The 144,179-nt window shown below is 48.8% G+C and overlaps 1 protein-coding gene across 1 annotated transcript; it reads left to right on the top strand.

Moving 5' to 3' along the window:
• The first annotated feature begins 82,086 nt into the window (after nucleotides 1–82,086).
• On the top strand, nucleotides 82,087–141,219 carry KY (kyphoscoliosis peptidase). Its single transcript, XM_030328424.1, has 15 exons — nucleotides 82,087–82,152; nucleotides 87,566–87,640; nucleotides 88,159–88,256; nucleotides 95,627–95,749; nucleotides 95,896–96,191; nucleotides 99,239–99,301; nucleotides 103,125–103,187; nucleotides 113,058–113,132; nucleotides 114,883–114,945; nucleotides 117,893–117,975; nucleotides 122,332–122,440; nucleotides 123,946–124,063; nucleotides 132,637–132,825; nucleotides 134,092–134,282; nucleotides 137,994–141,219. Exons 1-15 carry the CDS (start codon nucleotides 82,087–82,089, stop codon nucleotides 138,887–138,889), a joined length of 2,508 nt encoding a protein of 835 aa, XP_030184284.1. The 3' UTR covers nucleotides 138,890–141,219.
• The last annotated feature ends 2,960 nt before the right edge of the window (nucleotides 141,220–144,179 follow it).

Raw genomic sequence — 144,179 nt, 5'->3', positions numbered from 1 at the left:
GGTCTCTCTCTGTTATTCACTCACTGGAGAAGGCTGCTAGCCGGACTACAAAGACAAGGACCCACCACCGCACACTTCTTGGCAGCTTACCTTAGAGGAGAAAGTCTCCCCACAAGAAGACATGTAGCCTTGACGTGCCAGCCCTGCACATCAGTGAAATGACATGGAAGATGCTCAGAGGCACAAGAGAGAAGCTGGCATACTACAGCTACCCCATGTCTCAGAAATGCACCTGTTTACACTGCACATCCTAGGGCTGAAGACATGATGTAAAGGGAAATAGAAATAAGTGTAAGCTCTCCTCCTACATCTGCGTCTCATCTCCACCTCTTCTGGGTAAACAGAAACAGAGCAGATTAGAGGTCAGAAGACTGCTGGGTTGGAAGGATGACACCAGGACCAAGGCTGGGTGCACTCTTCCAAAAGCTGACCCCTCCCCCGACAACTCCCTGGGACCCCAAATGGTCCAGCTGTGGGGTTACTCCTCTTCTGGAGAATCACACACATCAGGATTTTTCAGCGTATGTTATTAACCATCCATGCAGTCAGACAATATTTATTCAGCTTCAATAATGTGCCAGGTACCTGAGCAGCAATTCTCAGTGTACGTTGGAGTCACTCACAGAACTGTTAAAAATTACAAATGTGCAGGTCCCACCCTAGAAATGTTTAATAAATTGGTTTCATGTAGGGTCTAGGCAGCTGTAGTTTTGAGAGTGTCTCGAGGGATCCTGATGTGGGGCCAAGGGGGAGACTGTGGTCCTTGCGCTACCCTAGTAACCCTCAAACACTGGAGCATCAAGATCACCTGGAGGGCTTGTTCACACAGACTCTGCCTTCACCCAACACTTTGACTCAGCAGTTCTGACACGGAACCTGGCAATCACTTCCCAAAAGTTCCCACGGGATGCCCACCCCACTGGTCCAGAACCACACTCAGAACTACTGAAGTACTTGGTACCTGCATCTCATGAAACCTATGGTTAATTAAAAATAAACTCTCTCATCTGTTTCTTAGCCAGCATCAGAGTCCACCCAAAGCTGTATCTCCCTCACCATAAAGCCACCCAAAGCTATTCTACTTCATGAGTCTCCAAGCCCAAGACTCCTGGCCTGACTTCTGTCCCTTTCTTATCAAACCAGGTCCTTGAGTCAGGCCAGGGCTCTTCATAAGATAAGAAAGGGACAGAGAGCTATATTGCCTGCTGGGGGCTCTGGGGGAGAATCCCTCTCATGTACTGTCAGGTTACTACCAGAATCCAGTTCCTTGAGCTTATAGGACTAAAGTCCCCATTTCCTTGCTGGCTGTCAGCCGGGGTTCCTCCGAGTTAGTGCCTAAAACTAGTCTGATCTTTGCACACGGCCCCTCTATCTTAGAGCCAGCAACAGCGCATCAGATCCTTCTCATGCCTGAAACTTTCCTGCATCCTCTTCTGCTTTTAAGGGCTCATGTGATTACATGGGGCCCACCTGGATAGCCCAGTATAATCACCCTGCCTTAAAGCCAGCTGATGGACAACCTTAATGCATCTTCAAAGTCTCTACTCAGCAGTACCCAGATTAGTGTTTGACTGAATAACTAGGGGGCAGGAGTTTTGAGAAGCATCTTTAGACATGTGCCTACTCCAGGACTCTACCTGTTTGTCGTGCTTCCCAGTGAGTGAGGACTCACAGAAATTACTCCCTCCTAGTGTCATCCATATAAGCAGTCAGTACCTGGACAGAGAGTCTCAGGGCTTCCAGCACCTTGGCTCACCCAGAATTAGGAAGGGATGCCAAGGCCAACTGAGAAGAGAGATGGGTTTTCAGAGCCCTCTGGCACCATGAAGAGGAAGAGAGGGAAAAATGCCTCTGGTTACTGTTAAAGCCTTTCATTGCCTTAATTAGAGCTCTAATAACCGTTAAGCAAGGTTTGCAAAATGAAGATCTGTAGGCAAAGTCTGCAGCAGGACAAACGCAGTCCTTGTTCCTGGGAAACTTGCATCTGGCTAGCTAAAGATAATCCTCAATAATGGGGTAGCATGTTACAGACACCCTTCTGACTCATGGCCTTTAGTCCATTGGCTGGGTCCACAGGCACAAAAGGATTATCCAAAATGCAAATCTGATCACGTCCCTGCCTGTTTCCCATCCTCCTCTAGCTCCCCATTTGATGCCAAAGATTCCAAGTTCCTTGAGTATGTAAAAGGCCCCCTGATCTGGCCCTTCCTGGTCCCTCCAGCCTCATCACTCCTGGCCTCACACCGTGTCCTGCCTAAATGTTCCAAACTCCCAGTGCATGTTGTGACATTCCACACATCCAAATCTTTGTTCTGGTTGACTCTGCCTAGAATATCTTCCCCTGGTCTTTGGAGGATCTTTAATCACCCAACACTCAACTCAGGTGTCTACTCCTTCAAGAAGGCTCTTCTCTCTCCATAGCTGGGCCAGATTAGGCACCCCTGAATGTTGATTATCCAGTTATGCATCTGTCTCTTCCCCTACACAAGAGCTCCCTGCACCAGCATGCGCCTGGCACAGCATGGGCACTCAAAGATGTTCACTTACAAGCAACAAGAATAACGCCTTTGGCAGGAACTTAGGGTACACAGTCCCAGATTTGTGCACCTTCAAGCTGCACTAGAATAATCAGTGTGGGTGTCAGGAAAGAGCAAGAATAGGGCTCGGTCTGCAGGCCTTGTTTCTTTACCTATAGGGTTCAATGCAAAATGGGAACACAGGGCCCCTTGTTAAGATTTATTAAAAATTTCAAGAGGGCAGAGCATTAAACCAAGCAGGGTATTTCTGAGTGTGAGTGTGGAGCCCTGTGTGACTTCATAGGTCACACAGCCATGAAGTCAGGCCTGCCAGCCTGCAATCTTGACATGGGCTAAAGGGTGGAGCCAGAAAGGCCAGAATACTCACTTTGCATTTCCCAAAAACCTTCAAGCCTATCAAGTTAACCCTTTGACACAGTCTTTTAGTTGAAGGGGGAACATAATTCAGCCTCCTCTTTGGCTAAGAGGAAAATACCATCTATGTCAGAACACCAGCCACATGGTGTTGCAAGTCTATGTCCATAGCTGGGTACCTGGACACCTGGGAGCCCATTTTCTCCACACAGTGGTTGAAAAGGCCAAGTCACACCAATGTGCACATGTCCACACCAGCCTCCCTCCACAGCTGGGCACATAGGTGGCAAGATGGCGCCAAATGGGAAGGCCAGGATGCAGACCAGACTGGTCCCCAGGGCACAGTACAGTCTCCATCAGGGGGACAGGCGTCCCCGGGGCAGAGCAGACTCCGGACAGAACCAATCAGTCCCAGGCATACAACCAGTGATGAGGGGCAAAGAGCTACAATTAACAGAGATCTCTCAAGCCAGTTTTTAAAATGCTGTTGGGTGGGGGTGGAGAAACTCTCGCTGGATGCCACAGAGTGAAACTGGGGAGCTCCAGATCATGGGAAAACTGGAACTTGAGGCAGCCAGAGAGCAAGGAAGTTGTAAGGACAAGTTTCTCCCTCAGTGCCTCTGTGCATGCCTGTGTCTTCCCACCTCTCCCCTCTGACCAGCACCTTCTGCCTCCATGTGCTTTGGACTGCACAAACCCCCATGGCTGTGCTGGACTTACTCTCCCTGCACAAGGGCTGCGTTACTTCAGTCGCTACGCACATGGCCCAATCCTTGGTAATCTCCACATTCCCAAGGGAGCAGTCTGAACTGGCCTTAGTGAGCCCAGGCACAGAGTCCCACATGGCTGGCCAAACAGTGACAGAAGACCATTCTTGGTCTAGCTAGCCATGCTCAGGGGACAGGTTACGGGGTCCAGCCCCCAACCAGGCCCACTCAGCCTCCACTGAGGGTGTGGGCAGGGCAGGTAGGAAGGACCCTCTCTAGTACCAGACAGAACAGTCTGTACAGGGTTGTCCTGGTGGTTAAAGACCCAGATAGACATCAAGGCAGTGCCATAGGATCACTGAGATAGGCTTCACACTGGAGGGGCAGGATCCCAAGAATCTGAGGAAGGGCTCCCATCAGGAAGCAGACACCAGAACCAGGTGCAAGAAAAGGCAGAGCAAGACCTGACTCACAGTCACAGAGACTCTGCTGCATCCCAGAGGGAAGCTCATATCTGCATCTCCGACCCTCTACTGTCAGTCATCAGGAGAGGGAGTCCCATTGGAGAGGTAGATCCTAATACTAGAGAGAGACAGAGACAGAGAGAGAGAGAACGAGAACAACACCCCTATCCCAAGTGCTTTTATAGTAGGAGTATGTTCAACCCCAGCCGTCCAGAACATTTCATGAACCAGAACACCCTTTCTTCCCACACGGTATATATTAATAAATATATTTGAAAGTCATAGGGAGCCAGGCTCAGCCAATACTTTTACCTTCTGGGCTCTGTAAATATGGCCCCAAGGCCTTGCTTCAAAGAAAAGACAACTAACCCTGAGAATAAAGATATGCAGAGAAATGTAGTTGAAGACATTCTCCACACTGGCCAAAGAGATTTCCTGAAAATGCAAGTAGGTCACATTACCATTTTGTTTAAATTCTTTTCACTTGTTTACTTATTCAATAAATATGTATTTACTGAGAAATGATTCTGTGATGTGGGTGCTGTAGGATCAAATCCAGATGCCCTAGTACAACTTACATGGATTCTATCCAGCTTCTGCCCACTTCTCTAAGTCAAATAGTTCTCAAACTTGAGCAGCATCAGGTCACTTGGATGGCTTGTTAAAACTGAAATGGCTCCAGGGTGCCTGGGTGGCTCAGTCAGTTGAGCATTCTACTCTTGATTTAGGCTCAGGTCATGATCCCAGGGTTGTGGGATCAAGCCCCACATCAAGCTCCGTGCTGAACATGGAGCCTGCTTAAGATTCTCTCTCTCCCTCTGTCCCTCTCCCCTGTGTGCTCTCTTCCCCTCTCTCTAAAATTAAAAAAAAAAAAAAAAAAAAAGGAAGAAAAAATTGAAATGGCTGGACTTCATCCCCCCTTTGGCTCTGAGCCAAAAGGTCCTTGATGGGGCCTGAGAAGTTGTACTTCCAACAAATTCCCAAGTGATGCTGATGCTGCTGGTGCAAGAACTACTTAGGGAGTCACTGCCTAGCATCCCTTGTTACCATGACCAACTCCAGACTCCTGTCTCTCTCTCTACTTACTCCCCTTCCTCCTCTCACACACAAACACCTTCCCCACCAGCACTGAACTTCTTCCAGCTTCCATGTCACACCATGCCATAACTCTCCCCAGATCTTTAAACATGCTCTCTAGTTTAGCTAGAACACAATCCCTCCCCAAATTCCCCTGTTTCACTCCTATCTCTGTTTGAAGATCCAGCAGAGATGCCACTTCCTCCAGGAAGCCTTACAGGACCAGTCCCTTCCCCCTTATTTGCTATTCACACATGGGACTGGGCTGGCCCCCTGCTCTGAGCTTCAGGAGCAGCCTGTACATCTCCTACAGCCCTGAGTCCACTGAATCATCAGAGCTGGTCTGGCTCATCCTCTGTGAGGGTAGGAGTCAGATCCGTCCTAGCCACCATTTCACGCCAAGGCCTGGCTAGTGAGTAATAGGTGGTCAGGAAATGTTTGTTGACTGAATGAACAACATGAACTTGATCGTTTGTCTTACGGAGATGTTAGCCTACATTCGTAGTAGATGGGGTTTGAATACCTTAGGCCTATGCTGCCACAGTGGCTCTCAAGATGTGATTCTCCACCAGTAATGTCAACCTGGTCTGGGAACCTCTTAGAAATGCAAATTCTGGGGCGCCTGGGTGGCGCAGTCGGTTAAGCGTCCGACTTCAGCCAGGTCACGATCTCGCGGTCCGTGAGTTCGAGCCCCGCGTCAGGCTCCGGGCTGATGGCTCGGAGCCTGGAGCCTGCTTCCGATTCTGTGTCTCCCTCTCACTCTGCCCCTCCCCCGTTCATGCTCTGTCTCTCTCTGTCCCAAAAATAAATAAACATTGAAAAAAAAAAAAAAAGAAATGCAAATTCTCAGGCCCCACCCCAAACTCTCTGAATCAAGCTCTGCGGGTGGAGTCCAGCAACCTGGTTTTAATAAGCCTCCGGTGAGTCTGGTACATGCTCAAGTCTGGGAACCGCTGCACTGCCATATAACGAGTCCTCAAAGGAGTGAAAATACGACAGCATTCTAAAGGTCAAAGCACTCACATGTATTTGGTGAAGGGCACTGACATGAGAACACTGCTAGACAGAGGTCTTGGGGATGGTCTACACTCGTGGGCAGCTGTAATCTCGAAGTAGTCACACTGGGGTCCATAATTCTCCAAATTATTAATATTTATAAAAGAGTTACTCCAAGGGTGGAGGAGTCACTGCAGACGAAGAGAGCTTGAAGGAGAGATGATCACTCTGTCAGGTGAATAACTTGGAGAACAAATCGAAAAGCAACAACAAGGAAACCCAGGTGAGCTGAAGGTTAACTTCCTGGCAGAAATAAGAAGCACTAGTGTGGGGAGGTGTTCAATTCACTGGTGAGTTTAGGGGAGCAACCCCTTCCAAATTCTGGGAGCTGCCCCCTTGTGAAAAGTAAACACAGTGGGCATCAGAGGTGAGTGCTTCAGAAATGACAGCCAAGTGGCTGTGGGAGTCTTGGGGCCTGAGAGGAGGCTCCAGGCCAGGAGTGGGGCCACAGGAGGGGTTAGGAACGATAAACAGTTGGACTCAGACAGATGAAGCAGGTTAGTACTGCACAAGACAAAGACTGTCCATACTCTCTCCAAGGTCAAGGTAAAAGAACCCAGGTGCTGTGGTCCAGGGGAGAGCAGAACATGGGTGGCCTCAGAGGCTTTGGAAAGAGGAACCCCAACCTGAGCTTGGGGGACTTACCCCTGAAGTCCCACCAGGAAGTGTTCACTTTCCCTTAAAGACTAGGCGTGTGCAAACCCATGCAGCCACTTGGCATTGAAGCAAAATGGAAATAAGAGGCTAGACTTGCTTGTTGAACCATGACGAGTGGCAGGCTATGGATCTACCATATGCTTCTCAACTGTCCATCTCTGTAGAGTTTGCCCCCAGATACTCTTCAAATGCCCACCGAGCATACTGTACACAGTAAATGAAGATAGTCTTGGGCTGCCTTTCTGACCCAGAAAGTGTACAGACCAGGCATGGATCTGCAGGCCTTTTCACCCTACCTTGTGTCTTGTGTGGTGACACCCCCCTAGAAATGAGCAGTGAGGGATGGTACCCACCCTCCCCCCAACATTAAAAGCAGTTTTGCCACCTGGAGCTAGAAGAACATTCACTGGATCCTAAGAATGGGACCTTATTTAAAATGATTACTTCTCCTAAATTAGGCCAAAGCTCAGGGAGAGCGGCAGCAAGGACATCTCAGATATCTAGTGGAGACACTTGATTCACAGGAAACTAACTGTTCTGAAAAGCCTATGTGCTTTTGTGGGAGATATTCCTCCAACACACAGCTGTGTGAGTTCAGGCAAGTTACTGTGACCCTCTGATTCTCAGGGTTATCTCAAAATGGAAACAAAAATATCTCCTAAGCAGCACTATTTTAGAATTAAACCAAATATCACAGTATCTCTCACAGACACCCAATAAATCTTAAAATCTCACACCTCTCAATTATGGAGTCCTGGCCTGTCTGAATCCTGTTTCATAAAAGGAAGGCAGATATGGAACACCATAACATAGCCCTGAACTATGGAAAAGCCACAATTTGCAATGAGCCTTGCAAATTACTTTGAAAAAATTAATGATGAAACCCTTCTTGCCCTTGGATTTGGTTTGGCGAACTGCCTTCGCCTTCTTCTTCACAGTTAGAAATGTCATAAGCACATACCCCAGAAGTTGCCTGGTGAGGTTTCTGGGACCCCCTCTCCCCCTGCTGCCAGGGGAGGAACTTTTCATCCCCAGTTACTAAGTCCTAAAATTTTAGCTAGAGATGTTTTTTTGTGTAATTGTGTTTTGTTTTGCTTTGGCTGATGAAGTTCTCTGTAATACTTTGCCCATAACAAAGTACCACAAACTGGGTGGCTTATTCAACAGAAATATATTGCCTGAGGGTTCTGGAGGCTCAACATCTGAAATCAAAGTGTTGGCAGGGTCTCACACACCGCTGGGGGCTGTGAGGGAAGGCTCTCTCTGCGGCTTATAGATGACCTTCTCCCTGTGTCTGTTCACATCTCTCCCTTCTGTGCAAATTGCCCCTTCTTATAAGGACACCAGTCATATTGAATTAGAAACCACCCTAATGACTTCATGTTAGCTTGATTACTTCTATAATTACCCCATCTCCAAATAAGGTCAATGGGGGATGAGAGTGCCCTGTTACCCGGCTCAGCTCCTCCGGAGAATGGCCCATTTCCAGAGTGGAGGAGAGAAATTTTCACTCCTCATACAATATTCACCCTCAACAAGGCCCAGCCCGGGGCAGCTAACTAGGAAGGTATGCACTTGGTCTCTCTCAGGCTGATTCCCTTTGGGCCCGCCAGTATGTTTAGAGACTGAACCTATAGGCTAGGCCTATCTTCATGGCTGTATTAACCATCCTTTAGATAAGGACCTTCACCACAGTGACATCGATGTATCTGCTGGCCCCACACATCAGAAACTATATAACCAAGGGGTTCATAGCAAGGTTTCTCACTTCTCATTCTGCTCAACTAGCCACAATGTGGCAACTCCTGGGGCGCCTGGGTGGCTCAGTCGGTTGAGTGTCTGACCCTTCATTTCAGCTCAGGTCATGATTTCATGGTTAGTGGGACTGAGCCCTGTGTTAGGCTCTGCACTGAGAGTGCAGAGCCTGCTTGGGATTCTGTCTGTCTCCCTTTCTCTCTGCCCCTCGCCCCCTCTCCAAACAAAATAAAAAAACATTTTTACAAAACGTGGCAACTTTGTTAAATCTCAAGAACTGCTGGAAGGTTTTGCTCCTACAGGAACAATAAGGAGCAGGCAGTGAGTGTTAAAGGAAGTGGTGTCGTAGGTAAAACGTGGAGAGAAGATCCCACAGGGTTCCGCTTACTTTCAGGCTTGGTTGATTGAGAGCTTCAGGAGAAACTCCCAGAAGCAGCTCCACCTCAGGGACAAAGGAGGAGAACAGGTGACAGGCTCAGGCACACACCAGGTAGAGACAAAGAGGCAGCCTTTGCAAATTCTGTTCTGAATCTCCCATTCAAATCTGAAGCACAAAAATGGGGCCAGGCTGCCAGCCCCCTGCCCTGAGTGTCTCACCCACTCGCTGCCCACAGTGGAGGCAGTGCCTTCGCTGACAGCCTTCTCAGACAAAGTACAGGTTCCCCCTTGCCCTTTCAGACAAAATGAATGTTTCTCGGTTCAGCTTTAAGATGAATCCAGCAGACACGTCCTCAGAGCCATCCTCTCTGAAGGCTGCACCATGCCAAGGGGGAGCCTCCTGGAAAGAGTCCAAGTCCTGACCTTGCCCTTCCAGCTACAGTAGGCCTTTCCACACCGGGTCCTCTCCCAGCCTCCCTTATGTTCCATATTCATGTATATGAAAATTAAAAGCCCTGAGATTTAATTAGGGGGATGTGTTGGGAGAACGAATGGGCAGAGCTTGGTGGTCAGCCAAGGAAGCCTTGCAGGCTCAGGGGTGGGGCTGTCTGAACGTTCAAATGGAAGAGGACAGTGGATGTGCAGACCAATCACCCCATGAAAATGGAAGCTGGCTCCCATTCTTCCTTGGACACGAAGCTGAAATGCTTTTGCCTTAGAAGGTTATCATTTAAGAGCAAAAAAAAAGACCCCTCAGCCTTTTTTTAGCAACAGTCTTTTGAATATTGAGTTTAGTCATTCCAAAGAATTAAAATTCCAACTATGGGGAAGGGTCCTCGCATGAGGATTTGGTGGAGGGTGCTGGGAAAGCGTGCCGTGGGCACTGAAGCAAGCACGAACCTTTGTCACCTTGAAGCAGCAGCCTGCAAGCAACCGAGAGAGAGAGGTCCCAGGATAGCAGTGTCCCTTCTAAGTCTGTAAGTACTCATGAGGAAGCTATTTGCATTGAATTCTGGGCTCCTCTCACGTCAGGAGCCCAAGAGGCCTATAACATTTCTAGCTCCAGCTTGGCCAGTATGTGGCCACTGACCATGTGACCTCAAACAAGTCCCTTAACCTCTCTAGTCTCCACTTTAGGGCATTGTTATGAAAATTGAATGGGCCCATAATAATGTATTGACACCATCCCCAGCAGGCACATAAATGCTAACCCTTTCAAGTATCATATTTACTCTCCCATAACACTAGGTCAGGGTCATGCTCTGCAGATACCCCAGACAGGCACTGAGCAGGGATGGGGGTGGTGACTTTTCCTTGGACCCATCTCTTGACCTGTTTCCTCATCTGAAGAATGCAGGCAAGGATTACTGCCTGCTGCTCTGGGCACCATGACACCAAGAACAGGAAAATGCTTTGAGATCTGTGGCGAAGCAGGTGCATATTTTTACACTTGATTCAAGAGTGTGTTCCCTAGAGTCAGACTCATCATGCGTTCTAATCGTCTTTTAAGCAATTGCTTAACCTGTGTGCCAGTTTTTCATCTGCAAAACAGGAACAATAAAGGCAAACACTGTATGTGTTATTGAGAAGATTAAAAAGTATATGCTACACGTTTTTTTCTTGTGATGAGAATTCTGAAGATCCACTCTCTTAGCAACTATCAAATACACAATGAATGCTGTGTTATGAACTATAGTCACCATGCCGTACATTACACCCCCATGGCTTATTTATTCTACAACTGGAAGTTTGTACCTTTTGACCACCTTCACTTTTTTTCCAAAAGAAATTTGTAACTATGTGTGGCCACATCAGTGTTAACCAGGTTTATTGTAGTTGATCATTTTGCAATATACATGAGTATGGAATTATTACATTGTATGCCTGAAACTAATATAATGTTACATGGGAATTATATCTCAGTAGAATAAAAGTTATATGTCTATGCACAAAGGATAAAAAAAAGTATGTGCTAAATACTTAGAAGAGTGCCTGGCACATTGCAAACGTTTGTTAGTCCTGTTTTATTGCAGTTTTTGTCTTTATTGTTATCAATAGTAGCACATGCAATGATTGTGGCTGTATTTCCTCTTTTAGGGTTGCTTGTCCTAAAAGTTGTTCATGCTTATATATCATTGCCAGCGACCCAGCTCCTTATACATAACAATCTGACCATTGGAAAAGTGACATGGTTTCTCTTCCTCCATGGGTAGCTACCACTTGAACTAGGGGTTCTTTCCACACCACAGTCCTACAAGTCAGGCTTTACTGGTCTCATGTTTTAAAACCCAGGTGCTACAAGTCAGCATGAGGGCCTGCCTGTGCTTCCTGTTCATTTGGATTCATTTCCTGTTGTTGGGAGCAGGATGGTCTCATGTAACAGCAATAAAGGGGAATGAGGTTTCCCTTGCCAGGAAAATTCTGTGGGTGATGATGCCAGAGGCAAAAGTCCGTCCTCTGTACAGGGTCAATTCATGCAGAAACACTGATGAGCTGATAGGGTAAGGCTCTGATTCCTAAGAAAACATGTTGGCCCCAGCCAACAGGGCTGTTCTTCTAACAGGGAAGGCAGAACCACTTGGTTACAGACTATATCTGTTTCCCAATGCTGCTATAAAAAACGACCACAAACTTAGTGGCTTAGAATAACACAAATTTACTATCTCATGGTTTTGGAGATCAGAAGTCTCAAATCAAGGTGTCTGTAGGGTACATCCTTTCTGTGAGTTCTAGGGGAGAATCTGTTTCCCTGCCTTTTTCAGCTTCTGGGGGCACCAGGTGCTCCATAGCTTGTGGCCACATCATCCCAATCTCTGACTCCACCTTCACATGGCCTTCCACCGACCTTCTCCCTGTGTCTTTTCCTCTTCTGCCTTTTATAAGGACACTTGTCATTGGATTTAAGGTCCAGCCGGTTAATCCATAATGATCTCATCTCAAGATCCTAAACTTAATTACATCTGCAAAAACTTTTTTTCTAATAAGGTCACATTCACAGGTACTGGAGGTGAGGACTGGGATATAACTTTGGGGGGGGGGTCACCATTCAACCCCCCTGTAATTCAACAATTACAGAAGGAATTGTTGGGCACATGAATTAATGAGCAGGATATGTGTGTGCTCTTTAATAACCAGGACCCCATCCCATGGGGAGGTATGCATAAGGATGGTCTGTGGGCTGGAAGGACCGCAGGGCATCACCAGCTTGACCCTAAAGCTGAAGCTGAGTCCCTAGAGAAGTGGGTGTCAAAACAGCACACACCCTGGGTTTGGATGTGGGCAAAACATCTGGGAGCTGCCTTGGACTGGAGCAGCTGGACGGTTGGGTAACAAAGAGCAAGAAAGGAAATAGTACAGGGCCATGTCTAGGGGACTTGGGTGTGGCTGCATTGGAACAAGGGGGCCAGAGACAGGCTGAGATGGGCCCAGCAAGTGAGGACTGCTGAGGTGCAGGCAGGTGGGAAACCCACAGCCAGACTCTTCTACCTGAAATAGCCTGTCAGGGTTACTGGCCCAGCCCCACTTTACAGGTGAGGAAACTGAGGCCCAGGGAGAGACAACACTCACTCCCCCCTCAAACTACAATGGTCAATGTTGCAGCTGCAGCTGAGTCCTGGCTCTTTGCTCTTGGCCCTGGACCTTCCCTCTGTGTAGAAAGTGTCACTGTCTCCTGTGTTCTGGGGAGTCACAATGATGTGACCACATTACCCAGAGGGTCATCAGGCCCTGGGAGTGGTAGAGAACCTGACAGACATGATCAGAATTGAGTGCAGAGTTCAAGGGCTCCCTAAAATAAAGCTAACCAGAAATGTGAATATTTAGTGGGTGGGGAAAATTGATTTAATGCAGTCTTCTGATGGAGCCTGCTATTCTTTTAGATAAGAACTTCTTCACATACGCCTGTTGGAGCCAAGGCTTCAGGGTAGGGGTACCTTCCCCAGGAAGACTCTAAAAGGCAGAGGAGAAAAGAGAGGAAGAGGAGACAGCTAGAGGTGAGGGGACGAGCTGGGGAGGGACAGAGATGGAGCAGGGCTGGTGTGACGCTCCCATGGGGGACAGACAATGAAGACAGTAAAGAGAAGGGACAGGGGCACCTGGGGGTCTCAGTCAGTTAAGCATCTGACTCTTGTTTTCAGCTCAGGTCATGATCTCACAGTTCATGAGTTCAAGCCCCGTTTTGGGCTCTGGGCTGACAGTGCAGAGCCTGCTTGGGATTCTCTCTCCTCTCTCTCTCTCTCTGCCCCTCCCGTTTGCACTGTCTCTCTCTCAAAATAAATAAACTTAAAAAAATTGAAAAAGGAAAAAAAAAAAGAAGGGGCAGTTGCATGGTCACTGCCTTGCCTTGACGTACACCTGACCTCAGGGACCCTGACCTCCTCCTTCAGAGGAGCCTGCGCTGTTCAGTCTCTGGAGAGCTCCAAGGAGAGGCTTACTTTGGATGGCAGTCAGACAACACAAGCAGCAACAGAAGCAGCACTGGAGGCAGAGAAGGCCTTGAGCAGCCTTTGCCCAGACACCTGCAGACACGTGGTGGAGCCTGGGCTCCCCAGACTGTGCAGTGGGGGTGGGCTTGGGCCCATCTAGTCCAGTTCTCCTGAGGCCCCAGCTGACACTCCCCAGTAGCAGCCCAAAAGTGGCAATAATCGATAACAGCTGGGATCAAGGGGGACTTTGTCGCAGACAAGTTGTGCTTTTTAAATGTTTTTGTTGTCCCGTCTCTACACACAGCACTGAAATGGACACTTTCCCAGCCCACATCTCATCTTGGGCTCAGCACACTTCACCACACACAAGCACAGGGTGAGGGAGGGGAGCACACACATGCTCTGGTTCAGGTTCAGCTGGGCCGGCACTCACTACCTCCCTGCTCTCCTTGCCCCTCATCTGGGCTCAGGGCGAAAGCCCCCACACCGACCCCTCCTCTCACTCAGTGCCAGGGCCCCTCCTGCCTCCTTTCCTCCCTCCTCAGTCTCTCCACTCACTTCTGCACCCCAACCCCCCTTGGACACCTCCACCACAGACTACACCTCTATCGTGTTCCCCTCAGCCTTGTTTGTAAACTGGTCCTTCCCTGATCCCTCTACCCCCATGTCGCCATCCCTCCTCCCATTCCCTTCATTTGGCAGTGAATCCTCAGCACCAAGGCTGCCTTCAGCTCCCCTCCCACAGCACCCTGCCCTCAGGCTCGATCCCAGTGCCCTTCTGCTCAGCCCATTCTGGGATCCACTCAGCCCTGCTGACACAGGTGACCATGGAAGGTCCCACCCTTGTCCCAGGGACTCTGCCATCCTGATGCCATCCTCCCTCCCAGTGGCACCTTCCATGACTACCATCCCATCTCCCCACAATCTACTACACACACACATCTTCAACTTGCTCATCTCTTCCCTTACTGTGTATCTTCTTCCTCACTTGAGGACTCAAAATTTTGGAATAATTCTTGATTCTTCTTTTCCTATACCTGCCCTTAATATTCTGCCAGTCACCAAATCCTGTCCATACTTCATAAACATTGTTGCATTGAAGTGTTGATAAAACACCCTTGTTGTGGGAGTACAGAGTTCTGAGTTCTAGAACAAAGTCTAACACTGGCTATAGAACTATTTATGGATCTCGGTTTGCTTATCTGCGAAGTGGAGGTTTGGACTAGAAGAGCTTTACAGACTCTGGTAAACACTGCTGGTTACCCATTTAACATCCTTTCTCTTTGTGTTCCTTGGAAAAATCATGCTTCTGTCCTGCATTGTAACATGCTCCCTGAGTGGCCAGTCCTGGCCTAAGGGTGACATATGCTGTGCCCTGCAGGTCCTCCTGGTCCCAGAGTCACCAGCCATGTGTAAGCAGCCAGTCCTCCGGGCAAAAGATGCAAAAGCAAAGGCCTCTGCTTGTTTGATGTCTCTGTGGGAAGACAGTAGCCTATGTTTAGACACTCAGAACCTGCGGGGCTGGACAGAGACTGAGGTCCACAGGGTCCCAAATCCTATTTCACTCAGAGACCTGGATATTACTATGAGAGTCTCTCTGCCGTTGAGCTCAATCTGGGCCCATATAGAAGAATCTCCTACCAATCCTTCTGGAACCCGAAGGACAGAGTTCAGGACAAGCTTGCAGATGTGACAGATGCTCTGTCCCTTGTTCTCCTTTGTTCCAGGTTTAGCTGGACCTTCAGCTATCAGGATGGAACTGGTTTCCAGACCCCACCTCATACTGGTCCTTGAAATAGTACCAAACATTGCAGTCCTCCATGCCTGCACATAGTGGCATTTAATTTTCCCACACCAGCCTCTTGATAAAGATACTCTGCGTAACTGTTTCATGGCCTCCCTGACACTTTGCATGGCATTCAGTGCCAGGATGAGAATTTCCCAGCTGTCCATGGACAATCCCTCTGGGAATGCTCATTACATGGAGGCGTGGGCCCTCTTCTCTTCTGATCTTAACCTGAACTCAGGAATATGGACTGGAGAAAGCCATCTAGACCAGGAATACTCAAAATAGTCTTTGAGGCGCTGAGTGGAGACATTCCCCTCTGCTGGGCAAACTCCCCGGCACAAAGGGCTCAGTGATTGTTAGGAGCTCCTCTGTCCATCCCTGCCTCCAGCTCCACTAACTCCAGCTTCCCAGCAGGACCACAAGTGGGCTTGGCCCATCTACGGACCACATGTACAAGCCTTTCTCCAATCCAGGGGCAACTCTCCCTGCACCATCCCTCAGAGGCAAAGTGAAAATACCACTCTGTGCTGTGTCGTTAGCAACTGTTTATGGGAACTTCGCATTTGGGGGTATTCGAAGCCCCAGTACAGTGCTCTCACAGTTCTTTCTGGCATCAGACAGTCCGAGAACCAGGTAAGCATTCAACTTACAACTACTTAGCAGCAGTAGCCCAGCTGTGTGGGAAGTCACTGAAGTTCCTCTCAGGGATCTTCTCCCCAAAGGGAGCCGGGCTGAAGGAGGGAGGGGAAGGAAGCTGAGATTTGGCCACAGCCACAGAAGAAACACCTTGAGTGGGGCTGGGGGAAGCTCTGCCATGTGGGGAGCCCCAAGCAGCTGGCACTGAAGACCTAAGGAGGAAGGAATGATCTCTCCCCACATAGAGGCCAATCAGCCTTGAAGTAGCCCTGTGACTGCCCTTAAGCCAAATTGCTCTGTGCATACAATATGGCGGACCCCACTCTTTGTCTCCAGCAGAGCCCCCTGGAGATGCCTTCTGGAAGTTGAGAGGTGCTGACCCACCTGAGGGCTCAGTCGCCATTTTCAGACTCTCCACTAGAGGGCAGCTCTGAGCGGGGGCAGGGCTCTGCTGCTCCTCTTGGGAGCTCCCAGGGCCTCCAAGGATCAAGGCTCTGGAAGGAACACCCAGATTAGTGGAGGATAAGGGAGGTACTCCCATTCCCTCCACCGTAGTACATTCTGGGTTCCCCATAAATCAGCTCTCAGAGACCACATGAATGACCCAGCACCCTCCATCTGAGGTCACAACAAGCTGACCTCACACCCAGATGGCCTGGCCTGGTCTGGGGTGAAGACAGAGCCGAGGGTGCAGCTGAGATGTGCAGAGGCATGTCAGAACCACCCATGCAGCCCCTGAATGTCCCTTCCAGCTCTCTCAAGTGGTCTGCTTCTCTCAGAACCACGGGGGAGACAGGGAGGGTTTTAAGGGGTTGAAATTTTGCTTATCCCTAGCTAAGAATCAGGAGGTAGGGCCTAGAGCCCTTTTTAAGAAGACAGATAAAAATGTGGCACGGGCCTGGGTACTGGCTTAGCCAAGCTATTAGAAGAAACCCCAATTTGGAGAATACACAAAATCAGGGCTGCTTTGGTCAGTGGAGGGTAAACAGACTCCCATCCTCCGAGTAGCCTGTAACTACCCACTCTCTCCAGTTCTGGCTTCGAGCAGTCACTGAAGCACCTCTTGGAAAGGCTGAGAGTCTCAAGGATACAGTTTGGAAATCACCAGGCAAGTCTTGCTAAAGGCCATCCCTGTGCCTAGTCATAAGCCCAGGCAGCCCCAGGCCAATGCGCATGGGGGAATAACCTCCTGCCAGATAAAGGGAAGGGGGTTAGGAAGCAGGAGGGACACTCCTCACATCGGGGCAGCCCTTCTGTTTATAAGACAAGCTGCGTCATCCCCAAAAACCCTAGGAAAAAACCTCTGACCTTCCAAGTAGGTTCCCGATGGGCAAAATGAACAGCTCGGGGTCTCTGAGCATGAGCCCCACTGCTCCCATGACTGTCACAGCCTCAGCCAGAGACAGCCTCAGACACAAGGACTCCTTGAGGCCAAGATACAACCTCGCCTGCCTGGCCCAGCCCCAAGTACCATGCCTGTGTGGTGCAGGACGCCAAAGGAGGCAGGAGTGTGCTTCAGCTTGGGAGGCAGGGGCCTTGCACTGGGCAAGTCCCTTGGGCTCAGAGACACTGTTTTGTCACATTTTTTAGTAAAGACTGAAAGGAGCATTTTACACTGTCCTAGGGGAGTCCCTAAAAAGGAAGCAGATCTTTTTTTTTTTTTTTTTTGGATGAAATTAAAAGGCTTTGCTTTTTTTATTTTCTCCTTTTAAATATCTTTGTTTTCCAATTTTATTAGCATGAACTACACATTTGGAAAGATAAGAAACCCTGTGGATCCTTTTCAGAGAATCCCTACAACACAGAGTAAAAGAAAACGATACGAGTCAGGGGTATGAGCCATATTGGGGTATGAGTCAGGGGTATGAGCCATATTGGGGCTCCCTGGGCCTGGGGTCCTCCATGGTGGCTCTAGACCCTCCCCTCTGTAGAACGCCTCCTTCAACCCAAGGGTGGGAACTGTCGCCTCCCCTGCAGAATTCTGGCCCCAGAGTTCATCTCGGGGAGCATTTCTGGCAACCGTCTTCCCCTGTGGTCCAACCAGCAAGGCAGGCAAAGCCCACACCTCTGTGGCTGCAGCCAGTCCCAACACGACTATGCTGACCAGCCACCCTCCTGTGTCCTGTGCAAAGCTCAGAGGTTCCAGGACTCCAGGGCAAACTCTGCCCCTGGCCGCCATCCCAATACCTCTGCCCAGGTTCCACAGGTTCTGTAAACCTCATATACATGAAGTTTATTTTCAATTAGGGAAAAATAAAGAGAATGGTCACTGTGCCCCTGACTAACCATGTCACAAAAATGCTTCTGTGCAGCCTTTCCAAAATTACTTCTAATTGGTAGAAATCATCCCTGGATGATTGGTTCATTCTGTCAGCTGGTATTTACTGGGTTCCTGCCATGTGCCTGGTACACAATGCTTGCAAGTGAATTGATTTAGACCAACAGCCCTGGTGCAGGAGTAAGAAGGTGAACAAGACATTGTCCTTGTCTTCAAAGAGTTTAACGTCTGTAGAGGGAGATAGATAAGGCGACGTGGAGGAGGGCGGGCCTGGAAACATGGTGACAGAGCTTGTGGGGAGTCACAGCCCCATTCATCAATGGACCGTTTCTGTCCACAAGCTTCCAAACCACACACATTCTTGCACCCCGTCCCCAGCCCTGCACAGTTAGATCTCAAGGGGAATAGAGTATTAGGGCCACGAGGAGCCTCACTTCCCTTGGGTCTCCCCTGGTGCCCAAATTCTCTGGAACCCAAATCTCAAAAAGGAAGCAGATCTTAAAATATACCTAGCAGCAAACATACAAACAATCCCCACACATGTGCACATATAAACCTCACAGATACAATATGAGATACACATGAGTGTGTGGCTTACGTACATTTGTGGCCCACATTACAGTGCCCTGAGGCAGTATTGCAAAGTGGTCAGGTGGGTGGATCCTGGGCCAAGAGCACTCTATTACTGTCTAGCTCTGTGTCCTCAGTTAAGTTACTCCACCTCTCTGAGCCTTTGCTTTCTCCTTTGTAAAACTGCATGTGTCAGAACCATCTACCTCCAAGGCTTATTATGAGAGCTGAATGGGAAGATGGTCTGCAAAACCCTAGCCAGAGATCTGTGCCTGGCCATGTGCGTGGACACCCAGGACAACAGTGTTGCACAGGGGACTCTAGAAACCAGGAGGCGCTCACTCACTCTAAGTGTTGGACCATGGCCTGGGCAGCCATCACTGCTTTTAGGCCAGTTTTCCCACTGCAGTTTTCCCTGAGGAATGAGGGTCCACAGCCAGTGTGAGAAGACCTGAAGCTTGGGGACTATCAGAGGGATGGAGCTGGGCACTTTCCAGCCTGCTTGCCGCCTGCCTGGAAGAACCGGCAGGGAGTTAATGACAAGTCCTCGTGGAGGAAGGCACTGACTGCAAGGAGACAATGCGGGGAAAGAGCCGGGATAAATATAGAGAAAGAGAAACTGTAAATAGAGCAGTGACAGATGCAAAGGGAATGAGCAGAAATGGCCTGTGTAGAGAGAGCAGCTTAGGAAGGCCGTGGAGAGACAGACAGCCAACCGACAGACAGAGAGAAGGACCACTGTCCAGGGCCATGGGCTTGAGTAACCACACAGGCACAGCCGCCCACAACTGAGGACGACGGGGAACAAAGGATGGAAACACAGAGCCCCAGCCGCCCATGACCTCTGTGCCCACTTCCTGCCTGGACATCCCAAGGGCCTTTCTCTCTGGGCACTAAGTTTCTGCCAGGCCTCTGGCTACCAGACCCGATTCGTGCCCGGGCAGTGGCAAAGCCTGGCGGGGGCAGGCAGGAGGGGGCAGCGCAGGTCACCAGCAAGCCCAGGCAGGAGGAGAAGGAAGAGACGGCTCTTCAAAGAGCTCAGTCCCCGTGGGGCCATGGGCAATCACCAAGGACCTTTACTTGTCAGCCCTGCATTCTAATGACTTTAATGAGACCTTGCGCAATTTTCTCCCTGGAGAAGGTGCTTTTCTTCTGTGATTCCTGGCCCTGTGAGGCTACACCTCTTTCCTGTCCTGGCTTCACCTACTCTGTGGGGGAGTATGGTAGAAATTCTTTCTGTCTTATTTTTATGATTGTAATTAATTTTTTCCAAGGGGGATAAATGAGCGCACTGTCCAAGTACCTAATCATCTGCCATCCCTCTGGTGATTCACCCAGAAGCGTAGCTGGCTGATGTCCACCACTAAGGAAGGGGGGGTGAGTGGGGGAGGGTGGCTTCCAGCTCCTTGATGGGAGAATGGTGGCCATGTCGTGTGCTCACAGACATACATGTTGACTGTTTACCTCTGGCACTGGGATGGTGACATCTGATATGGCCTCTGCTCTGGGAACCTGTGCCCAATGTCCACACACAAGGTGTTGTTGGGATGAGGTGACTTACCTTAAACTATGTCCCCTTGTGGGTTCCCTGGTTCCTTCCTATATTTCTGAGCATTTTTCTTCGTTTCTTTTATTGATTAGTCTTTTTCCACTTGCCTTTAGATGTCAGGGTTCCCCAGGTGCCACTCTGGCCCTCTTCGCACTGTGAAGCCCTAACTCAGGAAATTCATTCACCCTCAGGACCCACTGCACAAGAACACCAGCCCCTAAGCCAGGCCCAGAGGAGCAGAGAGGAAAGACCAGCCAGTGCCCTCAGGTTGCTCAGCCTTCCACGAGAGCAGCTAGAAACAAAGCAACAAGAAAATCGATGAGCTCTGTGCTCATGGGCTATAAGAAGGGCTGAGGGAGCCCAGCACTTTTACCCTTATATGGTAAATGAGTATATATCATAGAACCTCATAGTGGTGTTGAGGTGGTTAAGCAGAAGAAAGTACTCACAATGGTGCCTGAGAAAATAAGTGCTCAGTAAGTGAAGACGCATGTGGCGGCCTGAGCCACGGATGAGCCCCACTTCAGTGTGCAGCTCACACCTTCCCCTATGGTTGCAGGCGAGCACAGCTATCCCTCCCCACAGACCAGTCCCTGGGGCATCCAACAGGCACTGCAAATCTGACAGATCCCAACGGAGTGCACCTCCCGTCCCCTACTGTGTTCGCCGTGGTGACAACAGCACCATTCAACCATGGGACCGGTTGTCTCAGCTACAACCCAGGAGCCATCTGCACTATCACAGTGTCCTGGGAACTCTGGCGAGGTCAGGCCAAGGCATGAAAACCCCTGGACTAAAAGTTAACAAGATAAACATTGAATCCTCACAAAATCCGTTCCCATATAAGCCATTCCAACTCATAGGTATATCCCCCGAAATAACTGAAAACGGATACTCCAACAAATCTTTGTACACAAATACTTATAGCAGCACTAGTCACAACAGCCACGGCAACAACCCAATGTTCATCAGTGGATGACTGGATAAATGCAATGGGGTGTATCTACACAGTGGAATACTATTCAGCCATAAAAAGGAACCAAGTACCAAAACACACCACCCACAATGCGGATGAACCTGGAAACTACGCTAAGTGAAAGAGGCCAGACACAGAAGGTCACATATTAAGTGATATGTCCAGAGTAGGCAAATCCACAGAGATAGAAAGTGCACTGGTGGTTACTAGGGATTGGAGAGAAGGGGAAACGAGAAGTCACTGCTTCATGAATACAAGGTTTTCTTTTGGAGTGATGGAAACATTTTGGAACCAGATAGAGGTTGTGGTTGCACAACATTGTGAATGTACTAAATGCCACTGAACTGTTCACTTTATGTGGTTGGTTTTATATGATATGAATTTCACCTCAATATTTTTAAAGGAGGCTATAAGGTTTTCTCTGGAGAATCTGTTGATCTTGGACATAGACCCCTTCCTGTTATCAGAATAGGAACACCAGCAACTTCCAGACAAGACTGGCTAGAGTGTGGACACTAAGTGGGGAAGACAGAGCTTACAGAAAGTCCCTTTGTCCACTAGAACCCTCCTCAGATGAGCTGGCCTCCCCCCTACTGCCCTCATGAGGAGGATGCTGTCTTGTCAGTGTAGAATTGGGAGCCCTGGGAAAGAGAAGCTTGCCTGTGTGGGGGGCAGACACCAGCACTGAGGCCTGACCCCAGCAGCTCAGATGCTCAGAGCAGCCTTGCAGCTATCTGATCTTCAGAGCAGAGGGCAACTCCACCCCATCCCATGAGCTGCTGAGCCAGAAGATCAGGAGAATCCTGCTGCTCTGGGCTCAGGACTACTGGGTGGTAGCCCCACTAGCTACCTGGAAGTTCCCAGGGTCAGGAGCAGGGAGGATGGGTTCTGGAGGTGCTGGGGCTGCTCCTCCAGAAGCTGCCTATAGGACATTTATTAGCAGTGGGGGGAAGGGCTCTGGCCAAAGCGACAGGCCAGAGACCAGCCGGACGCCCCTCTCCATCATGCCTTATAGCCTTGGTGAATGACTGGCCTGGTCTTGGACAAAAATGCTCCTACTGGAAGGAGTCCCAAAGGGCCCACACACTGGGACTGTTGGCCAGGGGAATCCTAAGGCTGACTCAGTCCTAGAGCATTGCAAGCTGCAGGATTCTGGGAAAGCAGCAACCCAGGCAAAGCAGATGAAATGGTAAAGTGTCATTTGACTGAGTGGGGCACTTGCTTCTAAGTGCCCCTCTCTCCAAAGCCAAGCTGCCATCCACCAGCAGTTGGTAGCATGGGCTGAATGAACCTACCATAGGGCATCGTGACCCATCAGTGGCTTGGGACACTCAACCTCCCACAAGTGAGGCCCAGAGCTGGAAGCTTGGGTCTGTCTCCTCTTACTTTACGCCTTTCTGCCTAGCTCTCCTGGCCTCTGGATTTCAGATGGAGATCTACTTTCTGCTTGTCTCTAATTTTGTTTTGTCATCCCTCTTTACCTCCCTTATGGCACTTTTCCTCTCTTTGAACCATTCCTGTTGCTCTTCTAAGTAGGTGGGGAAGGAGGTAGAAGGAACAAAGGGAAGGAAGGTGTGCACCTCTCCATACAATCCCCCTAGTTGGACACATGGACTCCTGGTCTGGAGATTTTGAGATGATGATAAGATCCACTTGGGTTTTTATATTATTTTTCCCCCAAACAACTTAAGTCCTGTTGATTCTCCATTTCTCCTTCCCATTCCCCTCTCCCCATCTCCAACTCCCCCCCAACTGCTTTGGGGGCGCTTCCAGCTCTCCACTGAATCTGTGGCAGCCAAAAGCCTTCTGACCCACCTACCTCTCTCTCCCAGAAAACCTCTGAGCATTTCACTTCCGCACTTCACACCAGCATCAGCATCCCCTGGGAACTGGTTAAAAAGCAAATTTGCAGGACACATCTCAGACCAACCAATTCAGCAACTCTGGGGCAGGGCCCAACAATCTGTGTTTTAACAAGCTCTCCAACTGTTTGTGATACCTGCTGAAGTTGAAAACCACTGACCTACTTAAAAGCTTCAGTGGTTCCCACTGCCAGACCCAGATTCCTTGGCATGGTACCCGGAACCTCTGGGACCGACTCCCTGCCCATCTTCTGAAGCCCGCTTCCTCCTTCCCACCCTCTACAGTCATCCCTGTCCCCAGCACACCTTGCTTCAACTCCTCCCACCTGCCTACGGCTCCCTGGACAGGGGCTGCTGCAGGCCCCTGTGCCCTGTCCCCTCACACTAAGAGACCTTCTCCTCTCCCCTCAGAGCACACTGGCCACTCCTTCTCTGGATGTCCCCTCCAGCCTTGCCTCACCTACAATCCTACTACTTAATAGCAGCCTGTCCCTCTCTCTCTTCCTAGACTATGAGCTCTCTGAGGGCAGAGCCACAAGTTTGCCCTTTTGAAGCCCAGCACTTTGTATACACATGGCACCTGATTCCGAAGCCTCAACGACTTAAGCACTGTTCCCTGGGCTGTCACAACTTCCCTGGACACACACTGCCACACGGGGGTGGCTGTTTCACTTCACTCCTGGGTTTGCTATTCCTCCAGAGATGTTGCTGGGCCCCCAGATGATGCAGAGCAAGTTTCCCACAGCTCTTCCAGACCCGTGCTCTTATTAACATGTCTTCTGGGGGTGCCCAGAGTATGTGGGAAGAAGTAGGGAGTTGGAGTCCAAGCACCTGTGTTTGTATCCTGGCTCTACCACTTTCTAGCTCCATGACTCAATGTTTTCACCTGTACAATGGAACTGCACATCTAAGTTCAGATAAGTGTATAAGTGTATGTCTTAATTTGAGTCCACCCTGAAAGCAGAGCCTTGAGACAAGGACTTGGATGCAGGTCACTTATTTAGAAGGTTATCCCAGAGAGTGGGAGAAAAGATTTGGGGAGAGCAAGTCAGGAAAGAGGGAACACCAACATAACTATTGCTGTAGGTAATCGGGCCTTCATCCTGCCGGAACCTCTGAGAAGCATACGAGAAGCATGCAGAATGCCCCCTTAAGGCTGTCCACCCAAAGCACGGGAAGTGGTGCCACTCATCACACCTCCCATCTGCCACTGGTTAAGGACTGACATGGCCATTAACTCCCCACTCCCTCCTCCAGACTATCCTTCTGAGGTGCTCTTGTTGGCAGATATGTGGGTTTCTGAAGCTTCAGGGAATGCCTGAGGCAGAGAAGCGGAGAGGTGCAAGGTGCACTTGAGGTGGGACTGAGCTCATGTGGAACTTTCCACCACAGCTGCAGCTGAAATCAGAGGTGGGCCAAGGGAATGTGAAATGGGACCCTAAAAGCATCTGCTCCAGTCTGTGAACACGCACTCCCGTAGAACGCCATGACCACCTTATGGGGCCCTGTTCCTTTGAACTGAGATTGTTTAGTTGTCCGTGTCTCCACTTGACAGAGATTTGCTTGAGGGCAGGGACTCTGTCTGTCTTGCCCATCACTGTATCCCCAATGGAGAGAGAGCTCTGCACACAAACATTCTCAAAACCATTTATTTGATGAATGCCTGGAATGAAAGTACCTCTCACGTAATAGATACCCAAGGCATCAACTGCAACACTACTCAGACTTACTGAATCAAAGGAGAGAATGCACCATCTTCTTACCAAGTTGCAGAGAATCACTATCCATTCAAGATGGAGTAACAGAGACCAGGTTTCCCCTCTGACCTGAAACAACTACAAGCCCAGACAACCTATAGGAAACATGGTGCTCAAGACATTGGGCGGCAAAGAAGGGTTATCCCTTACAAACGGGAAACAAATGAGGTGAGCCCTGTGACTGCCCCAGTTTAATGCTCATGGAAAGTTTCCAGGCAGCAGTGAGAAGAGGAGATGATGGGGGGAAGGGGGAAGGGGAGGTATAGGATTGAGGGGCACATTACAAAGGGACATGAGGAAACATTTTAGGGTGATGGATATGTTCACTACTTTGATTATGGAGATAATTTCATAGGTATATACATATGTCAAAACTTATCAAATTGGGGGCGCCTGGGTGGCTCAGTTGGTTAAGCGTCTGACTTCGGCTCAGGTCATGATCTCACGGTTTGTGAGTTCGAGCCCCATGTCAGGCTCTGTGCTGACAGCTCAGAGCCTGGAACCTACTTTGGATTCTGTGTCTCCCTCTCCCTCTGCCTCTCCCCTACTTGTGCTCTCTCTCTCTCTCTCTCTCTCTCTCTCAAAAATAAACAAAATGTAAAAAAAAAAACAAAAACCCTACCAAATTGTTTGCTTTAAACTATGCCACTTTACTGAATGTAATTATACTTCAATAGGCTTTTTTTTTTTGATAGTTGAGGGGACTGGTATTTCTGTTAAGGTAATGAAGAATAATCTACATTATAAAAACACATGCAGAAACTCATTAAAGAGTGTATAAGTAATCAATATCTTTCTGGTAGGATGCTTATCTCTCTGATTTTTGACAAATGATCTCTGTCCAAAATTTGTATCCAGTTTCCAGTGAGGGTTCAGGATTTTGAGAGCAGGCCTAGACAACCAGAAACACATTTATAAGCTCCACATGAGTCTCTCCCCCATCCGCATCTTGAGCCAGTTGCCATAAGAGGGGCACATCCAGCTTACTAGGCCACCTGCCAGCCTCTTTTCCTCTAGAGCTTTAACCTTGTTGCCCACATTCCACTGCCTCCGCCAGAGAAGCCCTAGGAGGCTCCTTCCCACAGCTTCCCTGCCACACCTGGATCATTACTGCCACCTTCCTGAGCTCTCTGTCATTTGATCCTCTCTGCATCCACCCACCACCCCGCTCATGAACCACTCAGGTTCCCACTCCAAGGGTGGAGCCACTGGTCCCTCCACTGATCACTCAGCCCCTTGCTTCCCCCTGGGCAAGGAGAAGGAGGAGGCCCCTGCAGAGCTGTTCGGGCCCCTAGTAAAATTATTCCTCCCAATTTACCACCTATTTACCTAGCAGAGTAGCTTAAGTTCTTAAAGACACAATTTTTTCCATTTGCTCTTATACCCACCTCCTCCCCAGAATCCAAAGATGTCCCTAGGGAGCTTTGCTGGCACGTATTCAAGCTTAGCCTGGTGCTCCCTTCTCTGCAGGACCTGAGGCTAAGTCCGGCCACTGTGCCAAATCCCTTCTGTATTAAGGTGATCTTTTTTCCCCCTCAGGGCCCTGTTAGGCTTCTTGACAACCTGGCATCAGTCTGCACGGTACACTCCCTCCTCACGCACACACCCCCTAACACACAGCAAATCTACCATCAAGCTATAGATAATTGAACCTCAATAGAGGACAGGGCTCTGATTATTTCCCAATGGGATTGTGAGCCCAGTGAAAGTCAGCATAGGTGGGTGTTTGAGGCTGGGTGAACATCACACTCCACTGAGGACCCACACAGGCTCATACTAATAGTTCAGGATGGTGGCTCACCTGGGTGGTCAGTCGGTTAAGCATCTGACTCTTGATTTCGGCTCAGGTCATGATCTCATGGTCATGAGTTGGAGCCCTGTAAGGGGCACCAAGCTGGGCATGGAGCCTTCTTGGGATTCTCTCTCTCCCCCTCTGCCTGTCATGCATGCTCGCTCTCTCTCTAAAATTTAAAAAAAAAAAGTCAGGATGGCCCACATAAAGCACTGCAAAGAGTACCATGACTTCCAGGCTCTGTCTCCTACTCCAACACCTTCTTGGAGGGAATGGTAGGGGAAAAGGGGGCACTATGGGAGACAAGATTGTTAACTGCAGGGGATTGTGTTAGAACATCCTAGATCCTGGGGAAGGAGAACTTGTGTTGTGGCTGGAAGTTTGATGGAAGTGTGTCAGAAGGGAGAGTCTGGGAGAATAATGAAAGAAGCAGCCTTTGCCAAGTTCCTATTAAGGCAGATACGCTCAGCTTTCAGGCTTCGTGTCAGGACTGAGTGAAGAAAGACTGGTGGGATGTCATGGCTGTTGCAAACTGTTGCATCCTATGACATTCCTGACGGGACAAGAAGCCTCGGGTCCACTCCAGCGGCTCCATGGTAAGCCCAGTAGTACCAGGTGCTCACGGTGTGAAGAGAATTCTAACCCAAACAGTTCCAGGAGCTCTAACAGCCCCCTTATCTCCGTTCGCACGGCCTGGCCCGAATCCTCACCCCTCATGTGGGTTCCCGCACCAAGATTTCTGCCTCCGGTCCTGGACCCTCCGGCCAGCCCTGTCCATTCTGCCACCAGGGAGAGTTTTCTAAAACAATGGTACCCGCCTTTCGTGCAACGCGTTGCGGAAACACGCGGTGCCGGCCCCATGCTGCTCTTAGTCACATCTCCTGGCATCTCCCACCCACCCAGGCCCATGTACCTACCCCTCGGGACTCGTCACCATCCACTCCACACACCAGACCCTCTCATCCTCTGTGTTTCGGGGGACGGAGACGGTGGAGTTGCAGGAGAGAGGAAGAATGGCAGATGGAAGGAGGCCCAAGTTAAGGACGGCTGAGGCAGCGAGGACAGAGTGGCAGCCGACTGCTGGCGGGCCGGAAGCGAGAGATGAACGTTGAAGGACATCCTATCCTCGGCCGCCACCATCTGAATTAAGTAGGAAATGGGATCAAAATCCGCGTCCCCTTGGAGCGCGCGTGCACGCCCGCACGCGCACGCGCACTCCTAGGCGCACGCTCCACGGTCACATGCTTACCGTCTCCGGCTTGTCTCTCTATGGTCCAGTGTGAGCCTCCATGAGCAGAAACGCAGACGTCCTGAGCATCCCTTAATGGGGGCAAGTCTGAGGACCCCCCTGGGGTCTAGGAAGTGCAGCAGAAGGGAACAAACCATCCCAAAAACATAAAAACACCCGTATTTAGTTTATGATACAATTTTCATTCCTAAAACCATAGAGGAAATAAAGGGCTATTTAATAATTTGCCCTCAGACAATTAGAAGAACTCCTATCACACACCAAAACATACCCAGATGGGTTTAATGGAAACCCAAACCATGATATAACTGGGGAAAAAATAGGTAAATGTCTTTCCTAAAAGTCATTTGGTGGTGAAGCCTTTCTAAGCATGGAGCAAAGGCAGAAAGCATAAAGAAAAATGATTATCAGATTTGACTAAGTGAGAATTACAATCCCCATTTTGCAGATAAAGAAGCTAAGGCTAAAAAGGTCAGAGAGCCAGCCATTGTGGATGCTGACAGCCAATATGCACCTGAGACACATTTCCCTACCACATGAAAGTCTTCCAAGGCCATGAATCAGCATCTCAACTCTATGTCCCCTGGGGTCCGGCAGCGGGGAGGGAAGCAGAAGGCACTGTGTGTAGGTGTGTGAGGGAGAGACCTTGGAGAGAGGGAGAACACACACCCCAGCTAAAGAAGACAGTGTCCCCGTGCCCATGAACAACCCTGAACCCAGGCCAGGGAGGGACTCCCTGCCAGATCTCCAGACCTCCTGCCTTGTATGTTTACAGAAGGGGGAAAACAAAGCAAAGACCAAAATAGCCAAGTCTCCAGGCCAGACTGACGGCCTGTGTCCTCTGTGTTAGAGCTGCATGAAAACCTGCCCTGTGATGCAGAGCGTGGAGGCAGGCATGGAGGGGCAGAAGTGGAGGCCACTGAGACTGAGGGAGCCGCTTCAGTACACAGGCACCGCACGTCTGTTCAGAGGGGTTTCATGTTACCGCGTGAAACTGGGAGCTGCCCTCAGCTTACACCCACCAGCCTGCCCACCACCTTTCTTCCTCAAATAGCAGAGATGCTTGATGAGTAACATCCAAATAGGAACCAGTACAGGATGTCTGCCTCTGTCCTCCAAAAAGCAAGGTGAAAGGAACAAAACGGGCTGGAAGAGTTTGTCAAATATGAACTTATGTGTGTCCCCCTGGTGCTCTGGGATGTACCTATATGAGCCTCTTCCTTAAGTTCAGCCCTCATGCTTGAGGAGAGTTAACTTGAAGGGACCAGAAGGCAAAGGAGTCAGTCTTAATTTTGAATTCTACATCAGTGTTCCTCAACTTTCACGTGCAAAGGAGTCACCTAGGCACCTCGTTAAAGGGAAGATTTTCATGGCTCTGGGGTGGGCTGAGTTTCTGCAGTTCTCACAAGCTCCCAGGATGCTAGTTGGCACACCACATTTTGAGCGGTGAGGATCTAAGGTCCAGGACAGGAAAAACGGGAAAGAATATGTGATCCACCCTGACTTCCAAGACAATTAGTGAAAGGGAGAGGGGAGAGCAAGATAAACCCGGGAGAAAACTAACTTGATCATGATGTTTTTCCTACTTGCTGTTGGATTCAGATTTCTAGGATTCTGTTTAAATTTTTAATCTATTTTCTTCAGTGCTATTGTTTAATCAATAAATGTCCTCTGTTGAAGGACATTTTTGTTGTTTCCAGTTTGGGGTTATTACAGATAAAGGTGCTGTAAACATCCATGTGTAGGTTTTTATGTGAATGTAAGTTTTCATTTCCCTGAGACCAATGTCCAGGAGTGTGATGGCTGGGCCTTATGGTAAATACATATAGAGATGGCTTGTTTTCCAACTCTCATATCTTTAAGTGTTCACTCTTACCCAGTTGCATTGGCTAATGCCTCAAGGACAATGCCACCTCACACAAAGATAGTGGGCATCTTTGCCTTAGTGGGAATCCCTCTAGTGTTTCCCCATTGAGTAGTACCCTGGCTTTAGGATTTGAGTTTCATGCTAAGGAAGTAATCGGTTCCCCAGGGCCATAACAAAGTGTCACAAACTGGGTGGCTTCAAGCAACAGAATTGGTTTTGGAGGCGAGAAGCCTCAAATCAGGGTTGGCAAGGCCATGCTCCCTCTGAAAGCTGTCTAGGAGAATCCTTGCTTGCCTCTTCATAGCTTCTGGTTTGCAGGCCAGAGCATACACTCTCTGCCCCCATTGTCACGTGATATCTTCCCTTCTCCTTCCACGTCTCTGTGTCTCTTCTTATAAGGACACTGTCATATAGGAGTAAGGGCCCACCCTACTCCCATGTGACCTCATCGTAAGTAATTATACTGGCAAGGACCCTCTGCCTTCTTTTGTATGTTTTTCTTGAGAGGAAGAGTGGAAACTTAATTTTCTTATGCACTGAAGTAATTTCATAGTGTTTCTTGGAAGCCCTGAGGACTTTTCTTTATCTATAAAGTCTAATAGGTTATGTCTCAGATTTGAGATGTGATCGTTCTGGGACAAATTTCTAGGCAAATGTGTTCGGAGACAATTCTCCACAAGTCACTCATGTTTCTGTATATATTTTGAGTGAGGCGCTGACTGCCCTTCACTCCAGACTATCTTTTCGAGGAAGTTTGTATCGCAAACAGCCTCAGAAGGTAGAGACAACCTCCAGGACAAAGAGAAGAACATGCTTATGGTCAACATAATGAAGCAAAGGGAAGGGATGTTTCATGCCCATTATATAAAATTCAGGTCAGTGGAGCCTGGGTGGTTCAGTCAGTTAAGCATCTGACTCTTGATCTCAGCTTAGGTCTTGATCTCAGGGTCATGAGTTCAAGGCCCTGACTGGGCTCCACACTGGGTGTGAAGCCAACTTAAAAATAAAAAATTCAGATTCCCTAAACTCAGAATTTCTCTCCTATAACATTGTATGTACAGATATCAGCCATCCCTCTGCCCATCACCCTTGAACACTAGAGCTTAGGGAACCAATATAAAAATGACAATACACTGGGTACTACCATTGCTGTGAGCAATGTATTATCTTTACCCTCTGGTCTAGGAGGCTCATGTTTTCTACTAACATCCATAAAACTGGCAAGCTAACATCAGCTTACAAGTAGGATAAAATATAAGACTCTTCCCAGTGCTTGACAATATAATGGGCCATTTTAATAAAGTTATTTAATTTTCTCTTATTTTTGGAAAGTTTCCTTGAATACAGTTTTAAATATTTATTTTGTTCCTTTGTTTTGATCTTTTCTTCCAGGAACTCCAAATACGTGTAGACTGAACCCTCTTTGCCCATCTTCCATTTCAATCACTTTCTCCCAGAAGCATTTCACTTCTTTCATTATTTTATTTTTATTGTTTTGGTTGGTTTTCTGCCTGTCTTCAGTGTTTTTTTTCACTTCAATATATTCCTTCTTTCACACGTTCTAATTTATTCTTTATTTCTGAAATTGCGTTTCCTTTTTCTTCAGTTGCCTTCCTGAGTTTGGTCAATGTTTATTGCATTTTGCTCATTTCTGTTGTTTTTTTTTTTTTTAAGTTTATTTATTTATTTTCGAGAGAGAGAGAGCAAGCAGGGGAGGGGCAGAGAGAGAGTGAGACGGAGAGAGAAAATAGCAACAGGCTCTGCACCATCAGCACAGAGCCTGATGTGGGGCTCAAACTCTTGAACCGTGAGATCATGACCTGAGCTGAAACCAAGACTCAGGCATTCCAACTGACCGAGCCACCCAGGCACCCCTGCTCATTTCTGTTTTTAGTTTCTTAATTTTGATTCTAATTTTTTAAATCTCCGAGTGCTTTTTTAAGTGTATTCAATTCACATTGAAACGTGTTATCCGTTTCTTTCATTTTGTTGGTGTTTGTTATGGAAGAATTTTGGTCAGCAGTTGTCTTATATGGACTTCGTTTGCTTTTTTTTCTTTTTTTTTTTTTCATTCCTGAGCATAGTGTAGACAGAGTTCACAGTTTAAGAGTATCTCTTTCATCTGTTTAGTAAAGTGCAGTTTCCTTACAGATGATCATGAGAGGAATGAAAAAGGTTGGCATATCTTGCTCCTTTTTCATTTCTGCAGGATCAGTATTTTTCCTCTCTTACTGTATCACTGTGATATACCGTGATTCACTTGGATATGATTACTATGTCAATCTACAAAGGGCATAATTCATCCCTACTTGTTTGATTATTGACTAGAAGCTGTGCTTCTTTGCAGCTGCCATTTCCTGCCCAGCTCACTACCAAGCCACTTTCCCTTTGGCTGATGCTGGGAACTACTGTGTCCCAGACCTGTGCTCAGTATTTTGACACTTACTGTTGCCTTTATTTTTCTGGGAGTGATTTTGTGTGTGCTTTAGTATAGCTCTTGCAAACAGAAAAGATTTTTTAATTGAATCTGATAATTCTCTATTTTAGCTACAGTTTGGTACATTTCTATTGTGATTATAGATATATTTATATATTTATATAGAATAATTTTATATAGAATAATTTTTCTGTGTTATTTGTTTTTTATATTTACTTCAACTACTATTTTTTTAATTTACAGATTTTTTAAAGCTGATTTCTCTTGCTGTGAAAAAAAAATTTACCTGGAATTTAGTAATTCTATTAGTTACACTTTAATATTTTCTTCTGTCAAATCCAAGTAAAATTAAATGTATTGTTACAGGGGCGCCTGGGTGGCTCAGTCGGTTGAGCGTCGACTTCAGCTCAAGTCATGATCACGGTTTGTGAGTTCGAGCCCCACGTCGGGCTCTGTGCTGACAGCTCAGAGCCTGGAGCCTGCTTCAGATTCTGTCTCTCCCTCTCTCTCTGCCCCTCCCCCACCCATGCTCTGTCTCTGTCAAAAATAAACAAACATTTAAAAAATTTAAAAAAATGTATTGTTACACACATACTGGTATATATGTACACATACACACATTTCTATTTGTATCTATTTTTCCTACAATGAACACATATTATCTCTGTAGTATAAAAATTATTTAAAGGTAGAGAGTTTAATATATAAATGGATAAATAAATGAGCAAATAAAAGTTATATGGAAATGATGTTGTTACACACAGGTAGACTTACCAACAGCCATAAAATGGAAGTATTCTGAAGGCAGGATCTCCCCAATCCCTCCTCTCCTAAATGGTTTCACTTGCAAGTAGTAAACAGGTGCAGAAAAAGAATGGGTGCAAGCAGGAGTGTCTGAGCTGAGCCCCTATGGTAAGGTTTCAGATTTAGCAAATAAAAACATGACACGAGATATCCTTATACTAAAAATGTATATGCTGTATGTCTGCGATTCAAGTGGTCTCACCCATGCATTACACAGGGGAGTGGAGGGGGGGCAAGAGGGCTCTTCCCTGTAAACCTCTGGTCTCTCCCTGCTGAATGGAGCTGAAATGTGTGCCCTCTGTTTGGGCATCAGACTCATCATCTCTTATTTGCCAACACTCTCTCAAGGGCCACGTTAGCACTTAATCTATGGAATGAGGACACTACTGCCATTGGTTTTCAGCCTAAGGGAGTCAGCATCCCAGAGCTCCAATCTGGCCCCTTGCTAACAACTCTCCCCGCCCCCGCCACACACACACCCAGACCTCTGGCAGGTTCAGACCTCAGAAGCTGGAACTGACCAGAAAAAACCCACACTGAGGGATCATGGCCAGGTATTGTCTCCTCCGAAGCTCAAGAAGACTGCTAACCAGTTGCCCCAGCAGGACATTGCTTGCATAAAAACAACATATGTATTGATTCCAATGGGTGTGAGCCCCCCAAATCACTGCAAACTCTGCCAGTATCTTTTGGTCACTCCCCACCCCCATCCTCACTCATGAATTTTCCTGCTAACAATTATTTAGAGGTTTCCACTGTTTCTTCTCCTTCCTAAAATAGTTACAATAAACTAATAGTTAACCATTTTGTATAAAACTCTTAAGTTTCTGGTATATTCTTCCATTATATCTGTGATGACGGTCTCTCAGTCAAGCTCTCAGAAAACGTGGGCTCAAAACAGGCTTGAGTTTGAGGCCTCAATCAATCATTTAATAGCTCGTGATTTGGACCAATTCACTGACCGTCTTCAAGACGTCTATCCCCAATCTATAAAGTGGGACTAGTACAAATGCCTTCTGTGAGCCACACCCTACTCTGTTAGAAACCATTCAGACTGACAGGGGAAAACGTTTTACACACCCCACATTTGAGCTAGATCTTAACCTTTTAGAAGCCACAGCGATGAACAGGAAAAAAACAAAAACAAAAAAACTACAAGCTTCTTTTGCAGCAGAACTAGGAAGCAAATAGCCAGACTACAATGTATCTATCTGCAGGTAGGCAGGCATTACAAATTAGGAAATTCTTTTGTCCTCACAGGGGCAAGAGGTAGACTTCATTTTAGTGAGAAAGGCAAGATGGAAACCAGTATGTATAGCATGCAGCATTTTGTATAAGAAAGAAAAAATGGGAAAATATATTTTATTTTCTTATTTTATAGAAACGATACACAGAGCGCAATCATAGTGGTTAAATCTGGTGTGAACATGGGGGATTGGTGGTGCAAAACATAGCTGTTCAGGAAGGGGGTGGGAATGAGATTTTTAAACTGTGTATCTTCTTACACTGTTTTGATTCTGAAAACATGTGAATATATCTTATTCAAAAATAAATCGAAAGTTGAACAGAGGGGAGGAGGGTGTGGGGATGGGTTAAATGGGTGATGGATATCAAGGAAGCCACTTGTGATGAGCACTGGGTGTTGTAAGCGATGAATCACTAAATTCTAACCTGAAACTAATATTACTCTGTATGTTAAGTAACTAGAATTTAAATAAAATCTTGAAATACATACATACATACATACATACATACAAAATTTAAAATAAAGTCTAGGGGCACCTGAGTGACTCAGTTAAGTGTCTGACTCTTGGTTTCAGCTCAGATCATGATCTCACAGTTTGTGAGTTCAAGCCCTGCATCAGGCTCTGCACTAACAGTGCAGAGCCTGTTTGGGATTCTCTCTTTCTCTCTGCCCCTCTGCTGCTTGCATGCTCTCTCTCGCAAAATAAGCTTAAAAAAAAATAAAATAAAATAAAGTCTACTCCAAAAGTTGTGAGTTAAATAAGACTATGTGTGTTAGTGTATTATGTGGGGGGGGGGGGGGGAGGGGGGGATGAAGGTGTCCAGAAACTTACTATGGCATATGATGGTGATTTATTAAATGTAGCACCCTTCTGTTTTTTTCTAGTTATAAAATTATACAGTTTGATTAGACAAAATTTTGCAAGTTAGAGGAAAGTCTAAGGAAAAATCATCATCCATTTTCCCACCACTCAGAAGTAACTCTCTTAACATTTTGCATATTGCTTATTAATCTTTATATTTTATTTAAATATTTCTACATAGGGCAATACACCTTAACTCAATGACATCCTTTGCAACCTCTGTTTTAATATCTGCAATATACTTCATTATATAAATGTCCTTTCTGTTCTGTTTACTTGCCTACGTTCCCATCGCCCTATCACCTCCCTGAGGATAGGGACTGTGTCTTCTCCATCTTTGTGTCCCCTGTGTGTGGCTTGTAGAGGGATCTTGGTAACTATCTGATGGAGAAATGCACAAATTAATTAGTCAAAAGCATCTAAGTAGATGCTTATTGTTGGGTGTTTGGGTCATTTCCAGTTGTTTTTAATCTCCTAAATAACGCTAGTACGGTCATCCATATACATAAACCACAAATCACCACACGCGTCTTCACTTGTTTCCTTAGGCAAAATTCCTAGAAGTGGAATGACTGGCTGAACGGATAGGAAAAAACTTAAGGTTGTGGAAATCACATTGCTAATTTGCCTTCCAAAAAGTTGTCCCGATATGCACTCTCAGCAGCTGCCTAGCGGGGGCCTGGTACTGAGGCTCATCCTTGAATCTTTGCTCATTGCTTAGGAAGACCAAAAGCATCCTATCACTTTCATTTAAATGTGCCTCATTGTTTCAGTGAGGTTAAACAGGCTCTCCAATCTTATAAGACATGATTTTTTTTAACCAGTTGTCTGCTCAAACCCTGTGTTCATCCATCTCCTTGGACCTTCATGTTTTTCTTCTATATCTTCTCTTTTTAGATTTTGAATCTCCCTGCTTCTCTCCTGATTCATAGTTTACCTAATTGTCTCCGGGGAATTTTTCAGAGGCTTAGGAAAGATGTTGACTGTGGAAGATTTCCAGCAGACATGAAAGTAGACAGAATAGTACGGCGTACCCCCACCTTCCCATCGCCTAACTTCAAGGATTCTGAACATTTGACAATTTCATCTGTTTATCTGTTTCTTCCCCAACACACACATTCAGACATTTAAGAAAATTTTTTTTCTGGAGTATTTTAGGCAAGTCCTAGACATCATAGCATTTTACCCATAAATATCTAAAGAATTTTTAAGCTGCCATATGAGTATTTCTATTTAAGTGCACGGATTGACTCCACAATTAGGAATTTATTTATAACCTTTCAGAATGCTGCCCTCTATCATTTCACCACATTCCGTTGACACTTTCTTACATCAAATGTGGCCTTTGTCCTTCTTCAGGCCACCTGCATAGGGTACTGCATGGGGTACTGGTGAACTATCACAGTCATGCACTTAGAACAAACGCATGGCCAAGGCCTTGCCAAAGTCACCCAGGTAGGCAGGAGAGGAGAATCATCAATTTTGCATTTTGCACGTAAACAACTTGTCTCCAGGCCTGTGTTTTACTAACTGGCTGCCCACCTTAATCAAACTCAGAATACAACAGCACCAACACTGTTAAATCTTCGTTCATCTTCATTAAATAGTAGCTGATGTTGAGAGGGGCAAACGGGTTTATTCCCTTTCCCTGCCTGTTAAATGCAGATTTCTCTGCCATGCTGGAAGCAGCAAATCCCACTGCCTTCCCCTTTGCACACTGTGTTTCATGCAGTAACAGAACTCCAAAATGGTGACGGTATCTCTCTTTCCTCTGGTGAAACCATTTTTATCCAGTTTTAAGTGGCCGTAGAAATCAGAATCCAAGCAAGCTGCCTCAAATGTGAGGACTACAGGTGTGCAGAGTGGAAAAGGACAGAAGAGAGAGAGATCATGAAGAAGACATGTCTGCAAGACAGCAAAAGTCGATTTTTAAAAATAAGTGCTTGCAAAGACATAACTGCAGCCAGGCTGGAAGAGGAGAAGGCCACGCCACCCCCGAGCTCCCACGGCCCGTTCCCTGTGCTAATCCCAGTGAGAGCAACAGGAGCCGCCGGAATCTGAGCCGCCTGCCTGACTTCAGCATCTGGCGCTGCAGCCTAGGGCTGTAGGTCCAGAGAAGTTATGTCGTGCGAGTGAAGAAACACGGCTTGTCAAGGCCCGGGACCAGCCGTGGCCTGGGTCCCGAGCCTGCTCCAGAAAAGTCAAAATGCCCTTTATTGACCAGCACTTGCATTCAGGTCAAGCTTTCGCCCTGTGCCAGCCCTTTAGCATCTCCTGGCTGGGTGTGCTACGGGGAGAGCCAGGGGCAGCTCAGCCTGCCCTAATATCAAGGAACGTTGTTGTTGTTGTTGTTGTTGTTGTTGTTGTTGCGTGCACACGCGTGCGCACCCTGCTGTTTCCTGCTTTGGAACCTGGAAGCTACAAAGCACCTCGTTCGAAATGAAGCCTGCTGTCAAGTGGTAAACAAGGTGGATTCTGGGAATTAAAATGTCAACCCCGACCCAAAGCCAGGCCTTTGCGAACATGAGTGGTGGCCAGGTGGCACCCGGAAAGGTTTTTAAAGACTCTAGGCCGGCACGAGGTGTGTGAAACCGGAGCTTTGCCTTTCCGTGGAAAAAGCTAGGGGAGAACAGGAGGAGACAGGCTCTCTCACCATGAAACGTGTTTATAGGAGAATCTTTTGAATTAAAATAGATGTACTCCCGAAATAATCTTGTTTTGAAACATCAGAAATCTTAGGAAGAGGAAAAGGCTATCAATACACTTACCCTTTGAATCTGTTATGGCTCTTGCTATTTATAATGTATTTTTCCTCCATGTGGCTTAAAATAATCAACGGACATTATCACATTAACTCTTGCAATCCCCCCTGCCCTTCCACAGACACCTCACCTTCAGGGCCACAGAGGACACAGCCCCAGGTCTGTGGATGTGGCCTCTGCTGCCCTTGCTCCTCTGAGCCCCCAGGCCTGCCGAGGCCCAGGAGAGCGTCCTGGCCGCCACAGTTCAGTCTTTCCTCACCTGCACTGCTGCCAAGTGGCAGACAGCCTGCTGGACAGAGACCTTGGAGCATCAGAGCCACGGGACCCTAGACACTCCCTAGGCCCCAGTCCCTGCCGCAGTGTCCTGACCTACTGGTGTCACTGTGAGGCCCACGGCAAGTCACTATGGTCAATGGTAAAGCACTGGCACTTAAAAATTGTTCACCTTTTAAAAAGTAAATTAGAACAGGGTAGAGCTATCTCAAGAGAGGGTGCAAAGTGGCAGTCCACATGGTATGTGCGTGTTCACTTTTAAGACTGAGGAATGCTCCTATGAAATTTCGTATTATCAGCTTCTCTTGAAAAACCTGGGGCTGGTGCTCCCAAGCATCAGCCCTTGATGAGAGGTGAGGGGCCCTGCCCTTTCGGCAGTGAGTAGGTCTCTCTCCAAGGGACACTGTGAGTTCCTGAGGAGGCACGCCACTCCCAGTGAAGGTACTCCTGGCCCCTCACAGGCATTTGGGGCATGGCCCCTGGCAGGCAGAGGCAGGAGCAGGCTTTCCGGGGGGCCAAAACCTATACAATTTGGGAGGTGCATTTTATGGAAAAAAAAAAAAAACTATGCATGCAAAGTTAAATGCAAAATGAATATTTATTTACAATGAGAAAAGAATTGATAACAAATTACAGTTTTTGTGACAAATATCCATGGTGACAATTAGAAATCACAGGGATGACAATATGTACACAATATGCACGAAATCTAGAAAGATAATACAGTGTTGAAAAATAATACTTCACTGCATGGCATCCTTTCATAATAGTCTTGTCCTATGGTTTTTGGCTGTATATAGTCTGATTACATCTCCATATGAGATGATTTTATAACATTTTCTCTAGAGAGAATAGATAGACCTTTACTCTTTCCTCTAGATCAGCTGGCTGAAATTTAGTGTAAATTATTCATAGTTCAGAAAAGTTTCTTCTAGCTTCGCCCCTCATTATCAGTAATGTTATGTGCATTTTTAGGATTGTTGTCAGATTTAGAAAAACTTCTATCAAGTTTCTTTTATTGATGAGCTGCCCACAGTTGTACTTGAGGTTTGATATACTTCTATAGGCCTGTGCCTGTAGCACAGGAATTCTAATCGATTCTATTTTACATAATTCTCATAAAAAAAAGGGTATATAGTACAATTATAATTGTATGCTCTGCCTTATTGAGAATATTCTTGCATAAAGTGGACTTCTGTTTTGACTAGGCATTGATGAGAATTGAATCCATTGCTTAGAGTTTTATGCGCCCAATAATTAGAACAGTATCCTACCATAGTCTCTGTACATTTCGAGCCTTGTTACTCCTGTGTTACCCAAATGCTTCAGGAACTGCATACCTTGGACACATCCATGTCATGATGCTGAGAGAGTTCACGGAACAGGCAGGAAGAGCATTCTTGGAAGCCATTCCTGTACCAGCATGGCCAGCAATGACTTATCCATGAGACTGATGCAGACCACAGAAATACATCCCACTAAACCCAAATGGATCCCAACTTCAACCCCCTTCACAGATACCAGCAAAGCCCTTGGCCACTCCAATGACAGTTGACAGTCTCCAATGACAGTCTGGCAGAGCAGAAGAGAGAATGGACAGGCATCAGCCATTGTACTATTGCAGTTCAAACCTCTTATCTTGGCCAATTTTAAAAAAATGCAGAGCCATGCACATGCACTGTGAAGGTCCCTCCCAGGATTCTTGAAAGGGGGCCTGGAAAATCAGGGTCCTGAAGTTGGAGCTTCACTTGCTTCCAGGTGAATTTGCTTCTGGTGGATTATAACAGTCTCATTCCCCTGCTTTCTTAAATGGAAAAGAAAGAGGTTCAATAACCTGGAGAGACACACCCCACCGTATAAGCCATAATCCTGTGTGAGTGCCCTTTCCGGCAGTACCGCTGGCTGTCGTGGTGCTTATCAATCACTGAAGTGACTTACTTCCCCAAAATTATCTTTCTGAGCTCTGTCAACATCTGGATCTTTTGGAGGAAATGCATATTACATATGGCCATTGTCCACCAGATATGCCGCACTTGCCGAAAAATGGCCAAGGACTGCTGTGCTGAGAAACCCTTATGCTACAGGTAGAGAGAAGTGAGAACTGCCCAAGGTGGTTGGGGCCAGGATTAGACCCCTCCTACAGCAATCCTTAGCCCAAAGCAATATTCTGCTAGTTCAGAGCAAAGTCTCAGCTTTAAGGTGGCTCTACCATCTCTTCTCATCCCTTCTCAAACACCACATGCACAGCCTTCTGTAGGGTCTTGCTTAGTGTATCAATCAGGTGTTGCTCCAATATTGTATAGCCATCCACTCCAAAACTCCTTGGCTTGAAACCACCATCATGTATTCTCAGGAATCTATGGACTGGCTAGAGAGGCTCTGCTTCATGCTGGAGGACTGCAGGTCTGGGTCTGTTCCACACATTTCTCATCCTCCTTGGGCCAGAGGACTAGCTGAGGCATTTTCTTCTCAAGGTGATGGCAGAGGTACAAGATGATGAGCAGAAACATGTGAGCCCTCTTAAGATGCAGGCTTGGAATTGACACACTATGGCTTTCATCCACGTGCCATTGGCCAAAGCAAGTCACACTGTCAAAATCAAAGTAAAAGATGTAAAGTGTACTCCACTTAGAAACTCATGACGAGGGTGTGAATGCAGAAAAGTGTGAAAAATTGGGGACAACTTCCACACCTAGGGAGGAGCGCAGATGACAGATGGGCAAGGGAAGCAGCCCACTGTAGAGATGAGAGCATTGGGGAGCGCCACAGACAACACAGCTTTAGCAGGGCATTTGGCAGGGGCAAATGTGGACAGCTGGGTAGATTTATTGCTGAACCACAGTGCCCAAAAAGCATTGACTAACGGATTGATGTCCATCTGGAAGAGGTTTGCAGTGGCATACCATCAGCTTCTGCTCTGCTCCGCTCTTTTCATCCACATCTTGGTTGTAAGTATTTGAATCATGTTTTATCAGATTTGCAGATGACACACAGCTGAGTAGTGTGACTAATGCCCGTTGATGACGAAACCAAAGCTCAAACTGGCATCAACAGTTTGAGTTTATGGGCCCGAAATAACAAAGATGAATAAATTAGAAAGATAACTAACATTTATTGAACACCTACTGTATGCCAGGCACACATTTTAATCCTCACAACACTTTGAAGCAAATATTATGCACATCTTTCAGATTAAAAAACCATATTCTAGAAAAAGAAGTATAAACTACATCCAAATCAGGCAGAAGTATGGAAATAAAAAATAAGCATGGAAATTAATAAAATGGAGAATAGAAAGACACTGGAGAAAAATCAACAAAACCAACGGCGGTTCTTTAAAGATCCACAAAATTGACAAATCTTTAGCTATGCTGACCGAGAGAAAAAGAGAGAAAATTCAAATACCTAAAGTCAGGAATAAGAAGATATCATTACTGACCTTACAGAAATAAAAAGGATTATAAGGGAATACTATAAACAATTATACATCAACAAATTAGATAACTCAGGTGAAATTCCTAAAAGACACAAATCAGTGTGACTGACTCAAGAAGAAATAGCAAATCTGAACAGGCCTATAACAAGTAAAGAGATCATATTGGTAATTTAAAATTTTCCCATAAATTGGGGCACCTGGGTGGCTCAGTCTGTTAAGCATCCAACTTCGGCTCAGATCATGATCTCTCAGTTCGTGAGTTTGAGCCCTGCATTGGAGTCTGCTTTGGATTCTGTGTCTCCCTTTCTCTCTGCTCCTCCCTCACTCATGCCCTGTCTCTCTCTCTCTCAAAAATAAACATTAAGGAAAAAACTAAAAATTTCCCATAAGGATAAGCAGCCCAGGCTCATAGGGATACACTGATAAATTCTACCAAACATTCCAAAAAGAATTTACACCAATTCTTCACAACATTTTAGGAAAATTAGGAGAAGAGGAAACACTTTTTCTTAAATTTATTTATTTATTTTGAGGGGAGGGGCAGGGACACAGATAGAGGGGAAGAGAGAGTCCCAAGGAGGCTCCATGCTGTCAGCACAGAGCCCAATGCAGGGCTCAAACTCACACATGTATGAGATCATGACCTGAGCTGAAATCAAGAGCCAGACACTTAACCAACTGAGCCACCCAGACGCCCCAAGAGGAAATACTTTTCGATCAATTCCATGAAGCCAGTATTACACTGATATCAAAACTAAAGACATCACAAGAAAAAGAAATCCTATGGAACAATATTCTTTATAACATTAGATGGAAAAACCCTCAACAAAATTCTAGCAAACCCAAACCAATAACATATAAAAAGAATTACGTGCCATGAGCAAATGGTATTTGTCCAGAGAATGCAAAGTTGTTTTAACCTTCAAAAATCAATTAATGTAATACAGCATATTAATGGAATAAAGGACAGAAAACATAAGGTTGTTTCAATAAATGCAGAAAAAGTACTTGACAACAATGAATTTTTTTATTTTTTTATAAAAAATGATTTTTTTTATGATAAAAACACTCAACAAACTAGGAACAGAAAGAAACATCTCAATCTGCTAAGGGATATCTATTTAAAAACCCATAGCTAGCAGTATACTAAATGGTGAAAAACTAAACACTTTCCCCCTAAGACTAAGATGTCCGTTCTCTCCACTTCTATTTAACGTGCATTGGAGGTTCTAGTCAGGGAAGTTGGGTAAAAGAAAGAAATAAAAATCATCATAATTGGAAAGGAAGAAGTAAAACTATTTTCAGATGATATGATCTTGTTTATAAAAATGTTAAGGAATCCACTTAAACTCTATTAGAACTAATAAATGTATTTTTATAAACTAGCAATTCAAAATTGAACAATGAAATTGAGTAAGTAAAATTAGAATTAGGAAAACAATTCCATTTACAATAGCATCAAAAAGAATAAGTACTCAGATGTAAATGTAATGAAAGAAACTCAAGACTTGCCTTGTTGAGAGAAATACAGGAAGATATAAATAAATGGAAAGGCATACTGTGTTTATTGCTGGGAAGACTTAATATTGTTAAGATGGCAATAATCCCCAAATTAATCTCCAGATTTGATGCAATCCCTATCAAAGTCCCAGTTGCCACATTTTTTTTTCTGAGAAATTGAAAAACTAAACTTAAAATTCATGTAGAAATCGAAGAGATCCAGAATAGCCCAAACAATCTTGAAAGCAAAGAACAAAGTTGGAAGACTCCCATTTCCCAATTTCAAAACTTATGACAATGCTATAGTAATCAATACTGCGTGGTACCAACATAAGAGCAGATGGATAGATCTATGGAATAGAATTAAGAATATAGGAATAAACTCTTACATTCATAGTCAATTGATTTTTAACAAGTGTGCCAACATCATTCAGTGGGAAACAATAGTCTCCTTAATAAGTGGTGCTGGGACAATTCAACATGCAGAAGAGTGAAGTTGAAACTCTACCTCACTCCACAGACAGAAATTGATTCAAAATGGATCACAGAGTCAAATGTGTGAGCCAAAACTACTCTTAAAATAAAGCATAAGAGTAAATCTTCATGACCTAAGATTTGGCAACGGATTCTTAGGTATGACATCAAAAGCAAGAGACAAAAGATAAATCGAAGTTCAGAAGAATTAAAAATTTTGTGTGTTTTGATAAGGACATTATCAAAAAGTATGAAGACAACCTCAGAATGGGAGAAAATATTTTCAAATCCTATATCTGATATGAAAGTTGAACCTATGGTAAATAATTCTTCTAAATCAATAGTAAAAAGACAAATAAATAACCCAATTTAAACATGGGCAAAGGAGTTAAAGACATTGCTCCACAGAAGATATAGAATGGCCAATAGGTACATGAAAATATGCTCAAAACCACTAGTCATTAGGGGAATGCAAATCAAAACTACAGTGAAATACCACACATACCCATTAGGAAGGTATAATAAAGATAGACAATTTGTGTTTATGAGGAATTGAAGAAAATAGGCCCCTTGTGCATTGCTGGTGGAAATGTAAAATGGTGCAGCCACTTTGTAAAAGAGTTTGGCAATTCCTCAGAAAATAAATGTGGAGTTACCATATGGCCCAGCAATTTTACCCATAGGTGTACAGACAGGAGAAATGAAAACATGAATCTACACAGAGACCTGGACACACATGTTCATAGAAGCATTAGTCACAATAGCCAAAAAATGAGAACAACCCAAATGTTCATCAACTGATGAATGGAAACACAAAGTATGGTACATCCACACAATGGAATATTATCTGGCAATAAAAAAGAATGAAGTCTTGATTTGCTGAAACATTACAAATCTTGAAAATATTATGCTAAGTGAAAGAAGCCAGACACAAAAGATCACACATTTTATACAAAATGTCCAGCATGAGCAAATCAATAGACAGAAGGTAGATTAGTAATTACTTAGGACTGGGGGATGCGGGTCTGAGGGGAGTAGAAATTGATGGTTAATAGGTATGGGGTTTTCTCATTAAGGGGACCAAAAATTCTCTAAAATTAGAATGTGGTGATGATTGCACAATCCTGTGAATAAACTAAAAAATCTACATTGAATTGTGTATTTCAATAGGTAAATTATGTGGTATGTGATGTATCTCAATGAGGCTCTTTAAAAAAAATTGCGCAGGTGGAAAAAAGAGCTCTATCCTAGGAAAATGCTTCTCACACTTTAATGTGCATGCAATTCACTGGGGGATTTGTTAAGATACAGATTCGGATTTGTAGGTCTGGGATGGAGCTTAAGACTTGGCATTTCTGCCTGGACCACACCTAGAAGAGCAGGGCCCTAAGGTAGTTAGACAGCTTTCTCAGGGTTAGACAGATACTAGATTGGGGAAGCCTGAGTTCCATTTGTGCGACACAGAGTTGCTAACAAGTCTGAAGGGTGGATTAAGCCTGGTTCTCCTCAACTGCTATAAAAAAACAGCTCTATATAACTATCACCTGAATGTATCAAGAGTTTATCACAGGCACTGAAACTCTGGACACTTAAACTGAATTAGTAGAGGCAGAGAGTCCATCCCAGTAAGGAAAGCCCTGGGTGCTCCTGTCTGATTAGATGGCCTCTGGAATCCCAGGTTCAGATGCAGCAGCCACATTTAAGAGGAACACTGGAGACTGCTAGTTTGCCTAGAAGAAGGTAATGTGCATGGTGAAAGGATGAGAAACCTTGTCACAAGGTGGACTGATAAAATGACTGGTGAGGTTTAGAAGCCAGAAGTAAAGACACAGGCAAGCAATGCTGGCTTTAAATGAGGGCTATCCTGTGAAAGAGGAAATGAATGTTTTCTCTGTGACCCAGAGGGCAGAACAAAGATTAAGAAAGGAAGATTGTTGGGAAGTCACTCCAATAAATTAAAGAGTCATACAATTTTAATAATTAAAAGCTTCCTGGATCATTCAGGACTCAGAAGCCGAACACAAATTGGCTCAAGCCAAATGGGAGGGTTATTTTTCATGTAACACGCAAGTCCAGAGACAGGTTTTAGGCATTCCATCTTTGCACACTGTCTTTCTCTCTGTTAATTCCATCTCCAGGCGTGTCCTCCTCTGGTGGTGCCATGATGGTCACTAGCAGCACCAGACTTAGCTCCTATCCATTTAACAACCAAAAGAATGAGTGTCTCTCTCCCAAGGATTCCATCAAAACTCCCAGGATTTACTTTTGCTGCACAGCTTGAGTCACATGCCTATTCTTGAACCAATCGTTCATTATGGCTGTAGTGTGAAATGTGATAATGTGCCAGGCTGGGATCACATGCCCACTACTAAAGCTGCCCACACCACGAGAACTGAGACTGGAGAGGAGATGATTCTTCAAAGAAAGAAAATAGACTGGCTGTTTTTTCCTGAAGGGAGAATAGAAGTTTGTCAGGAAAACCAACAGATTTCCCAAAACTGCAAATTAAAGAGGCTCCTTTGGGAGGGAAGGAGGGAGAGAGATCCCCATCTCTGGAGACCTCCAAGCAGAGGCTGAATGCTCACCATCATGCTGCCCAGTAGGGTACAGTGGATGGGACAGATCCCACAGGATTGCCTCTAAGGACAGCGACTCTCTGTTGTCTTCCTTCTCATTCTCAGGCACTTGCTTCTGCCTCAAAATACCTTGCGTCATAAAGAAGCTTCCTAATTCATATTGCATAGAATTTTTCAAGCCCTTTCAGAAACAGACGTATTTCCTTTTGTCTTCCCTCTTCAGCCACTTTTTGTGGCCTGAATGTGCACTCACTCTCTGTGACTGTCCTTGGCCTTTTGTCTTTGCCATAATTAAAGATGCTCTCTCCAAGGACACATGGAATGAGGAGGCTTCAGCAGAGCATTATCATCTCTTGTACATTACTTTTTGGCAATTCACCCCTTATTCAAGGTAAGGCATTTTGTTTTGCAAGAAAACAAGATCACTCAGGCTAACTAAAGAAAGAGGCGTGCGTGTCTGTGTGTCTGTGTCTGGGTGTGTATGGAGCAGGGAGGATACGGCAGTGTCTGGGGATCATCTGGAACAGGAATCACTGCCAGCCAGCAGTCCTCACAGACTAGAAACTTACTGAGTTCTCACACTCAAGATCACCATCTCACCCAGCACTCTGCATTATTCACCTGGCCAACCACTGGTCACATGTTTGAATCTTCACACTTGGCCACCAACTGACTTGCTTTTCACTGTCTCAGGTCCTGGAAGAGGAATGTCACTGGACCAGCTCTTGCTTTGCCCTCAGACAATAGGCCAACCCTGGTCTAAATCTCAACTCTTTTCCAAACATCTGTGTCCAGGAGGGAAGATACAGATTTGACAGCCCAGGATGCTCTTCACCAAGTCCATGGGTAAACCTATGGAACATGGTGTTCACCTAACCTGCACCCCAAATTTGTCACGTGCATCCCTCCTCTTACACCTGAGTGTTGCAGAAAAGATTTAAGTGTGCAGCCTCGTGTTCTCCCTATAAGTAACCAACCAACTGAAAGGGTACAAACTGATCGGACCATCAGGCAACACAGAATAAATGTCTTTCCAAATGGCAAGGGCAGAGGAGGCTGGGAGTCTGTTGCACATGGCCTCAAAGACAGTGCCAAGAAAGGGGTTGAGATTAAAGAAAAGGAAAAAAAATTCATCAAAGCTCAGGTGTCCTCTGTACCTCCAGCCTATGGGAGAGGGAGGCTCACACCTATGAGTCCATAATCTACCCAGAGATAGAGGCTACCTGTGTGACAGGCTGGACTAACCCTAAGAAGTCCCAGCTACACACAAAAGGAAAGGCACCTGAGTCCCCCAGTGCCCCTGTTCAGAGACCAACCACCCCCTCTAAACCTCATGTCCCCTCCCTGTGGGGTTGTCAGGGGATTCACCAGGGAAGCAGCCAGACCAACAGGACTAAGGTATCAGGGAGAACCAGGCCACGTGTGACTCAGCCACCTGCCCCTTGCTGAAAATAAGGCTGAAAATACCTAATAATGTAAGTATGTGAGGGCTCACCAGCCCTAACTCAAAGACACCATTCCTATGAAAATATGCAGCCAGAGAGAGAGAGACTGGACGGAATTCTAAAAAATTGACGGGAAGCACTGGTTCCAGCCACTGTGAGAGAATCAGACACGGTAATTAATGGAATCTTATAAAACAAATTCAAATTGATCGGTCAGTAAATGAGAGTATTGCCACCCAGACTGAAACGGATTTAAAGGAACATAAATTGAGTCAATAACAAATGTGGAAGGAGACAGGAGTCGGGACAAAGCAACTAGTGTAGCATTACTGGAGTTGATGTTATTTATTATAGGGGATTAATAGTAATAAAAAAAAAAAGCTCCCATGACAAAGTCTTTGAAAGAACCTACAATGTAAACTTAGATCTATAAGTAAGATCTGGTTTTAAGAGCTTAATTGAAAATATTAAGTGGGGGAACAGCAATTTAATTAAATATAAAGATGATGATAAATCACCAGGATTGTATTTAGTCATGGGAAGAGAGATCCTGAACAAGGGCTCTGGGGTAATAAAAATGTTGGGAAATGCAGACAGTTTTCTAAAGAGGACATTTGCAAAGCATCGATTGTGAACTCCCTCCCACGCCTCCCCACAGGGATACTGTACCAGGAACCCTTTAAGTGGTCAAGGCCCTCTGGGGTCTGTCTGCCTCCTACCCTACCTCAGAAAGAAAAACAAACAAACAAACAAAAAACAAAAAAACCTTCCCTGGCTGCACAGACCTCCTGTCATCAACCTCATCCCTGAATATGCAAAAGGGCAGGCCCCATCCCATGCCCATGACTCATGGAGCAGGCAATGCCAGAACCCCCTCACATTCTATACACAAGCCAGGAGAAGGGGGAACCCCGGGAGCCAGAAGGAGTGCAGTTCACCACCAGATGGCTCTGATTAATAAGTGAGGAAACAGGATTAAAGAGACACAAAGCTGCTTAACCCCAGAGTAGCTGACGTCCAACCCTCGCGCTTAAGTAGAGGGTCCAGAACATGTCCCTAACCTCAACAGTGCCACCCACCATGCCTCATCCACACAGTCTCTCACAAGAGAGGTTGTGGCTGGCACAGGCTCGGTGTGGAGAGGAAGGACAGCAGCGCCGTGGCAATTGGACAAGGAGGATGCATGCAGATGACAGGAAGGAATCATGAGCTAAGAAGGGGCGGATGACTCTCACAGCAAGAGACACACAGCCCATGAACAAATACAGCAGGACCTTCTCCTCCTTAGCCCTGAAGACTTGGGCCTGCATTAGCAAGTCAGGAAGGCTTCCCTAGATCTCCTGCCTCCCCACCCTTGGGGCACCTGGGTGGCTCAGTCAGTTAAGTGTTCAACTCCTGATTTCAGCTCAGGTCATGATCTCATGGTCTATGAGTTTGAGCCCTGCATGCTGTCCACATGGAGCCTGCTTGGGATTCTCTCTCTCCCTTTCTTTTTGCCTCTCTCCCACTTGCGCTCTCACTTTCTATAAACAAACAAACTTTAAAAAAAAAAAAAAAAGATGCCTGCCCCAACTCTTCAGAAACAGCCTGACTTGGTCATCTCTCCATACTGCTGGACCCCAAAGAAGTGGGCTCTTTCTGAGCACTGGGGCCTGTGCTCTTGGGTGTGGGGAGAAAGGGGGCACATCCAGAAGGCATGAGTTAGTATATGTGGAAGCTGAGAGACAGGTACATGACAGCATATTTATACACCTCTCTACTTTTATGTATGTTCACATTTTTCCATAATAACATCATTTTAATAAAATAAATTTTAAAATCTAAAAAGACATTGACCTCAAATGATTTTCCCTAAAGGTCTTACTCTCTCCCCACCTCCTCTAATACAATGGTTCTCAAACTGTGGGACCCAGGCCAGCACTATTGGCATCATCTAGGAACTTCTTAAAAATGCAAATTCACAGGCTTACCTGGACCTTGTGAATCAGAAATTCTGGGGTGGGACTCAGCAAACTATGCTTAACAAGTCATCTAGATTATTCTGAAGTATGCAGAAACTTGAGAATTACTGGTCTAATGGATTTTCTTTATGATCTTCCAACTCATGGCTTTCACAGATTGGTAATATTTCAAATTGTTGAAAGTCCCCTCCCCAATGCCTTTGGGAGAATGTGTTTTCTCCACAGCTGGCATCCCCTCAATCCCAGTCACATCTCACTCCCTGGACCAAACCTGCACCTGGCTTAGATCCCTGTGCCTAACTCCATGATTTAAGTACATATCCAGGTCCTGGAGGTTGGGACTATAATTTATTCACCTTAGTAAGACTTACCTTGTCACTTAGGGGGCTTCTAGGTACAAGGAACAAATTAATGGACCCAGACAGCAGGCAAAAGCCATCACCTCATCTAGCCATTAAGGTGGCTGTGACAAGTTAACACAGTGGTTCCATGGTGCCATCAAGGATTCAGGCTCTCTCCTTCTCTCCTCCTAGCCACCTCTGCTTATACCTCTCTCCTCAAAGATCAACCCCCATCATGGTCACAAGGTGGCAACTGGCATCATGATCAGACAGGAAGAATAAGGGCTATTTCTTCTAGATATCTCCTATTTCACAGTGAGGGGTCCTTTCTCATCAGACTTCTCCTCATGTCACATTGGCTACAAGTAGGTGACATGCCATCTCTGAACCAATTGCTGCAAGGGGAAATGAGAATGCTTTGATGAGATTAGCCTAGTCTGTGGGACCCCTGAGTTCCCCGGTAGAGGTGTGGACATTCCAATGCAACTGAGAGTTGGCCAAAAAGAAGAGGAAGGAATGGCTGCTCTGGGTCCTTCCCCAGGAGCCTGTGCATGACTGTGGGGGAGGGGAAACTGTCCTAGTGTGCAGTCCCAGAGAGTGAAAAGCAAATGTTGCTGAGTTGAATCACTGAGATTTTGGTACTGTTAGTGAAGCCTATCCTGACTGACAGACGTGGGATTCCTCCCCATGCTGCACAGACATGAAACTGGATGATTTTGCTCCAGAGAAACTGAATCAGACATGCTTTGGACTGGAAAACACGAGAGGTGATGATGAGTGGGATGAAGCATCATTCTAAGAGTCTCAGCCATCTCCCTACCATACTTTGCTCCCAGGTTGCTGACAGCCAGGCAGGAAACTGGAGAATGTTCTGGAAACTGGAAAAAACTGCCCCAAGAGAAACCACTCTCAACTCCCTTGAGTTCTTCTAACAAGATATCCAAGCCCCTGCCTGACCTCCCTACAGTGAAGCCCCCAGTCACCACACCCTGTATAGCCAAGAATACATCCTCTTAATGTGAACAGATAGCCAAGGGTGGACAGCATGGCAAAAGTTAAGACCAGATCAGATAATTACAAACAAACTGAAGCAAAAAAGAAAATTAACAAACTTGGAAGAAACAAAATTCAGGGAGAAGAAAATTTTTAAAAAATAAACAGTGAAATAAAATACTTCATATACAAAAGAATTATAAGAAAATAATGTCATTTTGAAGAGGTAAGAGAGAACAAATGTTGTTTATGAAGTTTTAAAAAATGGTAATTTAAATTTAAAAATTTCATTAAAAAAACAAGGGTGTCTGGGTGGCTCAGTAGGTTAAGTGTCTGACTGATGGCTCAGGTCATAATTTCGCAGTTCTTGAGTTTCAGCCCTGCATTGGGCTCTGTGCTGACAGCTCGGAGCCTGGAACCTGCTTCGGATTCCATGTCTCCCTCTCTCGCTCTGTCCCTTCCCTGTTCATGCTCTGTCTCTCTCAAGAATAAATAAACATTAATTTTTTTTAATTTAATAAAAACCAATAGAAAATAGAATTAAGGAAATTTCCCAAGAAGGTAGAATTTTTTAAAAAGATGACACTTATGGGGCGCCTGGGTGGCGCAGTCGGTTAAGCGTCCGACTTCAGCCAGGTCACGATCTCGCGGTCCGTGAGTTCGAGCCCCGCGTCAGGCTCTGGGCTGATGGCTCGGAGCCTGGAGCCTGTTTCCGATTCTGTGTCTCCCTCTCTCTCTGCCCCTCCCCCGTTCATGCTCTGTCTCTCTCTGTCCCAAAAATAAATAAACGTTGAAAAAAAAAATTAAAAAAAAAAATTAAAAAAAAATAAAATAAAAAGATGACACTTAGGGAGAACAGGAGAGGAATAAAATAATCAACTCAGGAGTTCCAAACTCCAACAAAGAATTTGCAGAATGATAGAACAAAGAAAAGGGAGGCAGAAGAATTATCAAAGAAGAAATAACACAAGGGATTTTCCCAGGACTAAAGGACATGAATTTCCCAATTGAAGGACCCACTGAGTGCCCACCACAGAGGATGAATGAGAAACCCTCACCAAGGCATGTAATCATGAAGTTTCAGAACACTGGGGCAAAAGTTCCCAGAGAGAAACAAATAAAAGTCATGTACATATGATCCACAATGAGAACGGTATCAGGCCTCTAACCAAAAACTTTTAATAGTGGGTTAGAAGACAGCAGCACAGTGCTTTCAAAGGGATGAGGGAAAATGATGCTAATTAGTCATGTTACAACGTGGATGGAACTTGAGGCTATTATGCTAAGCAAAATAAGTCAGTCAGACAAAGATGGATATCATATGTTTTCACTTATATGTGGAATTTGAGGAACATTTTCAGACGTTCAACAAACATTCAAGATCTCAGAATCATACACCTTTCTCCGGAAGCCACAGGAAATCATGATTCACCAAACAAGGGAATACACTAAGGAAGAGGAAGAAATAGGACCTGGGACACAGGTGAATTTCTGAGATGGGATGAAGGAAAGCCGCAGGGTGACCACCACAGGTGTGCAAAAGGTCTGGAGAGAAACCAGGAAGGTTAGAGGAATCTAGGGCAGATGTCCCCCAAAACTGTGAAGCTGGCAGTTCCCAGCTGCATTTGCAAAAGAGAATGGGAAGATTTCATGATAGAGACAAAAAGACAGAAAGTTAAGCAAATAAAAAATGAGGCAATTATCCCACTTCTCCACCCTCCCAGAAAACAAGAAGCAATAATTTGTCAAAGAATGGAAATGTAATCATGGAACAATAGGCTGCTTAATTGTCAATTATACTTGTAGTCATACTATTGTAAACACCAAATCTTTATTTAATCAAATCTTGTGATACAAGCAGATTGAGAGAAGGGAGGAGTAGAAGTGTGTGTGTTTGTGTGTATGCGTGTGTGTGTATGTTTGTAAAAGAGCTAAATCCTAATCTTGAAATAACAAGTCAACAGATAATGCTGAAGCTCGAAAATCAAAAAATTGAACTATAATCGTGTGTTTTTGAGAGAGGTGGACACAAGAAACCAGAGCAAGGGCTCTGTTGAGAATGGCACGTTTGGGTGGAAGAAGGCAAGCAAGGGTGTCTGTTGTCCACCATCAGCCAGACTGTGCTATTTGAATTATTAAACTATGTTCCTGTTCTTTTTGCAAAAATATCTTCTGAAGATATAAATGATTTCCACTTGTTCCAGGAGAACCCACCAAAGCCTGGGCTTCTCCTGGAGATCCTGTGGGGATTCCAGCTGGAGGGCGGACACGTCCTCACAACAAATAGCCAGTGGCCCCCTCCTCACTTGCTGCAGAATCTTCATTTGTAACAACTGATACCACTGAAGCTTTTGAAAGCTCCCAGGGAGAAACCAACTAGCCACTCCCAGGTTAGCCTCAAACCTCCAAGGTGACCTTTCCGGGTCACCAAGACCAACAGCGGTGGTGTCCATGTGCCAGGTTTCAGGGGCTGCGAGCCAATCCTGGGGCTCCAAACAGTCTGGAGCATCGAGACTGGGGCTAAGCTACAGCACATCTGCCCCAGACGGGGTCCCAGCCAGGCGCAGACCGACACGGGTGACCCCTCTCCTGCCAGCCCCAGACCTCCTCACCCCACTCACCACACTTGTTTACACATCTGGTTACCTCTTCCCATGCAGAATCCCCCTGAAGCTAGTGCCATGGGTGGAGTGAAACTGAATCCCGACAGGAAAGACCCTGTGTTCAAATCCATACACGACCCCAACTGGCTGCATCTATGATCTATTTTTCTGCCATCAGCCAATCAGCAACCACAGTCCAGTAGTGGCAGCTACAGTCTAAATACTTTACCTTTCAGGGCACCTGGGTAGCTCAGTCAGTTGGGCATCCAACTTCGGCTCAGGTCATGACCTCATGGTTCTTGAGTTCGAGCCCCGCATCAGGCTTTGTGCTGATGGCTCAGAGCCTGGGGTCTGCTTCAGATTCTGTGTCCCCCTCTCTCTCTGCCCCTCCCCTGCTCGAGCTCTCTGTCTCTCAAAAATGAATAAACGTTTAAAAATATATAAGTAAGTAAATAAATACTTTACCCTTCTTACTCACGGAGGCCGAATGACCACAGCCATACAGATAGTAACTGCCAACTCTGCCCTATTGGCTCCGACGTCTGAATTCTTTCCTTTATTCCAGACTATCTCTATAAGTGGGGAGGGATACATTTTATTCCCGGGAGGGATGCAAAGTTTCCTTGGGAGAATATTTGTAAGCATTACTACACGACACAATTTGTTGATTCAAGAATTGTTTGTGCAAGGTCGGATGCTAGATGCAGTCCCTAGACTCAGAGAGGGCAGAGCCCAGTGTGGGAGGAAGACACTACAACAAATCAGCACAGCTTTGTGATAAGAGAGTCCGACCCCCTACTGATTTCCAGGAATGCTCAAACGCCTCTCCTGTGCTGTGGACGTGTCCCATGACCGGCCACTTAGCAGCAGTCACTTTGCTCCTCTTTATTCCCTCTTGTCCAGGGCTGTCTGCTGCTGAGGCCTCGGCCATCTCCAAGCACCCCAGCGCCACGGTGCAGCCACCCTCACCATGCACCTCCTCTGCCACCACAGCAAGAAAGCTCTGGAGTCCTGAAGCCCCCAGAATGTGGCCGTAGCATCTGGAGCCACTTTGCCTTCTATGCCTGAAGGGAAGCTCTGTCACCTGGGGCCAAAGTGAGGGAGCTCCTGCACCCAACATCTTTCAAGGTCTCCACTGAAAAAATCTCCTTCCATCTGAACCTTGAGTTTCATCTGTGTCCATAGGACATTGAGTTGGGGACAAATCCAAGTAACAGCCCTTCTAAAGACAAAGGTTTTACTCCTGAGCCTAACTCCTGCCTGTCTCCCTCTTCCCAAGAAGCTCCTCAATCCCTCACAAATATAGTCCATTCCCATCTCATCTTCCAGACACACACTGTCATGGCTCAGGGCCTATGGCGGGCTGACGCCCCAGTCCACACACATGTGCACACACGCATGCAGTTGCACACACCTGCACACACACACAGCTGTCCCCTGGTGCGTGACTGTCCCCCTGTCCATCCTGACTCTCCTGCCTGGTCATTCTCCCATGGTCAAGTCCCAACAACCTTACACCGTATCAGTTGGGTACAGAAGGCTGCAAAAGGGCATGTGTCCTCCACACATTTCAGGACAATGTCCCGAAATTTCAGGAGGTACAAGTATCTAGTGATTGATGGTTATGTAATAGAACATAAAACCTGGTAGTCTGAGAATAAATTGTCCAAAATGGGAGATATTGCCAGAACTGTGTTTGTGCTATGATGGGATAAAAGGCACACACTTCTCAACCATTTAGACACTGCAGAACAAGGGAAATAGGAGGGCCATCCCAAGCCTGGAGGGGCCTCACTGATGGGGCTCTCAATGACCACTGCAATCACATTGAGCCTCTAAACTTCCAGACTTCTTGATCATTCCTTCAATGACCCATCAAGATAATGAAAATCCTCCCTATTTCCTCAGGGCCCTGGCCTCTGCTAGGCAAAGTTTTATTGTTGTTGGAAATCCCTAACCAATCAGACAAATTAATCTCTGATAAAAGATTAATGTAAGGACGGCAAATGGATTTCATTTCTGCAGCCTGCCATGATTGATTGGTAGGGCAACCTGAAGTGCTCATCTGAAGACTGCGGCCGGAGCTTAGCACAGCAAGAGTGCTGGGATCGATGCGGGCTGTCTGCCCCCAGCCCTCCAGGGACAATGCCATCACAGGTGCTGCTTGTCTGCCATCCTAGCATTAGCGGCTGCCCTAGGTTAACCTGTGCCTCTCTCTTGGGCATGGCCCTTGGGAGAAGCAAGTCTTATTCCAGACAGGGAAAGACCTCGAGCCCATGAGGAGGTACGTGGAGCAGGGGGACCCCACCGGCCCTCTTAGGACAGCCTTTTCCATGCTCCAGGAAAACCTGAGCTCAATCAGTAGCATCTCAGAGGGGCCGCAGCCGTGCTCCAGCCCAGGGTGAGATAAGGGCTGAGCAGTCATCAATTCCAGTTAATCACAATGAACATCATTAACCTGTACCCTCCAGGGTGGTGACAACCATCCACGTGGGGGTCAGTGTGATCTGCCCATTGGTGGTTGGGCCCAGGTACCAGTGAGCAACCACCACCTATTCTGGGGACTCAGGTCCCAGGAAAGAGGGTTGGAATCTGATCAGGCACTTACCAACACGAAGAGAAAGTGGATCAATCTTGTAAAGAAACCCTGGGTGCACTGAGGCCTCACAGTAGGATGAGGGATCCTTAGCCACCAGGTTATTTTTTTTAATTTTATTATTTTTCCAGGGCTGCTTATGCTCTTGCTAAAATAGTAAATATAAAGGTCTCTGAAAAGGTAGGAAGTTCCTGGGGACATTGTGTGGAACCCGTGATTTCTGGAACCTGGGTGTGCAAAGTAAGAGGAGAAGCAAGTAGAAGTAAGAGAACAAAGCCCATTCTGTCTGCTTCTGTGGGGCTGGCAGACCCTGAGCTGTCTCCCTCCAAGGAGAGTTCACAAACTCATGCCAGGCCCCACCTCTCCAGCAAGCCATGGCCCTTCCATTCTGGGATCCACACACTATTTGCAGAAGTTTCCAGCCCATGGACAAGTCCCAGCTTGCCCAGTTAGTCCAAATAAAGCACATAGGGACCATGATGGCAGATTGGCTCATCGGAGAGGTACACTGGGAACAGACTCCCGCAAATAGCAAGCGTGAGCTGACCCTGGCTCCAGAGGAGAGAGACCCATAAGCATCTTCCGATGGCAGCTTTGGGGTTGGAATGACTCTTAATACAGTGATCTCTGGGGGCGCTTGGGTGGCTCAGTTTGTTAAGCATCCAACTCTTGATTTCGGCTCAGCTCATGATCTCCCATTTTCGTGAGTTGGGCCTCTGTGTCAGGCTCTGTGCTGGCAGCACAGAGCTTGCTTGGGATTCTCTCTCTCTCTCCCTCTCTTTCTGCCCCTCCTCCCCACCTCAAGCTATCTCTGTCTCCCTCAAATAAATAAACAAGCTTAAAAAAATTTTTTTTAATACAATGATCACTAGATTCAACTGGAATGCCCTTGTAAGATGGCCTTCCATCATTTTCTCTTTCTCTTTGTCTTTTCTGTTCTTTACCTAATTCTTTACCTCTTTTTCTTTCTTTTCTCCTTTAGCTTTCATTCTCTCTTTGTACAAGTGTAGACATCTACTGGATGTCATGTGTGGCCCTGGGTGCTGGGGATGCAGAGATGAACAAAGCCCAATCCCTCTTCTGGGAGCTCTCAGGCTAGAAAGGGAGATCATAAATCTACATGCACGGAAGTACATGGCAGTACAGAGCACAGGGAAAAGGGCAACTGCTACAGAGAATTTGTCATTTGAGTTGGCATTTAAAGGATTAATTGATGTTTAAGTGACAATCAGGTAAGGATGTTTCAGGCAAAGATGTTGTCACGGGTGAAAGTACCCAGGCCTGAGAGAATATGTGGTGTTTGGGAAAGTGCAGGCAACAAGGTGTTGCCAGAGTCTGTTAGCAGAGGAAGTGTAGGTGCGGAGACTGAACAGGTAAGTAGAGAGCATGGAGAACAGTGTGTGCTAAGATAGGATTTTATCCTGAGACCAGCAGGAAGTGGCCTCACTGGATTTACCTGAGAGAGAATTCTGCATTTGGGCCAGATATGGAAGAGCATGGCAGGCCAATGCTTCTGCTGTAGTGACTAGGGGGAGAAAAAGATAAATTGGGAAAAATTTAAAGATCTTTTATTATATCTTTTTTTTAAGATCTAAGAGTACTACAGAGGCAATGAAGTCCAGATGAGCTAAATTTCAGCAAAGGAAAAGCCTTTCCTAGGTGAGCTGATGAATGTTGGCTGTGTTTTCCCTTGGAGACTCTCGCCAGTTCAGGACACAGGCTCATGATGGGACTTGGCCCAGCCAAAGGAAACTTACCAAGGAAAGAGGAACAAGCAAAGTCTTCAAGGTCATACAGGCTGGCCGATGGATTGGAAATAAGAGGAGTCCCGAAGGCAAAGCTGGTTTTGACCTAGGACAGCGCTTAGAGGCTGGGCACCAGGGCTGGAAAAGGAATGAAGTCTCCCCCCATCATCAGAAGGAGGGGGGCTCTCGCAAACATTCCAGTCTCTTTTAGGATACTTGCCAGATTTTGAACCCACCCAGAGTGGAAAGATAAAGATCTGAGCTCAAAATATCAGTGGTGTTAACTGTGTTAACTTAGCTAAATTGGAAGTGCCTTTCCCAGAATCCTTTTCCTTGTTTGGTACCAGATTATGGGTGATCACAAGATAAATTGGAGATTTGGAAAGTGGATTGAGGCAACAGTCCTCTGCTGATCTACAGCAACTGCAGGGCCCACCCCTGGACACAAACACAGCCGCCTTCCACAGACTCCCCCACAACCCCCTCCCATAACCACATAAGGTCTAATTCATATAATCACTATTCCATGTCATTCAGACTGGTTCTGCTACTCTGATCAAACTCTGACACAACAGAGGCCACCAAACTTCTTATGTAAACATTTTATTTAATAAAAGCTATTATGATTATTATTTATAAATAATATAGATTTATGTCATAAATATTTTTATACATGTCTTATGGATCAAGAGGCAAAAATGAGGATATTATAAAGATACTTATATCTTTATAATGGCTCATTCGGTTGAGCATCTGACTCTTGATTTTGGTTCAGATCCTGACATCATGGTTGTGACATCAAGCCCTGCATCAGGCTCAGTGTTGACAGTGCAGAGCCTGCTTGGGATGCTATCTCTCCCTCTTTCTCTGCCCCTCCCATACTCACATGCGTGCTCTCTCACTTGCTCTCTCTCTCAAAATAAATAAATACACTTGAAAATATAAAAAATAGAGGTACTTATATAACAAAAGAGAAAACTGAGTTCCATAAATTTTTTGACTAAATTCAAAATGCAGTAAAAATAATTTGAAGAGGAATATTTTTTTGGTAATACAGGTCTGCTTATAAGAGGAACAGGATTCTTTTGGACATGATAGTTTTTCACTTAATAGGGAGGGATTCAGAGTTAATGCTCCCCATCACCAAATAGATTACAAATTCTTATCTCTAAAAACCATTCTTAGCTTGTGGGTCATACAAAACCAGGTGGTGGCAAGATATGACAGGTAAGCCATACTTTGTTGGCCCTGTGATACACCCTTTAAAGGGGAAGAACTTTTAGGGCTGAAGAGGTAGAGTGCCAGCAGGCTGTAAATCAAAACTTCAGAAAGATTTCACCAATGGAACAAGGACAAACTGAAGATAAGCTGAGTCTTACTAAAACTGCAATCCATTTCCAGCCCAGCTCAATCTCTGGCTGGATTGAGCTGGTAGTCTCTTTATCCTATCTACCTAACAAAGAAGGAATCCTCGCTGGTTGAGGATATTACCCAAAGCCTCTATAATTCTGTTATACACAATGACCAATATGTAATGAAAAATTACTAGATATGCAAAGGAACAAGAAAATGTGATTGATGATAAGGAGGAAAAACAAATAATAGAAATAAGTTAGAACACTTTAAAAATAGCTATAATAGTATATTAAAGAAAGTTGACACAGCTAAACAGAGGATTAGTGAATCCAAAGACAAGTCAATAGAAGATATCCAAAGTAAAGCACAGAGAGCTTTATCTGAAAGAAAGATCATTATGCCCGCAGGGTATAGTATAGGATGGATTTCTGGCGACAAAAATTGAAGTCAAAATCCTTTGAGGAGATGAGTAGAGATTTGCTTTTTCAAATCTTCTAAAAGCAGCCAGGATGAGGAGCAAATAGCACCCAAAGCCTTCTTCTCTCCCTCCTTAAGGAAAAAGGATCTTATTCAAAACACTGCCCACCCTGCCATAGCCTTACTCAACTGAAAGCAAATAAAATCAGAGGTCTCTCGGAGAAGCATCCCCATCTTAGGGTCAAACTAGGTCTCTTTGTTTCCTTATGATAATTGTATTTCTAGCTTGGCTGAGACTGGAGGAAGAGAGGAGGAAGAAAACCTTAAGATTCTCCGAATTCCCTGGCTCTTCCTTGGGCAGAGAGAGAGAAACATTCCAGGCTCCAAACCAGCCTGCTGACTATCTCATCACTGACTGTTTCCCAGAATGTTAATGGAGACTCTGCACCACTACCAACCCTCCTGGAAAACCATAAGCTTCCAGCTGATCAGAAGTTGTGAAGTGCAGCCAATCCAGGTCCTGGCAGAAAATCAGTCGACGTTAAAATGAAATAGCGAGCTGGGGGTAAAGGTGGGGAAGTGGGCAGGAAAACTCCCTTCAGGGGGAAAGCTCTATGTGATGCTCATTCGTTCAGCAACATGAAACCTCTATTATGTGCCAGGTATAGGTCTAGGCCTGAGAACACAGCAGGAAACAAGATAGGCAAGGCTACTTGACTGTATCTCAGGCACTTTAATTGGTTTATACAGTAAATAAATATATAAGCAAGAAATTATCAGTTTGTGAAGAGTGTTATGATGAAATTAAAAAGGCATGATGTAGTAATATAAAATGGTAATTTGGGTGGCCAGGGAAGTCTTCTCTGAGTTGGTGATGTTTAGACTAAGATCTGAATGACAAGAAGGAGCCAGCCATGTGGAAACCTGAGTTAGGAACCTTTTAAGCTCCCTCACCAACCCCACCCCCCTACACACACAGACACAGACAGACACACACACACACACACACACACACACACACACACACCAAAAAAAAGATCATTTCAAGCAGAGGAAGGAGCTAGGACAAATGTCCTAAAGGCTAGTGTAGCTGGAGGATAGTGGGTGCTGGGGAGAGAAAGAAAGAGTAAGGTAGGAAATGTGGGGGGTACCTGGGTGGCTCAGGTGGTTAAGCATCCGACTCTTGATCTCTGCTAAGATCATGATCTCACAGTTCATGAGACTGAGCCCCACATTAGGCTCTACACTGACACGTATGGAGCCTGCTTGGGTTTCCCTCTCTTTCTCTGCCCCTCCCTCACACTTGCGCTCTCTCTCAAAATAAATAAACTTAAAAAAGAGGGTAGGAAAGGTGGGAAGAAGCCAGTTATATAATTTCTTAATCATTATGACACAGAGCTTGATTTTATGTGCGATGGAAAGTCATCAGGGATTGAAACTACATAGAAGAGCCCTCTGCATTGTTTCCTGCTTCGGCTTGATTTCATGGCTCTGATCTTCTGGTTACTAATGAATCTCTCCCCAAATTCTTCTACCCCTCAGCCTTTGTCAGGCCTTTGGCTCAGGCCAAAAATCTTGGAGTCACCCCTGACTCCTCTTTCTTAAAACCCTGAGAAAATTCGGTGGGGTTTACCTTTGGTGTATGTCAGTATCCGATACTTCTCACCAACCCCTCTGCTGTACCCCACATAAGCCACTGTCATCCCACACCTGGGTGATTAAAACTGTCTTTTTCCTCTTTTTTTTTTTTAAATGGCTATCAGCAATGTTCATGTGATAGCCTTTTTTTTTAATGTTTATTTTTGAGAGAGAAAGAGTAGGGGAGGGGCAGAGAGAAAGAGACAGAGGACCCAGAGTGGGCTCTGCACTGACATCTGAGAGCCTGACGCAGGGCTCAAATTCATGAACTGTGAGATCGTGACCTGAGCCAAAGTTGGATGATCCACCGATTGAACCACCAAGGCGCCCTCCAGAGAGAGCCTCTTAAATAGCCAAGCATACCAGTTTATGCCACTCCCATGCTCTGAGAGCCTCCTTGGTTCCCATCTCACTCCAGGTAAAATCTGAAGTTCTTATACACACTTATCAGGTCTCTAGGGTATCTGCTCCTCATCACTTCTCTCCCCTCACCACCTCCCACTGCCCCTCACTCACTCCATCCCCGGGTCCCTGGCCTCCCTGCCACCACAATGCTCTACCCCTGGGGCCTTTGCAGTTCCCTCTGTCCCGAACACCCTTTCCCTGGATAACCCACAATGTACCCCCTCCTCCAGCAAATGTTGGGTCAAAGGCTACCCCTCAGCAGAGCCCTGTTTGTCTACACTGTTAAGTCAAGCAAACTGTCCCCATCCTGGCACTCTGTACCCTCCTTACACAGCTTTAATGCTCTTTTGTGTGTGTGTGTGTGTGTGTGTGTGTGTGTGTGTGTGTGTGTGGTCTTCCCACCTTCTAAAACACTGTACAATTTACCTATTTATTATGGTAATTGATTATCATCTGGTCTGTCCGCCAATGTGGATGAATTTCTGTGAGGGTATGCATCATGTCTATTTTGTTCTCTTTACGCCAAACCCCTGAAGAAGTGTTTAGCATATAGTCAATGCTCAATTAGTATTTCTCAATAAACATTGTTGAATGTATTGATAATTTTGAAATTTTTACGCTCTGCCCTAGATCAGCATAGGACATGAAAATCATTATATGTGACAATATTTATATCCACAACATGTCACTCAATCATTCCAGAAAAGGTTTTTGAAAAGAAAAAAAAAAAAAAACCAGTTTGAGCAGTGTATGCTGACCACAAATGCACTACCTTGGCCTCCAAGTTGAACATGATGAATTGAATACATGCGTCCTCCCTAGATCCCAACAAAAAAGGCAGAATGAACCCATAAAGACAAAAAGAACAAGAGGGAGGTGACAGCAGACCAGATGCATGTACAAGGACTAATATGAAAAGCAGGTGGACAGGGGCAGCCACACGGGTGGCAAGGGAGAACTGTGCTTGTCCGAAGGGAGGGAAGGCAGGAAGGAAGCTGGTTCCTGCTGAAGCATCTAGAACTGGAAGAAGGAGGCTACTCTGACAGGTGGGGCTGAACATAAGAGGATGGACTGATGATCCGCGTGAGAGACAGCGGGAACCCCACACCCCCTTCCACCCCATGGACAGCAACCACACACGGACTGCTAACTTCACATAACTTGTGATGTAGCTACTTTAGAAAGATGTTATCAGTAGGGCATTGGGGTGGCTCAATTAAGCGTCCAGCTCTTGATTTTCACTCAGGTCATGATCTCATGGTTTGCGAGAGTGAGCCCCGCATGGGGCTCTGTGCTAACAGTGAGGAGCCTGCTTGGGGTTCTCTCTCTCTCTCTCTCTCTCTCTCTCTCTCTCTCTCTGTTCCTACTCTGCTCATGCTTGCTCTCTCTCTCAAAGTAAGTTTTATACAAAGAAAAGAAAAGAAGAGAAAAGAAAAGAAAGATGTTATTAGGACATGTCTGCGAGATGGGGAGGGGATAAGAGGGAGAAGACATATTCCATGTTTGGAATTCAGCAGGAAACAAGGAAAACCTGAAGTTCGCATGCTAGCAGTATTAGGAGGGTGGCAACTGCTGAGAGTGGAAAGTGCTCACTTGTGGGAAGCGTGAGATGTGACGGAGGAGGGATGGGACAGGAGCCCGCCGTTCTCCTTTATAAGCATTATAGAACTAGCCATCTTTTAAACTATGTCCGTATAGCCCTTTTGTAAAAATGAAAACTGAATTTCTGGCTGCCGTGTGGAGAATAGACTGGAGAAGGCAAGAAGGGAATGAGGGAAACCCCGTAAGTAGTCCAGGGGAGAGGTGGTAAGGACGGGGCCAGCGTGGCAGGAACAGAAGTGGAGAGAACTGGCCACATTTGCTAAGTTCACGACAGAGTCTACATGACTTCCTGAAGGACTGACTATAGGTGTTCAACAGTAACAGGAATCAAATTTAATTTCTAGGCATCTGGTTGGAAGTGCTTGGGTCACAGTGGAGAAGTGAATGCCTAGGGCACAGCATTCAAGGAGGCCTTGCTCCCAGGGCCACCTAGGTCCAGGTGGGCACCTGAGGGTGAGGGTCTCCTGAACTGCTGTGCTTACCTCACTCTAGTCCCAGCCTTGACTTGGAAGATTCTAGTGCTGTTTATTGAGATGGGCAAATGAGTGGGAAAAGTACAAGTCACAAGGGAGGACAGAGAGTGATAAAAGTTTTAGTTTGGACAAGTCATGAGTTGTCAAGCTGTACAAGTCTGCAGCTCAGGGGTATAGCCAGGTTGGAGATGGAAATTCAAATGTCACAGCATAGAGATTATCCTGAAAGTCATGGGTCAAGACTGGATAACCCAGAGAGAGTGGGTATGAAGAGTAAAGGAGGGACCAGAGGAGAGATATTGCAACCTGTAACAATGAAGAGGAAAGGAATAAAAAGGGTGAAAGAGCAGCCAGAGAAGTAGGAAGGAAACTGGGAGAGGCTGCTGTTCCAAAGCCAAGAAGAAAGCCTTTGCAGAGGAGACCATCCCGAATGCTTCACAGCCCAACCCCTTACGGAGATCGTCCTGTGAAGAAGATAAAATGCATGAGGCGCCTGGATGGCTCAGTCGAGTGTCTGACTCTTGATTTCGACTCAGATCATGACCTCATGATTCATGAGATCAAGTCTCGCACTGTCAGTGCAGAGCCTACTTAGGATTCTCTCATTCTCTCTCTCTCTCTCGTTCTCTCTCTCTCTCTCTCCCCATCTCTCTGCCCCTCCCTTCCCCCCCTCAAAATAAATAAACCCTAAAAAAAAGAAGACGAAATGTCTGTGTGCCCCATCTTGCCCACGGCCAGCCTCCATATGTCCACCTAGGACTTCAGGTAACCCAGCTTTCCTCCACCTGTGGTATGGCCTGTCATTCTGCTTCCTCCCAGCTTCCAGGTCATGCCTTTCCCTGCAGTCTGTGGCCTATCCATTCCCCAGGACTTCAGATGCCTCCTGTCTTGACCTTTGCTTTCTAAGGACTGGACTTTGGTCATTCATTCAACAACTGTTTACGAAGAACCCAGTGTGCCAGCTATGGTGCTGTGCACAGTGAATATAAAAATAATTAGGGCAAAGTAGTTACCCTGAAAGACTCTTGCCTGCCATGACACTCTCTGCCCTGCGCCCTTTCAGATATAACTCTTCACCTGCCCGAGTCTGTATTCTGGTTCCAAGCCCCCTGGCCAAACCCACCAGAAGCCGCAGTGAGCCTCCACGGGATGGCAAGGGGCCTAAACATTTCCCTTTTCACGAGGTATGGCCTCATTGGAACACAGACCAATCCACTTTGGGGAGAGGCATGCCTAGGATAAGCCAAAGTACGTGCCCATTCAGCCCAGATCCTAGTACAGTGCCTGGCACATGGTCGTGCACGGAATGGTAGATGAATAAATGAAGTGCCCACTCTGATTTCAATCAAATGATCTTTTGCAACAACAAAAACAAATACATAAGGGATCTTTGCATGGCAGACACCGATAAAGGTTGCCTGCGGGAGGGGTGTGCAAAGTCAATCTGCCTAGAGACAAGCAAGGCATGGACGAGGGAAGCCCAGACATCTCCACTCCCATGGGACCCCCTGATCCCAGGCTGAGACCATGAACCCACTGCCTATTCCATCTGCAGTCTGCTGCTCCGGCTGGGTCCTGGAGCTAGCCCAGCATCCCATTCTCCAGAACATGTGGCTGTAGCAGCAGTTTGGAGCTTGGAGCAGCCTCTCAACAATCTCAGCCTGACACGCAGCAACTGAAAACTCCCAACAAGAGACTGCATTCCTGGGCTGGGGGTGTGGAATGGAGGTGGGTATTCCAGACCTCTTATGGAAACTGACCCTGGACACAGAGGGTGGGAAGGGCAGCCCCAGGCTTTGTGCCACCTCAACCCCCTTCACTTAGAAGCCAGAGAAACTAGACTGCCTGACTCTAGCTAGCAGATGAAAGGAACCCGTTTACTGATTCGTGGCTCAGCCAAGGGATTGTTCAGCTCTTACTTCAGCCAGCCTTGTATAACTTTCCAGAGTCAACTGTCCAAGCACGTATATCATCATCCCAGCCTAGAGCTGCTTTGGGAACCTCTACACACGACCACATAGATACACAGCTTGTTGGTTTTAAGGCAAATCCTATTCAGGGCTCCCTCCCGAAGGTAAGTTGGAAAGTATGCCACCCATGCCCTCTCCCAGGGTGTCCGGCTGCCAGGCATCTTCCCCGATCCCCACCATTGCATCACAGCCCCCACGCAGACAATCTTCCACATCTGGACAAACGACCTGCACCACCATGCTGTCCACCCAACACCCCTGTCTGAATGTGGGGACCCCTATGCATCAGGACAAAGCCCCCATCCCGCTCTGTGGCCCCACCTGGCAGCCAGCTGGCCCTTCTCTCACAGCCCCATCAGCTTCATCCGTGTTGATTTTCCCATTAGTTTAATAGTTCATTTCAAAGTGCTAATATTGATTAGAACAGGTCTCAAAAGCTCAACACAGTCGACGTGAAGGTGGGAACCTGCAGGCATTACCGGAAAAAACAAACCTGTAGCTGTGAGTTGAGGCTCACCAATCAGCCATGTGTGTGTGTGTGTGTGTGATTGGAATGAAGAACAAATTCAAGAATGTTAAGGTGCCGGAACATACATTTTGAAAGACTAAGTCTCGTAAGAATGGCCTCAGTGTTTACCCCCTGGAACTCTCTCCTCTCCCCCAGCTCCATTTTTAACATGAGATTCGACTCAATGACCTGTCCACACCCCACCTCTGTGGACGCTTCCAGGAAGGTGCATGCCCAGAGCCAGGCTACCTCTGCCCCAGCAGGCAGCATGTGCCTCAGCATCCCAACTCCCAACCCCGGCGAGTTCCATCCTGCGGTGTGAGGCAAAGCCTCCACGGAACACTGAGGTTTTCTCTTCCTTCGATTCTTCCTACATTCAGCCAAGATGCTACTTGTTCTCCGCATCTCCCTGTGGTGCCAGTTTCACCTTATGGAGTCATCGTGAGAATTCACTCCCCTTCTCACAGGGTGTCCCTTCAAACATTTCAAGGCAGCTGCTCTGTTCACACCTCCTCCCTTTTCAAAGTGAAAGGGTTCTCATCTTCTCAATAATCCCTCCAAGGAGCTGGTATCCACATCAGACCAATCTCTTGGCCCTGGACGTATTCTCCCTTGTCAAAGCCCCTCAAAGGTGGGCTGGAGCTTTGCAATGGATATCAAGGAACTTGACAATGTTCCTAGCTTTTATTTCCAGAATCTACTTCTGGAAATCCATCCTAAAGAAAAGATCGCATACATAGCCAAGTGTTGTTCTTATAGCTCTTCCCTCGCACTGCTGGCCTTCATTATGGAACAATATACAATAAGGTGGGCGAGTAAATTATGGCATGTCCACATAATGACACAGTGTGCGATAACCATGCAATCCTATTTTTGGGGGGAATATGGAAAAAAGCAATATACGTAATTACATACTCAGTATCACACAGACGCACACCCACATGGCACACTCACATGTACTCGTGCACACGGGGGCATGCACATGAAACAGGAAGGCACACCCTTAAACGTGAGCACTGGGAATATGTATCGGTGGCATTCTGGGTGAGGATTCTTTTGCATTCTGTCTGTATTTCTCAAATATTCAACGATGAGCATCTACTACTTCTCATTTGCAACTAGAAAAGCTATTGTTTAAAATAGAACTGGGAGCACCTGGGTGGTTGGTTAAGCGTCCGACTTCGGCTCAGGTCATGATCTCACGGTCTGTGGGTTCAAGCCCCAGGTCAGGCTCTGTGCTGACAGCTCAGAGCCTGGAGCCTGCTTCTGATTCTGTGTCTCCCTCTCTCTCTGCCCCTCCCCCACCTCTCCCTCTCCCTCTCTCTCTCTTTCTAAAATAAAAAAACATAAAAAAATTTTTTAATAAAATAAAATAGAACTGGACATAGGGCCCTCGTATTGTCTGAACAGCACAGGGTGTGGGTCACTTTCCCTGTGCTGTGTCCTTGCCTCCCTTGTCCTGAAGCCTGATAAGCACACACTCGTTGTCAGCCAACTGCCCTGAGGTGCTTTGCAGGAGCTGCCCTTACCCAGTACCCCTGCTGGTGACACCATGGGACATGTTTTTGCCCGGGGCAAGTCTTGTCCCAGACAGAGAATGCACACGCAGCAGAAGACAGGAGGTGGTGATTCAAGAGTAAGTCATACTTGGGGAATAAATAAAATACTGCCCACAGTAACAGGCCTGCCTTGCACGTATTCCCCTTGGGACCAGATCTTACCGGGTCATTATCACAGACGAAGGGTGGCCACAAGGGCAGATTTCACCTATGTTGTAAGTCCCCATGAAACTCTGAAAGAGCCCATCCAGGTGGTTGTCTCTTACATATGGACAGAGGGGAAAGTAATGCCAGGAGGACACGGGAGGAATTCAGTGAAGTGGTGAAAAGCCCAGAAGCACTTACTAGCTGTGTGACCTTAGGCAAGTTACTCAACCTCTCTGAACCTTAGCTTCTACCAGTATGAAATGGAGATGATACTAGGACTGCATACCCCGGTGGTTGTGAGGATTCACTGAGTTCAATTCTTCCAAACACATAAAACAGAAACTATCAGCCATCGGTGTTCACAGGTTACATGTGGCAGACCAGGGAGGGGACCCTGGCTGCCTGGCCCCACGTCAATTGCTTAGGCCATTGGGCCTATCGTCCTCTCTCTTTCTCTGTCCTTTAATAAATTCCCTGTGTGTAGACGAACTGCAGAAGCAGAAGTGCGTGCAGAGCGGGCTCTGAGCTTTTCTCTGGGAGTGGTGCAGAGCCCCTTCCTCCCCTTGGGGACTCCGCAGGGCCCTAGCGTGGCGCCTCTGCTGTGCAGTGCCTCATGCCCAGCTTCCCCACCTGCCAGGATCCACATCCATCTGTTCACAAAGACCAGATGGGCCCCAATCTCCTCCTGTGAGTTGAGTATCTGGTCCAAGGAAGCAAGAAAGGTCACTGCCGTGTGTGGGCAGGCGCCCTCTCTCTGTAAACTCATCTCTCAATAAATGATGAGTGTTGTCACATCTCACTCGAGAAGCCAGAACAATATATGCTCAAGCCTTTCCAATCAGGATTGTTCCCACAAGCCTTTGGCTTGTGTGGGGAACATTTGGTTTAAAAGGAAATGGAATTTCCCCTTCAATATTCTTCTTGGATGACAGGTCTGTGATTGGAATCAGGGCATGAAAAATCATGCCCCGGTGGTTATTTCCATTAGTGGCTTTTGACTTTGCAGGGACACCTGGAGCACAGGGTGCCCAGCCTCTCCCACCTCCCACTTCCCACCCCCACGGTGTAGGCAGGTCCTGGCTGACTGACCTGGGGCTTCCTGATATCTCAGAGCCCTGTGCTGTCTGTCCAGGAGCATGGCTAACTCATCTTGGCAAGAACCTGCTATGCAGTCCCTCCTCACATCATTGTCCCTCTAGCCCACGTTCTAGTCCAGCCTTCTTCCTCTGCAGAATGTGACAGAACACCTGAAATGCACATGGACACACATGTGTGTGTGCACACACACTTTGAATGCTTGCCTCTCTGCCTGTGATAAACAATCACAGGGAAGCTCTAATTGTCAATAAGAAGAATTGTGCATTGTCTAGGTTTCAGGATACCACTGGGTTGTAGAATCCAGTGAAGGAAATGGACATGGGGCCTACAGACTCAAAGGAAGGGTAAAATGAGACCACACTCAAGAACGAGTCCTTGAAGAAGGTTCGGTGGGAAATAGCGTGGCAGCAGCATCATGGCTGGCTTGTGTGTGTCTCCTGTCCTATCCTGGAAGCCCTGGAGGGTGGCCACACATCTATGTCCCTCACCCCCAGCACGGGTCCAGGAAAGGCAAGTGCTCAGGAAATGTATGCTGATGATGTAAAGAAGGAAGAAACAAGAGGATCAGGGTGGCTAGCTTCTGCTCAGAGATCTGGGTGCTGTTTTACTTTACTTCAGGCAGGGCTTGGAGAACAACAAAGTGTGTGTGTGTGTTGTGCAGGATGTAAACTAAGAGGAGCCAGGTCCTCTGCAGCCAGATGCGGAGCCTGGTCTGGTGACTCGGAGGGGAAGGCACCAGCTACATGATGCTCACACCCTGCTCCTGGACCAGGAGGGCGGGAGTGCAGACGCAGTGTAGTGAACGGGGTCACAGCACCTGCCTGCCAGCGGCACGGAGCCCACGCCAATCCCATTAACATTGAGAAGATGTCAAGAGCTCCCTGCCATTTTATATAAAGAATCTTTCTATTCAATAAAGAAAACAATACCTTGCACTGTTTAAAGGTTGTGTTTGGCAACAGAAATCTGAGAAACAGTGACTTAAACACAGGTGAGGGCAGGCCATGACTGGCCCATCCCGAGAGCCGTGTATCAAGGACACTGCCCTTCATCCTGCTGCAGGACCCAGGCAGCCTGGATTCCTGTCTTTTGTGACGCCTGATAGTCTACTCTCTTGGGAGTCTAGATATAACCCCCATGTTCTTCTGAAGTGGCTTTTAAAAAGTTAAGTTGAGGGGCGCCTGGGTGGCTTAGTCGGTTAAGCGTCCGACTTTAGCTCAGGTCACAATCTCACGGTCCGTGAGTTCGAGCCCTGCGTCGGGCTCTGGGCTGATGGCTCAGAGCCTGGAGCCTGCTTCCGATTCTGTGTCTCCCTCTCTCTCTGCTCCTCCCCCGTTCATGTTCTGTCTCTCTCTGTCTCAAAAATAAAATAAAAACGTTAAAAAAAATTTTTTTTTAAAAAGTTGAGTTGAGTGGGGTTCTGTCACTTGCAACAGCACCCATTTAAACTGTATACTTCCTACAGCCTCGCGTTCCTGACCCCAGTTGCAGCCAAAATGCCAAAGGTTTGCCTGAGCCCAGCAGGCAGCATGGGGTCAAGATTTATTCTTAATGGAGACGATCACTGGGGAAACCCCTGCAGCAACAAGGAGGAAGGAGCCATCTCTCAGCCTTCTGGGCACATGGGGTGACAAACAGCTCCTGTGTCCAGTCTGCAACTCCCCTCTCTGGACCTGCTGCAGGCTCAGCTGAGTTACGTCAGAGTTTCTCCTGGGGGAGCACATAAAGTGGCGAGAAGAGCCTGTAGCCTTTGAGAAATTGAATGAAGATGGAGGCACACTTGGTGGGTGTCAGAAAATGTGAGTCCTGGTGCACTCTGAGAACTTCTGCATGGTGCATTTTTCCTGGGGGACCACAGTTGGTTCTATGAAAGCAGAGACAGCTGTGTGTCCTGGGGTGAGTCATCCAACCTCTCTGAGCTATAGTTTGCAGAACTGTTGCGAGGCTTGGGGATGAGGGCAGCATCCCAGCACATGGATGATGCTTTCCCCAGCTTTCTTGGTAGGTCAAAGTTTACTGAAGGGAAGTAAAATAAAATGACCCTGCCCTAATCCTTTGCTTTGGGGGAGATGTTTGGGCATTGCAATTAAGAAGATGAACTTCCATGTTAGATGTGTCTACTGCAAGCCATACTGTGCCTGCCGTGTGTAGTCGGTCAAGTTACCCCATCTCATTAGCCTGTTCCCCCACCCCTACAACGATGCTCATGATAATGCCCTGTCAGCAGGTGTGCTGTGAGACAGAAAGCTGCACTCGCCAGCATTTGCTGATTTTGTAGCTGCTGTTAACTTGCATTTTTCTGACCTTTCCCTGGGTCGGGAGCTGCCCTTAGGGCTGCTGATGGGGAGCTGTCTCCAGGAAGAGACTTGCTATGTCTGGGGTGAACAGTGGGGTGCCAGGATGACAGGAAGGAAGACTGCAGGATCCAGAGCAGCCCCCACTGCCCCTGCCAGGCCTCTGGCTATGAGAACCCGCGACAGCCCCTGCTGGAAGGCCCTTGGCCAGCCAGCACCTCAGTGTGCCAAGGACACTGCTGACCCCACCCCAGGTCAGATGTGCGCTTAGTCGCCTGAGCTCCCCAACCCCTCCCGGCCCAGAACAGCAGGTGTATGTGCTCAGTAACTCGAGCCTACCTTCTGAGGGCCCAAGCAATTGAGAGAGGACAGACAGCTCTTTCTTCAGACAACCACAAGGCCAATAAACAACTTTTCAGGGAGACTATGGCCAGCTCAAGATTCTGCAGGGCCGGCTGTCAGTTTGGGGATTATCCAGGACCTTTGCTTCTCATAACAACAACGGCGGCAGCAACCAGCACCATTTGTTGAGCAGCCCGTGGTTGCCGGCACTGCCCCGGGTTCTTTCCACGCTGTCTCCCATTTCTTCCTCTCTACAGCCCTACGCGGAGAGTGACTGATAGAAGCAGAGTCCCCAGAGTCACAAAGAGGAGGCTTGCGCCTCAGCTCTGTCACAGGCCGACTGTTTGACCTTGAGCAAATCAAATTAGCCTTGTGGAGCCTCAGTTTCCTCATGTGTAAGATACAGCTGATCATACCTACCTCATATGGCTTTTGAGAATGAGCTGAAGTAATGTGGAAAATATTGGTAACCCAGAGCCTGGCACAGAGTAAACCCTCAAGACACGGCAGCAGTCTCCCCACTCTAAGTGCAAGGACACTGAAGCCCATTCAGGCAGAACCTGAAGCGGTCTGACAAGCTCATGCTCTTACCCACTATGTACTCTCTGGCACGTCTGGGTTGTTTCCCCAAGTCCCGGTAACTCTGCTAGTGAACAGAAGAGAGAGAAGAAAATCACTGGATTCAGGATTCCAACCAGAAAGAGATAGAAAGCACCAGCTAAGATGGGGGGGGGGGGGGCATGGATGGCTTCTTCTTGTCCAAATCTTCTTCCTGCCCCAAGTCTAGAATGTTCCCAAATCTTCCTGCCCCAAAATCCAGAACGTTCTTCAGAAAGCACTAAAGATGAGTACACAGAGAAGAAATCCCAAGTTATCTTGTTCCAAACACTGACTCTTCCCAATGCACAGAAAGCCGCAGACCACATGTCCATGCCCCTGGGACCAAGGGCAAAGGATAAAAGCAGATGAGAATCGTCATTCAAAGGGTATGGTGACCGTCTTCAGAGAGAAGCCCTCTGTGTGTGTCTGTGTATGTGCTCACTCAGATGCCATGGGTCAAAGTGTACCCAAAGCTCTACAAAGGGTCCAAGTGACCACAATTCCCCAAAGTCTTATTCTGATTATTGCTTCATTTCAACATAGCTTAAGCTGGGATAAATGTATTTATCAAGAAGACATTTGTCATGAGGTTATGTATTTTCTTCATGACAACAATTTTATACATGACGTTTAGAAGTTTAAACCCACAAGGGTCTGTTTAAAACATAATATGTAAGCAATGCCATGTCTTTGGGTGAAAATACATTTACATTAGAACATATTAAACATGTACCGCCCAATCAGACATGAAATGTCTACCCAGACCCAGCCCTTTCCCCCTCCACTCAAGCCACATGACGCCGAGGCCCCTAGCCCAGCCCCGGCTCCCGGGAAGGTCCTGGTTAGATAAGCACATCTCTTACCAGTGTTGTGTTCAAGAATCCAATCAGCACCTGGCATCCCTTTGGCAACTCTCATGGGTCCAGGGAGGGATGTGAGGGATGTGAAAGAACATTCCTTCATCCTGTGGGTGGAGGACAGGGCTCCTTGCCCGGGCCTCACTGTGCCGCACCACTTAGCCCCACCTCTGGACTTCCTAGTTGGCAGGATGGTGAACTCCTCTGCTGAACTGGAGGGGATTTTCCACAACTTGCAGCAGGAAAGCATCCTTGTGCTGGAGACAGGCCTGGAGATAATGGAAGGGAAGGGACTCTTGAGATAACTAGGCAAAATTGAAGGCAGTAGTGGAAGAAGGTAAAGTGGTCATGAAGGAGCCTTCGCTTAAGCAATAAAGACATTTCCCTGCGTAAAATTATTTGATTGGAGAATTGCAGGAGAAGATGAAAGGAGGGCCAGACTCGAGCCCCAGCCCCCGAGGGAGAAGGACGGTCAAAGTGGAGAGAAGTTTCCTGTAGGTGGAACCACACAATCAGCCCCAAACAGCTGGCTCCCATTTTTCAGGGAAGAAGTAAGGGAGGAGGGGAGAGACAGTGAGCCCCATGGGAGAGGGCACAGAGGGGACACGCAATCGGCGACCACGTTCCCGGGATGTGGGCACCTTTCTAGGGTCTCTGCGCCAGTTTGAACTTAAAGCCCTTGTAGACAGCTAGTATCGTCTGCCAGGGGCTCCCTTCCAGCCCCTGATATACGAGAGAGTTCTTTTTCCTTTTCTCCCAGTCCAAAAGAAGATCTTAACTGTTCTCCAGGCCTCAGTCAACACTACGTTTCCTTCCACGGCAAAAGCCAAATGAGAACGAAAACTGTCTTACAGCAACTTGCTCTCATGAAACCTTATAGTGCACATCTGTTGTTTTGCCTGCCTTACACCCATTTCTCCTGGGTCTGTTGACAGCACCCCATCTTGCCCTGAGGCAGTGTGGTTTGCAGTGCATTTGACCCCACCCCGGGTCCAAGGTCCAGCCAGTGAGAGCACTGCACCTCCCAGCCGACAGTAATTGCTTCCAGTGTGGGCAGGTGGCCCCACCCCAGCCAATCTGAGCTAATGAGATGGAGCTGGTCGTGGTGGTAAGTGGGGAAGAGTGTTCTTTATCTGCTGAGCCTATAAAGGTGCTGGCCACCTTGGAGCTGCTAGGGTAGCTGATGAGAAGAATCTGCCTGAAAATGAAGCAAACGTGGAAAGAGAGAAGCAGACCAAGAAACAGACTGAGTCCTGATTATATCATCTAAGTGCCATGTCTAAAGCCAGTGTCCTGGACTTTTCACTGACATGAGCGAATGATCTATTTTCTACTTTTGCGTAATCGCTTAAGTTGGTTTTTCTGTCACTCGTAAGTGATGGAGTTTGGGTTAACAAATTTCAACGTTAGAAGAGAATGATTTTCCTTCTCTCTTATTATTTAATTCTTAGTCCTACATAAAAGGCTTAGGTTATTCCTAGTGTCATCAAATGCTTGCTGTCTGACCTTGAACAAGTCCTATCCGTGTGCCCTCATCAGTAAAATGAGGGCATTGGGCCCTATCTCCCCAGTTCCTTCCAGCTCTGAAATTGTACACTTCTATGAATAGTCTCTTAGCAACCTTCACGCTCAGAATTAGATACAAAACTATTTTCTTCAAGAGAGCGGATTCAAAACATTAAAATAAAACTTGAAAAAGTTTAAATCAAATGTCAGATGATGAAAACCACACAAGGCCTCTTTCTTTTTGCAAAGCATAGAGCCACATGGCACGGATGTGTCACCTGCTAGTTTCTGGTGCCTGAAAACTCCCTCCCCGCCGCCCCCTCTCTCGCCCCTTCTCCTGAGGAATTTCCAGGTGTGGCCTCAGCCAGTCTATCCCATTTTGCCATTCGGGGATGGGGTAAGCATAACAGCTTAACAATCTTCAGACAGGTTTAAAAACAAGACTGTGGTTGCTTTGTCCATAGAATCTCAGGTCCCTTCTCAAAGCCCCTCAGCGACTCTCTGTCACCCAGATGCCAGGTCAGATGTCTGTCCACAGGCTCCAATCCCTTCTCCTACTCCTGCCTTCTCGAGCATCCTCCATGCATCACTTAATCTCTTGGGGCCTCCATTTCCTCATCTGTAAGGTGAGATGGTACCTTCCTCCCAGTGTTGCCATGAGTACTAAATGAGTAACATCCCCAGAACAGCACCCAGCATGCACTGAGGACCGCATGAGTGTTCACTCTCATCTCCAACGTCATTATCCCTGAAGGACTCCTCAGTGCCCACGGGTGTTTGCTTGAGCGGGTAGGTGAACAAACATGTGAAAAGCATCAAGTACTCAGAAATATTTCACATCCGATAGGTTATTGGTAAATACTTATGAACAATGGTGTTCTAGAGACATAAAAGTGGCGATTCAGAAGGAACAAATCATACAGCCTGCTCCCCTTCCTGCCATTTCTGCCCACTCCCGGGTCCCCAACAAATCCTTTCTTTTTAGAGCTTTTGCTACTGGCTTGCAGGGCCTAGGATGTCTAGTTAATGATGATTTGCAGATCTTGGCGTAAATTTGCTCTTCTTGGTCCCTAATATGAACTGCTCCCAAGACAACTGCAGACTCATTTCTCAATTCTGTCTCTTTAGGCTGAAAGATACCCAGAGTGACCAGATGACCCCAGACCTCAATTCCCTGGGGCACCTGGAAGTAACAGGATTTGGGAACTAATTCTCCTAACCCATTCTTAAATGAAACATCCAGTCAGTCAGAAAGACCATGTACTGAGAGTAAGAGGAAACAGATTAGACCAGAGCCCCAGTCCCTGGTTGTCGCTTAGAGAGTTCTCTCCCAGGAGACTCACCCTCTAAGCACCCAAAAGGCTGCTCACTGGCTGCAGAACAAAGTGGGCCGGCCGATCCGGAGGCGTAAACCCTCCAAATAGCATACAGAGCAAAATGAGAACAGGCCGAGGACCTGCAGAATTGGGTTGTTACTCTCCCAAGATTTGTTAGCTGGGTGACTTTGGGCAAATTCCTAACTTCTCTGAGCCCCGGTTTCTCCCAGTGCAAAGAGGGACCATGATACTCACCCCACGAAGTAGCTGTGAGAACCGAGATCATACATGTAAAAGGCCTGCTACATCAATAAATGGTACATCTCCGTTGTTTTGAATGTCCTTCCTTCTCTTGGGAAATATTTCTGTGCCGGCAGCCAACATCAGCCCCTGGATCCACTCACTCCCCCTCATAGTGATGCATAGACTCCAAATGGTTTTCATGCTTACCTCCTGTCCCCAGATTCTACCATCTCCTACATAGCTTCATGGCAGTGCTCCCTGTAAAATACCCACACGTTTGCCCGTGATTTCCACAGGCTTACAGACTCCATGAAGCCTCTTCACATGCCCTCTAGGAACACAGCACCCCAAGGTTAAGATCCCCTGCCTTAGCTGACCTTCAGCAGCTTCTGGCCTTGCTTGGTGCTTGGCCAGTGTTCCTGTTACCCACGTGCTCTCAGCTCACCCTCAAAGGTGGGGGGTGGGGTGGTGAACAGGCCCTCACTTCACATTTACAAAGGGACATATTCTCACTTGGATGGTCACAAAAGGCTAATTCCACTCCTCCTCAGCCCCCTCTGTGTGGTGTCTGCCTCAAAAGGCACGCTTTCCCAGTTCTCTCTTGAAAATCAAAGGCCTCTCCCAGGAACTGGGCCTACAGAGAGCCCACCACCCACCTCCCTCCAGCTCTCCCCGTCCTGAGCCTCCTCCCACTCTGAGGCCCACCCCTGCATGTTTCCAGGCTCCAGTCCTGAGAGCCACCTGTCCCTGCACTTCACTGACAAGTGCCGCTGTCCTGCAAAGCTCCTCTGGGCTCTGTCACCAGGGCAGGAGGAAGAATTAAGATACCAGAGTTGAAAGATAGCAGGCTTCAGAAGCAGGCTCTAAACAGACTTGAATAGCAGGAAGTTTCAAAGGCTTTCGCTGAAGTCCTCATAAAACTCCTGTCGCCTCTTCTATGAGCTGGCAGTCCCAGGCTCTTTTAGATCTCTGAGCCACCTCCTCACTGAGCCACCAGCTCCCGTCCTGCCAAGAAAGCAAAGGGCCTTTTGTATTTAAGCCTCTCAGTAGAGAGAGACTGGTGAGGGGCTTTGGGCCCTCCCAATCTGAAATGTGAACGTCTCATAGCATCACTAAGCCAGAAATTCTCTACCCTCTCCTGCCAGGGAATGATGACAATCCTGAGCTGGAACAGGACTTAGTCACATGCCTCCCCATGCTCATCTAGCAGATGAGGAAACTGAGGCTCAGTAAAGTCTACTTGTTTGCCCAGACCTCTTGGGAGGGAGTGGCCAAGCTGGACATGCTCATGGTGGTGCAGAATCCTTGCCTCATCTGAATGCTGCTCAGAGGGTGACGTAACAGGAGTCACTGAGCCTGTTCCTCAATGGCCAGTGTTGTGGGAGACTTCACGGCATGGACAGGGCTAGGGCTATCAAACACTGAACATGAACAAATGGTCACACAGAGCTTTGAAATGGGTACACGTCTTGGTCTGCTCAGGCTGTCATAACAGAATCCCACAGACTGGGGAGCTGAAACAACAGACATTTATTTTGTCACCGTTCTGGAGGCTAGAGGTCTGAAATCATGGTGTCTGTCCACAAGGGTGGTTACTCCTAAGGCTTCCAGGGGGCCACCTTTCGGCTGTGTCCTTCCCGTGACTCTATGTCTGGGTTCGCACCAGCTGGTGTCTCTTCCTCTTGTTAAATGGACACCAGTACCATTGGATTAGGGCCACCACGATGGCCTCATTTTACCTTAATTACCTCTTTTAAAGACCCTATCTCCAGGTGCGCCTGGGTGGCTCAGTCAGGCATCAGACTTCAGCTCAGGTCATAGTCTCATAGTTGGTGAGTTGGAGCCTCTCATTGGGCTCTGTGCTGACAGCTCGGAGCCTGGAGCCTGCTTTGGATTCTGTGTCTCCCTCTCTCTCTGCCCCTTCCCTGCTCATGTTCTCTCTCTCTCTCTCTCTCTCTCTCTCTCTCTCTCTCAAAAACAAATAAACATTAAAAAAAAATTTTTTAAGACCCTATCACCAAATACAGTCACATTCTGAGGCATTAGTGGTCAGGACTTCAGTACAGGCTGAACAGCCCTGCCCGTAGTTTTCTCTTTTCAGAACATACACATTGCTAGAAGCTGAACTGTGTCACACACACGCACATACACACACACACACACACACACACAAATATATTGAAGTCCTAATCCACAGGGACAGGCCCCTGGACTGTGCTGAGACACCTAAGTGCAAGACTTCCTCTGGCACCCGCTAGCTGAATGATGTTTTCCTACACGCTGGCGTGTGGCCAGATAGTGTTTAGACAGTTACATCAAGCAAGGAACACGTGCAAGCATAGAACCAATAACCCTGGGTCCCAATGAGCTCTGGTGCCTTGGGCAAGTGACTCAGTGTTGCTGACACTGAGCTGTCTTTCCAGTAAAATGGGGCTAACCTGTCCTGAGCACTTCACAGGAGAGCAGGGAAGATCAAATAAGATAAAGCAAACAAATGGCAGCATATTTTGAACCGTAATCATACCAAATAAGGGAAAGTTATTAAAACTTATGTTACTTCTTCCTTGTGAGTAAACTAACATGTCACCCACAAAAAGATGACATTTCCAAAGGCATGGCTGTCATTGGCGGTGCTTCTTCACAGCCGGTGTCTGATGGGTCCATATGTCACCAGCCCTACTTGGGCTGGAGCCTGAATGAGCTCTGGGGGTGCTGAGACTTGTTCCAATGAATGGTATATGTAAAGGGTTCCTTCCTGCTGTGCCAGGGAACTCCAGGTGGCTGAGCACTGCTTGTGCAGAGGTAGAGTGGGGCCTGAGCTGGGCCCTCGGCAATGTGGAGGACGTGAGTGGGCACTGGCATTCCAAGTGGAGAGGATCAGGGCAGAAGTCAGTGATTTGCAGAACCAGCACAGTGTGGTGGGTACAGGCCAGCCCCTGGAGCCAGGTTTGAATCTAGCTGCACATCTTTGGGCAAGGCTCTTAGCCTCATTGTGCCTCACTATCCACATCTATGACATGGGAACTTTTCATGGAGTGGTGCCCACTCTATAGGGTTGTTGTGGGGTTTCAATGAGTCATATATGATGCGGTCTTAGAGCAGTACCTGGCACATGGTGGGCGGCCAGGGAGCATTAGCTGTTATGGTTCACCTTGTTCTTTCATTAAACTCGGTTAAGCTGCTGGTTTGTGCCCAGCACCGTGCTAGGCACACAGACTTGCCCTCCAGAAGCACGCGGTACACATAAATGTGAAAAACACTTGAACGACTGACAAACACTCTCTCAGAGATAAGCCCAACCATTAATGGAAACCAGGAAGAGCACGTGGCCTGGCCTGAGTAGAAGTGGAGAGAGGACAGACATGGGATGGTAAGTCCAGAAAAGCATCCCCAAGAAGGTATCACCTGGTCCAGTCTTGAGGAGTAGTAATACCTTCAGAGGGGGCTGAGGGAAGGAGGGCACCACGTGCAGAGAGATGTGGGGGCAGTGGGGTCCCCATGGCAACTAAACATCAGTTCTGGGTTGGGGAAGCCTAAGCCCAAGTAGAGACGACCAAGAATACATCTGAGAAGCAGGTGGAAGCCAGTGCCTGGTGGCTCAGGTACCCTGCCATGGGCTTGGACTTGATCCCATGTGAGTTTGAGCAGGGAGTAGCATATTTAGATTTGTGTCTTTTTTTTTAATTTTTTTTTCAATGTTTATTTATTTTTGGGACAGAGAGAGACAGAGCATGAACGGGGGAGGGGCAGAGAGAGAAGGAGACACAGAATCGGAAACAGGCTCCAGGCTCTGAGCCATCCGCCCAGAGCCTGACGCGGGGCTCGAACTCACAGACCGTGAGATCGTGACCTGGCTGAAGTTGGACGCTTAACCGACTGCGCCACCCAGGCGCCCCTAGATTTGTGTTTTAAGCCTGAGCACATCAAGAGCTCAAGGTGGAGGGAAGAACAGTAGAGGGGAGAACACAAAGTGACCAGCGAGCAGGACAAGGGGCCACGGCGGTGGGGATGCAGAGAGAGCAAGGACACCAGGAATACTTAAAAAGGACATGGCATGATGTGACTGGGGGACTACATGAAGAGGAGGAAAGGGTGCTGGCCCATGAGGGTGCCTCAGAAGGAGAAGGCGTTTGGAGAAGGACGAGTCTGACATGCAGTTATAAGTCCGTAACGTGTAGTTGTAAGTCCTGAGCACGGAGGCAGCAGCCCAGGGAGAGGGAGAAGATCAGGGCAGAGGCCCAGCCCAGAGTCAGGGAAGGCACAAGCATCCGGGGATGAGTAATCAATGAAGGGACCTCCAGGAAGCAGAGGAGCAGAGGTCAGAGCCCACCCTGGTGGAGGGAGGATGTGGTGAGGCTTGGCCACAGGAGGGCAATAGAGTGCCCACAGAAGGCAGGCCAGAGAGGCAGAGGGTGAGGAGGGAAAAGGGACCGCCAGGAAGCAGAATAGCACATGTGGACCACCCTTTGGGAGGTGTGAGTGAAATGGGGAAGAGAAAAAGGTGTAAAGTAGAATGAGGGGAGAACTGTTTTTTAAACGGGAGAAGCCTGAACCAGGACCAGCAGGGGCAGAGGTGGGGGACGGGAGAAAAAAGTGCTGCCTGCAGGGCCCGGCCCCCAGGAGGGCAGAGGGCGTGTGTGCCGGCCCGGGATCCTTTGGGGGTAAGTGACGGAAAACCTGATCTACCCTGACCTAAGAAACAGAGAATCTGTTGGCTCATGTAACTGAAACATTCCAAGGTAGTCTGACTTCTGGCACAACCGGATATCGGGGCTCAAGCGGGATCACAGGATCTGGCTCCTCTCCCTCTGTCTCCTGTCTCTGATTCCTCACTGGCGACCCCATTCTCAAACAGATGCACCTTTTTTAATTCTTCTTTTTAAAAACAGATATAACTTACTTCTAAAAGTCACCCTTTTAAAGTGTACAGTGAAACTTTACAATTATTTTTAATATATTGACGATCACTGCTATCTGATTCCAGAATATTGCCATCACCCCCCCCCCCACACACACACACACACGCCAAAACTCTGTGCCCATTAGCACTCCCCATTTCCCCCTACTCCTGGCCCCTGGCGGAGAGGCTGTGTGCAGTTTGGGGAGGAGTGTGTTCACATTAGAGGCAAATAAGTTGCAAAACTTTTTGTGGAAATAGCACACAGAGCCTGAAAAATCATACCTGATCTAGTCGGTAGTAGTTAAAAACCTCTTCTTGTGCTCAGAAATTATTTTCCAGTCCCCAAATTCCATCTTTTTAACATGCACTGGCTCTATTTTTACTTAAGATCTTTGACCCACTTACCCAGGCATTTCAGTCCTCCAGAAGCCATGGAATAGTGACTAAAGAGCTTTCCCATGACTGAAATCACCATCAGCCTCATCAATAAGTAACAAGAACTGAGGCACGGTTAGCCTAGGGCAGCATTGGTGTTATGTAAAATACTTAATGATCCACACCGCACAGGAGCTGAGCAATCAGAACAGATAGCAGCTGTCAACAGCCTGGTGGACCCATACCCTGCAAACCGGCCAGAGAGGGAGCTGGGCCCCAGAGCCCGAGAGCTACTGCACTGCCTGACACCTGAATTATGTGAGTGACAAGCATCAGGGCTGGAGGAGTGGGTAGAGGGAGAGGCCAGGATATCACCCCAGCGCAGTGTCTGACCAGAACCCCCAAGAAGAAGCGCATGAAGAGGAGGAAAAGGGCTATTGCTCTGAATCCATGGTCTGTGCTCCTCTGGCTACTATATAGCCCGTCTCTTTCATTACCTGCAACTTTGAAGATTGATGGTCTCTGAGACATAAGACAAATTCTTTTGGTAGTGAGGGTAAGAGTGAAGGTGGTGGAGGTGATGTTGGTAGTAGAAATGGAGGTGAGATGGTGATGGCGATGGAGGGGGTGATGGTGGTGAGGTTGGTGTTGGTAGTACTGGTGATGGTGGTGGATGAGTGATGGTGACGGTGATGGGGACGGTGGTGGAGATGGTGATGGTATTGGAGGTGGAGAGGAAAATGGTGACAGTGGTGGAGGTGATGACCTCTTGATAGACATGTAGCAATAAGATGTGCTTTACAGGGGCGCCTGGGTGGCGCAGTCGGTTAAGCGTCCGACTTCAGCCAGGTCACGATCTCGCGGTCTGTGAGTTCGAGCCCCGCGTCAGGCTCTGGGCTGATGGCTCAGAGCCTGGAGCCTGTTTCCGATTCTGTGTCTCCCTCTCTCTCTGCCCCTCCCCTGTTGATGCTCTGTCTCTCTCTGTCCCAAAAATAAATAAACGTTGAAAAAAAAAATTAAAAAAAAAAAAAAAAAAAAAAAAAAAAGATGTGCTTTACTAAGAAGGAACAAGTCCAAGGGGAAAGTAGAGAGTGCACTCAGCTCTGTGGAAATCTATCAGATATGAATACTCGGCAGTCTACCTGAAGAGCAGTTGAGTTCAGTGAAGAAACAAATGATTTTATGATGGGAATTAACTGGATACCAGTCAGAGAGAAAGCCATTCAGAAGACGGGAAGGCCCGCTTTGCTAAAAGCGGATCCAGAATGTGTTCTTGCCTTGTCTTGAAGGTCAAGACAAAGCCACCTCCGCTTCTCCCTGCTCTGGGTGGACTCATCTCCTGGGAGCCAAGAGCCACCCGGCAGCTCCCCTCCTGGTTGGCTCACACCGGGACAGCCTTTCTCAGTCCTCAACTTCCTCCTCACACTGAGGTGGACAGCTGGGCCGACAGGGAGTCCCATGGTCATGGGCTTCATGGCTTCCTCCATCCATGACCCAGCCAGGTCATGTCAGAGCACCCCAACAGTTTGAAAGCGCAGACACTTTTACAGGCCCCAAGGTCCTCCGTCTAGAGCAGCCCCACAGTGCAGCCCCAGAGCACACCGGAGCCCCATACTTCCAGGTCCTGCACTTCCATCAGGAGGGTCTGAGCAGAGTGCCGTGATCTGATGTATGACAGCTCCCTGCAAATCCTTCCTCAGTGGCTAGAGCACAAAGTCTGCCAGCTGCCACATTTGGAGCCAGAGAGTCAGTCCCCTTCCAGGATGTGTCACTAGTCAGATAGGTCTGTGAAGCAGACCCATGGGTGTCCCACTGGGTTTTTCATACTTCCAGGCTGTGAAATCCTGAAATACATATATTAGTTTCTGCCTCCAGTGTCTGCTCATATTTGGTCTTTGAGCCCAGTTCCCAACACAGAGCTCCTCAAAACCTTGTAATTTCCTGGGCGATAGGAGGCTAGGAGGAGGTGATGCTTGGTGGACTCCTAGGTGGGGGCTAGTCACCAGAAAATCCAAGCCATGATTAGAAGCTTAAGCCCCAGCCGCCATCCTCCAGAGAGGGGAATGGAGCAAGGAAACAGGTTAATAATCAATCATGACTATGTGATGAAGCCTCCATAAAAAGCCCAGAAGCATGGGGTTTGGAGAGTTTCCAGGTCAGTGAATACATCCATGTGCCAGGAGGATGGTTCACCCCAACTTCATAGAGACAGAAGCTCCTGCATTTGGGACCCTTCCAAGTCCTCACCCTATATACATTTTTAATCTTTTTTTAAAAAAAACATTTTTATCTCTTTTTGAGAGACGAAGAGAGACAGAGCGCAAGCAGGGGAGGGGCAGAGAAAGGGAGACACAGAATCCAAAGCAGACTCCGGGCTCTGAGCTGTCAGCACAGAGCTCAGTGCAGGGCTTGAACCCACAAACCATGAGATCATGACCTGAGTCGAAGTCGGACGCTCAACCAACTGAGCCACCGAGGTGCCCCTAGTCCTCACCGTATGTAATCTCTTTACCCAGTTGTTCACTCCTATCCTTTAAAATATCCTTTGTAATAAATCAGCAATAGTAAGTAAACTGTGTCCTGGGTTCTATGAGCTGCTGAAATACACCATTTCAAGGGATGACATCCCACTAATTTTTTCCTGGACCCAACCCACTGGTCCTGGGACTGTGACCAGCCGAGCAGCACCGCTTCCTGAATCCTCCTTCCCCTATCTCGCTCACTCTTGCTGCCTTGGAATTGCAGCCCAACCCCACTTCGCTCTCACAAGGTGTTAGCACGAGAGTCAGCCCCAGGCTCTGTTTCCTAGCCTGGAAAGACAGCTACCTGTCTGTCTTCCTCCTCACTTCCAGGGATATAGGTAACAAGTCTGGGGGAAAATTGAGTTGGAAGAGTACCGCCTGGGTCTGCGCTAAAGATACAAAGGCTGAACTGGGGACCAGATATTACAGTGGGAAACTGTAGTGACTGAAGATTGCCATGAGCTGGCCCAGGCAGGCCCGTGACAATGATTGGATGGGGTCAGGGGAGGAACCAAGATAGCTGTGTTTGGGATCTCAGCCTGAGAGGCAGTAGAGCCATTAATAGAAATAGGGAAGAAGCTGGGACTTGAGCATGGGTTTTCCGGTAAGACAGACATGGAGTCTGGTCCAGGTTCTGCCATTTACTAGCTGTGTGCCCTTAGGAAGGTTACTTGTATCTCTGGGCTTCATTTCCTCACCTTTAAGGTGGAGACAGTGATGACCTTTCCCCTGTTTAAGCCATAAATTGAAAGAATATTCAGCACAGAGCCTGGGCCATAGCAGGAGTTTGAGAAATGAATGTGTCATGTCACCTTTATTGCCTTGGCCTAGCCGCTGAGTTTCCTCATCTGCACAGAGTGGCTGGAACTGAATCATGACCTCCAAGGTGCCTCTCTGCCTGACCATCCAGGGGGAGACAGAGGGCCCCAACCCTTCCTAGGATCACTGGCTGGTGAAACAAGGGATGTGGGAAGCCTCCAAGTCTGTGGAGGGAGTTCCCTCGGAGCCCTGGTCGCTGCCCATCCAGGGCCCACAGCGAGTGGGGGGACGCAGGGAGGGGACAAGGGGACCGACTTCTGACTCCTCCTGGTGCAGTGTCTCTGACTGTGATTAGAGTGACCCCACAACAGAATCTGATGGAAATGCAGATTCCTGGCCTCACTTTGACCAGAGAATCAGATTCTGGGGATGGGCCTGGCACCTGAACTTGAATGTGCCCCCAGTGATTCTGCTGCCTACTAACACCTGAGATCCACCGTCAGGACCCTGAAGCCAGGAGCCCAGGGTCAAGTGCAACTTCTTCCTCTCCATGTGCTGAGCTAAAACGACCTTGGTTTATGAGGGTTCTCCTTCCACCGGGAGCCTGATCAGAAGCCTTTGTCTCTCTCCCCTCTCCAACCCCAGCTACCCCAGCATGCACCCCCCTGTTTATGTCTCCAGAATTTCTTTGTCTCTCTCTGCCTCTCTCCCTGTGTCTCTCTCCATGTCCATCTTCCCCTGTCTCTCTACTTCTCCCTCTCTCCCATACCCCTCTCATTCCCCCCACCACCCCTCTCTCTCACTCTCTTTGCTCCTCTGCTCCTATTGTTCTCCCCTTCTGTCTCTCTTTACCTGTCTCTGTCTCTCAGTCCATTTCTCTGTCTGCCTCTTTCTCTCTCTCTTGCCTCTATGGGTTTTTCCTCTTCTCTCTGTCCCTCTGTCTCTGTGTCTCCCTTTTTGTCTCTCTCTGCCTCTGTGTCCCTATCTCTGCCTCTGTGTCCCTGTCTCTGTCTCTCTCTGTCCCCTGTTTCTTTTTCTATTTCTTTCCCTGTCTTCTCCCTCCCTGGAGGCCTCCTGGCTGGTGGCTGGAAACAGATGGCTGTCAGGCCTTGGCCAGAGGCACATGTCATCACAGGCTCCTCCCCCAGTGGCAGCTTTTCAGCCACCACCTGGGGAGTGCAAACTGTCCTGCCACCAACAGGTCCCTGTCATCACTGTGCTCCAGGGCCTGGCCCAGCCCCCAGCCCAGCCTGCCTCAGGTAACCCTGTGAGAGAAGGCAAGCTCCCTGCTCCCGCTTGCTCAATAGCCACTCCAGGGGCCAGAGGCCCCGCCTCAAGGAAAGGGCAGGGGGAGGAGGAAAGCCTTGCACCAGTAGGCTTGTCCCAGTAGCAGCACTGGGAGCTAGGGGTCCTCTGTGGACACAGGCCAGCCCTGACCTCTCTCACTGAGAGATATGGTTAAGGTCTCCACCCTGCTCTGCGTTTCCTACCAGGAGCTGGGGGAGAAGAACCTAGGCTGGTTGGCGTGCCCTAAAGCCCCCACACCTTATTTCTCCCAGACCAGCAGGGTGGGGCCGGAAGTGACCTTGTGCTGCCGACCTTAGGCCAGCCCTGCCCCACCTCAGTCTGCATCAGTGTCTCCTGAGAAGCCAGGGCTCCCCACGCCCCTGTTCTGGCCAAGAAGGGAGGGGTCCCTTCTTCCCTGGAGCAGATCCCAAGGCAACCTGGGGAAAACCTCAGCACCGGATAGGGAGAAAGGGAATGGATGTCACGGGATCCCTCGTTACCGCGTGTGCCATGCAGGAGGCCAGCTGCTGACCCCAGAACAGCTGTGTCAGGCAGGAATCAACACACCCATTGTCCCAGAGAAGGGACACGACTCTTCCAGGGCCCCACAGCATCTGTGGGGGACCCAAAGTGGCTTTGTTACACACATGCACGCACAACTGGAGTTGCTTTAAGGGCACACCCGCTGCAGGGCTCTAGGAGAACGCAGATGAATGGCATGGTCTTGACAGCAAGAGTCCCCGCGCACAAATACACGGTACGCACACCACCGCCTGATGTTCCTGAGATCCCACCAAGAGGTGCACATACGGGGGCTGTTTCTGTCCTTGCTCCTCCCATCCACAGTCCCAGAGGTGCCCTGATAATGAGGTGAGTGGTTGCCTATCTGAGGTTGTGTCCCAGGTTCAGGGACCAGACTGGCTCTGTTTATGGACCATCACGGTCACATGCCGGCCACGTGCTGGGCCACACTCTGCACCACCTCGCTTTGTCTTCTGCCCTGGGCAGCGGGCATGATTGCTGCCAGGTTACAGATCAGAAGACTGAGGCTCTGACTTGCCTTGCAATGCTGGGACTTGAACTCCCTCGGTTCGTAGGTGACCTTTTTAGGAGGAAAGCAAAAACAGCCAGCAGGGCCTCCCCACCTTAGACCCAGGGAGGTGAGGGGAAGGCAAAGCCCAGGGGAGGCAGGAGAGGCTCTGCTGGGCTAAACTGGCCTCACAGGTGTCCAGATGCTAGCAGAGCCGAGGGCAGGCCCTGCACATGTGGGCTTAGGGGGAAGGCCTGAGTTTTGTAGTTTTCGTGCATCTAGGAGGCCACTGAGCCTGGGAGCCTTCCCCGGAGCCTGCCCTTCCCTGTCCCCAGCCCCCTCCCTTCATCCCTCCTGGCTGGACGGAGGACAGGAAGGCAGGATGCAGTGGGAGAAGGCTGGCTCATGTTTCCCCCCTCTCTTCCTGGCAGGGATTACATGGTGAGGAGGGAGGACAGCTGAGCTGGCAGGGGGGTGGCCTGGTCATGCCGAGGGGGAAAGCTGGGGAAGAAGGACGGCTGAGGTAACTGGGGCCTCGAGCAGCCACTCTCCTCACACATCCCCCCTTTCCAGCCACTGTGGGGCCCCGGGGCCCAGCACCGATACCTGGGTGTCTCCATTCCCTTCCCCCAAACTCTGCTCTCCAGGGTAGGCAAGGGCAGACAGACAGCCTGACTTCAGAGAAAGGAAGACCCACAAGTCCGTAAGACACAGAGGGGCTCACGTGAATGAGGCCTGTGTAATTCTAGAATCTCTAATTTGCAGTGCCCCTCACCCAGCCCCCGACAACCCCCCCTCTCCACAAGCTCTGCAGGGGTTAGAGAGCCTCTGTCTGGTAAACTGCAGGGCCACTTCACCCCGCCCGAACCCCTCTCCCTGAGTTGTCGCTAGAGCCCGTGATTGCTTGGGCCACCTACCTAACCATCTGGAAATACTCCGGCCTTGGGACAGTGGTTGTCAACACTTACAGTTACTCATCAGGTGGTCAGGGAGCAATTTGGTGGCATCAAACAACAAGAACTAGGTATGGATCCAGAAAGTGCCAGGAGCGATATGTCAGTGGGAAACTGTACATCCTGGGTGCCAGAGGGGCCTGGGGCTAGGGCTCACAGACTCCTGGCTGCAGCCCTAGCAGATGGGTGGTGAAGCTGAGCTCTCCTGCCTAGGGCTATGCTGAGTCTCCCCAGGAGGAGAGCTCCGACCGGAAAAGTAAAGCAAAGCTGGACACTAGACTGGTGTACAAATGTCTACAGCCCTTCCTAAGGTGCTTGGTGTGTCCTGACAGAAAGAATCCAGAGCCAGGAAACTTCCAGAAGGACCCTGGACCTGGCAGAACCACCAAGGCATGCTCCAGTTCCACGTCATACAGGTACAACCTGGCATCTAACTCCAACAACTGTGCGTGGCCCCGCACCTCCTTCCAACTGGTCACCGTAGGAGTGGTTCCTACCCAAACACACTTTCAGGCAACAGTCCAGAAGTTAACTGTCAAATGGCATGCTTTTCAATTGTCCCGGACCTGTTTGCTTCAGGCTCCCGTTCTGATGCTCAGTGTTAGCAAGCACTTTCAACCTAGCCCTGCCCTTCAGGTTTTATTCACGTGGAATAGGTACACTGAGTCCTAGTTCCTCATCTCTAAAACGCAGGGAATCTCCTCAAAAAGTTGCTGGGATAAGTAAGTAAGACTAGTGAAAACACCTAGCACAGGGTCCAGCACAGAGTAGGTGCCCAACACACATTTATCCTTCCTTCCTTCTTTCCTTCCTTCCTTCCCTCCATCCCACCCTTACTCCTTCTCTCCCTTCATTCCTTTCTCCTTTCCTGTCTTCCTTGTCCTCCACCCAGTCTCTCTCTCTCTCTCTCTTTCCATTATTATCCTCCCAAAATGCAGAGTCTAAGTATCTCGGTTGATCCTCCTACAGCCCCTTCTCTTCTCTTTCAGCCTCTCAGGACTGTCTCGGTTCCACTTCTCCCTTCATAAGTGGATCCGTACACTGTTTCCCGGGTCAACTATGAGAGAGACTCATTCATCTCTGTGTCCCCACAACACCAGACACAAGGCCTGGAGCACAGTGTCTTGTTCCAGATGGTATGAAAAAATTGGTAATGGATGGAGTGGGGGCACAAATGGGTGAACAGATGAATAAGTGGATGGGTGGAACAAGTTAGATGGAAGGGATAGAAGAATGGGGGTGGTGGAGAGACTGAGGGGTGATGTTCAGGTAGAGACGGAGGCGTGGGTGAACAAATAGCTAAGTGAGATGGATGGATGAGAGAGTGACTGGATGGGTGGAGAGATGGAATGGATGGACAGATACGAAAGACCCTGTGAAAGCATGGATTTGGGGTGGATAAATGGATGGACAGAAGCACATGCCATGGCTGGCTCTAGACTGAGACAGAAAGGTACAAAGAACTCACTCTGATGCTTTTCATCCCAAATCAATGTTTTCACTGTCTCCTTCTGCTCTCGAACCCTAAAGACGTGGTAGGGAAGGAAAGGAGTGGCTGACAGCAGCAGGAGCCAGATACTATCTTCATGGCAGCTTTGCCAAGCACTCACTCACTGAGTCCTGCCCCAGGCCACAGGCATCGTGGTGCTCAGAGCCACAGGACTGGAGAATGGCTGAGGACACCCTTGCCCCTCCCTGGCCACTGCCACCAGTCTCACCCACCCCAGAAGATGCTGCACAGAAGGGGACTGACTGTGTGAGCAGAGCTTTGAGTGTCCTCATGCTCAATACCAAAGGCTGGAAACTTGCCAGTTTCACTTCCCAGTCTGACTCTCCCCCAGCACAAACTTGCACACTGGCCCACGCTGAGGTTTGGCTGGAAGTGGCTTCTATGCTGCCCTCGCTAAGCCCAGAGATCTTGAGAGCAACTGTATCACCTTCACTGCCTCATCCCAGTGATAGAGCTCCTGACACAGAGTTGGCATAGAAAAAAATGTGGTTAAATAAAATGGATAAAGAGTCTTAGACATGACTGACTATCATTTGGGAAAAGACCAATGTAATACAAAACAGTGGTAGACCTTGATCTAGGACACTGAGCTTGAAGCCCAGCTCCCCTATTTCCCATCCATGTGGTCTTGCACAAATATCTGCACCTCTCTGAACCCGCACTTCCTCCTCTGTGAAATCGGGATAGTAGTTGACACCTGCTCAACTCTCTTCTGAGGTTGCAAGTTTTCCTTCAGGAATGGACTTCTCATCTGGTCCTTCCCGGTCACCCCCACCGGGGAGGCTTGATAGCCAAGCCCCAAAACTGAATCCCTCCTGCCCCACCTGGTCACCCAGAGGGCAGAGCAGAACGTTTTGGGAGGGGACGTGCAGGCTGCAGGAGGTAAGCATGTTCCACTTTCCGGCTTCTCTAACTGGGGCTATGCATAATCACCCTGACCTCAATCTTTCTTGGTGAATTATGGAAAAAGAGTTCTCAGAAAATGAGGCATGTGCAAAAGTTCCACTAGGCTCCCTGTCCTCCCCCTCATTTCACCCTTCCCAACTTAATAAAGACCATGGCTTATTAGCTGTTCCTATCCAGCTCTCCTTGTCCTGTGCCTGCACACGTGAGACTAAAAATACCCGTGGCTCCTATTAGAGGCTCTGCCCCAGGGACAGGCAAGGCTGGAGTCCGAACTGACACTAGAAACTCGTTCCCTTGTGCCCCCTGGGATCCAGGCCACGGCACCTGTCCCGTTTGGGGCAGATGGGCACCAACCTCATTCCGACAGTCCCCAGGGGTCTTCAGGGGTGATCAAAAGGCTGTTCTGACTTCATTTGCATTTTTGTTCAGACACTCCAGAGCTGTCTCCTGTGACCCTCCTCACCACCTCATTAGACAACCTCCCACCACCCAGGTGTGAGGGCTCTCTCCCAGGGGGCACATGTCACTCAGAGCACTGGCTGGGGCCCTGCAAAAGCGGCTGGCCCAAACCTCAGCCTGCCAGTAGAAATGACATCTGTGCCCCTTTTCACTAACACACGCAGAACAGCAAGCGTGTTAGGTTTGGCGTGAGCCCTGGGCCCACGTAGAAGCCATTGGTGGTTCACTGAGAAAACTGCACGAACTCACTTCTTGATCCTGTTTCAGCATCAATAAAATGGGTGTAAAGGCATCAGCCCAGCCCCAGGGCACTGTGAGGGCTACATGAGTTCATGGAAGAAAAACGCAGACTTCTGTACAGAAGTAGCTGACTACCAAGGAACAAACTCTGAAGCGTCAAGTCCGCTTCAGAGGACCTTTCATTTCCATCAGGGAGGCGGATCGAGGAATATGCGAGGGGCATTTCAATAGCTCGGCAATAAACACTTGGGGAAGCTGAAGAGGTAATCTCTCCATGGGCTTTCATGTGCCACTGGATACCTCTGTTGGCATGGCCTGAGATATTTTGGAAGTGGTGATGAGAGACAAATTGATTTTCATCATCTCCATCCACAGGAAAAGGCCAAGAATGCCATAGTGTATAAAGACTCCAAAACTCAAATGACCTGGAATTTGGGAGGTAGTGCTCCCCATGTTTACACATCGTTATGTGCAAGAAGATGGGATTGTAATAAGCTACAGACAGAAAAATAGGGAAAATCAGTGAAGGTGTCACGGATAGAAATACTGAAACAGGCTGACGGGCCGATCAGGGAGAGACATGCCAAAAAGGCTGAGAAAGGGAATTGTGTTTAACAGAAAAGTCACAGCTTATGGCTCCTGATTGGGGCGGGGTGGAGGCGGCTGCATGGGACTGAGCAGGGCTGTTAGAACCAAGCACTCCCCCAAATTCATGCTCCAGATGGCTCTGTCAGCAGTGGAAGAAGGTGCCTTTAGAGCTGCTTGTCCTCACTTAACCTCCTTCTCTTCCATCTCGTGATGGTCAGAGAAAAAGGCACAGCAGAGCAAACGCTACAAATCTACGGGAGGCTGGCGCATCTCTGGGCTAAAGGGAGAAATCTTGGCTGACTGGGAGGGTTCGTTCTGTCTGATTTGATTCAAACATTTATTGAGCACCTCCTGTGTGCAATACACACAGGAGGCTCAAGTCTGATAGAGGGACATGGGAGGGGACTCAAGAATGAGGAAGACCGTGACCTGGCCCTCGAAGAGCTTAACATGGTCTAAGGCCAGGCCATGACTTCATCATACACTTTGCTATGAAACAGGAAAGACCTGCCGTAGTTTGGGAGAATATTTTTTTTCAAACCTTTAAATGTCTGTGCCATTCCAGTAGGAAAAAGAAAATGAGGATGGTTAAAAAGCACCACAGAGAGCTGGCATTCTCTAGGATCTCCAAGAACTGGGGTAATCAGGCAGGCTTCAGGGTGGAGGTGAGGGCTGGTGTCAGACTTCAAAGGATGACTAGACTGTACTTGCCAGGAATGTCCAAACAGGTATTTCGGGAAGAAGTGACAACAGTAACAAACTCAGAAGTGGGAGTGAGCCAAGTCAGGCTGGTCAAGACACCACAGGAAGCCTATACCAGCTTTCAAAAAGGTTTGCGGGAAAGGCGTCTGTCTGGTCCCCCATGTAACAGTTTGCCCATATCAGCAGAAGCCAGGGTGTGAAGAGGCTGGGATGTGGTCTGTTCTCTTTACCAATGTGCCCCACTCTCTTTGTGCCCCTTCCCCACTGCACCAATGGAGAAAAGCATGTCATGTCTACAAACTGCCTGCTAAAAGCCTTTCGTGTACTGGTTTTGTCTATTACATCTCTATAGAGAAGAGAAAAACTTACCTCCCGGGATTTCTAGAGGGGTGAAAAAGTTATGACTGGTGATCCCCCGAAGAACCACTAAGCCTTTGGAAAAATGAAAATGTGAGTCAGAACACACCCTTTCTGGTGAAAGCCTCATCTGCCAGAAGCAAGCCTCTCCCTGTCAGCCACTCACCATCTCCAAGACAGCTCAGGGCTCAGAACCATCCGGACAACTGATGAATCCCATTGTCAAGCAAAGGTGTGGAAGCAGTGTGGATAATGGAGGATAATGGCAAAAATACAACCATTTTGACTGCTCTTTGTCTTTCGGTCTCCTGAAGTTTCCAAGTCATTGTGATGAAAATTATTAAAGGTCTGCCCAAGAACGGAGACATCCCCTGATTTGTCAGATCCTAAGACAAGGATGCAGATGACTTCGTTAGGTCAGAATGTGGAAGTCCCTGAATTCCATGTTATTCAAGACGGTGGCAGGATGGAGAGGCCAGCATGTTAAGGAAAGCCTAGAAGCAGAGAGGTCAGATAGATGTGTTTGGGGAGTAGTGGGCATGGCTATGGCTACAGCATGTGTGGGTTGGCAGGGAAAGTAGAAGAGGTGAGTCTATAGAAGGAGGCTGGACCCAGGGTGTAAATCACAGGCTGAGGGTCTGTTCTCTGTCCCATCGGTTGAGGGGGGGGTTTGAGCAGAAGGCACAGACCCTCTGAATAATACCTCATAGCCTCCTTCTCTCCTGCTTCCCCTCCGCTTTCCAGATACATCCAAATGCCTTTCTGTGGCATCCTCCTCTCAGCCAAAACAAGTAGTGTAGATGAGAGGATGGGTCGACAGAGTCCAGGGCTGAGGGGAACATGAAGACTGAGGAGAGCGTCTCATCTTTCTGCCCATGCTGCTGGCAGGGAGCATCTGTGCAGGCCCAAGACACCAGCTACTGGACTGAGAGCCATGGGTGGGAACATGTGGAGAGGGGGTCCAGGTTCTAGGCAGCATCGGGATCCAGGAGCAACAGCATTTTCCAGAGGAGCCAAGGTAACACAGCCCCTATTTCATGGGTTGGTTCCAAAGCCGTGTTTTCACTGCATTTTTGTCACTCGGGAAACATTTATCAACATCTGGACATGCTCTGGGTTCTTACAACAGGGAAGTGGGTGCTACTGACATCTAGTTGGTAGATCACAGGGATGCTGCTAAGAATCGTCCAATGCACAGGACCACCCCTCCCTCAACAACAAGGAACTCTATGGCCCCAAATGTCCATAGTGCCATGGATGAGAGGCTCCTCTCTAAAGGATCTGTCTTCAGACATCCTGGAGGGGCAGGAGGCCCCCAGACCAGCTTCCTGGACCTCTGGGTGATACAACCCCCCATCATCTCCTGCTTCAGAGGCAGCTCTGGAATGGGATGTCATGTGAGCAAGCTCCTCACAGTGACGCTCTCCAGCTGGGGAGTAAGGAACAAGGATGGGAATGCAAATTTCAGGCAAGGGGGCTTCAGCTTCCTTGCCCTTCCCACTCGGCCCCATTGAGTAATGAGAGGTGCTGCATAGAAGCTTCTGTTGGGACCTACACCCTTGAAGGAGGTACACGGTGCTTTCTCAGGTCAGATGGGGGATGCCGCCTGGGCAATCTCTAAGACTCCAGGAACTCTGAAGAATCCATTATTCTTACTTCCCTAGCCATCTAGAGAACAAGCCTCAGCCAGCCTCCCAGGTGTGTGTGTGTGTGTGTGTGTGTGTGTGTATGTGTGTGTGTGCGCGCGCGCATATGCACACATGCAGGCAGGACAGCAACGGACAGGACTCACTACATGAGGAAACATGCCTTGGGAGTCACCCACCTACACCAGTCCCGCAGCTCAGCTCTCTTGGGACTACAATTCAACACTGTCAGAAACCAGTGACATCTCCTTCCTCAGATGCCCAGTGGGCGAGGGGTAGTGGTGACGCAGCAAGGCGCTGGCCTTTACTGGCAGAAAAACTGTGAGTCACAGTCCGCGGACAAAGATCTTCAGAATCTGAGGGTAGATCTGTGTGCCCCCCCCCCCCAATGACTTGTCACTTCACCTGTCCTTTTCCTCCCTCTTAAAATGAAGTATGAATGACAGCTACCATTTGGGGACCACTTGCTGCGCGCCAGGCACCTCAAGTACACGTTCTCACAACAGCCCTGTGAGAACTCGTATCATGCCATGATAGAGGTGGGGAAATGGAAGGAAATGGCTTGTCCACAGTCACACCGGCAGCGAGTGGCCAAGCTGAGACTGGAACCTAAGCCTACACAGTAGAGTCTGCCTCCGAGGGGGAAGCGGGGGCTCTCAGGAACCACACTGCAAGGTAGGGTCATCACACTCCAATATGAAGGGGCCCAGAGCAAAGGCTTCCGGGTGCATGACATTTATTAATGGTGGAAACTTAAGTTAGGGGACTGGCCCAGGTTGGGTGGGCCCACCGTGCCAAGGGCTAGCAGGCAGATGCCGCTGTAAACACTCCTGAGACCCAGAGCCAAAGGGCCTGTTGCTGCTGCTGGCTGGGCAGGCCGGGCCCCACTAAAAATAGATGGGTTCTCAGGTCCAGCTCCCTGAGCACAGCAGGCAGGCTGCTCCCTGCACCAGCCTCCTCCTCTGCCCCTCCCCCCTTCCCCAAGGAGCATGAGCCAGGCTTCTAGAAGGAACAGAGATGTTAAGACTTTCACCACAAGCCAGAAAGAACTGTTAAGTTGATGCCCAGTAGTCATGTTCCAAGTTCTGGTGCGGCCATAATCGCAGAGGTCCGGACCCCAACACCCTACCCATCTCTCTCTTATAGAGGAAGCCATCAACCTCCAAGACCCACCCGGGGAAGGGAAGGAGCGGGGCCACCCCGTGCTGCTTTTCCTTTTCCCGAATTTACTCTCACTGTTGACAGCACCGTGAGATTTCTGCGTTCGCCGAAGGCTCCGGAGAAGGTCTACCTCGGGCCCTCCCGGGAATCCCGGGACCAGCTGCGGAGACCAGGCAGCGCCCGGCCAGCGGAAGAAGGGCTCTGGAGCCCGGGACGAGCGCTCCAAGCGCACGGGGTAGGAGGCGCTAGAGCCTGTGGCTGTGCCGCCCGCGGCCTGCGTGCAGGTCAGGGCTCGGCCCGGGATTTCCTTTCAAAGGTGACTTAGAGCGGCTTCATTAGGGTAGCGCCCTCCCGGGCGGGCCCTAATGGCGTGTTTGGCAGAGTCAGCGAAACGCGGCGCCCAGCGGCTCGGCGGCGGGGGAGCGCCCTCTCCCGCGCCCTCGCGGTCTCCCGCGCCGGCCAGCGGCGCGCACGGGGCCATTTGCAGCGCAGGCAGCCTCGAGAGCGGCCGCGGCGCAACGGCGGGGAGCGAGGCGGCACCATGGAGCTGAAGAAGGACAGCAACGCCGTGTCCATCGACATGCTGTTGATCGTGCACTCGGAGAAACGGCGCGCAGCGCACGGCACGCACTCGGACCGGCAGGCGGACCCGGGCGCGCTGCCGCAGCGCAGAGGAGGTAACGAGCGCCCGGCCCGGGCCCCCAGACCCCGGCACCTCGGCCTCCTCGCCTGGGGCCCGCCCGCCGGGGGGCGCCCCACGCGCCCCCGAAAGAGGCCAGGGAGACCGACCCTCTCTCCCCACCGCTGCCTCCTCCTCTTGCTCCTCTGCAAGCACTGGCGTCCCGTCCCGTCCCGTGGCAACGCGCAGCCCCGTGATTGCCCCGGGTTGACTCCCTGTGCTTCCGTCACCCCCCGGGAGCCAGCTTCCTCCCAGCCACTCTCCGAAGGGTGCACGACAGGGTTGGAAGATGCCTGGGAGGAAGGGGGCCAGAACCTCAGTCCTGACCCCTGGGTGACCGAGGCCTGCTCCTCACATGGCACTTTGTAGAGCGCAGGGGCCCCAGGGGAATCTGTGTGCTGAATCAGACTTTGAGACGGGGAGCTCCCTTGGTGTCCTTGCACAACTCATGGCCTCAGTTTCCCCTTTCTTGAAGCCTCTCTCAGCCTCCTACAGTAGAAGGCATAAGGGTGGTGTAAAAGGCTTGCTAGAGTAAGCTGAAAATCTGCTCTCTCCGCTCTCACAGATCTATTAATTTTACTCCTCCTGTAGACTTTCTGAGAAAGGGTAGACTGGAAAAATAAAGTGACTCTTTATAGAGCAATTGTGGAAAGCAGCACTCAGGCCTCTGTAATCCCAGAGAAAAGGGCACACTGAAGAGAATACAGATGGAGAATAGGGGATGTTAAAGCCCCTCAGAAGTCCTAGGTGTATGATGAGGCCATCCCGAGCCTTCACGGAGGCTGGTGTGAGGTTTGTGCTAGGTTCACGGAGGGCCAGTGCTTTGGGACTGATGTTTTAACAGCCCTTGGTGCTTTGCACATCCACCTGCCACCTGCCACACTGAAGCAATGGTGCCTTGAATGGCTTTGCCCCCACCAGTCACATAGGCTGGACCTGCCCCATGGTTCCTTGTGACCTCTTGGGGAGGAAGGCAGGGAAAGAAACAGATTCTGGAGAGCTGAGAATGTTGATAGGTACTCCGATCTCCCGCGGGATTTGAGGCCAGTTGTTTGGGTTAGTTGGTTCTTCCATTCCCAGAGCTGCTCCCAGGAGAGGCGGAAATGCCCCCCACCCTGCGTATTTGTAATGAGGAAATCGTCAGAGGCCCTCTGCTCCTTAATAGAAAAGAGACTGCTTCTACTCTGGACACTGCAGTCCGGAAGGCCTCCCCCTATGCATGGCAAGGCCAGAGGACCCCCACGAGGCCTGGCTCCAGGCCAGCCTGTGAGTCCCTCCCTCCCCCGCCCCTCTGATCTCATCTCTCCTAAAGGCTCCAACACTAGAAAGAGAGGGCCTTTCAACAACACAGGGAAGCCTCGGAAATGCCAGGGATCAGGACTGGTTCAGAGGTGTCTGACCCCTAGCACTAACCCTACAGGCTCCAGACCAATGCATTTCACACTCATGACCATGATGCAAGGCAAGAAGGCCCTGCTTGCCAAGCCCTTTCTGCTAGTTTCCTCCACAACTTTCCTGACGGAGGTTTTTTCCCAGACACTACGGCAGTGCAGAGACCAGTGTCACTTATTTACAATCAGACAGTTCTGTACCAGAGTATAGAAGAGTGAGAATGCACAGCCTCTGAGGCCTGCTGGGCAATGGTGATGTCCAGGAGACCCCTGGCTAAGCCAGCCTACGGGCCCACACAGCCTAAGGCAGGGAAACACTGAACTAGACAAGCTTGTTCCAAGGCCTCCTGTTGGTGCACAAGATCTAAAACGCCCCCACACCTCTTCCAGGCATCTCCTCCTGTCCCCCCACCGCCCCCAGCCCAGGTCCTTGGCTCTGCAAAGGAGGGCCTGAGCTCCATTACTGTCACGGTGGAGAGGACTGGGTGGCTTTCTGCTCTGTCCTTGTGGCAGAAAAGAGTCAGAGGGAAAGGAGGCAAAGGCAGCATGTGCCAGGGATTTGGGCTGCCAACAGATGCTCTCTGCTCTTTCCCTCTATGGCCCTAGCATTTTCCATTGTGCAGTGCTTCTCAAAAATATGCCTGGGTGCCCTCACTTCCTGTCATATACCCCCTAGCCATGGAGGAGGTGGCCTAAAGTCCCCTGCCCCAAGTCAGGTTTCATCCCCCAAGTCAGTGTGATGTGTGTATTCTACTCTACGTGTGTGTCAGCGACGGTTCTGAGCCACAAGCCCCAGATCTTGGCTGCGGAGAGCTCTGCAGAATAGAAGAGCATCAGGAAGGGACAGAGGGACTTGAGGAGTGGTTGAAAGGGCTGGAGAACCAGGCTAGAGGCACAGCTTCCAGGAAGAGTGCCATAAGCTGCACAGCAGGGCTGGTCTGGTGAGGAAACCTCTGTTGCCACCAAGGAGCCCTAGATACTCCGTCCTCACCAGGAACTTGATTTTATTGCAGCTGCTCCCATTGCCAGAACATACGCCATTTCTGTGCCAGGAACTGGACCTTGCAGCCACCACTTTCAGCCAGGACCAGAGAGAGAGTGCGCATGCACTTCCATTCCCTTCCCTCTTGCATCACCAGGTCCCAAGATGGAACCAGACGCAGGTGCATCTGACTGGCTGTGCCTAGGCCACATACATCCATGCTCTAGCTGCAAGGGAGGCTGGGAGAGTAGGCAACAATCACTTGCAGTTCCCACAGGGATAGACCATCTTTGCCCATCCCCCACCTCACATCATGACCCTAACAAGTGGGAGATTCACCACATACAGGAAGAGGAAGGCAAAATCAATGGCAAACATCTTCTACAATAATACTTCCATATTTAAGAGGTAGAGATGTGGAGTGAAGAATAGGCATCTGCACCGTGAAAATTCTCCCTGAATGATGCTGATAACCAACTCCACCATCCTTGGAAACCACTGTTTTAATATTTTAAAGTGCATCTCATTCACAGGCAGTCCCCCTTGAATCCTGAGAGAGCCAAGTTCCACCAGCCCCACTTCACCCCAGATACATTTGCAACTGACCTGTCACTCGCTGGCCTGGGTCTCCCGGCCACTGAGAACCTCACTCCAGACCTTGTTATCCCACAGGACTCCAAGGTGTCGGAAATGGAATCCGGAGATGGCAGAAATTCGAAGGAAATAACGTGCATGGTAAATTCTCTCTTTTCATTTTGTTTTCCTTTCAATCTCTGTAATTCAACACATTGAAAAATTAACTGGAAGCATTAGATTTCACATGTTTGAAAACTGGCTCTAGACATCTAACCACTCAGGAAGTAGCTGCTCATGACTCAGCAAAGCTCTGGGGCTGCTGTGACTCTAGAAAGTTTTCCCTGAGATCAGGTCCCCCAGTTTCCTGGACGCTGTGAGGGGAGGGGAGCAATTCCATAAGGTTGAGCACCCACTTGTTCACTGGCTATATATAGGGAAGGACTTAGCATCATCTGGCACGGTGAGGTTTGAGTGTGTTCCCACTGGGGGTGGGGCTGCTTATGCCATGCAGGGCAGACATCTTTGAAATTTTTTCCAAATGGAGAGGACAGTGGCCTGCTTTGGGACATTATTGCTCCAGGCCTAGGGAGATGGGTGCTGTGGTTCCAGGATGGCCTGGGACCCAGAATGCAATAAGCTCAGAGAAGTCAGTTTCCAAAGCCTCCTTTCTCTGGTGCCAGGCATGTGTTGCCCTGCAGGGAACAGGCCCAGGACATCTCTGGGAGTGCCATGCATGGACTGACTATACTAGGCCTTATTCTGTACCTTTCACAGATTCATTAGCCCGGCTTCCAGAACAAACATCAGTGAAACTTCACTGTAGGCACGTGAGAATTCTACTAAGAATTAGGCCTCCACTCCCAGAGCTCCATCAGGGGGCTCAGTCAGATCTGGGCCCATCAAATGCCAGTGTGAAGATACCACCCCCCATGACCCTCTGCAGATGGGGAATCAGGACCCCAATTGCCTGAGACCAAACAGCTATGCTCTGCATCCTGACAGTAACAAAAGGGAAGGATGAAATTCTGAAAGTAAATTCATTCACTCATTCCCTTAATAAAGCTCTACAGGGCTTACTTTGTGCCAGTCAGGGATCCAGTTGTTGAGATGAAGATAGTCAGGAACGCTGCCCTCATGGCACCACATTGATGATTATAATCATGATGCTTTTCACTGCAATAGAGTCTCAACTCCCTGGAAGTGAAGAGCTTTCCTGTGTCCCCTGCCCTGTGCATGGGGACATGTTGTTCTTAAGACATACCCCTGCCCTGAGGACCACCCCTCAGGGTCCTGGCTAATGGGCATACATGGTGGGATGGCTTCTTTAACCTTGTTACGAGGCCATAGGGCGATAGATGCGTCAACTCTGGCTGTACTGAAGCAAATGCCAAAGTTAGCAAAACTATGTTTCAGGCTCATGAGAATTATAAGAATCAGACCACCAGAAACCTGTCAGCTGCAGAAATGCACAGCAGCTGGTACAGGTATGCACTGCTTGGCCAGCGTACAAGTGGGTGAGTGGGCAAGTGGGTTGCAGTGAGAGGAAAGAGACACGGCATCTTCCTTTGTTACAGCTCTCTCACCTTGAGTTGTCTGAAATTCATCTTATGGCTTCTTGGCCACATTCTTACATTAGAAGATTGAAATATAGTAAATTTATCCTATTTTTACCATCCTTAGCATCCCTGGTTTGAGGGAAATTTAGTGGAAAAATACAACAAAATAAATAGGATCATGGGGCACCTGGCTGGCTCAGTTGGTGCAGCATGTGGCTCTTGATCTCAGGGTTGTGGGTTTGAACCCTATGATGGGTGTAGAGATTACTTTAAAAAAACATAAAAATATTTTTAAAAAAATAAATAAAGAAGATCACTAAAGTAGTTCTTGCAAAACTACCCAAGAACGGAGAGTTTCAGGTAAATGGAGGGCTGGAGAGAGGTTCTACAGAGGCCTTGAGCCTGGAAAAAATGATAGCTGCACCACTCCACTGATACATGTAATTTAAAGTAAAATTTTACTTTTATTTATTTTTCAAATTGCACGTTTGCATGCATGCAGAAGTTAAAATTACAGCTTTTTTTCTGTGTTTTCTAATGGCAAGATTCTGGGTACATACTTGCCTTGCTGGTGCCCAAGGCACCCAGCCCTGGAAACTGGACGGCTTTCATCTGCAAAGGAGGCAGCTGATGGCTTATGCTGGTGGAGTGTGCACAAATGTGGCTGAACATGGAGCTGATCCAAAAAGGCACATGTTCCCCCTCTTGCTGCCCTGTGCACTCCTTGGGCTGGGGCGTTGGCAGGGTGGGGGGAGCCTGGACTGCTCCAAACTTTTCCGAGCAGCAGGTGTTTGGGCCCAGCCAACCCCACTAGCTTGCCCAGCAACGGGCTTCCCCTACTGTGATTGGCTGCTTTCCTTGGTCCTGGCTGAAGTCTGCCTAGCAGCACAGGGACTGACACCCCACAGCCACAGGGAAACCAATTGTGCAGCCCTGACTATAAATACCCACAGCAGCTATGCCAGCCAATCGTCCTCCTTGAGGATTCCCTCCCAGATCCTGTTTCTTTCATCGGCCAGCCCAGCAGAGAAGTAGCCAGCTGTGCCTGAAGGAGGTGGCCTCCCTGTCCTCGCCTAAGTCTGGCCTAGAGCTCCAGACCAGCATCACCCTGGATTGGCACACACAGTGCTCCTAGCCCTTGGCCAACCCACCGACCTCAGCCCATGGGGTGAGGGTCCTGGCTGGGCCTGCTCATAGGAGAAGGCTGGAGCAGACAGGTTCTCCAGGGCAAGACCCTGCCAGCTGGATCACAAGTCCAGCCCAGCTCAGTGACCTGCCTACCCACCTTGACTGGCTTCTACCTAGGCCAAGGTGTGGGAAGCACTGAGTGGCAGATCTGATTGGGTCCAGGGAAGTCATCTGAATGGAACCTGCTTAGGCCAGTGCCCCAGAGGCATGCTTATTTCCAGGCCCCGTCACTGGTCCCAGTGGCTACTTCCAATGGCAGGCCCGACGCCGTTTCTGCAGACCAGTGTGAGGCCAGGGGAGAAGGTGGCAGGTGAGGGTGGTAACAGCGGGGGAACCCCCTGCTGCCACAACCCTGGCCCTTCTCCAGCCCCTCCCTTGATCCCTCTGAAGCAGCCTCAGCAAGACCAGGCCACCACAGCAGCTGTTAAGGGAAAGATGTAGCAGAAGGTGTTGCATCCCATAGGAGGGGCAGGTAAGCCTGTGGGTTCCCCCTTCATGGCCTGTGGCAGGAACTGGGCATTTCTCCACAGCAAGCTGACCCCACTAGGCTCTGAGGACAGCTCTGTGTTCCAGGACATAAATACCCTTCGTGCATGGAGAGAGCTATCACATAGCGGATGCCCTGCAAATGTCTCCAAAACTGACCCATGCGGCAATCACCCCAACTCCTAAGCTAGGAAGGCTGCCCCCACTCTTCTCAGAGGAGGAGGTTGAGCTAGGAATCAGGAGACTTGGGGTTCAGATCCCAGTCTGACCTACCCTAGCAGGAGGGTCTTTGGCCAGAAGTTAAGCCTCCAGGCAGCAGGCTCATCCGCTGTAAAATGGGGATAGAAAGGCATGATGATCAGCGAGGCATCTTTTTGTATTTTGGCAACTGAGCCTGGCGACACTAAAGTTGGGAGTTATGGTTACTCAGCCCACTGGAGCTGTCCCCACCTTATGGAGAAGAAACCCAGCCTCTGCTGGCACCTGCTGAGAGGTGTGAGGGTGTGTGCACACGGGTTCATAGTCATTTGCCTCTGCATTCATGTGTGGAACTGTGCCTATTCCCACGTGTGTGCACCATGGGGATGTGCTCGTGGGTGTGCGCATGGTTAAGCCAGGCCTGGGGTGAGCTTGACCCCCACCAGCTCACCTTTCTGGAGGACACACACAGCTCCTTGCTCCTTGCTTTGCCTGGGGCAAACTCCTCCACGGTCCCTGTGGCCACTGCAGGTCCCTCTGTCTTGCGTCTACAGGAAACCTGGCGGAGAAACAGCACCCTCAGCAGACCCAGGTCATCACTTCCTACGACAACCAAGGTAAGGATTCACTGCTACCCGTGACCTCTCCTCCAGTTCCTGTGTGGCTGGATCCGCTGCCCAGGCCAGAGACAGCAAGTGCAGAGCACAGACTGTGGGGAACAGGATCTGCCCTGTGGACATTGGAGCACCTTTTTCTTCTCCCTCTCCCCGTGTCCCATGGGAAACAGTGAGAGGCTGCATGGGATAGAGTGATAAAGTCCTTGGGCCACAGAACTCACAGCTGTCCTCTTCACCCTTGCTGTCTTCACTATAGCCAACATTTATGAGTGCTAACCGAGTGCCAGGCACCCTGCCGATCCATTTACATAATTATTCTCATGTAAATGAAGCTTACCTATCTGATAGGTCCTCTTAACTGTCCTCAATTTACAGATGAGTAAACTGAGGCTTGGAAAAGTTGTCATATGTTTGAGAGCACATGGCTGGTGAGAGTCAGAGCTGGGGGAACCTGCCCACCCCGCTACAGCCACCACCAAGGCCTCAGCTGGTAACCCTCACACAGCCCTGCTTCCACAACGCCTCTGGAAACCGGCCTCCCCACTGCCTACCCACTGTCCAAGCCTTCCCTCCTCCTGAGTCACAGCGGAGTCTGAGTCTTCCAGGGCCCTCCCCACAAGGGATGAGTTTAACTCAGCAAGGGGAAGTGAGAGGGCCCTTCCCCGAGAGAGCTCTTCCCTGAGAATCCTCACTTTGCTGGGATGGGTTCCGGGGCTCTGGGAGGGCAGGCAAGGGCATCGCCATGCTGACTCTGCAGTTGACCAGATCTGAGAACACAGGGTATGTGGGGTGGTGAGGCTACAGTGATAGAGATGGGAGGACTTTACAGCTCTGGCTGGAGGGGAGGCCAGGTTAAATAGAGACTCCCACCCCCTACTCAGCCCCCTCCTCTCCCCCTCCCCACCAATAACCTCCCACCTTGGCCTCCTGCTCTGCATTAAAGACTCAGGGCCTGGTATCTATCTGAGAGCTCTCATAGACTCAGCCCTAAGATTTCACCCCTATTGCTCTCAGCACTGATGTCCTAACTTGTAAAGAAATTATCTGCTCGTGTTCAGGGAGCAGTGGCAAAGTAGGAGTCCCTGGAGGACTCGGAGCCTCTCACGGAATCGCTCTCAGAATCACAGACTAACCCACCATCACCACAGAAAGGCACTGGCAGGCGGTGAGGAAGGGCCTGTCAAGATGGGTTTACCAGCACGACACCGACCAGTTCTATCTTACGGCAGAACTCCGGGGAATATGGCTCCACAGCAGGCCCCCCTCAGTGGGCCCACCACAACCTGCCCCCTGCCCTGAGCACTGCAAAGACAAACCCAGGCCCCCCTGCTTCCCTGAAGTGAACTAGCAGCACACAGCTCACCACAAAACAAAAATAAGCAATACCTCACTAAAAGGAAAGTGGATTAGCCACCGCCAATCTTGCTTAGTTCTGGCTATGCCCCCTGATAGGGCCATGGTGTTATCCCCATTTGTGCACAAGAAAACTGAGACGGGGTACTGTGGTCCCTGAGTCAGGCACACCTGCCAGACCTCCACACTGCACTGTCCCCATGGTGTCCCAGACAGATACGAGTGGTATGGGGCCCACCAGACACCAGAGCCCCACTTGGCACACCACACCCTGGCTCTCATGGGCCACTCACATGCCACCCACCTGCTCTAGGGGACCATCTGTTCCTTGACTCCTCCAGTTTGTAGAGGCTGCTGGCACTTCTTGACTTGTACACCTGCACCACTCCATTCTCTGTGCCCATTGTCACATGGCCTTTTCTCCACATTAGTAGTTTAATCTCTTGACTCTGTTTTATGAGAATCCTTGTGATTACTTAGGGCCCGCCAGATAATCCAGGATGATCTTCCTATCTCAAGATCCTTAACTTAATCACATCTGCAAAGTCCCCTTTCCTATATAAGGGAGCATTCACAGGTTCCTAGAATTAAGGCATGGATATCTTTAAGGGCTGCTATGCAGCCTACCACATGGGTACAATTTAAAACAGAGTAGTTGAGAAGGTGACATTTGAATAAGGGAGGAGGTGAGGGAGCAAGCCATGTGGGCATCTGGGAAAGAGCATCCAGGAGAGGGAGCACCAGGTAGGATAAATTTTATGCAACAGCTGACAAACAGATCAGTGGAGTCTCGGATCTCCATGCGGAAGGGTGCTTCAGAAGATTAATCTGTAATGGGTGTGTGAGGGAGGAGACAGGAGGGTGGTTGCTGAAGCCCCTGTGACTTGGGGCCCCAAAAGTGATTCCTGAGGAGCCAGTTTTCTTTTGAGGCTTCCTTTCTTGCTGGTCATTTGTCCCCAAGCAGACACTCCATTCCTTCTTTGGTCACGCAGGCACTGGGGTCAGACGGCCATGTTTCCAGATATGGGATGCTCCTGTGGAGCTGCGTGCTGCAGAAGGGATCATGAATGGCCCTCTGTTTTCTTTTTTTTTTTTTTTTTAATTTTTTTTTAACGTTTTATTTATTCTTGAGACAGAGAGAGACAGAGCACGAACGGGGGAGGGGCAGAGAGAGAGGGAGACACAGAATCGGAAGCATGGCCCTCTGTTTTCAAGAGCCCGGTGAAAGCCGGGGTCGGTCAGGGCTGCGAGAGACACCCTTCATCACCCCCTGGCTGGTGTCCCAGCCGTCTCAGCCCACTCCGTTGTCAGGTTGTCACCTGGTGACTCGGGCTGCTGAGTGGGCCTTTCACGCTGCGTCCAGTGGAGACTGACAAGGGTTCTGCAGAGTTAGACTGTCCCTGTCATCATCCAGCATGCTGCTCTTGGGCTGTCAGAGCACTAGGCTTCCTGCACTGAAGCGGACTACCAGTCCCTTGGCTGAAACCACGCACAGCCCTGCTGAACACCTACCCTGGGGCTCTTTAAGGCCGTTTTTAAATTACAGATGCTTTAGCTGAGGCTTCCTGACTCTCAACTACTGCAGAGGAACATTCCAAGGCAAGGAACCCGGCTACTAACCTGGGTACGGTTATTAACCCGGGTTCCAGGTACAGAAAACGTTAGTGAGCACCTTAAGGCAAGGATAGCAAGTATCTGACCTGAATCCTGCAGCCCTAGGCACACAGACACCCCCCCCCGACGTGTGCATGCTCACACACACTCACATTCATAACACACACATGTGCCTGACAGTCTTTGCTAATTGATCAACACTCCAGGCAGCTACTTGCAGCCAGTCAGAGTTAATGAACAACACGAAATCTGTTTGCCATCTCTGCATTAGATATTCTGAGCAAATTAGGGCTTTAGACAAATCCTGATTCAGACCTGCAGAGACCTGGGGAGAAGCCGTTGGGAGGGAGAACTCTCCCGACCAGGTAAAAGGCAGACCCAAGGCAGTAGGGCCACGGGCAGGGACGTTCTGGGGCTTCCTGCTGCATCTCCGGATCTGAGGGCTTAAGAGGAAAGGACACGGAGCTGGTGGCACCTGGGGCAGGGGCCTGGGAGGCACTTCTCAAGCAACTGCTGATATGCTGCTACTAAGACAGCCAGGGCTGCAGCCTCAGAAGTGGTATTTCGGTGACAACTGGTAGAACCAGGGAGGGACGCCATGAGAGAGCCAGCTAGGTGACCTGAAGTCCCGGGAAGGACCTCCTGTGGGTTTGGTCGTGACTGTTAAGATTGGTGTAATGGTATCTGACTATACTTAGGTTTTAGGTCTTACTTTAAATTTTGCTCCAAATGATGTTCCACTCTCATTCATTGGAAATTGGTCAAATTAATTTTCTTCTTACATTAAGAGTTGATGTGATACAGGAATATAGTAGTCTGCAAAATCTTACCATTTCACTCCTTTAGGGAGCACAGTGCTCTCCAGTGACTGCTGCTCACCTGCGACAGCACACCCAGGCCCAGTTTCTGGGGCAGAGAGGCCTCCGAAAATGCCCTCACACACCTGTGTGTGTGACAAGAGTGGGTATCACACTCCCACAGATCAGGAAGGCTAAGGAGCTGTGCTGTTTTCCTCAGCAGGGGGCTGATTAGCAGCGCCTCTTTGGAGGAGAGTCAGGAAGTGGGGCTCAGGAGGATATTGGAAATTGGGCCCCTGTCCAAGAAGGGGGAGGAAAGAGGAAGTTCAGGACAGAGAGAAGGGATTGGAAATGGTGCTAGGTGGAGGTTGCAGAACAGGACCACATCCGGGTGTGAGAATACCTCAATGCCCACCTTTACCACCGCTTTACCAGTACCTAGTTTCTCAGCTCACTCATTCTTGGACAAAGAGCCAGGGCTGAATTGGGGGTGGTTGGAAGCGCCTGTATGTTAGATGTGAGAAGTTGGGGGAAGAGGTTTGCTGTTGACTAAACCAAGTTGTTCAGTTCTGCACCTTCTTTAAGCTTCTGGAGGTTGTTGCAGTCCAGCGTTTTCCAAATTGTGTTTCACAAAATAGTACTGGGTCAAACTGACTTCTTCTCTGCAGGACTTCTCACAGCGTTACACATTACGACCTACAAAAAGAGAGACAGTGGACATGTTTCTCAAATCCTTTTCTTGTAAAGCATCTGGTAGCCAAGTACAGCTTGGCACCCACTTTGAAAAACACCCGAAAGTGTTTCAGATGGGAAAAGTAAAAAGGCAAAGGAGAATAGGCCTGTGCTTCACGCAGCATGGGAAGACACACAGGAAGTGTTTGCTCTTGGCATTGACACTCGATCCTATAACCAGAACTGAATTATGCTTTGAACTCTGAAATGCTTAAAGTCTTAATTATAAAGTCACACACTGATTTTCTTTGACAGTGAATGTACTAGAAACTACCCTCAAAGTGAAGGTTAACCCCTTCAAAGTAATACCTGGGAAGGTCACATTGTATCCTATTAAGTTGTTTAAGAATGACCCTCTTTGGCATGCAGAGCAAGTTTCTGAGCTATACAAGATAGTATTGTCATTCTGTGAAAACCATCGCAATACATTTAGCAGGGAAAGGGTTAGTAAAAAGAGCTCTTACAAAACTAATAAGGAAAAAATAATACAACTAGGAAAATAGGCAATTCACAAAATAAGAATTTCAAATGGCAAATAACTATATGAAAAATACATTAAAAATTAAATGCACAAAAATGAGATGCCATTGTTCATTAATAAAAATTTCAGAGATTGATAAAATCACACGTCAGTGAGTATATCAGTGATCTATTTTTACATTGCAAACCACCCCAAAACTCAGGGGCTTCAAATAATAAGCATTTACCAGCTCACAGGTTGGCTGTGCGTTCCTGCCTGAGATACGCCCAGTTCATCACGGGTCTTGGCTCGGCTTGCTCATGTATTTGTGGTCAGCTGGTAAGTTGGCTGGAGACCAGGTAGGGTAGGGTGGCCTCACCTGAGATGCCTCTGCTGTGTTCCACGTGGTCTCTCCACCCCCAGCAGGCTAGCCTGGGCTCATTCACATGGCAGTTGTGGCTAGAATCCCAAGGATGAGAGTGGAGGCTGCAAAATTCCTTGAGACCTACGCTCGGAGCTTCCCCAGGACCACTTCTGTTAACATCCCATGCTAACTAGACAAACCAAGTCCTATAGATAGCCCAAATTCAAGGGGACAGAACAAAAGACCTCTCGTTGGAAGTACGAAGTTTTGTGATGAATTTTGCAATCAAACACAGTAAGAATGAGCAAAATGGACACTCCCTTGTGCTGTTGGTGTGATCAACTGATAAAATCATTCATGGGAAGTTTGCCAAAATACAGCAAAAGATCCATATTTAAAAATGTATTCAAAGGGACTGATTTGAAAAGTGTGTAAAGAGATGTGTATCAGAATGTTCATGCATCACTGATTCTAATAGCAAAATATTTGGGAGAAGTTAACTATCCAACCAAAAGGGATTGCTTATATGGATTATAAACGATGTACAGAATAGAGTGCTGTCCAGCTCACTTAAAACGATGACATAGGACCAGATTCACTGACGTGTGAAGACTCGAGAAGGAAGCAGGTGTTTACTATAATCCTGCTCTGGACTTTGAATTTCCATTTTGTATTGTTCTGGATCATCCAGTTCTTGTTTTAATTCTTCTCAGGCTTGTTTGCTCAACTGGTACTTATATTTATTTTTGTTTTATTTTAAATTACTAAAATTGAATTGTCTGGCATATACTTGCATGGGTTTTAACGCATACAGAACGCATGCTCGTATTCTGACTACTACAGTCAGAATACAGGGCAGTTCTGTCACCCCAAAATCCTCTTGGGCAGAATGTCAGTGGTTACATCCTCCTGTCTCTCCTAAGAGTTTCTTTGTATTGTTGAGAAGTATTCCTTGATATGGATGTACCATAGGGTGTTTATCCATTCACTCATTGAAGGACATTTAAGCTGTTTCCAGTTTAGGGTGATTATGAATAGAGCTTCTATAAACATTTGTGTATAGGTTTTTGTATGAACAAACGTAAGTGTTTATATCTCTGGGATAAATGTTCAAGAGTGCAGTGGTTGGGACAGATGTTCAGTATATGTTTTGTTTTATAACAACCTGACAGACTGTTTTCAGAGTTGCTGTATCACTTCACAGTCCCACCAGCGATGTCTGAGAGGTCTGATTTCTCCACAACCTTGTCAACGTAGAGTATTATCACTATTTTTTATTACTTCTCTTCTAATAGGTATGATATCTCACTGTGATTTTAATTTGCATTTTCCTAATGGCTAATCATATTGAACATCATTTGACGTGCTCATATGCCATCTGTAATCTCTTCTTTTACCCATTTTCTAATTGAAATGTCTTTGCACTTCTGTAAAAAATCACTTTGCCATATTTGTGTGGGTCTATTTCTTAACTATTTATTATGCTCCATTGATCTATATATCTGTCCTTTTGCCAGTATAACACTGTGTAATGACTGTAGCTTTATAGCACATCTTAAAATCAAATAGCTGGTTCCTCCAACTTTTTTTTTTCCAAAATTGGTTTGGCCACTGTAGTTGCTGTATCTTTCCATCTAAATTTTAGAATTATCTTGCCTATATCTAACATCTATAAAATTCCTTTAAGGAGTCTGAATGAAGTTGCATTAAATCTATAGACCAATTTAGGGAGAATTGACAACAATATTGAGTCTTTCAATTCATGAGCATGGTATGTCTTCCCACTTATTCAAGTCTTCTTTAATTTGTTTGATCATACTTTATGGTTTTCAACATACAGCTCTTGCACTTTTTTTTTTAGATTTATATTTAAGTATTTCAATTTTTGGAGCTATGGGAAATATTGATTTTTAAATTCAATTTCCAATCATTTATTGTGACTATAAATAGAATTGATTTTGCATCTGACCTTGTATCCTGTGACCATGCTAAACTTACTAGTTCTAGGAGCTTTCTTTGTAGATTACTTGGTATTTTCTACACACATAGATATGTCATCTGTGAATAAGGAGAGTTTTATTTATTTCTAATCTATAGGACTTTTATTTTTTTTTTCTTTTCTTATTTCTTATTCTTTTTCTTGTTTTATTTCACTGGGTAGAACTTCCAGTGCAATGTTTGTTAGGAGCAGTGAGAGTGGACATCCATGCCTTGTTCCAGTCATAGGGGGAAAGCATTCCATTTTTGACCATTAAATATGCTGTTAGCTGTAGATTTTTGTTAGATACTCTTTTTCAGATTAAGGAAGTTCCCTTCTATTCCTAGTTTATTGAGAAGTTTCATCATGAATAGATGTTAAATTTGTCAAATGTACTTTCTGCACCCATTGAAATGATCATGTGGTTTTTCTTCTTTGGCCTGCAAATATGGCAAATTGCATTAATTGGTTTTCAAATATTGAACCAGCTTTGCAGTGCCATGGTATTCTTTTACTATATTGCTGGATTTAATTTTCTAATATTTTTTGAGAATTTGTGTTCATAAGAAATATTCATCTGTAATATTCTTTTCTTATACTGTTTTTGTCTGGTTTTGGTATCAGATTAATGCTGGCCTCATATAATGGGTAATGAAATATTTACTATTCTGTTTTCTGAAAGATCTTATTTAAAAACTGATCTTATTTCTTTTTAAACGTTTGTTAGAATTTATTGGTGAAACCAACTGGACCTGGCCTTTGTTTGTTCCTGGAATATTTTGAACTACAATTAGTTTTCAAAATAGATGTAGAGATATTGAGGTTTTCTATTTGGGTGAGTTTTAGTAGTTTGTAGCTTTCAAGGAATTGATCCATTTCATCTAAGTTGTAGAATTATGTGCATTGGGTTGTTGGCAGTATTCCCTTATTATTCTTTTAATACATACAAGATCTGTAGTGTTCTCACCTGTTTCATTTCTGATATTGGTGTCTTAATTTCTGATTTGTGTCTTACCTCTTTTTCTTTTTGGTCAATCTGGTTACAGGCTTATCAATTTTGCTGATCTTTCCTAGGAATCAGCTTTTGGTTTCATTGATTACTTTCTCATCATTTCTTTAATTTTTTTTTTCTGTACCACACTGTTTCTCCTCTCCTTCTGGGATCTCAGTAACATGAATGTTAGACCTTAAAGTATTATCCTACAGGTCTCTGAAGTTCAATTCATTTTGCTCTGTTTCTTATATTATCTTTCTTCAAGTTCACTGACTCTTCTGTCATCTCTATATATTATTTAGCATCTCCAGATAGTTTTTCAAACTGTTATATTTTTTACCTCTAAAATTTTGTTTCTTCTTTGTATCTTCTGACGTTTTGCTGATTCTTGGTATCTTTCCATTTATTTCAAGACTATTTGCCCTTATTTGTTAGAGCATGGTTTCCATGGCTATTTGCAAGTCTGATAATTCCAAAATCTTTATCATCCTGAGGTTAGCATCTGTTGATTATCTTTTCCTTTCAAGTAGAGATAACTCCTCGTTCTCCCTACACTGGATAGTTTTGGACTGTAGCCTTTGCAATGCTCTATAGATCTTCTCAGAACATGCACCCCCAGTGGCCAGTCTAGGCATTGGTCTACACCATAGTTTAGTTCTCCAAGACTGTGGTATAATGTTTAGGATGAGATCCATGTGTGCTCAGCTCAGAGGGGACCACAAGAGTTCATCCATAACTGTATGGATTTGCTTTCTTGAGCTCCCACCCCTTCACAACCCGCTTCTCAATTCTCCAGCACAAGCTGGACTCCAATTTCCCCACTCTGCCAGGCACTTCTCACAACTCTGTGTACATCTAGAGACAATCAGTGGGGAACAGAGAGAGAGAAAAAACAGTGAGTATTTGCTCCCACACTCTAGGGAATCATAGCTTCCCTCGAAGACTCGAGTGCTTAAGGTTTGGGCTGACCAACAAAATCACTGCTACACCCCTACCAACAGACTTTCCTAGAGGCTGAATGGGGAGATAATAGAAAAAAGGGATGGGGGAGGTCCAACAGGGGATTTCCCCCATGCTCTCTGACTCTTAGAAGTTTCCCTTCTTACTCCACAAGCTGGAAGAAAGAGCTTCTCTTGGAGCACCATTTCCCTGTACCCACTGTGCACTTCTGGGTTTGGGGCTGCCTGTGAGTCAAGTCTAAGTAATACCATATGGGAAAGGGAATAGTAAACTCACTGAAAATTTAGTGATGCTTTAAATGCTAATCTTATTCCCTGACTTGCCTTCTATGATTTACAGAGGACTACAGAGTCCTCAAATAGTTGCTCCGTGCATTCTTTCCAAGGTTTATAGTTGTATTCACTGGAAAAGACAAGGTAGTGTTCTTATTTCATATTGCCTGGGTTTGGAAACTGTCTGCTTGTATTTTGTTTTTCATTTCTTTAAACAAGAATTACTTGTATATTCAGAAGAAAGCTTAAAACCAATCATGTTTTGTTGTTCAAACATCTGTCATGGGACATTGCACCCTTTGCTAGCAGCATCTGGCTGAGAATGTCACCTCCCATTCCTTTGCAGGGACACAGCTGACTGTGGAGGTCCACCCTCGAGATGCCATGCCCCAGCTGCTCAAGAAGTTCTCCTTGGCTAAACGTACGTACGTACAGGGCTGCTCATGTGTGGAGGGCTGGAGGGAGGAGTGACAGTCACTTAATGGGCCAGAGTCCAACCTGGGCATCTTGTGGGGGCAGGAGAGGAGTAACCTAGGCCTACACACTGGAAAGAGGCAGAGGCATGACAGCTTCATTCTAGGGACTCCCTTCTCCATATCTAACACCCACTGTTCTTGTGTCTGTGCACTTAGGTGTGGGTAACACAAAGCACTTCGCTAAAGATGAATTTCATCACAAGAGTGTTGTTCTTAGATACCATTTATTGTCTGCCTAAAAAGTGGCATACACAGTGGTAAGCATTTTACATTCATTAACTTTTTAACCCTTTGATAGATGCCTCACTTTTTAAATCACCAAAGTGAGACCCAGAGAGGTGAAATAACTGCGAAGGGACTAGCTAGGAAGTGGGTCAAAACCAGGTCTGACTGAGACCTGTGCTCTTAGCCACCACGTTTGGCTGCCTTCAGTGCAAGGTGCATGGGGTCAGACCCATGATGTCTTTTCCACTCCCTTCTTGGTCCTCTCTGGGCATCTGTCTACCTTATAGCTACAGGGGCCTGGGGAAATGCTGGCCAAGGAATGAAGTCTACAGAGCATCCAGGGCTCAGGTTCTCTCCGTGTCCATGCCTGAGCAAGGCAGGCCCTCCCACCTGCCTTGTCCTGCAGCCCTCAGAGGTCAGGGTCTCAGAAGGGCAATCAGGTATAGAGCGGACAGGCTGGGTTCAGATCTCAGCTCTTACCTTGGGCAAGTAGCTTAACCTCTCTTGTGGAGTCAAATTCCTCATCTATAAGAGGAGGAAAATAATTCAGCTTCCTTCATAGGACTGTTGTGAAGTTAAATGAGACTGTCAATATAAAGCACAAGGCAGGCATAGTAAGTGCACAATAAATGCTAGCTACTATGTTGAACCCTCATTACCCTATCAAAGAATGGAGATGGAAATAAAATGTAGGTGCAAGAAACACAAGGACAACTCTTTGTCAGAGCCTCTATACATTTGCAACCTTCCATTGTTATATTTACAGCCTTTGGTGGGCTTCAAGGGCATAAAACAACCTGCCTCCTCAGCTCCCCCTGGCTCCATCAGGGACCCATATCTTCCTTACCTGGTTTCAAATCAGCAGCTCCTTTCCTGTTTCCCAGGAGTCTAATAACTATTGGTAACCATTCTGCATTAACGGATTGATTGCATTATCTGCATTATCCTGGATTGATAGGATTTGGTTGCCCTTGAACCTTCCTGAGGAATAATTTAATAATTGCTTGACTTTTCTGGGCTTCGGCTCCATAGAAACTGCCTTTCCCTCGCCCACATTCATTTCTTACCATGGTCAGTTCTTATGTGGCAATGAATTCACTGGTGCTGTTAGCATCCCCAGCTGTGTTCCAAGATGGCAGGGGAATCCAGAGGAAGGCAGGAGCTCTAGGCTGTAGGTGGACCCACTGAGGAACACAAAGTTTTGATGTCGGGGTAAATTCTCCCTTTGCTTACAGACTGCAGTTCTCTTTCTTGTCATTCCCTCCCTGGTTGTCAGTCCTTCCTCCGCCTCAGCAGGAAGTCCAGAACAATTCCAGCAGTAATAGATGGTGGGTGGATATGGGAGCAAGAAGGCGGGGCACAGACATAGAAGAGGAGGGGTCAGAAGCCAGGACCACCACAAAGAGAATCATCTGTGCTTGCGTTTTGACTTCTGAGGTGTCTCAACTTCTGACCTTTGGGATATTGCAGGTTTACAAGGTGATAAAAATGGAAACACAAGACCCCGGCAGCCTGGAGCAAAAGATGCCCATGGTAAGTTGCAGGGCCTTCTCCAGGGCTGTTCTGTGAGATGGTGAACTGGTTTAGCCCCATGGGCCAGTCTCCAGTCAATTGGAAATGGCTCCCTGGGTCCTATGTGAGAGTCTGGGGCTACCTCTGGGCTCAGGGTGGGGAGGAGTATCATGATTGATTAGCAAGTTCTGCCATGGACATAGGCAGAGTAATGAAAAGCTCACACACCATATGAGCCCAAAGCTAAAGCATAAACCCCAATAACAAGGCAGCCCGTTACAGAAAACATATTAAACACAGAATTCAGAACTGTGTTAACTTTAAATGGAATGCCAAACCTGTGTAAGGTAGGAGGCATATGAATAAGTAGAATGGGACAGAGGGTAGAACCCTGAATGGGGTGATCGATGGCCTGGCTTTGAGTCCTATTTTTGTCCCTCCCTCACCTTCCTGGGGCCTCAGTTTTCTTCTCCATAGACCAGATGGCATCTAAGGTTTGGGAGAGCTTGGCACTTCTTCCCATTGTTTTGCTTTAAAGTTAGAATAATTTAGTTAATGCCACTGGTATTTTAAATGTATTTATGCAAAATCATATTTAGATCTTATATAATCTCTTCAGAAGGTAAATGTAATGAGGCATAAATCATTGTGGGTATTTTTAATGTTGAGATATTGTAAAATGGAACCAAGAAAGGGTAAAACTAGTAATAGGGTTTTCAGTCCCATTTTAGAAATGTCATCCTTCTTCTCAATGGGGGCGGGGGAGACCTCATTTGCAGTTATACCAAGCAGAAATTTGTTAAATGTAAGTCCACTTCATATCCACTTAGGTCACCCTGCTAGCCCTTGTCAGAGAATGGCAAGAGCCAGATTCTGCAGAGGGAAAAGGCACTGAGGACCTGCTGCAGGTCCCCACCCCCTTCTGAGAGGCTGGCCGGACAAGGGCTGTGCTCAGACAACACAGGACAGGGGCTGACAGGGATCTAAGTGATGAGAGACAAGCGATCCCAGCGCCAGCACCAGAGGAGTGACCCACAGTGGTGCTGGGCTTTCAGGGAGCCCCAGTGTAAGACTGTACAGGACACAAGGATTATGGAGGGTCCAGGAAATATCTTGGTCCTTATAAAAGAAGTAGAAAAATGAAGAAAGAAAATACTAGGTTGGTGGTGACACCACAGCCTTGGGGTAGGGTTTACATAGCCTGCCTGCCCCCCACACGGTCTGCCTCCTCTTCAGAGAGGAACAGTCCTCAGGTCCTGGATGTGTCACAGCACGGGACATGGTGAGGACCCAGTCAGAGGCCTAGGGTCAAAGGGACCAAACCCCTCTAGGGGCTGCTGCAGAGTGTCAGCAGGAAGCAAGAAAGCAGAACAAAGTGGCCTTGGGGAATGTGCCAGACCCAGTTGGGCTGCAAAGAAAGAAGGCCTCGTTCTCAAAAGGAAGGGATGTTGGAGTAGTGGGGAAATGAGGACGGACCCACATGGCCTGCGCCTGACAGCTGACTAGAGGCTGGGATCTCCTCTGTGGCTGGAAATTGGTCAGCTCCCTAACCAGCTGCCACTGTGTCTCAGCCAATGCTGGCCCAGAGAGGATCTCGCAGGAGCTCAGGCCGGAGCTGGTGGGCCGCCCCCTCCCTACTCTCACTCTCCCGCCACATCTCTTGGGTCTGTAGCACCAAGGCCTGGGTCTCTCACAGACCTCGAGGGATGTCTGGGCAAACGCAGCTGCAGCCCCCACACCGGGCACGGATGCTTCACACCTCTACCCTTGTACTTGCCCACAGAGGACCCCCACCCTACACCCTCCCAGGGAGCAAAGCGGCACTGACCTTACAGCGTGATCCACCGTCTCGTTCACTCTCCCAGCTGCCCCATAGATGTGCACCTCATGCCTGGCAGCTGAGTCCAGCAACCCCTAGCACAGTGGAGGTCGTGAAGGTCAGGCCCCCACTAGAACCTAGGCTTCATGCAGCCCCCACCGGCTGCTTCCCCATGTCACTCTGCTTTTCCCAGGCTGGCTGCCGTGCCCTGGGGCCCCACCAGCACCCCCACAGGGGAGTGGGGTTATCACTGAGTTAGGGGATCAGTGGCCCTTTGGCCCCACCCTCCTCACCTAACCCCTGGCCTCCCACCCAGCTTGCCTGACTTGGTCAGCCTTGAATAATGGGAGGACCTTGCCGGAGCCCAGGCTCTCTTTTGGTCTGAGACAGGGATTTGCTGCCCATCCGTGGCTGGTCTGACGACTGGTGTGCCTGGCTTCCTATAAGAAAGGCTAGCACAAAGGAGTGATTCTGGGGCCCGGCCTCCCTCAGAGCCCCCCCCCCCCCGCAATACCTGGGGCACCTGTTGCTACAACACACTTGGCTTTCTTGGGGTGCTCCAGTCTATGGCTGACTGTGGGCAAGGGAGGAAGCCTGTCTGGGTGCCAAACACGCCTCACCCTACAGAAGCCTACAGAGCCTGGCTCCAGCACACCCTCCTCCCATACCCAGAGCACCCTCCACCCTGGGCGTCATAACTAGAGTACAGACCCTCCTTTCTCGAGCCTGTCAGGGGCTGGCCGCATTGCCTGGACACTTCCCACAGAGCACTCATTCCTGGAAAAGTTAGCAGGAAATCTGCAGAAAACTAAACGGTGGGGAGAAGGGGACTCCATCATTAATCTGCCTGGGCACTGCTGAGTTAATTGAGGTGAAACCAGTCTCTTTACTGCTGACTTCCCAGGGTCTGCAAATAGGCTCATGTTCCCTGTGACTCTCCAGACGAACTAGAGAAGTTGCCATAGTTCACAAACCAATTTGATCAAGGAACCCCTCTAGGAGATATAGGTCTTGGGAGCAGTTTTCCAGGTTCTGGGAATCATGCTGAAGGTCGGGCAATCACAGCACTTCAAAACGACAGAGAGGCCTGGGCCGGGCAGCACTCACCAGCAGGCCTCAGTGGCTGACTGAGCCTCCCTATGTTTCCAGTTTACCCCTGGGATCGGTCCAGCCTGAAATCCATGCCCCTGGACCTACAGGAGTTTGAGAAACTGGACACGTATGCCTCACAGGTAAGAGAGCAGGCCTCTCTGCATAAGGTGGCAGGGAGTTTCCCGAGTCAGAGTAATGAAGTCTCTGCTCAGGCCCCTCCTAAATGCATCCAGAGTCCCTTGGATAGATGGCCCAGAGTGCCTTCTCACATCACATGGATGGAGAGAAGAAGGCCAAGTCACCAGGCCCCTGCTCAGGATGGAAGACCATTCTATCCCCCCCAATGCCACCCACGGTCCTGATGCTCCCACCCCAGGCCACACACCCCGCAGGCACCCCATTGGCAGGCCCCTCTGGCCGGCCCTATGCTGACCGCCTGCCATTGCCCATTTGGGCATTGCTGCTGCTGAGCCAGGCCACGCCCGGCCCCATGAAGAAAGGTGGCAAGAGGATGAGGGAGGGCCATGGGTGCAGCTGGCCAGCACCCACTGCAACCACAGCCTTGCTCACCCCTGGAGCACACGGGCTGCCAAGCTCTCACACGTCTGGGTCTAGGCTCTTCTGGGGTGGGGTTGGGGAGGGGCAGCTACAAAAGCAGAAGCACTAGAGACAACTAGAGTCCTGGGAGCCAGGTACTGCCTGATTGGAAGGGCCAAGGAGCTGGACCCATTGCTGATGTCAGAAGTAAGCCATCATAGGCCAGTAAGCAGGGAGATCATCTACAGCCTAAAAAGACCACCCTGTGGCTGGCACATAGCAGGTACTCAGGAACCTTGTTTGCTAACCAATGAGTGGATGGATAGGGGCATGGATCCAGAGTCAGGTTAGAGGCAGGGCCATCAGTGGGGAGCCATCAGCTGTCCCAGCAGGAGCAGGCGTGACCTGGATTAATTGGGAACACTGAGAACAGAGAGGAGCAGAAAGGTCAACACTGAGCTGGGGACAGAGGGAGGACTCTATCCCAGTGTGTGCAAGGCAGTGGATGTGTGTGAGGGAGGGAGAAGGCAGGGGGCTGACAGGCTGCAGACTGGATAATGGAGGGAGAATGGGACAGCCAGCTCCTCACTACAAGAAGCAGTCTCAGGGGATGATGAGATCGTTTAGGGGCAGTGGGCTCCAGTATCTGTGGGACAGCCAGTGGAGGTGGCTGGGTGTCCAAGCCTGGAGCTGTATCCAGCCTGGAGAGGTCTGGGCCAGAAACACTGATTCAGGAACCATCAGATTTAGCTAAGAGCTGAAGCCACAGGCTGTCATCTTGGGGAGGACAGGCAGGAGGTCCAAAGGGCCCGGAGCCACCTGAAGCCAAGGCAAGATCAAGAAGGATAGATGTTCTGGAAGGTGCAGGGAGAGTTCCCTGAGGGCAGGGATGGTCAATAGCGCGCAGTCTGGTCAAGTGAGGTTAGGACAGACTCATTTCCGCCACTTCAATACTGAAGTGCTTCCTACTCCCAGAGGGGAGGGTTGGAGCCTCAGTCGGACTCTGGAAGGCCAAGGAGCAAAGCGGGGGTTTGGGGGGGTGAAGACCCCACAGGAGCCTGGCAGAGGGGAAGGCTAGGTGTAGGCAGTCCTGAGAAAGAGATATAGGGAGGGGTACAGACAGGAGGGGATAGGGCAGCCAAGACTGGAAGGGAGAAGGTGAGGACACAGGTGAGCAGGGGCACTGCCTGAGGAAGAGCAAGTCCTGCAAAGACAGGAGGCATGGCTGAGCAGGAGGAGGGCTCATTATACAGAAGTCCTGCCTGGGCCTTGTCAAGTCTGAGGCCAGGCTGTCTCTGAGGAGAGAAGGGGGTGCAGTGCCAGAGTCTGAGGAGGGTGGGCTGTGTGGTAATGGCCACCCGGAGGGATGGGACAGGCTGCCGGTCCTGCTTGGAGAGCAGTGCCAGGAGCGCAGCTGAGGCCAGAGACTCAGCCACAGAGCAGTGTGTGTCCAGAGCCAGCGGGGCCCAGGTAGAGGGGACCAAAGGACCAGAAGCCACAGGGTTTTAAGTCAGGAATCAGCCAGGCTGGTGTGCAGGCCCTGCAATGCGTCCAGTGCTGTCCTTGGCCCCGGGGAGAGCAACAGAGACCAGGACTGTGGAGTTGGAGCTGGACTTCGAACAAAAGGAGGTGGGAAGCTGCTGGGCAGGTAGGAGGCAGAAGAGGGGTCCAGACATCTCCTTGTCGTCAGACAGTGGATCCTGGGGTTCGGATATGAGTGGCGAAAAGGATCCAGGCGCTCAGAGAGCTTAAGATGGGGGCTGGCAGAGGTGTGGGCAGCTATTGTAGAATTAAGCACTGGGTTGCCCCAGGTTCTCTATAAAGACTGAACATAGTCAGGGCTGCCTTTCCCACAACTCTAAACCTTGACCTAATTTGTTCTTTTTTTTTTTTTTCAGTTGTGGTAATATAATATAATTTGCCCTTTTAATCATTTTTAAGTGTACAACTCAGCAGCATTGATTGCATTCACAGTATTGTACAACTATCACCACCATCTGTTTCCGAATCACCCAAACAAAAACTCTGTACCCATGAAGCAATCCCTCCCCATTCTCCCTGGTAACTTCTACAGCACTTACTGTCTCTATGAACTTTTTCACTCCCGATTCCATTTAAGTGGAATCATACGTACATGTCCTGTTGTGTCTGGCTTACCCAGCATCATGTTTTCAAGGTCCGTCCACACTGTAGCAGGTGTCAGAACTTCACTGCTTTTGATGGATGAATAATATTTCATGGTACAGATATATGCCACATTTGTTTACCCATTCATCTGTGATGGACACTTGGATTGTTTCTACCTTTTGTCTGTTGTGAATAATGCAGTCATGAACGGAGTTTGAACAAGTATCTGTTTGAGTATCTGTCTCCAGATCTTTGGGGTGTATACCTCGGAGTAGAATTACTGGATCGTATGATTAATTCTGTTTAGCTTATTGACGAACCCCCCCAAACCGTCCTCCACAGCAGCTGCACTGTTGTACATTCCCATGAGCCATGCACAAGGATTCTGATTTCTCCACATCTTGGAGATCTTTTTGATGACAACAGCCATCCTAGTGGTTGTGGTGTCCTGTGGTTGTGATCTGCATTGCCCTGGTGGCTAATGATGTGGAGCAGCTTTTCATCGGCCGTTTACGTATCTTTGGAGAAGTGTGTATTCCAGTCTACCCATTTTAAAATTAGGTTGTCTTTTTGTTGTCGAGTTGTGGAAGTTCTCTTACATATTCTGGATTCTACACCCTTATCAGATACATGATTTGCGAATACTTCCTCCCATTCTGTCAGTTGTCTTTTCACTGTCTTAATAATGTCCTTTGATGCCCACAAGATTTTTATTGTTATGAAGCCCAATTAATCTATTTTTTCTTTTTTACCTTGTATCTTTGGTATCATACCTAAGAATCTGTTGCCAAATCCAAAGTCATGATGATTTACTCCTGTGTTTACTTTTAAATTTTTTTTTAAATGTTTTATTTATTTTTGAGACAGAGAGAGACAGAGCATGTGCAAGGGAGGGGCAGAGAGAGAGGGAGGCACAGAATCCCAAGCAGGCTCCAGGCTCTGAGCTGTCAGCACAGAGCCTGACGTGGGGCTCGAACTCACAAACCGTGAGATCATGACCCGAGCCAAAGTCGGATGCTCAACCAACTGAACCACCCAGGCGCCCGTCTCCTGTGTTTACTTCTAAGAGTTTTATCATTTAAGTTCTTTTAAGTCATTGATCTTTTTTGAGTTAATTTTTATATACGGTATGAAGTAGGGAGCCAACTTCATCCTTTTGCATGTGGATATCCAGTTGTCAAGCACCATTTGTTAAGGAGACTATTCTTTCCCCACTGAATGGACTTGGCATCCTTGTCAGAAAAGTCAGTTAGCCATAGGTGTATGAGTTAATTTCTAGACTCTCAATTCTATGCCATTGGCCTATATGATCCTTATGTCAGTATCACACTATTTTGATTACTGTAGTTTTGTAGTAAATTTTGAAATCCAGGAATATGAGTCCTCCAACTTTTTTTTTTTTTCAAAATTGTTTTGACTATTCTGGGTCCCTTGCAATTCCATATGAATTTGAGGATGGGCTTTCCATTTCTGCAAAAAAGACCTTTGGAATTTTATAGGGATTGTGTTAAGTCTGTAGATTGCTTTGGGTGGTATAGATCATGAGTAGGGGCTGCTACAGCTGCCCAGATGTCTGCCCACCTGGCTGGCCTCAGGGTCTGCAGTGAAAAGATGTGTAGCTGTAGGGCCAGTGACTCAGCTGGTCAGCCCTACCTGATATGTCCAGCCCCCTACCAAGGGTTGCCCTCAGCCTAGCCTTTGTGCTTCCGGCCCTTTCCTCCTCCTCGGCCTGGAAGAAAAGCAGCACCAGCTGCAGGTGTCAGGGCACTGGGCTCTCACAGCCCTCATCCAGGGTCTGACATATGACATAGCATACCCCTCCCACTCCCCAGGTGACAGTCAAGAGTGGCCTGGACGAGCTGGTGAGCGACCTGCTCCAGGAGGCCCACAGTGACCTGGAGAGGGTCCGCGTGATCTGGATCTGGATCTGCCACCACATAGGTAGGCCCACCTGTGGTGCCACTGGCTCTAGGACTCCTTTGACGCCACTTCCTGAAGGACCCTGTTCCCAAGGGAGCCTCTCTGGGATTCCCTTGACCAGCAGTGTGTAGGGAAAGAGATGGACGGTGGAGGAGAAGGGTTCCCAGATGGCTAGGTTGAACCACCAAAGACTAATGAAGGAGGGTAAAACTCAACATGTGCTAACAGTCTCCATGAAGGGTTGTTTAGTGGCGGGGGGGGGGGGGTCCCACGTGGTCATCTGCCCACAGCCCGTGACCAGAGCTAAGGCCCCTTCACTCAGCGGCAGTATTCCCTCAGTCCTGGCTTCCCGGTACACCTGCTCCACAGACCTGAGAACCCAGGACAGAAAGTCATCTCCAAGAAGGATGGGGCAGATTCATAGCTGTTGGAGAAGTTATTGCCACACCAAAGGTTTCTTCAAGTACCAGTGCCAGGAAAAGAAGGCTCTCCTCCCCCTGCTCACTGATCTCACACCGGTGACCTCAGCCACCAGTCCTCACCCCACCTCCAGGCAAGCTCAGGGCACCTGGGCCTGTGCAGCTGTCCCCAGCTCTGCACAGGACAGCCTTGGGGGTCTGACCAGCTCAAGCCAAGCCCCACAGGTGGTTGCTAGGGGGATGCTGGATGCAGCCCCTTGCAGTCGATGAAGAGCCAGGTGGTGGGGTGGACTTCCAGTGTTTTCCTTGTGACATAACAATTGGGGCTCTCCTGATCTGCTGCCATTGGGCCTTTCCTTTGTCCTCCCAGAGCAGCAGTGAGGGATGCCGCTTACAGCATGAACTCACTTGACACAGGTAGGATATCTTGACCATAGGGCCTGAGAGGCCATTTCCTCCCACCCCAAGCCCAGCAGCTCAGTTCAGCCTGGGTCTTGAGAGGGCAGAATCAGAAACAGAACATTAGGTAGGACTTCATTTACTGCCTGCCACCCTTACATATGTTCCCTTTGTGCCCTTAGTGGCCACAATGATTCCTGCCTCAGGGCCTCACCGCTGGCCTTAGGCTGTTAGTGAATGACAAGCTGTTTGGCGGTAGCTGGGAGTGCCCCCTGTGGGTCAATGTGAGGCCCTGGGGGGGTGGCTGCAACAGGGATAAACTGCTTGCAGACCTGCATGGTGGGGGTGGGAAGGGAGGGCAGAGCCCCCACCTCTAGTGCTATCTTGGTCTCCTTCCCTCCCAGCCTCTCCTTGGAGGCCGAAGGAACCAGTCAGCAGCCTCTTCTGCCAATGCCTTGTTCTTCCTCTCGCCACTGCACATTTCTCGCCACAGTGATGTTTCCGAGAGTTGGCCCTGGCTGGACATGGGTTCCCTTCAGCCCACAGCAGTTTCTCCCCGACCTGAGAGAGGCCCACCCAAATGGTGCTGAAAGCACAGCCGAGGGTGAGGGTGGGGCCGCAAGCCATGGACTCCCCACCCCCTTCTCCTTTGCACCAACCTTCGTTGCCTCCCAGGACCTGTTTCTCACAGCCTCCTCTGCCCTCCAGAGTATGACATTGAGGCTGCCCAGGAGAAGGACCGCCAGGCCTTCAAGCCCACTGACATCCTGCGGACCCAGAAGACCAACTGTGACGGCTACGCTGGACTCTTTGAGAAGATGTGCAGGTATGAGAGGGGTCCGGCAAAAGGCAGGGAGCCCTGGGCTGACCACCCTGACCCATCCCTTCTCCCCTTCCGAAGCACCAAGCACGTTCACCCACATGCCAGGCCTGAAACCTGAGTTTGCAAACTCTGCTCTGGAATCCAAGTGAGTCCTGAAAAGGTCAATTTCTCCCTTTTTAACACCAGCATAATTGACTTTGTACCATCTGCCGGGCTTCACGATGCATTAACATAATGGCAGATGAATGCACTGAGATAATTTGGTTATAAAAGGCCCTTTTCCCACCTTCTCCGATCTCTGTGCAGCTGAAGGTTAGAAGAATGGCAGGTCCGGGAACAGGAGGACAATGGCTGCTGACGCCAAGGGGACCGTGAAAGCTGTCCTCAAGGCTGGCACAGGGGCCCTCTCTTGGGGGAAACAAAAGATCTCCTACCTGAAAAGATCTGTCAGTTGGAGAAGCTGAATAACTAGGAAGCAGCTTTTCTCCTGGAGCCTTTGGGCTCCACTTTCATTGCTCTGGGAACACGCACCTGGTCACGCTGCCCAGGTGGGTGACAGCAGGCGAGTAGCTGGTAAGGAAACCACTTGTGTTCGGAGATACCGTTGCTGCTTCTAGGTGACCTCGAGACAGGCTCCAGGCTGGGGGAGCCCCGCCGACCCCACAGCCTCCCGTGCCCAGTCTCCAAGGTCTGCGGTGTTCCACAGGACACAATCAGTCAGCCCTGGCCTCCTCCCCAGGGAGATGGACAGGTTCTGCCCACCGTCTCCACAGGCCTCTGGGGAGAGGGGCCCCTCGGGCACCCAGATATCAGCCCACCAGGACTCAGGTGGCAGTTCATCATCAAACCAAGCGCAGCAACAGACACTTAAGAGTCCACAGGTGGGCATTGTATTCTGTCCTCGCTGCACACACAGCCCATTCCCGGCCTAGCACCCAGCTGTCGGTTTCCCACCCTGCAACACCACCACCAGGCATAGACATGTGCCTGCCCCCGTGTGGCTCCAGGCCTCCTGCCTGTTCCCCACTCTTCACTCCCCCCACCTCCAAGCCCTACCCCTGAGACCACAGTCCCAGAGGCAGCCAGGGCAGGTCCTGGTGCAGAGGATGCAACCCCTCTGCAGCCCATCCAGTCCGCCGGACCGGTCCTTCCGACCCCTCACATTTTTGCCCCCACTCCAGACCCGGACACCCTAACGTGCCGGCGGGCCCCTCCAGGAACCGGGACCCTCACTGACCCTCTGCCCAGACTCCCTAGGCCCTGACTTCCCGAACAGGACTACCGACTCATGCTGTCCTGTAAAGTCCTCTAAAATCTGACCTCCAGCACCCTTCCAGCCCTGCACCTGTGACACTGCCTGCACTTCCGTGTCCTCAAGCTCGCTCTACTCCCGTCTCTCATGCTCCTTCCAGGATGGCCCCCTCCTTTTCCCTCCCTTGATGTCATCAGCACACTTTATACACAAGCTCCCGTCTTGCCTTATGCTTCTATTTAGTAATTTTTCCAAATTAAAAAAAAATACTTGTTAATGATAGATGACTTTTAAAATGCAAAGAAAAAAGAAGAAAATTCAGTTACTCTGACCATTTAGAGAGAACACTTCACATTGCCACATTCCTTTCCAGACTTTGTTCTAGCACAGATGTGTTCCCTGTGCTCATCTTTTCTTATATGTCTTATAGGTCTAATACATCTTTTATGTGTCTTTAGCTGCTCTCTATTTCTGCTTCCCCTATGAACACCCACTCAGAATCCTTCACACCGTAGGTCCTCAATGACAGGAAATGACAAGATATTCCGAGTGCAGTTGTATGAAATGGGCCTTATTCTCTTTTTAAATAACGGAATAGCCCTTAGACTGTTTTCAGCTCTATTTGTCCCTGGCATCTTTCAGAGTGTAATTTTCATCTTAGTTTGCCAACTTGAAAGCACTCAGGACTTTTAAGTCATATAGTATATCCTTCTTTATCCACCACAAGCTTTCCAGCATGGTACAGAAAGGGTGCCAGATTTAAAGCCAGAAAGACTTTTGCAGTCCTCAGTTTACCTGTCCTTAATTTCCAGTTCTTGATTTACCACTTGTTAGTTCTGTGTTTTTTGGAAAGGCACTGAACCTCTCAGAGCCTCAATTTTCTCATCTGTACATGGGGACTGTATTGCCTATCGGCAGTTCTGTAGGGCTAGATGAGAACACGCATTTTAGAGTTTGCTCACCTGACATACGGGTTGTTTTTTCAACCTTGCCTGTCTTTCTTGAGTATGGGAGTGTTGTTACTCTGTGGAACTTTCCTACAGACACACATAGACTCAGAAAATTGACACTTGCCTTGAGTGAACCTGTCAGCTTTTTGGCCTGGTCCGGATGCTTAACAATGGCCCTATTCTGGCCTGCAGCTGCTCATTAAAACATCCCAACATTTTACAGCATTTAAAGCTAAGTTCCAGCCTGGCAGTTAGCATGTGGAAAACTCTGCACATTGCTCAGACATTTAATCGTAGCTCACGGTTCCCTGGGTCCCTTTAACTTTTGCTTTAAAGATCAGTAACCTCGGCCATGCATCACTTTCCTAATTCCCCGACCTTCCAAATAATTGCCGAAGGTTTGGTAAATTCATTAGCGGAGTCCTTAATAACAGAAGACATGTAATCCACACTTGCTGATTTATCCCGGCTCAGTTGTCAGGGTGGCTTCTTAGCAAGAGTAGTACCCACGCGGCCATCATTACTTCTGCCAGTCCATTCTGCCTCCCTGCAACGGCCTCATTAAAGACTGATTTAATAAAGTAATTTGGTGGGGAACTCAGATATTTTTGCAACATCCTTCACTTCCTCATCGTCTTTCCTGAGTAACTGATGGGAGTTGTTTTTTGGGGTTTTTTTGTTAGTGCTATTGCTTGTAACTGCTGGTCTGGTTTCTTTCTGATTTCCCATCATCCAGCATTAATGTCCTTTCTTCCGCCTCAATTCCCCACAGCCTTCATGAATTCTGCTTAACTTCCTTGCAGGGGCCAAGCTCAATTCCCCAGATTCCTGCCACCAAGTCAGCTTCCAGTACAGCCCCTCCCCTTGTTATCACGGCTCTAGCGCCATCAGCTATAGCAGATTTTCTAGAGACTTTTGGTAAAGCAAGGAGCCTATTACAATTTGAGGCTTTGATATTGTGGAGACTGATTGTCACCAATCCGATGTCAGCCTGTTTTGCATCCATCCTTCAGCTGTTCCCTGAGAACAAGAGCAGAGGCACACTTCTGCTCAGCATGATGTTCCAGATGATCCCAGCACAACACTTGGTTCCAAAGGCCCCGAAAGGCTGGGGATGGACCATCTTAGCCTCCTAGAAGAGGCAGATACCCTGCATAACCTTAAGTTATCCCCAGATCTGACTTTGTCATAAAAAGCCTCTGAAAGGGACATCTGAATTCCCTCAGCCTTATAGATACGCCAAAGGATAGCATTCGCAGACATGGATGACATCACCAGAACAAACCATCCTTTAATTTTGCTCAGTGCCCCAACCATACATTTATAAATTAAAACAAACCTTGGCAATCAAAACGGCTAGTACAATACAAAGCCTCCAGAACTATGTGCAGCAGGACAACTGAGTCCTGGTGCGGCTCTGGCCACTAGTTGTCTGTGTGTCCCCAGGCAAGTCAGCTTCCTTCTCTGTTCTGCTGACTCCTCACGTGTCAGAGAGGAGGCCCCTGAGATCACACCCCACAAGGCCCTTCGCAGGGTCTCAGCATGAGACTTATTACTGTGGTTATAGTTACTGACCTCACCATAAAGGCTGGTGCCAGAAAAGGCAAAGGGGACCGTATAGCAGAAATAGAGACACTGTTGAATTTACAAGAAATCAACTCTATAAACTGTGAAACATAAGCCATGGTTATGATTGTCCTGCTGCAGGAGAGAAATCACAAACTGTTTTTGGTAGATTCTAAACTACCTTGATTGCATCAATATTAACTTTCTTGAGGACCAATGTTTCAGGGACAACAAGGGCCTAAAACTTCTAATTCGCATATGCTTGTCCACTTAAAGTGACCATTAGGCTTAAGGTTAGTGAAACTACATTTCCAATAAAAAATTAACATTAAAAATCATGATATTTTCCTCAAGATACAAAAAAGAAAGCATGCTTCATTACCTCTCCCTTGGCAACATCCCTCCCTCCCTCCCTCTCTTACTTTCTACATGATTCACACACCTTAGAGAGGTGATCAGAGTTGGGGGAGTCCGCTATGGTCAGAGCCTGATGCCCACAGGGCACATTGCCCACCCCAGACAGTGCAGCCACCCTGCTGGGGGCCTGGCAGTGGTGTGGCTAACACAGCATTTATGGTTTTCATGGCAGGACCCTGACCATGTCTGTATAAAATAACAGTCACAGGCTGGTTCTACCACATCCTCAATCGATACCACTAGTGTTGGTGTTTTAAAAACGGTCAAGGGGTGCCTGGGTGGCTCGGTTGAGCGACTGACTTCGGCTCAGGTCATGATCTCACGGTTTGTGAGTTTGAGCCCCGCGTCGGACTCTGTGCTGACAGCTCAGAGCCTGGAGCCTGCTTCAGATTCTTTGTCTCCCTCTCTCTCTGCCCCTCCCCCACTCATGCTCTGTCTCTGTCTCAGAAATAAATAAACATTAGAAAAAATTTTTTTAACGGTCAAAAGGAAAACCCAAGATTCTGCAGCCTGAGGTTATTAGGTAGATGTCGTGGGATGCTATTTTCGTCTCTAAGATGGCTGGTCAGATCTCAGTAGTAGGAGGTGGAAACATTTCTGTCCCTTCTTCAATGCTCTTCTAGATCTTTCTAGCGAATTCCTCTTCCTTTGGTCCCCTAAAAGGGCTGTGTTCATCACTGGCATTTTAGTGATGGTGCACATATCTGCTCCCCTTACCACTATGAGCGCATCTCGGGCAGCCAGTGAACTTTACTTTTACAATATTTTATTACGCTATAGTATTTATCATGCTATGAGATATGATATTATTCCCTGGTGCCTGGTACAGTGCTTTTCACATAGTGTACACAGCCAGTGATCTTCTGGTAACATGAAATGGCCGTGGGTCATCCTGACTAGCACCCAGCAGCTGGAATGACTAGTTCCACTATTTTGCATGAGAATTATGGATTATTAACAGTAATGCCTTATGACTTCTTTGTCCAATTCATCTTGCATATTGCTGCCAGGTAACAAAATATCGTCCTATCATAGTCAAGCACGGCGTAAGCCTACAGCTGAGTTTATTTTTTCCTCTTTGTTCTGCCCCAGGCATTCCCCATGGCCTTCCCAGTTTCTGTTCAGTCTGTCACAGAATTAGCCCCTAGAGATCAGTTCATGCCAACCTTTCTTTTTGCCCGTGATGGGCCTGGCAAGGTCACACTGGAGGCGACCGTACAGCTGAGACAGAGCCCTGATCCCCTGGCTCAGCCCAGAGCCCACCCATCCTGCCACCCAGTTCTGCCTCCTTCCGCCCTTCGCAGGCTTGGAACTGAGCCCACTGCTCCAACCCCACTTGGGTTTCAAATCCTATCTCCACCCCTCAGTGGGAGGGTACCCGCAGGTCCACTGCCTGGGACACGCTTCTCCCGGGAGGGCATTCAGGCTGAATTCCAGTGGGCCACACTGCCCGCAGCGGCACCTGGGCCGTTGCCCTGTAACACGTGGGGGCCGTGTGGACGTTCAGTGCTCAGCTTCCTTCCTGGACTGCAGGGGGCTCTGGGGTGAGACGGGGCCCCAGTGGGTGGCTTGTCCAGAGTGTACAGCCCGCCTCAGTCAACTTACCCCTCCGCAGGACTGTTCCCAGGGCTCCACGTATCCCTCCACATGCTCCTTCCTGCAAGTGAGCGCGCACGGACGTTTCTGGGCAAGAAAGGAAAATAACTCACTGAAGAATGCAATTTCAAGTAGTATTTATGGATTTTTTCAATTCTAAAAGTAACACATAATCATTACTGAAAATTTAGTAGATATAGAGAAGTTTGAAATAGAAAATTACAATCACCCCTAATCGCATTACTAGGAGACCAGGTAAAGACAGCCGCGGCTCGCTCTGCCCTCCTCCTCCGCTTCTCCCCCTACACACGCACGCACACGCACCCACACGTGCACACGTGCACGCTCAGGCCTTGCGCTGATGGCAGAGTTTTACAGGCATTTGTCAATTAACATTGTCTGGGGCGTGTCTTCCCTCACGTTTCGCACTCTCTCTGAATAGATGGAACCCCACCCTCTAGGAAAGCACCCCCTCCCTCCCGCCAATGCGCACCTCCATCCCACCCTCTGGCCTTGGTTTCCCCCCTACCCCTCTGTGCTGCGCATTTTCTCTTAAGACCTTAAACATGTTCAGATCCCCCCACCCCAGAGAGGCACCCCTCCCTTCTCCTGCAGCTAACGAGGCAGGGGGCTCTCCAGAAGCACTTTCTCTCCTCCTGGGGGCTCCTCCGCTCCTCCTCCACCCGCAGCTGCCTCCTGTGCCTCCTGCCCCAGCGCCACCCTTTTGCTCCAGGAGTGGGTTTTGGCTTTTACCAGCAGGAAAACCTGACATCAGGATCCAGTCCCTCTTGCTCCCTGCCCCCATTCCCCCACATGCTCCTGAAACCCTTTCCAGAGGGCTTCGCTGCTCTGCTCGTGTGGCATTTCTTAGACAGCCTGGGAGGCCTGGACCCGCTTCTGTGAGGCCTGGACCCGCTTCTGTGAGGCCGCAGGCAGAAGGGCAGGCCTGCCCCCTGCAGAGGAGGAAAGCTCAAGCAGACACGGGAGCAGCGGTTGTCATGTGCAGGCGAAGAAGCACCTTGGCAGGGTGGGAGGTGGAAACGCGCAGGCTCCCCATGTCGGCTTCACAGACTTTCTCAACAAATGACAAGTAATATTTAGATACATAATATTTCATCCAATATTCTGATGTGGGGTTTTTTGGGGTTTTTGTTTTTTTTTTTTTTGTTTTTTTTGTTTTTTTTTTTTTAGAGAGAGAGACAGAACATGAGCAGGGCAGGGGCAGAGAGAGAGAGGGAGAGAGAAAAAAATCCCAAGCAGGCTCCCCACTGTCAGCACAGAGCCTGATGCTGGGCTCAAACTCACAAACCCCGAGATCATGACCTGAGCCAAAACCAAGACTCCGCACTTAACCAGCTGAGCCACCCAGGTGCCCCCAATATTCGAATTGCTAATCAAACATATATTTTTAGAGGGAAAATTTCCCGTTCCTGTGATGAATGCAGAACCATTCCCCCTGCTGGTTACCTGGAGAGGCTGCGTGGCCCTCTTTTGGAAGGCCCCTGAGCCTGCAGGCCTGGTCTGCAGAAGGACCCTGGCCCTGGCCACCAGGGACCACCGGGCCTGATCCACACCCACAGTACAGAATTGCTTCATATGAGGGGAGTCCAGACTCAGCGGGTACCTTGCATGATACTCAAAGGAACTACATTTGAGGGGCCACCATGAACGTCCTGGATAGCATGCACTGTGTGTTTATTATACCCATCTGCCACAAGTGAAGGAAAAGGGTCATGAAGAAGGAGCACCTTTCTCTAATTCACACAAAGGCCCCCAGGAGAGCTAGCACAGGGTGTCCCCGGGGTCAGAGTAGCGGTCTACACTGGTAACTGCCATGCAGTGGGCAGGGCCACTGAAGAGGAAGTCCAGCTGGTCATGGAGGGACTCTCAGGGCTCTTGCTTTGGCCTTGGGGTGGTGCCTCAGGGTTTCAGCTGTAAATGCCCAGGTTGTAGCTTGCATGATTTCTGTGGTCCCCACAGGTGACCAGCATCCATCCCCCCACTGTCCAGGCCACAAAAAGTGGTGCCACCTAGGTTGTGAGCTCTGGGGGAACACATTCTCAGGAGGGTGGAAAGCTCAGGTTGAGTGAGCGGTCAACATTTTCACCCCCAAAGGACATCCACAAGGGACTCTGAAACTGCGGCCAGGGCAATCAGTCATCAAATGAGCTTAATGCACCGCAGTGGCCCTGGCAGTCAGCCCTGAGTAATCTTAGCAACGGGCCGGTCCTCTCCCAGTCAGGGCTGGAAACACTGGCTGCCCCACCCCAGGTGTCCCCACACAGGTGTCCTAGGGCGGTGTCCGCTTTCTTCTGTACCCTCACATCCAGCACCCCTCCCTGACACTGGTCACCTAGACCAGCTCCTCAGTCACCTGTTTAGAGCTGCTCTGGTTCTTCAAGAACATCGTCATTTCCTGGGTTTCCATGTTCTTGGGGTGACCCTCACCATTGCACCCACTGTCCTCCGGAAGAGCTGCAGGTGAAGCACCAGGCAGGTTCAGTCCAGGGAAGGATGTTTCAGGAGTCTTTAGGGATGCACAGGCAGTAGGGACTAAAGCCAGTCTGTGCAGGTAGGACCCACCGACCCTGTGTCCCCCTATCCCCCAGCCCTGGAAATAAAAGCCCTCAGGCCATCTGTATGTGGCTTGTGAAAGGCAGGGAAAAGGAAGGGGGGGGCAGGGAACTGACAGACAGCAGATATGTCTGAGGCCTGGGGCTGTGGACAGACAGACTTGTGGGGGAGGGGCAGCGCCAGCAGGAGCCCACCTCTCAGACCCCCTGTCCCACCCTCAGGATCGCTGGAGTGCAGTGCATGACTGTGCCTGGCTACTCCAAGGGCTTTGGCTACCAGACAGGACAGAGCTTCTCCGGGGAGTTTGACCATGCCTGGAATGCTGTGTACCTGGAGGGGAGATGGCACCTGCTGGACAGCACGTGGGGCAGCGGCCTGGTGGACTCTGCCACCTCCAAATTCACCTTCCTGTAAGTATAAATCTCAGTTCTGTTGCCTGTCTGCTTGGTGGACATGGGGAAGGTGCCAGGTTGAAGCAGCGGGTAGACAAGCCAGGTGGGTGGGGAAGGTGGGCTCTGCTTGCTGCTGGCCACTCCCGCCCTTCCTCCAGCTCTGAGATGAGCCAGCTCCAAGCCGACAGTAAGGGTCCAGACATTTCTGTCACCTCACCCTCCACCTGCAAAAATCCCTCCTCTGGCTCCCCGTTGCCCCCTCCACCCAAGTTCTAAAAGCCCAGCATTTGCCCACAGGCCATATGGGAGAGGAAAGGCGGGGCTGAGAAGCCTCTTTAGCAGTCTGTAGATTCCCTTCAGGCCTTTGGCCCATTGACGGTGTTACAGCTCTCACTGGGATGCCAGAATTCTCTTCTTGGTGTCTGCTCCCACCAGACACCAGGGTTCCTCCTCCTCCTCTCTGGGCCTAATGCAGCCACATCGTATCTGTGCGGAAGGGGTTATGGCTTGTAGGAAGGGGTGCTGTGGGTGCACAGAGTCACCGCAAGACACGGTGGGGCAGGGTGGCAGGGTGCAGGGCGCTGGAGCATGTCTGTTCTCCAAGGCTTTGACCAACTGTGGTTTTAACCTAAGGCCGTGACATTAATCCTGGATCATAAACTCTCTCTGCAGCTCAGATTCTTTTTTATCCAGAAAAATGAGAGCACTGTCTCTGATTTTTGCAGTTTAAATCTCTACAGTTCTGCACACAGACCAAATATAAGCTAAGAGTGAAGCATCCCCATCTCAGATGAACCTCCCAATTCTTCTCTTATTCCCTATCACTAACCTCTAGAGAGCCATGTCTCATTGGCCCCAGGGGCCAGAGGAGGGCTGCCCACCCAAGACCTTCCCTGCCTGCTGGCCCTCCACCCCACTAGCTGCACCTGATCCATTGGTTATGCCTTTGCTCCCTCAAATCTCTGTTTGGCTTTGAGACTAGCAGGAGCCCATTCCCCACCTAGACAGCCCCAGTGGACTATGGCCTTCTCTTAAAAGGGGCCTCAGATCCTGCCATGGCTCCTATTTCTGGAAGCAGCCACTGAGGGGCCATCTGCAGTGCCCATGTTAAGACTGGAGATAGTGGCCCTTCCACTGGGTTGTTGGCAGGGCCCCTACTGTGGATATGCTAGGCAAAAGAAGGCCCCAGGGATCCCCCTGCGGGCCCCCGCCTCCTTCTCCACAGAGCTGAGGCCTATCACCCCACATGGCTACTGACCAGCTTCCCCCTTCCCCAACCTCTAGCTACAATGAATTCTACTTCCTCACCCATCCTGCACTGTTCATCGAGGACCATTTCCCAGACAACAAGAACTGGCAACTGCTCAAACCTCCTCAATCTCTGAAGCAGTTTGAGAACAACATGTACCACAAGAGTGAATTCTACAACAAAGGGATGTTGAGTGCCCACCCAGAGACTTCGGTGATCAAAACAGGTAAGCCCAGAGCAGGTGGCCCGTGGGGTAGCAGCAGGGACAGAGCAGCCTGCTCTGTACCTCAAGGCATCCGGGCCCCCAGGGGACTGCCAGGGCCCGTGAGCTTGCTGTAAGCTGTATGTATGTGCAGGTGCTACTAAGGCAGCCAAGGCCAACAGGGTATCAGGGCAGGACGCAGCCATAGGTCACATTTGCAGGGACAGATGCCTGAGCACACCTACGCATCCTTGCGTAGGAAGTCCTTGGGTTTCCCTAGCCCCTGAGGGCCACACTCACACCCCAACCTGTCAGCAAGTCAGGACTGAAGGGTCCGTAGCTAGGTGAGTCTCTCCCAGTGCCCACAGCAGGGAAAGGACTGCCTCAGGCCTGGCTGTACCCACCTCCCAGTTCAGGTCCTCGACAGAAGCTCACTAGCCTGCTCTGTTGTTCCGACCTCCTGGAAAAGAGGACGTGTTGGCCCAGCCAAGCTGGGATCTGTGTGTCAGTGGTCTAACCGGCTAGTGGGGGAGCAATGGGGGTCTCCCAGGACAGAGAACTGGGGGAGGCTTTGTTACGGGGAGTGGCTGCCGAGCTGGGTCTTGGGAGCTGGAAGAGAGCAGGCATCACGGTACACAGGGACAGACATACACTGGCAGGACACAGCAAGCCCTCCAGCACCCCTAGGCTAGGGCTGGCTCCAGAGGAACAGCCTGGCTTCCTCGGCGCCCTTCCCTCACTAGCCCAAATGCCCCTTGGCTCTGCTTCCCTCCTGGAGGCAGAGTCCAGCCTTTCCCAGCCAACTTCCCTGGGAGTAGGCAGTGCAGGACACCCAGCTGAGCTGTCCCATGGCTGACCTGGACTGACCTTTGCTCCCCGGATCCCCACAGCAGCCTCGGGCACCCAGCCTGGTGTGTTTGTGCGCTCTGAGGTTTACGGGGGCCACCTGTATGTTGAGGGGAGGGGAGGCCATAGAACTGTGGTCACAAGCCTCACAGGGCCGACTCCAGAGGACTTTGTCTTATGTATGTTCAAGGCCCTCGTGCCTGGTCTGGGGCTGGGAACATAACCTGGACACACTACAGGGCCCAGCACAACCCTGTCAATGCACCTGCCCCCACCCAGCCACCCACCCGCCACACACTTTAGCAAAGGACTGCTGGTCAGCACCATCTCTGCTGCATGGGGCCTGGGAAGGCCTGAGCTCACACTGGCTGTTAGCACAGAGAAGTCTGTGCGCGGGTCTGTGGGTGAGCCCCACCCCACACTGCACAGTGATAGGGGTGCAGGGAGCACAGGTGTCCCCACACTCCTTCCAACTGATTTGTCCCTTCCACCTCACAATGGTTGCCGTAACTAGTCTGCTGAGCTCTGGGCTACTTTTTTAAAACTACAAATACCTGGAGGCTCCTGCTGTTAAAATAACAGCATGAGGTTGCCGTCTTTGAGAATACATTTCCGCGCTTATATCCGATGGGGAGCCTGGTCGGTCTGTTGTGGCCCATGGAACCACAGGGAAGAATGGACCAGGCTACAGCAACATCAAATTAATAGCGGAGTAGAACTTGCCTTTGCAAGAGACACAGAACTGTAAACACTGGGTTTCTTAATGTACAGTAATCTCAAATTTGATTCCATATTCATGATGCATATTTAAAGAATTTTTCTTTGTTGGAGCTAGTTTTGTTAAGAGTGGGGACGGGAAGAAAGCAGAAGAGGGAAACAGGTGGGCAAAAGCAGGGAAGGAAGAGGACACAGGATGTAGGGGGTGGAATACCACTGAGACGGATGAGGGGAGGTGGAGGGAAAAGGGATGCAGGGGTGGGTCACAGGCTCCTGCAGAGTCCCTGGAGTCACCAGCCCTTATTTCAAGTCTTCCAGCCATTCAGCTCACCTTTGCCTAGAATCTGCTGGGCCAGGCACCCTGGTCCTTTCCCTGGACAGTAAGGAAAGGAGGCAGGAGTGCAGTTCCCCACAGCCCCACCCCTGCAGGGAAGACAGACATTGCAGAGAACTAATTCATTGCACTGGTGCTAAGTTTCCTGAAGGAGATGCGGAGCTACAAGAGAGGCTTCCGAGGAGCTCAACGTCACTTGAGGGCTTGGAAAAAGGCTTTTTTTTTTTTTTTTTTTTTTTTTTTTTGCATTCTTTGCAGTCAGACATTATACTAAGGTCTTACCTGGTTTGGAGGAAAGCAGTGGAGGGAAGAAGACTGTGAAGGCTACTGGATGTGAGGAGGTGTGCCCTGGAGGATGTGAGAGAATGCCCTGTGGCCCCCAAAAGGAGGGTCCTGACTCAGGCCAGGCAGGAGGGACAGGTCTCTCACTGGTCTCCAGTTTGATGGTGACCTACACAAGTGAGCCCAAGAGTGACCAGGTATTTTCCTCGGGGTCCTCGGGCAGCCATGTGGAGGTGCTGGTTGGCACTCCACATCAGACATGAATTCCACAGGATCTCACCAGCCAACTCTCATGCAAGATGGAACAGACTGGGTCCGTGAGCAGTTGAAGGCTGAGACAGCTTCTGCCCGCTGAATTGGCTTAGAAGAGGAAGCAAAGAGAGAGTACAGATTCAACCAAGAGAAAGAAAGTAGACAAAGAAAATAGCACCAAAGCACAAAACACTCCACGATTGATATACCGGAAAGGAAAGGGATGGCAGCAAAGATGGGGCGGTGGTCAGCAGGCTGGGAAGAGGGCTAGGCTAGAGAGCATGGTGGGTGAAAGGGGAGAAGAGCACTTCCAGGAGGGCATGCCAGCAGCCCAGACTCTAGGAGGAAGTGACTGAAGTCTTTGGAGAGTGGGGTCAGGGGCCAGAAGAGAGTTACATGGGTGGAGGGGAACTGCAGTGGGAATGGGTTGGCAGTGGAAGGTAGGGAGAGGTTTCCGCATGGAGGAAGGTGGATGAGGCTCTGAAGGAGCCACCACCCCTCCCCATGGTCCCGTGAGGCAGGGAGAACCACGTCGGGGAATGCTCACGGGCTATAAAGCCAGAGAACTGGCCACCTGTCCCTGAAAAAGTGACGAGGACAGAGGAAGACAAAACTGGAAGGCACAGGGAGAGGCAGAAGGTGGGTGGATGCAAAAGGCCCTCCCCTTCACCTTTGACCTTTCCAGAGACACACCGAGCCACGTCCCTGTGGGAGGCCTGGGTGGGGGCTCCAGGAGCTAGGAGGCAGCCCCACCCCTTGAGCGCAGCCTTCGGTGGTGAACCATTCCAGCCAGGTTTTAAGGTCCTGCGTTCACCTGACAGCTGCTGACACTGTAAAGAACAGATGCCAGGAGGGGGAGGTATGAGGCAAGACTCGAGACTGGAAGGAGACAAAGGGTGTCTCTCCAACTGGTCATGGACCCTCTCCCCTGCTCCAGAACCAGACTAAGCCTCCATGCAACCTTCATCTAATGTGAATCACCTGGGTGGGGCAAGCACATCCAGCGGGGGCAGATTTTCTTTGGAGACCCTCAGCTTTCAGCTCACTCTAAGAGAACCACCCGCAGCGCGGAGGGGAGCCCTTCCAGCGGTGTGCCGCAGCTGGCTCACATCGTGGTCAGTGACATCACTTCAATTGCTTAAAATCCATCGTGCTGAAAGTATTTACACCATGGAAGTGGGCAGCCACTAGAAATTAGGGCTTCCCACCCCCACCCCTCGTCCAGAGACCCAGCTGCTAAACATTTACCAGCAAATCAGCACATACTGGGCCCATCCCACCTGACCCTGGTTCTCTCTCCACAGTGAACGGGAAGGCCACTGTCACCGTTGAGAGCTGTGCCCCCACGCTCTTCATGTTTATGCTCAATGGCAAGCAGGAGCATGGGCTGCTGAGCCTCAGGAAGAACGGGATGAAGCTGGACATATACCCTCCAACCGTGGGCACCCACAAGCTGCAGATCTTTGCCAAAGGCAAGTCTGACATCTACAGCTCGGTGCTGGAGTACACGCTCAAGTGCAACTACGTGGACATCGGCGTCCGGCTGCCAGCTGAGCTGCACCAGCCCGTGGGCCCCAGCTGGTTCTCGGAGCAGATGGGCATCATGAAGCCCTCCCACCCCGACCCCATCATCCACACCAGCGACGGGCGCTGCTCCGTCAGCTTCGGCGTGGAGGAGGGCATCAGCGTCCTGGCTTCCCTGCACGGGGACGAAGGCCCCATCACCGAGGAGACGCAGCGGCGCTACATCTTCCAGACGCAGCGGGAGAAGCGGGCAGAGCTCAAAGTCCAGTTGCCCCAGGCCGGCAAGTTTGCCCTCAAGATCTTTGTCAAGAAGAGGCTGGAGCCGGGCAACTATGTCTTCGTCTTCAATTATCTCCTGTGCTGCACCAACACCAAGGTGAACTGGCCCATGTTCCCGGAGAGCTTTGGCAACTGGGGGCAGGACAATGAGCTGCTGGAGCCTCTGTCGGGCGTGCTTCCTGCCAACCGGAACGTCCCGTTCAAACTGAAGCTACATGGCATCGCCAAAGCCCTGGTGAAGGGGCAGGACACGTGGCCCCTGACCCTGAATCGAGAGGGCTACTGGGAGGGCAGCTGCAACACGGCCGGCTGCCAGGAAGTCTATGTCATGGTGCTGGAGAACGCCAACCACAACTTCTACTCCTACATCCTGAAATACAAAGTGAACGCCCAGTGAGGGCCGGCACCCCGGCCACACCCTCCCAGAGGGCCGAGGCCACACTTGCCCAGGGAGGGCCCAACGGGAAGTGCAGAGAGCCCTGGACACCGAGTCTGCATGAAATCACTTCTAGGCCTCTGCCCCAGTCTCTCCGCTCTGCCGCGGGAGCTGTGACGCTTCTGTTCTGATGGCTGCACTCGGTTGTGGCGGTGGCCGAGGGGACTGAGGCAAAGGCCCTTTAGAAGAAAAAGGTGCTATGTAAATCCAAGGTATTGTAAACTGTACACCCCTGCCCAGATGCCCCCTTCTCGTGTTAATGCTGTTGTTGTTTTTATAGGGCTGATGTGGGAAAGCAGGGACACGGCTCAGGCAGAAAGCTTTTCACGTGATGGTGGGAGAGTTCTCCTCTGTGCCCAAGAGGGACCTGATCTGCAAGGCTGAGTTATTCTGAATCACAGAGCCCCTTGCAGGCAGCATCAGTGTGTCTCACCAATTCCCGGACCCCCGGGAGGGTTGCACTGCCGTTTTTTTCCCAGACCTGACCGTCTTCAGCATTCCTGCTGCCTCTCGCTCCTCAAGAGCCTTAGAAAAAAGAAGGTGTGAAGAGGGAGCTGGCCGGCCCATGATGGGCTGGAGGCTCCACAATCCCTGTGCATACCTGTGATGTGGCAACAGAAAAGTTACAGGGGGACTCCCGGTGCCCACCCTTGGGTGTCTGGGGTAGAGGGCCCGGGGGTGAAAGATGCCACGTTAGCCCTGCCACCTGAGTCTAAGGGTGAGAGACCTCCTACTCTGTGCTCCCAGAGGAACCTGAGGGTCAGTTCAGTCTAGTTAGTTGGTGGCCCTCCAGGCCCTCTCAGAGCCTGACCGCAGGCCCTGGCCTGCAGCTTTCATAAGAGGCTGCTAGAGCCTTGAGGGGGGCCTTGTTGGTAACCCTAAACAAAGACCTGGGCAGGGAGGCCAGGCAGGAAGTAGTGCAAATACCGTAGTGCCAAGCAGACTCATGTAAAAACACAGTTCTGCCGGCCCCCAGTGGTCCCTACCAGCAAAGCCTGGCTGGGGTTGGGTGGGGGGGACCTCCACCTGCTCTGAGAGCAGTTTCTGTGCTCGTCCATATTCCATCTCCCTTCCTTCCTTTCTCTGACATGAGAGACCCTGGGGTCCTGCCTTCCACGCTTGCTCAGCCCTGGGAGCCTCAGCTGCCCACCGGCCCTCAGCAGCACCTCAGGCCGGTGTTGCCATGGCAACAACCAAGAGGCTGGCTCCTGCAAGGGCAGCGCGAGAGGGAGGGATGGAGAGGCCTTGTGTGGTCACTGCAACACCCTCCTGGCTCCTGGAGGCCCTGCAGGTGCTCCCTGTCTCCTGGCCTCTCAGCTCTGTGGCCCCTGCCTAACCCAGCACCCCCACCCTGAGAGCTGGCACTGGCCAGCACTGCCCCCACCCCCCACCATTCTAAATGTCCTCAGGCTCAGCCACAGCCAGGGCCAGCCCGATGCTCGTGCCTTCATCCGCACATTTGTGTCTTCAGCAAATGTTCACGGGGCACTTAATATGCACCAGGCACTGTGCTAGATGCTGGGGTTATGGGCAGGACCAAGGGGCCCTTGCCCCTGCCATCTCAGAGCTCAGGGTGGGCAGCAGCAGCCTCCCCTGCACAGGCCTGTCTAAAGCTCCATCCTAACACGTCAGGCCATCATCTCCCCGAAGATCCCCGCTGCCACCCAGCTTGGACCTGGCCCACGGCCACGTTACAGGGAAGCCCATCCTCTACCAGGCTGGGGGTCCTGGAAACGAAGGGAGTACACCACGAGGGTCTGAGCTCTGCCCTGGCCTATGTCCAGTCCTCTGGCAGGCTCCGCCACCCAGGCATTTGGCACTGCATCACTCAGGCCTGGAAAATACACAAAGGCCCCAGAGGCGGAACTGCTATGCACTAAGACAGGAAAACAAGGGGAGTTTTTACACCCTGAAAACAGCCTCTTTTCACACCTTTGATTTTATGGGCTGAAAGAAATGTGCTGTGTTTTGTCAAAATAGTAAGTGCCTTCTGTGATTCATGTCACTCACTGGACCCAGAGCCATGGCTAGTCCTGATGAGAACGGCATGTATCTTTTTTAAAATAATATAATTAATACCTTCTGGAGCATGCAGAGAATGCCACCCAGCAAAACAGGAGCTGCCCCAGGAACCAAGACAAGGCCCAGCCTCTCAAAGTGTCTGCAGAGCAACCACGTCCCCCCCCCCCCCACCTTTGTAAAGACAGCTGTAGGCACAGTAAAAAATCACCTGTATTTCTTTCCACTGAAGTAAAAATACATGAAATGAAATCCAATCTTCATGAATTTTTATACGCATGCTGCTCAGGGTAGAATTCGGGGTTGCATTTTGAAATCTTTTATTCAAATCCCCATCTTTGTCTCCTGGCGGTGGGGTCCCAGCGCCTGGTGGAATGACACTGGCGCTCCCTGGTGCCCAATGTGTGGAGCTGCCGGTGAGGAAAACTGGGAGGCTGAGTCTATCACCAGGGTTTTTACGCAGAATCTGAAATATCCTGCTGAGATGTTTGTGTTAAATCCACTGGGTGCTTTCTCGTGGAATCTCGCCGCTTCCTCGTGTGCACACGGAGCACATCTTTGCTACGTACAAGCTGTGAGGTGAGCTTGGGGACTGCCTGGCAGGGTGATAAGACTCGGAATATAATATTGGGGAGTGGTTTGCCCGGGAATCACATCGTGAAATGGAAACCCTGGATATGGGACTAGAAGGGACAGCTTTCACCGCACTCATTACTTCGCCAGTGAAGGATTGAAACTGATCAATCTCAGAGCTTTGGCTGGCACGTCCTAGGGTGGCAGACCTCAGGCCACAGGCAGAAGGGTCCAGAAGGCTGGGGAGGGTCGGGCAGTGGGAGGCAAATGGGCTACAACCACAACTGCAATTACCTTCTTCTCGCTGGTTTCGGAAATGCCAGCAGCGCAGCTGGACTCCCGTTTCAATCTGATTATGATCATTTTGAGTTCCCCATATGCTACATTGTCCCACCAAGACAAACTCCTCACAGCCTGCTGAGACTAAAAGGAAATAAATAGATTAACTGAAGCATGAAGGATTTAGGCTAGACATAAAGAACTACTTCCTGTTTTTAAGCAGGAGAGACAAGTTGCCAAGAAAGTTTGTGAAATCCTCTTCTGAAAGGACTTGAAAAGTTTTCCCAGTGGTCTGGGTTTTAGATGCCATGCTAACTGGAAGGACTAAATTCTCTCTAAACCAGTGAATCCTTGAAATACACTAAGTGGCCCGCAGCAAACACAAGGCGAGCGAGGCTGCTGCATCCTTTGCTGTTAGCAGTGTGTTCAAAGGGGGTGTGCGTCTGTGTCCCACATCAGTTTATCTGGGGTCTATCATTTCTTTTCATTTGGAATAAGTAGCTGGAAATCTTAAGAGGTGATTACTTTTCATAACGTGTGTGTTGAGTTGTGGGGGCCAGTGGCTGTTGCGTATGCTTTCCCCACATTGTTGCTGGTGTTGTTTTTCAATAAAATTTATATTCATTTTTATCCAACAATGTAATTATCGATCTGTTCTTATCACTGCTCTCACAAGGGGGGAAATAGGAAAAAACACTTTCATGTTCAAAGGGAGCCCGGGCGGGGGGGGGGGGGGGTGTGGAAATCAATGTCCCATCGGTGAGGTGCAAATGCAATGTCAGGCAAATAGCTATTTCACGTTAAAGAAAACATAATTGGGTTAGCTCCAGCCCCTCTCTGGCTCACATGCCTTTGAAGAACATGAAGGCAGTGTTTCTTTCATTGAATCTTGTTTAACTTGAAAATTTTAAAGTCAATCCTAATTTCTGTTATTAGGAGGAGAAAAAAAAGTACCCAAAATGCCTATCAGCCTGCTTGTTTTGTTGTTTTCACTATATATATTTCTTGATTTTCATATCCATACAGAAACTTCCAGTAGGTTACCTAAACAGACTATTCATAAATTAGACATTTAGGGAAATAGAGAAAATGAAAATGTAGACCTCTGAAAAGCTGCCGTAACCATGGAGACCATGCTCGTAGCTGTAGTGTGAAGGACAAAAAGAACTTGTGTTCCCAAACCTGGCCTCGTCGTGTCCCTCCCTGCTAGATCCACGAACATGAGCCCCAGCACACTTCTCCCAAGGAAGAAGGCCCACGGACGGGTAGGGCCATGTCTTTAATAGCATATGAAGGGGAAGTTAGAAGAAAGTCTCCCACATTAATAGGAGGAGGAACTCTTAAATTATTAGAACAGTCTGGAAATGCCAACCCCGAGGCTGGAACGGATGACCTCTAACGTCCCTTCCAGTCCAGAGAGTTTGTGATGCTGTGTCTCTGTGAACAAATGCTGGCAGGTGGTAGACCTGAGATTGTCAGTTTCGGAACATCTGAAGGGCCCTGCTGTGTTAAGAGCCTGCCCTGCAGCCCCCAGCAGACTGCGCTGCCAGCTCCTCTCTTGCCTGAGGGCATGGGGCTGGAGAAAACCCAGCAGCGGGACCAAAGGGAAAGCAACAGCCCCTGACAGGATGCTGCTTCTCTCTGATTTTGCAAGCAAAACGAAAGAAAACTAAAAGTCAGGGAGCAATTGGGATGCTCTCCCTTGGATGTCCCGCAGGCATCCCCAAGTCAAAAGATACTGAAGTCACTTTTCTCCCCCAAATTACCTCCAACTCCTCCTGGGTCCCCAACACAGTAAATACATCCCCATCCCCCAGGTACCTAAGTCAGATTTATGATGGTCACTAGTGACTCCTTCATTCCCCTCAATGATGAAATCTCATCCATTCTGACCCACTCTACCACCCCCACATCCACTGCACTCCCACAGCTTTGCCCTAATTCAGGTCTTTGTCATCTCTCAGCCATGCTGTGGTGATTGCTTTCCATGATGACCCGAGGCCCCCCACCACCACCTGATCCATGACTCCCCATGTTTCCTCTTGTAAGAACACCAGGACTATTGGTGTATTAAGCCAAGGTTTCCGTGAAAGCCTCCCAGAAGAACTTCACCATCTCAGGAGAAAGCATAATTTGTGTCAGGTGCGGGTAGAAAAGGTAGGTCTTCAAACAAAAACTGGTTTTAACAGAGGGGCAGAAACTCCTCCTTTTTCTGGACTCTGAAGAGGCCAGGTGCTGAGGTCTTCACTCCTGGAGGATGGCTCATAGCACCACAGCCAAATGGGGATGTGTGACCGTAAGTGGTGGAGCCTAGCCCGAAGGTTAGCAAGCTACACTTTGTAAATCAGATTATCCATATCCTGTGGCTCATAGATTTCCT

This window comes from Lynx canadensis, chromosome C2 (assembly GCF_007474595.2).
Source record: "Lynx canadensis isolate LIC74 chromosome C2, mLynCan4.pri.v2, whole genome shotgun sequence".
Taxonomy (NCBI): Eukaryota; Metazoa; Chordata; class Mammalia; order Carnivora; family Felidae; genus Lynx; species Lynx canadensis.
This window is presented reverse-complemented; position numbering and strand designations above follow the sequence as displayed.

Excerpts from the sequence above, each read along its gene's own strand:
- KY (XM_030328424.1), top strand. The coding sequence starts at position 82,087 with ATGGGGACGGTGGTGGAGATGGTGATGGTATTGGAGGTGGAGAGGAAA. Across the intron at positions 96,192-99,238 it reads GCTGCCGCAGCGCAGAGGAG|GACTCCAAGGTGTCGGAAAT; the intron begins GTAACGAGCGCC and ends GTTATCCCACAG. Across the intron at positions 117,976-122,331 it reads TGGACACGTATGCCTCACAG|GTGACAGTCAAGAGTGGCCT; the intron begins GTAAGAGAGCAG and ends CCCACTCCCCAG.